The 144,179-nt window shown below is 43.8% G+C and overlaps 1 long non-coding RNA gene across 1 annotated transcript; it reads left to right on the forward strand.

Moving 5' to 3' along the window:
* Window positions 1-21,039: 21,039 nt before the first annotated feature.
* On the forward strand, window positions 21,040-90,756 carry LOC137379561 (uncharacterized). Its single transcript, XR_010976859.1, has 3 exons — window positions 21,040-21,080; window positions 38,287-38,373; window positions 90,581-90,756. It is a non-coding gene; the product is annotated as an uncharacterized lncRNA (long non-coding RNA).
* Window positions 90,757-144,179: the final 53,423 nt, after the last annotated feature.

Raw genomic sequence — 144,179 nt, forward strand, 5'->3', positions numbered from 1 at the left:
CCGCTGGTAGGAAGATTGTTGCCACAGTCCCATTACTTGCACACCTGGGCTCAGGTCCCAATGTCGGGACTCACACCATGCTGGGAAAGTCCCGGCCAACATGTATGTTCTCTGATGAAAGGTCACAGACCTGAAACGTTGGCCGGGATTTTTCCCTCGGCGGACAGGAGCCGTTCACCGATTGAAAAGTCGGTGGCGAAACCGCCTCCGCCCGGCCTGGGGATCCGATCCACATTTTGCGGTTCCCCGGCCCTTAATTGGTCTGAAGTGGGACTTCCACCCGCTTGAGGCAGGAAGTCCCGCCTAATGGACCTGCTGGCTAATCAGCAGGCTGGCAGCTCTTAGTCCCAGCAGCGCCACTGGGTGCGTTGGCCACTGCTGGGACTGCAACCCAGCCATCGGGAAGAAGATGTCCGGGAGCCCGGAGAACGAAGGTAAGTTTTTGGTGCCTCACCAGGGTGATCAGTCGGGCCTCAGTGAGGCAAAGGTAGTTGTTTGGGGGGACGGGGAAAGAGCGTATTGGGTGTTGGGGGTGGTTCGGGCAGTGGGAGCGGCCCTCCGTCAGGCACAGGGTGCCTGATCATGAGGGCCCCCCTCCAGGCTGTCAGAGAGCTGCCTGCTTTTGTCAGGTGGCTTCTCTCGGGCCTGGGCCGCCTGACCGGCCACAGGTAAAATTCCCCTGGAGGTGTGCAGAGGCCCTTAAGTGGCTGTTAAGTGGCCACTTCAGGCCTTGACTGGCCTGGGACGGGCGGGCTGTTTTTTGCCGCCGCCGCCCTGCGTAAAGTAGCGGTGGAGGCGGGAGTGGGTCGTGAAGGGCCCCCTGAGCCTCCCGCTCCATTTTACGCACCCACACGCCCCCCGCCACCCCCCCCCCCACCCCACCCCCGCTACCTTCCCGCTCTTTGGGGGCAGAGTATAATTCCGGTCGTTTACTCTGTTTCTCTTTCCATAGTTGCTGCCTGACCTGCTGAGTATTTCCAGCACTTTCTATTTTTATTTCAGATTTCCAGCATCTACAGTATTTTGCTTTTGTATTAGCTTTAAGTGGTTCCAGCCTCACAAGAACTTGGGTCCCCTGCTGAGGCATGCAGCCACTCTGCAGCACCTTCAGTGCAGGGCTGCATGCCATGATCATGGAAATGAGCAGGCAGCACACACCCCATGTCTAAATTCAGGAGCTATCTAATTTAGACCCATTAGACTTTTGAAAAAGTATGGAAGTGAACAATAAGAATGAGCATGAATAAATATACCTGTCATATATGAAGGCTGCTGCTATATATGTAGATAATCATTGATGGCAATAAAGCAAGTTATACACACCAGACGAGTATGAGTGCCTTGGTAAACTTGATCATTGATCCAGAAATTCCTGAAATTATGGAATATGGTTCAGAACTAGCATAGCAGGGTCAAATAGGAGAAGTTAGAATGATACAAATGCAAATGGTTGAAGACTGGCTGTAATTATTCACATGTACAGCTGAGAATTACGTGCTATCAGTCAGATCTCAAATAGTCTCACAGACGTCCTGAAGGCATAATATTTTAGATTTAGGTGCATAAGGCACAAAAAATGTGCAGCTGCTAAATGCATGGCACCAAAGATCCATTAATTCAATGCCTATTTATCTTCTTTGTACAAATCTCTTTCCATTGGTATAAAATAGTGAGATAAATATAGAATAGATGGTCTGCTTGTTATCGAACCTGACCAATTTAATTCCATAGCAAACGTTTATAAATCACTGATTAGGCCTCCACTAGAAAATTGTATCCACTTCTGGGCACCACATTTTGGGAAGGATGTTAAAGCCTTTGAGAAGGTGTGGAAGAGCTTTACTAGAATGGTACCAGGGATGAGAGACTTTAGATACATGGAGACACTAGAGAAACTGAGGTTATTCTTATAGCAGAGAAGGTTAAGAGGAGATTTAATAGAGGCATGCAACATAATGAAGGATTTTGATAGATTACGTAGGGAGAAATTGTTTGTACTGATAGGGAGGTCAGTAACCAGAGGACACAGATTTAAGATAATTGGCAGAAATGTCAGGGGCGGGATAAGGAGATTTTTTTACGAGTGAGTGGTTATGATTTTGAATGCGTTGCCTGAAACGATGGTGGATGCAGACATTTTTTTAAATCATTCAGGGAATGTGGGCGTCACTGGCTAGGCCAGCTTTTATTGCCCTTCCCTAATTACCCTTGAGAAGGTGGTAGTGAACTGCCTTCTTGAACCGCTGCAGTCCTTGGGTGTAGGTACACTATCAGTCCAACAGTGCTGTTAGGAAGGGAGTTCCAGGATTTTGACCAAGCAACAGTGAAGGAACAGCGATATAGTTCCAAGTCAGGATGGTGTGTGACTTGGAGGGGAACTTGCAGGTGGTGGTGTTCCCATGCATCTGCTGCCCTTGTCCTTCCAGGTAGTAGAGGTCGCGGGTTTGTAAGGTGCTGTCTCAGGAGCTTTGGTGAGTTGCTGCAGTGCATCTTGTAGATGGTACACACTGCTGCCACTGAGCGTCAGTGGTGGAGGGAGTGAACGTTGAAAGTGCTAGATGGTGTGCTGATCAAGCATGCTGCTTTGTCCTGGAGGGTGTCGAGCTTCTTGAGTGTTGTTGGAGCTGCACTCATCCAGGCAAGTAGCCACAGTATTTATGCGGCTGGTAGAGTTCAGTTTCTGGTCAATGGTGACTCCTAGGATGTTGATGGTGGGGGATTCAGAGATGGTAATGCCATTGAACGTCAAGGGAAGATGGTCAGATTCTCTCTTGTTTGAGATGGTCATTGCTGGCACTTATGTGGCGTGAATGTTACTTCAACAGGTGCTTTCAGAAGGGAACTGAATATATACATGTATACACTCACTCCACCATGAACATACTGTGGCTGCAATGTGTGCTATCTACCAGGTGCAATGAAGTAACTCATCAAGGCATCTTTATAACACCTCTCCAACCCATGACCACCACCACCTGGAAGGATAAGAGCAGCTGTTGCTTGGGAAAACTACCCCTCCATGTTCTTTTCCACGTCACACACGATCCCAGCTTGGACATATGGCTTTTCCTTCATGATCGCCGGGTCAATTTCCTGGACCTACCTATCTAACTTCACTGTGGGAGCACCTTCACCACACCGACTGCAGCAGTTCAAGAATTAGGCTCACCACCACCTTTTCAAGGGTGACTAGGAATGGGCAATGAATGCCAGTTTAGCCAGTGATGCCTTTAGCCCCAAAATTAACAAAAGATGTTTTTTTTTTAAATAGTTTATTTAGGTGAGGGTAATTTATCCATATCTGTATATCGGTAATATTTCCTGTCTATGTGGGATTATGGGCTTGATTTTCAGACCCCATCGGAACTAAGAACGGAGGCGAACAGGTGATAAAAGTAACTCTGCCAGCCTGTGTGCCAGTTCCCTGGCTCCATTCTACCCAGGGATAGGCACCAACATGTGGCACTACTGGCATTTGACAAAATTATTGACTCAGCCACAGACATGGGAGCAATTAATATCTATATAAAGTATATAGCCAACCTAATGCCATCAAAACACAGTCCAATTTAAAACACATTTCTCCCTATTTAGTGTGCTACCTGGCATTGTTTGGCTTGCAAAAGTAGTCAATATCTGCCCGCGCACTTGATATAGCGATACGGAGAATCTGGATAGTTGTCCATCTGTGAGGAGTGATCTTGGTCTCTTTCTCTCCCCTCTCTCTCTCTGTCCCTCTCTGTATCCATTCCTCTCCCCTCTCTGTGTCCATCTCTCCCCTCTTTATCTCCCCACTTCGTACCCCTCTCCTCTTTCTCTCTCTTCCCTCATTCTCTCAATGTTCCTCTCTCTTGCCTCTCTCTCTCCCCTCTCTGTGTCCAACTCCCTCTGCTCTCTCTCTCCCTCTACTCCCCAGGCCAATGCTTGTTTAAAGGGTTGCCTGACTCTCAGCGTGCTCCCTGAGTGCTGCACCATGCCTCTGGCTGTGTGCTGGCCCACTTCCTGCTCTCCCCTTGACATCTCTCTCTCTCTCCCCCACAGCAGCCATTCCGTCTCACTCCCTGAACTGCACGAAAACAGCAGGGGCGGCCGATCCCTGCACGCCTGCGCCATGAACCACCAACCAGAGCACACCCGGCACAGGCAGCCCGCTGTTAATCACAGACACTGAGCAATTACAGACAGGTGACCGCCATCCATCAAATGCGGGTCCTGCCTCCGCCTTGGATCAAGACATTTAAAATTACCACGAGCCTCAAAATATTTACCACAGCCCCTGGTGTCCTTGTACGGACATGTTGCCGACCCTTGATCCTACCCTGGGGCCATTTTCCTGGATCCGGGATGGGAGGCTGCAGAGCTACCCACCCACACACGGCGGGTAGCCGATTAAACCAATGGGGCCTATTAAGGCCTGTTAATGCAGGTTGACTGGGATTTTCCAGTCAGCCTCCAGGTTCTTGGAAGCAACCGGGCCAGTTTAACTGCCTGGATGCGGCCTTCCAGTAGCAGACTGGGGGCTCGGTGCTCCAGTTAGGCTTAAAGGCCCTCCCTACCCACTGAGTGCAGCAGCTGCAGGCTGCCCTGTAGAGAGGTCACACCCCTCCCCCCCACTCCCACCCCCTTCACAGCAGTGGCCAGCTGCAAAGGCCATTTTTAAATTTTAAGTTAAATAAATTGGAGAGATGGCGCATCCATATTGAAGCACGCTATCCCTCACTTACCTGCCATGACATCCTGCTGCTGCTGTCTAGCTGGAAGGCCTCCTATTGGACAACAAACCCTCCCTCTGGCCATTGATTGGCTGCTGCAGGGAAAATCACATTGAGTGTCTCCTACACAGTGCGGGCTTCTGACCCCTATTTGAGCCTGTTGGCGGGGTTCAGAAACCCACAGGGAAAATCCTGCCCTATATCTTTCATTACATTATTTTAAAAATATGTTATTAAAACAAGGGTGAAAATCACAACAAAACTGAAGCAAACCAGTCAAGACAAGGGTAGATCACTGAATAAATAACTCAAGTTCAAAAGTTTTCAAACCATCTCTGTATTATATGAAGAAAAGGAGTGAAATGTTAAAGAGGGTATAGCCAGAGCATCAAAGCAAGCTAATGAAAATCAGAGAGATTGCCGATTGCAAACTGTCCGCATTTCATCGTTCAAATACAGTCACGTGTTAAAACTCCAGGTACATCTTCACTGCATGACTTCATGTGGTTCAGGCCGTAATTAAATAATTATCGGGGTGATGTGATCACTGTTTAGTTTCCCTGCAGCACTTATCACAGGTGCAGAATGAGAAAAAGAGATTTCTCTTGGGTCTGTTCCAGACTGTTAAAGAGAGCTGGAATCCTGGAGGACTCTATATTCCTCCCCACTCCTACTGGGGGAAGAAATCTTGGCCGCAAAAACTGCTGTAGCAGCAGCTCTGCCTACCCCTTCCCATATTATTCTTTGCTCATTTTCCTCTGCTTATCATCCTCCCACACCTATGAAGGTAATTTTCCTTTTCCTTCCAAACATCAACAAACAGGTGGAATGCAGAGGGTAAACTAAGCTAATCCTTTTTCCCGCTCTATGCTTGAATACGTTATTGCCCAAAGTCAAAGTTACCCTGGACTCTCCAAAAGCTAGTGCAGTCGATCATGTGTACCCTAAAACGTCGGTCTTTCTCTGATGTTCATTTATCATCCCCAAATACTTATGTCTAATTTGTTTGTCAGATCTTTTGGAGTTCTGATAATAATGCCTAAGAAATTTCCTTGACTCATTGCCCTGGTTCTAACATTACGTTGACAGTTCCTTTCAATCAAAGTGAAATGGAATGGTTTCTATAGGAGCAGCTGATCTGCAATGCCAGTTTTACACCTGGGCAGCAAGTTAAAAATCTTCCCGGTAATTGCTTGTCTGTATGGATTGTGCTAGTAAATACCAGCATTTCATAAAAGCAAGAAAGTTTGATGAGAGATGAGGCGCATGTCAAAATAGTGACAGTTCTCTGTTAGCAGAGCAGGGCCTATAGTTTTAATGAACGGTTTTCATTGCGATGGATGTAGCCATGCCTCCATGGCTAAAGAATAATCCCACAGTAAAACAGATTATGAATTAAAATATAAATACAGAAAAGAGAAAGAAAAAAAAAGAAATAAAGAGAAAGAGAACATAAGATAAAGAAGAAAAAAGAGAGAAGAAAACATTAATACCACTTGCTGCATTTTTTTTCCTCTCGCTTCTTGGCAATTTTTTCCTCTCCTCGTCCTCTCCTTCTGAGGGCATTCATTTTTTTGCTGGGATATGGTTCCACCATCGCTGATCACCTTACAATATCTCAGCCAAATGGCTGTAATGCTTGACAGCGAGTGTTGGCAGTCTATTCCACTGTGGAGAGCATTATAGTCAAGCTTGACCATGGACGTTCAAAAATATATCTATTTGCAGCAAAGGTAATGGAGTGGCAGTCAGGAACAGGAACCTTGGCTGATTTGTTCCTCCTCAATATGACAATGTTGAGGCAAGGTGTAGCATGCCTACTGCTACTCTGAATAACAGGAAGTCTCGTAAATGAGGGTCAGTCCTCTCAGTGGACAGCTTGCATGTGTAGAAGCAGCCAACTCTGGTTCGAATCCTGATAACACATTTATATGACACAACATGATGTCTCAGGCATGCTGCTTGTAAATGAAAACCTCATACATGAGACTGCTCTGATTTTGACAGCTTCAGTGTACAAGGAGACCATTAAACACATTCCCTAAGCCCCACAACCCCAATAATAAAATCCGTAAATGACAAATTAATCCTTTTTAATGGGTTGCGATGCTGCCAAATTAAAAGTGTGCAGTGTCACTATGACAATGCAAAACACTTATCCTGAATAATGACCTACTCTTTGACCTTGCTGACTTCTCAAGTATGTTTGCTGTGACCATACTTCCTTATCTGTCTCTTGCTGAGCTGCTGAGGTGAAGACAGAGCAGCAGCACTATGAACTCTCACTCATCATTTGAATTGGCTGAATGGGGATATTTTATATCTCAGAGTTCTCAGGCTAACTTTAGATGTGACAAGTCTGTAGATTGGGGATATAATGTAATTTAAGGTGTTCAGAAATAAAATTTCTCACTAATATTCAACTCGAACATTTTACACTTGTCTGTATATTTCTGTAGTTAAGTATTTGCAGTAGTGAGCCTGCTGATTTGTAAATTGGAAGACGACATTGGTAAAACCTTAACTTGAGCAAAAGGACTTCTTGAGGTAGACATTCATTAAGGATGGTAGCACAAAATAATGGTTTCACATAGGCAGCCCGTTATACATCCTGCCCATTATTCAGTTCTATGTTGGGCGAGGCTTCATAGAAGGCAGCTGATCACTACTGCACTTGATGAATTTATACCCCTATTAATCCATGTTTCATTAAGTCTGTGGGGGTCATTCGCAACTTCAGTAGGAGCATAAAACTCGCAGCATTGGATCTGGTGCCCGTTGCATGCCTTGCCCCATTTCCCTTAAAGATCTGATACCACCTGTAATTAAATTGATACCAAATACCAAATCCCATCTGTTTTAATGACTTTAATCTCACAATTAACTAATGCTTTCACTTGGTGGGACTGCACACGATGAAAATTAGTCTCTAACCAGTGATGCTTTAGTAGCTGTTTAACAGTTAATACAGACCCAGCGAAAGGTGTATGCATTGTTGAAGCCTAGCCAATTACAGTGCACTTTGCAGGTAAGAGCAAAGTGCTACTGGTTAAAATAAGCTGAACTTTAGAGCTGGAGTTGCACAGGGTGCTGAGTGTTGAAGGAGGGGGGAAAAACAATTGCGATTGAGACTGACAGTGCCAAGGGAATGTTCGTGATAAAAATAGCACCAATGTCCAGAACATGTGACCCAAGCTAGAGCTGTGGCAAAATCTGGTCCTGTTGAGATGAGCTGACCAGGATAAATTAATTATTTGGCAGGTTACTGTAATGAGCTAATGTTGCTAGGCAATTCAATTAAATTACCATTGATTAGCTATTTCGTTAAATTTTATGACATAATCAATTAAAAAATGATGCAATTAATCTGATGATTTTTTTTATTCTGTAACTGAATTGTGCTTTCCAAATGTGTATGGATTAATCAGGTCTGACTGTGATAATAATATTTGAGTGGGTCTTTTTATTTTGTCTGACATTAATGTTTTATTTGTTAGAAATGAACCTACTTGGCTACTTCAAATTGGGAATGAAAAGCAACAGTAGTACATACGAAGAATGAAGAGAATTGACTACAGTAGTATCAATAAAGTGCAGAAAGACAAAATGTTTGAGATGGAAAGGGATGTTGGAGGCTAGAAGTGTGAGAGAGTTTACCTATTAAATGTTAAGTTTTTCCTTATAATTTTTCCAAACGATTGTGAGATGTTGGATGAATTTTCTTGAGTATGGAAACATTAGGAAGGTCTTGGGTCCTGGGAAAGTTTTGTTACTTGTTGATTGAAGTTTAAAAGGCCAGCAGAGCTGCAAAATGATTAAATTAATTTTGTCATCATCTGTTTGGAGTAGTGAAGGAATGCTGCTTCCTAATTAGTATCTTATTTTGGACTCTATCTTATTTTCAATATAAACCTTCTCCAAACATTTTGATTTAAACTGTACTCTCCCTCCTTACCTCCTCCACCTGCACTTCGAGCTGAAATTCGGATTTGGCAACAAAATTAGTCCAGTCTCCTGATAAATGTGACACTTTATCACCAGGAAAATTTCCAGCCTTTTGTTCTGAGTTCTGATTTAGTGATCACACCACTGGTTAGATTTGCTTTTCGATTGCATTTATTAACCAGGTCTGAGATATTTATCTAGTTCTAATAAATTGACTCGAGAAGAATTACTTACTCTTAGATAATAGTGCCTGCTCATTTCACTTGGTTGAAGTTGAAGGGAAGATATTATTCTCTTGTAGATAGTGTAACCAGCTAGACAACACTCCACATCACCAGGAAGTGGAAGAAAAATGTTCTTCTCCCAAGAGAGTGTTAAGGTAGGAATCCTGGAAATCCAAAAGTCTTTTGTTCTCTTCCAGATAGAGCAGTCTGGGCATTCAATGTCTTGCTTGAAAACTTAAATCAGATTTTTTTGACCTTATTTAATCCTTCAAAACCTAACGGCACAGAATCGATACATATTAGTTTTATAAGTCTGGTGTTTTTAAGCTTAATTGCATTCTTGAATATATATTTAGTTTAAATGCAAAGAATTGGAACCCTTTTGATGTCATTGGCACCAGTAATTATATCATCTGTTAAATATGAATAGTAAAAATAAAATATATTTTGAACTTCTAAACAAACTGGTTCTATTTTATTCTCTAATAATCATTCCAAACACAGAGAGTTGATTGCTTCCATCACAGTTATAATTGCACAAGCCGTAGGATCTGGAAATTGTTTTAACAAAATCTTTCTGGTTTGCAATATCGCTATGTGCTTGCAATTTTTAAACAGATTGCTCCTCTTTTATTCACCGTTGCACATTCCAGACACACAGGGCTGGCTGTCATTTACTATTGAAAAGCACACAAGGGAAAAATGGAAAGAAAGAGAGAACACGATCCACTTCCTGAAGTGAATGTGAATTTTAGGTGGCGTCAGTGTGGCGACAGGTACACAATGACCTTCGCTAGTCAGCACAGGAGGTCACAATGTGGAAATTATTTGCCAAATATTGCCAAAAATGATACTGCTGTACTTTTCAAGCAGAAATATTCAAAAAATGAATCTTAGGTATCTCCTTTTGTAACCATTCACAATGACAGACAAATTATTATGTGGAAAACACACAGGTGAGTTTTACAGACAGGAATAGCAATTTAATTTTTCTTTTTAACAAAATGACATGGTTTTTAAAAAGATTGCTGCCTGAGTCAGGGGTCACCTGAGACACAATTGCAGTAATTCATATCATGACCAGCCGGTAGAATCACATGTAACTGAATCTTGCATCTTCAATGGAGAGGACTGCCTGTCAGCTCCCTCATCTGTCACCACCTGTTCAGGCAGCTTAATAGAAATGGCAGCACAGACTAACAATATCTACTTGCTGCAGGATATGCAGTAGGCAACATGAGGTTTCAGGTGAGGGCCAGGATCAATCAGTCATTCTTTTTAAATTATACAAGAATTCCACAATAAAAGAGAGAGAAGAAAAAAACACAGACAGTTATTCCCTCAGGTAACATCTCTTGCAGACTGTTGCTAATTAAAGTATATTTAAATAGCAATAGAGGTACTAATTTAAAGCAAAGTAGCAAAATTTTCATTTTGCATTTGTACCTGCTTTGACCCAGGGGAGTCAGTATTACTGTGAGATAGCATACTAGCTAGAATGAACCAAAAGGTACCAAGCTGACAATTTGGACACAAATCTACACTTTTGTTTATTTGCATCAGTAGATCGTATTCTCATACCGTAACTGTAAGATTAATTCTGAATACTAAGCTGCAGTCATTACACGTTCCAGTGCATTACAGTAACATTTCCTGCAACCTCTGTGACCATTTAAAGCACTGTGCTTGTACTTACAGTTTCATGCTATTTTCCTTGTGTTGGGAAGTTTTGTCTGTTCCACAGAATCAAGAAACAGCAACATTGCTTCTAAATACCACTGCTGCCCTCACAACTCTCAACCTCAACTCTGACACATCCAGTAACGAATTACTGACCCTGAAGTAATAAATTGCAAGCTTTTACTTTGAAAATGTGGTCAGTATGTACATAACAGATGGCAGCGTAGAAAGATAAAGGTATAGTTTTGGGGTTCCATTGATGTCCCAAAAGTACTTCATGCTGTGCTCCTGACATTTATGTCATAGCCAGAGCCTTTACATTAGATTAAAGCCTTCCAGCTCCTTTGACAATGTGCATTGTTCTGCAAATAATTTTGTTGTCGCAAATTTTGTTTTTCCTGTTAGGGAAAGAGAGACAAATGTTTTTTTCATGGGATCTCAGCATCGCTGACAAGGCCAGCATTTGTTGCCCATCCCTAATTGCCCTTGAGAAGGTGGTAGTGGGCCACCTTGTTGACCCGCTGCAGTACATGTGGTGTAGGTACACCCAGAGTGCTGTTAGGAAGAGAGTTCCATGTTTTTGACCCAGTGACAGTGAAGGAACAGTAATATAGTTCCAAGTCGCAAAAGAAAGAAAGCTGTTAAAAGGATAGTGCACTTTTACAAATTGCAAACAAAGGAATAATTCATAAGCCACGTGATCTGGCTCATCTGGGGGAAAAGGCATGCATTGCAAGTCCTGCGAAAAAGGCATTTTCACTCCTGAAGTGTAGTTAGATTCGATATCAGGCATCGTAAATCAAAGTTGTTGCAGGATTCTCTTGAAGAGGTGGATTTTCAGCAGGTCATGAAGTTAGTTGCTTGTAGTCTCATTACTAAGAGCTTTGTTTTCTGCACTGGTGGACTTGAAAAGGAAAAGGCTTGGAGACCTTAAGATATTACTGCCTCCAGTTCTTTTAAGGCATGATGGTACTGCCTTTTCTGTTTGCTGTTTTTTCCTGCAGTCTGATTTTTAAGATTTTTAAAAAGAGATCAACATGGCTGTACCACCATGTGACTTCTCAGAGTTCCTTTTCCAAATATGGTGGGCGTCTAGGTTGATTAGCCCCATCCTAGTGTTTGTTGTAAGACATTCATCCTGAGGAGGGTTAAGACAATAACCTTTTTTTCCAGAAGAAACCCATTCAGGAATGTCTCCTGATGGTTTCAGGATGGGCATTGATGACACCTCTTAGTCTGGAAGAACTCCTTTTGTATTTTGAGATAGTAAGTCAGTTTGTGAATACACAGGTCAGGCCAGCTGACCTTCGACAGCCATCTTTGCAGCGTATGCCCACTTTTAATGTGCATTGTGGTTCATAGAGTCATAGAGTCAAAAGGCTGCATTTTAAAAGTGGGAAAATTTGAGGTCCGCATGCACGGGGCCCACGTTGTGGAACTGCCACAATTCCCAATGTGGCGGCTCATTAGCATGTCCAGGGCAGTCGCCCCAACCGATGATGTGGAAGGGCGGGCAAGCTGTCCCCGGCGACAGCGTCTGGTGCTAATGCGCAGGCGCCAGCACCATTTTTAAAGGGCTTAGAGCCCTAAATTACAAGTTAAATTTTTAAAGGGCCAGTTATGTTACAGGTAATGGACATAAATAAAAATGTCTCTCTATACCCTCTCCGACTACACCCCCGCTACCCCTCCCATGGCTTAAAACATCACTCATGTCCTCCTCCACCCCCACGCCAGCCCCCACCGGAATACTTACCGTGAAAAATTGACCTTTCCACCGACTTCAAAATTCGCAACCTACATCCTTTACCCCTTCCCATCATCACCCCACCCTGCAACCAATCCAAAGCATTTTAACCCTGCTCCCCCCACTCCCGCACAGAGAAAATAAACTTCTACCTCCGCCCCACAGGTGTTGCGCCTCATTTCCCCGAATGGGGATTCGAAGGCATGACATTGCCGGGCACTCGAATGAAGATTGGTGCGGTGAGTAAGGAGGCGACAGGACCTTCATTAATCCAGGTGCGCAAATTAATTTAAAGATGGAAATTGTGATCCCGTCGCCGAGCGGTGGGGTTGCCACCACGAGGCCTTGCCGCCGCTGCTGAGATCGGTATGGGGCCTGCTGGCATTGGGGTCGGTGGTGGGCCTCCTCCGTTGTTATCTTCATTCCTCCCCTGCCACCGTTCCCAGCGTCGGAGAGACTTTAAAATCCAACCCATAGGGTCACTTACGACACAGAAGGAGGCCACTTGGCCCATCGAGTCCATGCCGGCTCTCCACAGAACGGTGCAGTCAGTCCCACTCCCCGGTTTCATCCCCATAACCCTGCAAGTCTATTTCTCTCAGCTGGCCATCCAATTTCCTTTTGAAGTCATTGATTGCCTCCACTTCCACCAACCTTGTGGGCAGCGAGCTCCAGGTTATTACCACCCGCTGTGTAAAAATGTGCTTCCTCATATTCCCCCTGCATCTTTTGCCCAAAACCTTCAACCTGTGTTCCCTAGTCGTTGTACCATTTGTCAATGGGGACAGTTTTTTCTTGCTTAACTTATCGTAGCTTATCATAATCTTGTATACTTCTATTAAATTTCTCCGCAATCTCCTTTGTTCTAAGGAGAACAAACCCAACTTTTCAAATCTGTACCATTGGGGTGGTCCATACCTGAACCATGCTGGGGCTGGTGTCTAGCAAGTCGCATAACTAGGGAAGTAGAGAGTGTTTTAAACTAAATAGTGGGGGCAAGGGATCAAATTTGGAAAGATGTGGCAAATCAAAGAGTAGAGACAAGGCAAGAGAGAAAGGTATTAATATGGGAAAAGATAAACAGAGTGTGACAGGAAGGGACAGTGATTACAAATCTAAAAGTAAATCAGCTGACAAGTCAAGTGCTTACAAAAATAATAAAAGGGCAAAACTAAAGACTCTGTATCTAAATGCGCGTAGCATTCGAAACAAAACAGAAAATTGATGGCGCAAATAGAAATAAATAAGTATGATCTGATAGCCATTACAGAGACATGGCTGCAGGATGGCAAAGAATTGGAACGGAATATTGACATGACATTTAGGAAGGACAGGAAGCTAGGAAAAGATGGAGGGATGGCTTTGTTAATTCATGATGGTATTAGCACAATAGAGAGAGGTGACCTAAGTTCAGGAGACCAGGATGTAGAAGGGGTTTAGGTCAAGATGAGAAATGATAAAGGCAAGAAGTCACTTGAGGGAATGGTGTACAGGCCCCTAACAGTAACCACATGGTAGGACGGGGTATAATGGAAGAAATAATGCATACAGCGATAACCATGGAGGATATTGATCCACATATAGATTGGAAAAATCAGATGATAAAGGTAGCCGAGACGAGGAGTTCATAGAATGTTTTCAGGATATTTTATTAGAACAGCATGCACTGGAGCCATCCAGAGAGCAGGCTAGACTAGGCCTGGTATTGTGCAACGCGATAGGATTAATTAATGACCTCGTAGTGAAGGCACACCTCGGCAGCAGTGATCATAATATGAATGAATTTTACATTCAGTTTGAGGAAGAGAAGAGTGAGTCTACAACTAGTATTTTAAACTTAAATAAGGCCAAGAATGAGGGCATGAAAGCAGTGCTAGCAAAAATAAAATGTCAAAATAGGTTAAGGGATAGGTCAACAGAGATGCAGTGGCAGATATTTAAGGGAATATTTTAGAATACACAGAATAGACACATTTCAACGAGGAGAAAAAATTCCAAGGGGAGGGCCAACCATCCATGGTTAACTAAAAAAGTTAAAGATAGTATCAAACTTTCAGTAAAAACATATAATTGTGCAAAGATGGGTGGCAGGTCAGAAGATTAGTTGAATATAAAAAGCAGCAAAGAACAATTAAAGATTAACAAGGAGGGAAAAATTAGAGTACGAGAGAAAGCTGATGAGAAATATAAAGACAGATAGTAAGAGTTTTGATAGATATTTAAAAAAGAGTTAACAAAGTGAGTGTTCGTCCTATAGAACGTGAGTCTGGGGAATTAATAAGGGAAAATAAGGAGATGGTAGATGAACTGAACAGGTAATTTGCATCGGTCTTCACCATAGAGGATATAAGTAACATCCAAGAAATAGCTGTAAATCAGGAAATGGAAGGGAAGGAGGAACTGAAGAAAATTACAATCACCAGGGAAGTGGTTCTGAACAAATTGTTGGAGCTGTGAGCTGACAAGTCTCCGGGTGCTGATGGACTTCAAAGATGGGCGGCACAGTGGTTAGCACCGCAGCCTCACAGCTCCAGCGACCCGGGTTCAATTCTGGGTCCTGCCTGTGCGGAGTTTGCAAGTTCTCCCTGTGACCGTGTGGGTTTCTGCCGGGTGCTCCGGTTTCCTCCCACAGCCAAAGACTTGCAGGTTGATAGGTAAATTGGCCATTGTAAATTGCCACTAGTGTAGGTAGGTGGTAGGTGGTAGGGGAATTGAGGGGATGTGGTAGGAATATGGGATTAATGTGGGATTAGTATAAATGGGTGGTTGATGGTCAGCACAGACTCGGTGGGCCGAAGGGCCTGTTTCAGTGCTGTATCCATAAATAAATAAAATAGTTGATACATTGGTTTTGATTTTCCAAAATTTCCTAGATTTGGGGAAGGTTCCACATGATTGGAAAATAGCAAATGTAACTCCTTTATTCAAAAAAGGAGGGAGATAGAAAGCAGGAAACTACAGGCCAGTTAGCTTAACATCTGTCATAAGGAAAATATTGGAAGCTAATATTAAAGACATTAGGGGTGGCGCAGTGGTTAGCATCACAGCTCCAGCGACCCGGGTTTGATTCTGGGTACTGCCTGTGCGGAGTTTGCAAGTTCTCCCTGTGACCGCGTGGGTTTCTGCCGGGTGCTCCGGTTTCCTCCCACAGCCAAAGACTTGCAGGTTGATAGGTAAATTGGCCATTATAAATTGCCCCTAGTAGGCGGTAGGAGAATTGAGGGAAGGTGGGGATGTAAGGGATATGGGATTAATGTAGGATTAGTATTAATGGGTGGTTGTTGGTCGGCACAGACTCAGTGGGCCGCAGGGCCTGTTTCAGTGCTATATCTCTCTATGACTCTATTATAGCATGGCATTTTGAAAAAATCAAGGTAATCAGGCAGAGTCAACATGGTTTGTGAAAGGGAAATCATGTTAACCAATTTATTGGAGTTCTTCGAAGAAGTAACATGTGCTGTGGGTAAAGGGGAACTGGTGGATATACCGTATTGGATTTCCAGAAGGGATTTGGTAAGGTGCCACATCAAAGGTTATTGTGGAAAATAAATGCTCATGGTTAAAGGGCTAACATTTTGACATCGATAGAAGATTGGCTAGCGAACAGGAAACAGAGAGTAGGCATAAAAGGGTCATTTTCTGGTTTGCAAGATATAATGATTGGTGTGCCACAGGGATCAGTGATTGGGCCTCAACTTTTTACAAATTATATAAATGACTTGGAAGAAGGGACCAAAGGTATGGTTACTACATTTGCTGATGACACAAAGATAGAACCATAGAAAAATTATGGCACAGAAGGAGGCCATTCACTCCGCATGTCTGAGCCGGCCGAAAAATATAGCCACCCAATCTAATCCCACCTACCATCAGCTGGTCCGTAGCCTTGCAGGTTACAACACTTCAGGTGCATGTTGAGGTACCTTTTAAATGAGTTGAGGGTGTCTGCCACCACCACCATTCCTGGCAGTGAATTCCAGACACCCACCACCCTCTGGGTAAAAAAGTTTTTCCTCATATCACCGCTAATCCTTCTACCAATAACCTTAAATCTGTGCCGTCTGGTAACTGACCTCTCCGCCAGGTGAAACAGGTCCTTCCTGTCTATTCTACCTAGGCTCCTCATAATTTTGTACACATCAAGTAAGTCACCCCACAGCCTCCTCTGTTTTAAGGAAAACAACCCTAGCCGATGCAATCTTTCCTCATAGCTGCTACTTTCAAGCCCTGCCAACATTCTTGTAAATCTCCTCTGTACTCTCTCCAGAGCAATTATGTCCTTTCTGTAATGTGGTGACCAGAACTGTACGCAATACTCCAGCTGTGAACTAACCAGCATTTTATACAGTTCCAGCATTACATCCCTGCTCTTGAATTCTATACCTCGGCCAATAAAGGAAAGCATTCTACATGCCTTCTTCACCACTCTATCTACCTATCCTGCCACCTTCAGGGATCTGTGGACATGTACTCCAAGGTCTCTCACGTCCTCTACCCCTCTCAATATCCTCCCGTTTATTGTGTTTTCCATCGCTTTGTTTTCCCTCCCCAAATGCGTTACCTCACACTTCTCTGGATTGAATTCCATTTGCCACTTTTCCGCCCACTCATCCAAACCATTGATATCATTCTGGAGTTTACAGCTATCCTCTTCACTATCAACTACACGCACAATTTTTGTGTCATCTGCAAATTTCTCAATCATGCCTCCCAAATCTAAGTCCCAATCATTAATATATAACACAAACAGAAAGGGTCCCAGAACTGAGCCCTGTGAAACGCCATTGGAAATCACTTTCCATTCGCAAAAACATCCATCGACTACTACCCTTTGTTTCCTGTCACTGAGCCAAGTTTGGATCCAACCTGCCACATTCCCCTGTATCCCATGGGCTTTCATTTTACTGACCAGTCTGCCATGCGGGATCTTGTCAAATGCCTTACTAAAATCCATGTAAACCACATCCACTGCACTACCCTCATCAATCTTCCTTGTTACTTCCTCAAAAAACTCAATCAAATTAATAAGACATGACCTTCCCCTAACAAATCCATGCTGACTATCCATGATTAATCCGTGCCTTTCTAAGTGGCAGTTTCTCCTGTCCCTCATAATTGATTCTAATAATTTACCCACCACTGAGGTCAGACTGACCGGCCTATCATTATTTGGCCTATCCCTCGCACCCTTTTTAAGCAATGGTATAACGTTTGCAGCCCTCCAATCCTCTGGCATTTTGCCTGCATCTAATGAAGATTTGGAGATGTTCCTCAGCACATCCGCTATTTCCTCCCTGGCTTCCTTTTGCAACCTGGGTGAAATCCATCCGACCGTGGCAATTTATCCACTTTCAAGGCTGTCAGACCCTCTCATATTCCTCTCTCATTATGCTTATCGTATCTAATATTTCACACTCCTCTTTTACTACAATGTCTGCATCATCCCTCTCCTTTGTGAAGACAGAGACAAAATACTCATTAAGAACCTTGCCCACACCATCTGCATCCACATGTAAGTTCCCTTATACATCTCTGATAGAACCGTGGAACCATTGAAAAATTACAGCACAGAAGGAGTCCATTCAGCCCTACCCTTTCCTTAGTTATCCTCTTGCTCCTACTGTGCTGATAAAGCATCTTTTGGTTTTCCTTGATTTTACCTGCCTATAACTTTTCATGTCCTCTCTTTGCTTTTCTAATTTCCTTTTTTACTTTACCCCTGCACTTCTTTTACTCCTCTAGACTTTCTGAAGAATTAAGTTTTTTGTAATCATCATAAGCTTTCTTTTTCTGCTTTAACTTACCCTGTAAGCTTCTAAATAACTGGGGGACTCTAGATTTGGCCATACCACACTTTATCTATGTGGGCACATACCTACACTGTGCCTGTAGAATCTCACTTTTGAATGCCTTCCACTGATTTGCCACTGATTTTCCTTCCAGTAGCTGTATCCAGTCCACTTTCGCCAGATCACCTCTCAGTTTCGTAAAATTTGCCTTCCCCCAATTTAGAACTTTTACTCCTGTTTTATCTTTGTCCTTTTCCATGATTATGCTAAAACTAACTGTATTATGGTCACAATCTCCAAAATGGTCACCCTCTGCTACTTCATCTACTTACCCAGCTTCATTACCGAAGACTAAATCTAGTATTGTGCCCCCTCTCGTTGGACTTGTTACGTGCTGGCGATAAAAGTTCCATTGAATGCAGTTCAAGAATTTTGTGCCCTCTGTGCCCTTCACACTGTTTGTATCCCAGTTGACAGTAGGGTAGTTGAAATCGCCAACTACTATTGTCCTATAGTTTTTGCACTCAGAAATTTGCCTACATATTTGTTCCTCTATCTCCCTCTCACTATTTGGGGGTTTATAGTACACTCCTAGTAGTGTGGCTGCCCCTTTTTTATTTCTGATCTCCACCCAAATGGCCTCATTTGATAATTAATTTAGCATGTCATCCATCCTCAAAGCTGTTATTAATTCCTTCACCAATAATGCTACACCCCCTCCTTTCTTAACCCACCCTCGATCCTGCCTGGAAATTCTATATCCAGGGATGTTGAGCTGCCATTCTTGCCCCTCTTTAAGCCAAGTTTCCATTATAATAATGATATTGTGTTGCCATGTGTCTATCTGTGCCCTCAGCTCATCGGCTTTATTTACTATACTCCTTGCATTTAAATAAATACCTTTTAACACTGCCAAATTCCTGTGTTTCACACTTTTTAACCTTTGCTTCTTCTGTCTTTCACAGTCACTCGCTGATTTTCTGCCTCCTGTTCCCTGCCCTGAAATCGTCCTATCTAAGACTGCCCTCAGGTTCCCATCCCCAATAGCACTAGCAAACCTTCCTGCAAGGATATTTGCCCCAGTCCTGTTCAGGTGTAGATCGTTTGTACAGGTCCCACCTTTCCCAGAACGTGTCCGAATGCCACGGAAATCCGAAGCCCTCCCTCCTGCACCATCTCTCGAGACACACATTCATTTGGTGTATTTTCCTATTTCTGTACTCATTAGCACGTGGCCTTGGCAGTAATCCAGAGATTACTATCTTTGAGGTCCTGCTTTCTAATCTCTTTCCTAACTCCCTAAACTCAGCCTGCAGGACTTCATCCCTCTTTCTTCCTATATCCTTGGTACCAATGTGGACCATGACCTCTGGCCGTGCACCCTTATCCTCCAGAATGCCCTGTAGCCACTCAGTGATATCCATGTCCCTTGCACTAAGGAGGCAACATACCATGTGCACCCTTATCCTGCAGAATGCCCTGGAGCCGCTTGATGATATCCATGACCCTTGCACTAAGGAAGCAACAAACCATCCTGGAATCACGTCTGTGACCACAGAAAAGCCTATCTGTTCCCCTAATTATTGAATCCCCTACCACTATTGATCTCTTGTCTTTTCTCCTCCCTCTCCGCACAGCTGAGCCATCCATGGTGCTCTGGTCATGACTCTCACTGCACTCTCCAGAGGAACCCTCTCTCCCATTGGTACTCAGAACTGAATGCCAGTTAGAAATTAGGATGCTCTCTGGAGACTCCTGCACTACCTGCCTTGACCTTGTTATCTGTCTGGCAGCCACCCAGTCCCTCTCTGCCCGCGCTCTCTTAAGCTCCGGGGTGACTACCTCCCGAAACGTGCTATCCACGTGGTTCTCTGCCTTGCGGATGCACCACAGTGACTCTAGCCAGCCCTCGAGTTCCAAAACCTGGAGTTCAAGCTTCAATAGCTGGTGACACTTTCTGCAGATGTGCTTGTCAAGGACAGATGGTGCGTCCACGACTTCCCACATACCACAGGAAAGAACAAAGAACAGTACAGCACAGGAACAGGCCATTCGTCCCTCCAAGCCGACGCCGATCTTGATGCCTGTCTCAACTAAAACCTTCTGCACTTCCAGGGACCGTATCCCTCTATTCCCATCCTATTCATGTATTTGTCAAGATCCCTCTAGTTCTCCCTGTGTCTGCGTGGGTTTTCGCCGGGTGCTCCGGTTTCCTCCCGCATCCAAAGACTTGCAGGTGATAGGTAAATTGGCCGTTGTAAATTGCCCCTAGTGTAGTGAGGTGATAGGGAATGTGGGATTACTGTAGGGTTCGTATAAATGGGTGGTTGTTGGTTGGCACAGACTCGGTGGGCCGAAGGGCCTGTTTCAGTGCTGTATCTCTAAATAAATAAAAAATAAATAAAAAAAATAAATCCCCTCTACACTTTGCCCCTCACACCTTCAACCTATGTCCCCTAGTAACTGACTCTTCCACCCTGGGAAAAAGCACATTCCAATTAGCCCAGCTGCCCTGCCATACCTCAACTTTACCAACCAGTTATTGTTAATGTAATAAGTAGTAAACTTACCAATTACTTACCAATCAGCTTCTTTTCTGTACCGTGGAGGCTGAAAAAGCAGAAAAGAAAAGAAAGAGACCAGAGCGCACCTCCTTCCCCGAGTCAGTGAAATCCCTCACACACGACTCAGTCTTATACTCTGTTCAAACAGCACTATTCTAATTAGTAATTAATATTAAATTACACTAACTAAAACCTTAATAGTACCAACCTTACCACTTGCAAGGCAGCTGTTTGAGGATTTAAAATAAAAACCTTTTTTTTCTATGATTTTGAGCTCTTCACAGGCAATAACAGCTGTTACTTACCAACCAATCAGCTTACAGATCCCGTGATGTCACTGTAAGTTTTTTTACACTTTTGAACCCAGCGTGCTGCAGACACAGCCAGAGAGACCATCGACTGCTGCACCACTCTCCCAGGTAAGTGAGGCCCTCGAGCCCCGGTCTGGATTTATAGCTCCTGCTCGGCTTTGGATTCCTCCCAGGTCTGCCGACTGCTGCTCCACTTTCCCAGGTAAGAGGTATGTAACCTAAATGGGCAACCCCTTATTTTTAAACAGCGACCTCTCGTTGTAAGATTCTCCCACAAGAGGTAAGTTATGAAGATACATAAGGAGGCTACAAAGGGATATAGATTGGTTAAGTGAGTGGGCACAGATCTGGCAAATGTAGTAAAGTGTGGGAAAATGTAAAATTATCCATTTTGGCAGGAAGAATAAAAAAGAAGCCTATTATCTAACTGAGAATTTGCAGAGCTCTGAGATGCAGAGAGATCTGGATGTCCTAGTGCCTGAATTGCAAAAGGTCAGTATGCAGGTAGAGTGTGTAATTAGGAAAGCTAATAGAATGTTATTCTTTATCACAAAGGGAATTTAATACAAAAGTAAGGAGGTTATGCTTCAGCTATACAGGGCATTGGTGAGACCACATCTGGAATACTGTGTACAGTACTGGTCTCCTTATTTAAGGAAGGATGTAAATGCATTGGAAATAGTTCAGAGAATGTTTACTAGACTAATACCTGGGATGGGTGGGTTGTCTTATGAGAAATGGTTGGACAGGCGAGGCTTGTATCTGCTGGAGTTTAGAAGGGTAAGGGGCAACTTGATTGAAACATATAAGATTCTGAGGGGTCTTGACAGGGTGGATGTGGAAAGGATGTTTCTTCTTGTGAGAGAATCTAGAACGAGGATCACTGTTTAAAAATAAGGGGTCGCCCATTTAAGACAGAGATGAGGAGAAATTTTTTCTCACAGAGGGTCGTGAGTCTTTGAAACTCTCTTCCTCAAAAGGTGGTGGAAACAGAAACTTTAAATATTTTTAAGGCAGAGGTAGATAGATTCTTGATAAACAAGGGGGTGAAAGCTTATTGTGGGTAGGCGGGAATGTGGTTACAATCAGATCAGCCATGATCTTATTGAATGGCGGAGCAGGCTTGAGGGGCCGAGTGGTCTACTCCTACTACTAATTCGTATGTTTTTATGTAACCTAACCTTGTCACTAAAATCCTCCATCCCTGGAACCATTCTGGTAAGTCTCTTCTACAGTCTCTTAAGGACCCTCACTTCCTTCCTGAAGTGTGGTGACCAGAACTGGACGCAATACTCCAGTTGGGACCTAAACAGAGCTTCATAAAGGTTCAGAATAACTTCCCTGCTTTTGTACTCAATGTCTCTATTTATAAATCCCAAGTTCCCATATGCTTTACTAACCACTCTCTCAATATGTCCTGTCACCTTCAAAGATCTGTGCACATGCACCCCCAGGTCCCTCTGTTCCTGCACATTCTTTAGAACTGTGCCATTAAGTATATATTGTCTCTCATATATATTGTCTCTCCCTATTCCTCCTGCCAAAATGCATCAACTCATACACGTCAATATTAAATTCCATCTGCCACCTCTTTGCCCATTCTACTCGCCTATCTATGTCCTGTTGCAGGCGGTTCATACCATCCTCACTGTTAGACAGAGAGACAGAGAGAGAGAGAGAAAAGAGATTTTAAAAATAACTTGTACAAAGGTAAAGAGGCAGAGATGTAAAGGATGTCAAGATATAGTGATACACAGATAGGGATTTAAGGAAAGATACTGAGATATAAAGACATGGAGAGGCTGAGAGACAAGGAGTTGCATGAAGAGATAGAGAGGGTTCATTTAAAACAAAAAGGAAAATTCAGTTCCAGAAGATGCTGTATTGAATACAGTCCATGTTTAAAGTTATGAATAGGACATGAAACTTAACACTAGCAGCCACCAGCTCAGATACTGACACTGCTTGTAATTTAGAAAATGGCATAAAGGCAGGATGTGTATGTGGTGAGACACCAGGCACAAGTGCCTGCAGCCAGGACAGAGGGCAGGGATAGGACAGGTGCCAGCTCACTGGAGGGTGAGGTCACACACAAGTTCTACTACAGAAGGCACAGATGAGCACATCAATGGGGCTACAGGAAAATGCTAGTGGGTATGCACAATGAAATGCTTGGTGCATTGGTAGGCCTGCCGGAAAGCCTGTGTGCAATGTGCAGGGGTCAGCAACATGTCCGTACACAGACAGCAGTGTCCGTGGTACACAATTTTGGGGTTCGTGATTGGTAATTTCAGGGATGGGAAATTTCCTTTTGGCTTCTATGGACTGGCATTTAAAAAAATTCATGTGTCAGTTTCACAGCTGATAGTTGCTGAAGCAGCGCTTTCTGAACTTCAGATAGATTCGGAGTTTTTGGAGGGTTCCGATTTCCAGTATCGGCCAGAGAGAAAGCTCGGGGGGAGGGGAGAGAGACAGAGAGTGTGGGGTGGGGGTGAGAGAGTGGGGGGATAGAGAGATAAAGAATGGGGGGGGAGACAGAGGGGGGAAGAAACAGAGGGAGTGAGGGGAGAGAAAGAGTGGGAGGGAGAAAGAAGGGGAGAGAGAGAGAGGGGAGAGAGAATGGGATGGGGAACAGAGGGAGAGTTGGGGGGGACAGAGAGAGAGTGAGGGAGAGACAGGGGAGGAGAGAGAGTGGGGGGAAAGAGAGAGGGGGAGAGAGAGAGATAAAGAGAGAGAGAGTGGGAGGGGGAAGACAGAAAAAGTGTGGGGGGAGAGAGTGGAAGGGAGCGAGAAGGGGAGAGAGAGAGGGGAGAGAAAGTGGGACAGGGGACAGAGAGAGGGTGGGTGGGGCAGATAAAGAAAGTGGGGGAGAGGCGGGGGGAGAGGGAGTGGGAGAGAGGAAAAGAGAAAAAGAGAGTGGGGGGGAGAGAGAGGGTTTGAGAGAGTGGGAGAGGGAGAAAAGAGAGAGTGGGAGAGAGGGGACAGAGAGAGAGAGTGGGAGAGAGAGACAGAGAGAGAAGAGAATGGGGGAGAGAGAGTAGGGAGAGGGAGAAAGTGGAAGGGCGAGAGAGAGAGGGAGATAGAGAATGGGAGAGAGAGATTAGGTTGAGAGAGCGAGTGGGGGAGAGAGAGAGAGTGGGGACAGAGGGGGATAGAGAGGGAGGGACAGAGAGAGAGAATGGGTGAGATAGATGGGGACAGAAAGAGAAATCAGGGGGACAAATTGAGGGAGAGGTGGGGGAGACAGAGAGAGAGTGGATAGAGAGCACAGGGACGACACAGAGGTGGAGGGACGACACGAGGGGAAGCAACACAAAGAGGAGAGGGAGCAACACACAGAATGGGGGACAACACAGAGAGGCACACACAGAGAGGGAGGGGGAGAGAGAGAGAAAGACAGAGAGAGAGACAGACAGACAAGCAGACACCAAGAGAGAGGAGGGAGAGAGCAATCGAAATCATTCCTCACAGATGGACGTCTATCCAGAATACTTCACATTGCTACACAAGTGTGTGGACAGACATTGACTACTTGTGCAAGCAAAAAATGTCAGGTATCTCACTTAATCAGTGTACAACATAGTGACGAGAAAGTAAGGCAATAAAGTAGTTTTCTCATTTAAAGTTTCTTCACAAAAATGCAAATTTGTTGTTGTTTTGATGAAGAGTAAGATAAATTTTTAATGCCTTTATCTTTCCGAAATTGTTTCACTGGTCCCCTATGTAAGCCAAAACTTGTATTGTGGCCCCCCACGCAAAAAGGTTGGACATGCCTGCTCCGAGCCTTTAACCTTGTGTTTTAAAATAATTTAACAGCTAGGTTATTTTACAACACAAGTTTAAAGGCTTGTGTTTTGTAAACTCATTTTAAATTCTTAGGGAATGTCTCGATTTTTACACTCTAGTACGCATTACTTTTGCTTGCGAGACAAGTTCAGTAACATGTTGAAAGTTACTGGACTTTTATTTCTATATAAATGTCACAATTATGCTACTATCCATTTGGAATCACATTGTTCCAGAACTTGTCTAAAGGGGAAAACAGGCAAGAAAATCCAAGGAATCTCCAGAAGTCAGCACTGTAGGTTCCTCATGAATACAATTGTATAGTGCAATGGGACTGAATGTTATTGGTAAAAATGCTACTGATCCATATACAATAGTTAGGAAATACAATGTAACAGATATCTTTAATAAACCTTAATCTATGATGAACTGTCCATGGTTCCTAAACATAATCCATGCTGCATTTGCAGTTTTAAAAACTGTCGGGCAAACATAGTAAAAATTTATTATGTTTAAATGACTATGTTAGAAACGGTCATTAACTGGTTTTTTTTGTGCTGCGAATTGGATTAAAGGACAAGTTTTACAAATACATCAAAGATGAGTAACTGCAATGTGCATCATTTACTATCCAGTTTGAGGGCAGATAACATGAGTGACCAATATCATCTGAAAGTTGTCTGTATCATATGTACATTACGTGGATAGCACGTTTAGCGAATTGGTCACACCGCAGATTAGGATTGCTGAGGGTGAAAGGGAATGGGTGACCAAAAGGCAGAGAAAGAGCAGGAAGGCAGTGCAGGTGTCCCCTGTGGTCATCTCCCTCCAAAACGGGTATACCATTTTGGATACTGTTGAGGGAGATGGCTCACCAGGGGAAGGCAGCAGTAGCCAGGTTCATGGCACCGTGGCTGGCTCTGCTGTTCGGAAGGGCGGGAAAAAGAGTGGAAGGGCTATAGTTATCGGGGATTCGATTGTAAGGGGAGTAGATAGGCGGTTCTGTGGTCGAAAACGAGACTCCCGAATGGTATGTTGCCTCCCAGGTGCACGGGTCAGGGATGTCTCAGATCGGCTGCAGAACATTCTGAAAGGGGAGGGTGAACAGCCAGTTGTCGTTGTGCACATAGGCACCAATGATATAGGTAAAAAACGGGATGAGGTCCTACAAGCAGAATTTAGGGAGTTAGGAGCCAAGTTAAAAAGTAGGACCTCTGAGGTAGTAATCTCAGGATTGCTACCAGTGCCACGTGATAGTCAGAGTAGAAATGAAAGAATAGTCAGGATGAATGCGTGGCTTGAGAGATGGTGCAGGAGGGAGGGGTTCAGATTTTTGGAACATTGGGACCAGTTCTGGGGGAGGTGGGACTATTACAAATTGGGCGGTCTACACCTGGGCCGGACTGGAACCAATGTCCTTGGGGGTGCTTTTGCTAACGCTGTTGGGGAGGGTTTAAACTAATGTGGCAGGGGGATGGGAACCAAATGAGGAGGTCAGTGGACAGTAAGGATGTAGTAACTAAAGCCTGTAAGGAACTAGATAATGAAGTCAGCGTGACTAAGGAAAAGAGTAGACAGGGAGCAGATGATGAACGCAAAGGGACTGGTGGTCTGAGGTGCATTTGTTTTAATGCAAGAAGTGTAGTAGGTAAGGCAGATGAACTTAGGGCCTGGATTAGTACCTGGGAGTACGATGTTATTGCTATTACTGAGACTTGGTTGAGGGAAGGGCATGATTGGCAACTAAATATCCCAGGATATCGATGCTTCAGGCGGGATAGAGAGGGAGGTAAAAGGGGTGGAGGAGTTGCAGTACTGGTCAAAGAGGATATCACAGCTGTGCTGAAGGAGGGCACTATGGAGGACTCGAGCAGTGAGGCAACATGGGCAGAACTCAGAAATAGGAAGGGTGCGGTAACAATGTTGGGGCTGTACTACAGGCCTCCCAACAGCGAGCGTGAGATAGAGGTACAAATATGTAAACAGATTATGGAAAGATGTAGGAGCAACAGGGTGGTGGTGATAGGAGATTTTAATTTTCCCAACATTGACTGGGATTCACTTAGTGTTAGAGGTCCAGATGGAGCAGAATTTGTAAGGAGCATCCAGGAGGGTTTTCTAGAGCAGTATGTAAATAGTCCAACTCGGGAAGGGGCCATACTGGACCTGGTGTTGGGGAAAGAGCCCGGCCAGGTGGTTGAAGTTTCAGTAGGAGTTTTAGAATACTCATGGACAAAGACGAGAGTGGTCCCAAAGGAAGAGTGCTAAATTGGGGGAAGGCCAACTATACCAAAATTCGGCAGGAGCTGGGGAATGTAGATTGGGAGCAGCTGTTTGAAGGTAAATCCACATTTGATATGTGGGAGGCTTTTAAAGAGAGGTTGATTAGCGTGCAGGAGAGACATGTTCCTGTGAAAATGAGGGATAGAAATGGCAAGATTAGGGAACCATGGATGACAGGTGAAATTGTGAGACTAGCTAAGAGGAAAAAGGAAGCATACATAAGGTCTAGGAGGCTGAAGAAAGACGAAGCTTTGTAAGAATATCGGGAATGTAGGACCAATCTGAAACGAGGAATTAAGAGAGCTAAAAGGGGTCATGAAATATCTTTAGCAAACAGGGTTAAGGAAAATCCCAAAGCCTTTTATTCATACATAAGGAGCAAGAGAGTAACTCGAGAAAGGATTGAAGGATTGGCCCACTCAAGGACAAAGGAGGAAAGTTATGCGTGGAGTCAGGGAAAATGGGTGAGATTCTAAATGAGTACTTTGCATCGGTATTCACCGAGGAGAGGGACATGACGGATGTTGTGGTTAGGGACAGATGTTTGATTACTCTAGGTCAAGTCGGCATAAGGAGGGAGGAAGTGTTGTGTATTCTAAAAGGCATTAAGGTGGACAAGTCCCCAGGTCCGGATGGGATCTATCCCAAGTTACTGAGGGAAGCGAGAGGGGAAATAGCTGGGGCCTTAACAGATATCTTTGCAGCATCCTTAAACACGGGTGAGGTCCCGGAGGACTGGAGAATTGCTAATGTTGTCCCCTTGTTTAAGAAGGATAGCAGGGAAAATCCAGGTAATTATAGACCGGTGAGCCTGGCGTCAGTGGTAGGGAAGCTGCTGGAGAAGATACTGAGGGATAGGATCTATTCCCATTTGGAAGAAAATGGGCTTATCAGTGTTAGGCAACATGGTTTTGTGCAGGGAAGGTCATGTCTTACCAACTTAATAGAATTCTTTGAGGAAGTGACAAAGTTGATTGATGAGGGAAGGGCTGTAGATGTCATATACATGGACTTCAGTAAGGCGTTTGATAAGGTTCCCCATGGTAGGCTGATGGAGAAAGTGAAGTCGCATGGGGTCCAGGGTGTACTAGCTAGATGGATAAAGAACTGGCTGGGCAACAGGAGACAGAGAGTAGCAGTGGAAGGGAGTTTCTCAAAATGGAGATGTGTGACCAGTGGTGTTCCACAGGGATCTGTTCTGGGACCACTGTTGTTTGTGATATACATAAATGATTTGGAGGAAAGTATAGGTGGTCTGATTAGCAAGTTTGCAGACGACACTAAGATTGGTGGAGTAGCAGATAGTGAAGGGGACTGTCAGAGAATACAGCAGAATATAAATAGATTGGAGAGTTGGGCAGAAAAATGGCAGATGGAGTTCAATCAGGGCAAATGCGAGGTGATGCATTTTGGAAGATCCAATTCAAGAGTGAATTATACAGTAAATGGAAAAGTCCTGGAGAAAATTGATGTACAGAGAGATTTGGGTGTTCAGGTCCATTGTTCCCTGAAGGTGGCAACGCAGGTCAATAGAGTGGTCAAGAAGGCATACGGCATGCTTTCCTTCATAGGATGGAGTATTGAGTACAAGGGTTGGCAGGTCATGTTACAGTTGTATAAGACTTTGCTTCGGCCACATTTGGAATACTGCGTGCAGTTCTGGTCGCCACATTACCAAAAGGATGTAGATGCTTTGGAGAGGGTGCAGAGGAGGTTCACCAGGATGTTGCCTGGTATGGAGGGCGCTAGCTATGAAGAGAGGTTGAGCAGATTAGGATTATTTTCATTAGAAAGACGGAGGTTGAGGGGGGACCTGATTGAGGTGTACAAAATCATGAGAGGTATAGACAGGGTGGATAGCAAGAAGCTTTTTCCCAGAGTGGGGGATTCAATTACTAGGGGTCACGAGTTCAAAGTGAGAGGGGAAAAGTTTAGGAGGGATATGCGTGGAAATTTCTTTACGCAGAGGGTGGTGGGTGCTTGGAACGCGTTGCCAGCGGAGGTGGTAGACGCGGGCACGATAGCGTCTTTTAAGATGTATCTAGACAGATCCATGAATGGGCAGGAAGCAAAGAGATACAGACCCTTAGAAAATAGGCGACATGTTTAGATAGAGGATCTGGATCGGCGCAGGCTTGGAGGGCCGAAGGGCCTGTTCCTGTGCTGTAATTTTCTTTGTTCTTTGTTCTTTGTTCTACGTGATATGTGTACATTTGCTAATTGGTAAGAGATTTGGCTAGGCCATAAATTGGTTAGTCTGGAGTACAATCTTACAGATAGTGACTAAACATTTTATAATTGAATGTACATGCAGTTACAACTGCTCAAACCTTTGCAGAAAGTCTTTCTGTTATTAATTATCTTGTCAGAGCTGTATTGGAATCAACAGTGATAGACTGAGATATAGACATAAGTGAATCACTTTATTGGAGGAACTGAAGGGTGCTCTTTATTTGCAATTGTGTTTTTCTAATGTTGTCACCAACTTTTGGTGAGCAAATTACTTTTTGTCCATAAAAGATTCTGTTGTTTCTGCATTTTAGAATCCAGGATCTAGTTTAACAGCCTGTCAGGATGAATAAACTAGTCTTGGCTACGTACCGTTAATCTCTCTGTCCCTTCCTGTCCCTCTCTGCTTTTCTGTTTTACATGACTCTTCTGAAGTACTATCTTCTCCATCCTATAAAATTCTCCTGATTTGAAGATCACTGCCCTTTTGTTGGCTGCCCTGTATTCAGACACATATTACAAGAATGTGTAGAAGTTGCACAAACATTGACCATGGGTTAAATTAGCTTGTGACAATTGCAGTGTGAGAAATGTTCTGTGTTCCTACTGCTGATTTTTCTACTGCCTCACCTCAATAACCACAATAACAATCCTCTCCTTGAGTTTTATGGCTTATTGGATGAATTTGCATTCCTGACACAGTGTGAATCCATAGAGGTCATCCGACAACATCCATCTACCACCCTGTGACATGGTGTAGGTAGCTCTATTCTGTCAACAGAAGTAATTTGCATTGGTATTGCATCCTATTTTGCTTGCTAGCTAGTTAATACAGTTGTGCTGCTCTCCATTGATGTTTGTATGCTTAGCTACATTATTTATAGGGAGAAATGTGTTTTAAATCAGACTGTGTTTTGATGGCATTAGATTAGCTATATACTTTATGTTACGACTAATTGCCCCCATGTCTGAGGCTGAAACAATAATTTTGTCAAATGTCTGTGGTGCAACGTGGCAGTGTCTATCCCTGGCAATGTGAGAAAGGATGGAGGAGTTCAGCACCAACTTGGCACAAACCTTTGCACAGGGGTTGTAGCCCAGTGTCAAGAAAACCCCATATGCCAAACATGAAATATTAATTTCATTGATTGGAAACTTACATTAGACTTTTCAGGGAAAAAATCTTACCATAATTTTTAAAAAACTAGCAGCCAAAATGGCCGCTGCAATTTGCCTCTGAATACCAGGGGATGGAACTGCAGACAGAAATCTGAGAAGATAAAAGCAAAATTCTGCAGATGCTGGAAATCTGAAATAAAATTTGCGGGCAGCACAGTGATGCAGTCGTTAGCACTGCAGCCTCACAGCCCCAGCGACCCAGGTTCAGTTCTGGGTACTGCCTGTGCGGAGTTTGCAAGTTCTCCCCGTGACCGTGTGGGTTTCCGCCAGGTGCTTCGGTTTCCTCCTACAACCAAAGACTTGCAGGTTGATAGGTAAATTGGCCATTGTAAATTGCCCCTAGTGTAGGTAGGTGGTGGGGATGTGGTACGGAATATGGGATTAATGTAGGGTTAGTATAAATGGGTGGTTGTTGGTCGGCACAGACTTGGTGGGCCGAAGGGCCCGTTTCAGTGCTGTATCTCTAAATAATAAATAAAAACAAGAAATGCTGGAAATATTCAGCAGGTCTGGCAGCATCTGTAGAGAGAGAAGCAGAGTTAACAATTCAGGTCAGTGACCCTTCATCAGAACTAGCAGAGACTAAAGTGGGGGAGGGACAAGAGATAACCAAAGAGAAGGTGTTGATAGGACAAGGTCACAGAGAATAACTGACCAGAAGGTCATGGAGCAAAGGCAAACGGTATGTTAATGCTGTGCTGAAAGACAAAGCATTAGTGCAGACAGGGTGTTAATTGACAGAAAACTAGAACAATCAGGCTCAAAGCACAGACATGACAAAAACACTGGGGTAGGCACATGGTTGAGCTGCCATTCTTGCCCCTCTTTAAATCAAGTTTCCATGATAGCAATGATATCATGTTGCCATGTGTCTATCTGTGCCATCAGATCATCGACTTTATTTGCTGTACTCCTTGTATTTAAATAATTATTTAAAATAATTTTTAACTGCCAAATTCCTGTGCTGCATACTTTTTAACCTTTGCTTCTTCTGTCTTTCAGAGTCACTTGTTAATTTTCTGGCGCATGTTCCCTGCTCTGAAATTGCCCTATCTGAAACTGCTCTCAGATTCCCATCCCCCTGCCAAACTACTTTAAACCATCCCCAACAGCACTAGCAAACCTTCCTGCAAGGATATTCGTCCCAGTCCTGTTCAGGCGTAGACCGTCTAGTTTGTACAGGTCCCACCTTCCCGAGAACCGGTCCCAATGGCCCAGAAATCTGAAGCCCTCCCTCCTGCACCAACTCTCTGGCCACGCATTCATCTGGTATATTCTCCTATTTTGTATTCACTAGTACGTGGCCTTGGGAGATCCGGAGCTTAATACGCTTGAGGTCCTGCTTGCTAATCTCTTTCCTAACTCCCTAAACGCAGCCTGCAGGACCTCATCCCTCTTTTTTCCTATATCGCTGGTACCAATGTGGACCATGACCTCTGGCTGTGCCCCTTTGCCCTCCAGAATGCTCTGTAGCCACTCGATGATATCCATGACCCTTGCACCAGGGAGGCAACATACCATCCTGGAATCATGTCTGTAACCACAGAAAAGCCTATCTGTTTCTATAACTATAGAATCCCCAAGTACTATTGCTCTCTTGTCTTTTGTCCTCCCTCCCTGCACAGCTGAGCCATCCATGGTGCTCTGGTCATGACTCTCACTGCACTCTCCAGAGGAACCCTCTCTCCCATTGGTACTCAGAACTGAATACTAGTTAGAAAGTGGCATGCCCTCCGTGGACTCTTGCACCACTTACCTTGACCTTCTTGTCTGTCTGGCATCCACCCAGTCCCTCTATGCCTGTGCTTTCTTAAGCTCCGGGGTGACTACCTCCCGAAATGTGCTATCCACGTAGTTCTCTGCCTCACAAATGCACCACAGTGACTTCAGCCGCCGCTGGAGTTCCGAAACCCGGTGCTCCAGCTTCTGCAGTCAGTGACACTTCTTGCAGATGTTTTTGTCAAGGCCATATGGTGCATCCAACACGTTCCACATACCAAAGGAGGCACATTCCACTTGGCCAAGCTGCCCTGCCATTACTTAACTTGCAAACTAATTATTGCTCGTGTAATAAGTGCAATAAGTAGAATAACTTACTAGTTACTTGCCAATCAGCTTCTTCCCCTGTACCGTTGAGGCTGAAAAGGCAGAAAAGAAAAGAAAGAGACCAAAGAGCACCTCCTTCCCCTCGTCAGTGAAGTTCTGCCACACAACTCACAACCTTATACTCTGTCCAAGCAGCACTTTCTCATTAGTAATTATTAATAAATTACACTTAGTAGTACTAACCTTACCACTTACAAGGTAGCTGAGGCTTTTTAAAAAAAGATCTTTTATTCTCTGATTTTTAAGCTATTTCACAGAATCACAGAATTGTTACACTGCAGAAGGAGGCCATTCAGCCCATCATGTCTGCATCGGCTCTCTGAAAGAGCAACTCCCTCAGTTCAATTCCCTGGCCTTCTCCCCATAACCCTGCACATTCTTCTTTTTCAGATAGCTGTCTAATTCCCTTTTGAATGCTTCAATTGAACCTGCCTCCACCACACTCTCAAGCAGTGCATTCCAGACCTTAACCACTCACTGCGTGAAACTTTTTTTCCTCATATCACTTTTGCTTCTCTTACCAAGTACTTTAAATCTGTACTCTCGATCCTTTCATGAGTGAAAATAGTTTCTCTCTATCTACTCTGTCCAGACCCCTCATGATTTTGAATAACTCTATCAAATCACCTCCCAGCCTTCTCTTCTCCAAGGAAAACAGTCCTAACTTCTCCAATCTATCTTCATAACTGAAATTCCTCATCCCTGGAATCATTCTCGTGAATCTTTTCTGTACTCTCTCCAATGCCCTCACGTCTTTCCTCAAGTGCAGTGCCCAGAATTGGGCATAATACTCCAGCTGAGGCCGACCTAGTGTCTTGTACAAGTTCAACATGACTTCCTTGCTCTTGTACTCCATGCCCCTATTAATAAAGCCCAGGATACTGTATGCTTTATTCACCACTCTCTCAACCTGTCCTGCAGCTTCAATGACTTATGCACATATAGACCTAGGTCCCTCTGCTTCTGCAACCCCTTTAGAATTGTGCCCTTTATTCTGTATTGTCTCTCCATGTTCTTCCTACCAAAATGAATCACTTCACATTTCTCTGCATTGAACTTTATCTGCCACCTGTCTGCCCAGGCGGTGGCAAGGACTGTTCCCTCATTATGGTCAGGGTGTGCAGCATGCAGTATATTACCATAAATCTTGATACCCACTCAGCTGAGTACTGCAGGGCTCCTCCAGAGCAGTTCAAGCAGCAGAAGCATTGCTTGAGGTGCTGGTCATATGCTCTAGAATGTTCCTTTGGCAGCATAGCTTTCATTTTGGGCTGGCTATGCACGGGTTCTGGATCAGAGTCATGACTTATGACATAAGTGAATAACTCTTGCAGTCCTGAAACCAGTTTTTGAATTTCCATGATGGGTTAAATACAGTTGGCACAGAAGACTGCATGTTGCGCTGCCTGTGGCCACACATCAGCTGCACACTGGGGGGGTAGAATCCCTTTTGTTTCAGGAAAATGGATGAGTTCAGATGCAAGACATGTGCATGCAGTCAATGGCACCCTGCATCATGGGAAAGCCTGCAATTCATGCAAATCCTTGTGCTTACTCTGCCTACTTATCTCTGACAAGAGGAAATGAGATAAAGCTGTCTCTGGGTATAGAGAGCGTCACTGACGCCCCTTATGCAGCAGTGTACTGCAAACTGTGAGATGTTGCTCATATCTCCAGCAGCTGCCTGAAAGAAGCCAGATGTATAAAAGTCCATAGCCACGGCACCTTCACAGCTACAGATAATGCATTCCTTACCCTGCTTTGAAGTGCTGTTGTGGCTGCAGCAGTTGGCAGAATTCAGTCACGGCTTCTTTGATGAAGCAAAGATGTCTCAAGCATTGGTCCTCGCTGAAGTTGAAGTGGAAAAATTGCTCCTTCAAGTCTCTTGGGGGATATGGCCCCTCCTCCTCCCTCTTCCAGCAGTTTGTTCTGCTCTGTGTGACCTCTTTTCATTCTCCCAGTCATGCTCAATTCCAAAAGAAAGGCTTACCAGGCCACCCATGTCTGGACACAACTTGTTTCAGCGCAGGTTTTTACATGATTATTGAGGCATTGGGCAAATATAGGAAAGCTCCTAAAATACATATAATTGCATCAGCAGCCAGAATAATTAACCAAGCAATTACACTTTAAGTTGTTGATGGTCCCTTTAAATAGTGCTGTTGTTGGAGGTAGGGGTGGTTGTCTTTCATGACATTTAATGTTATGTTCAGCTGTGCAATGTTAAGAAAGGACGAGTCTGGAGCTTGGCATTTAAAAACGGAAATGTTGGCATCAAATCAGCATTGCACACAATGGGCGGAATTTAGTGGGCCCTCCCAGAGACAGGCTAGGAGGCGGGTGGCTGGGCTGGGTGGCGGAGTGGCCCATAGAATTGTGACGGAAGACAGGGAGCCCTTCGCCTTCCCGTTGCATCGCAATTAAGTCAGGGCCGGGAGTTGCCGAAGACAGCATTCCCACTCAGAGGCCAACTCTTAAGTGGCCAATCTGTAATCACTTAAGGATCTCTTCCTGCCACCACTGGAATTAAATTAGCAGCTGGGGGTGGGCTCTTGAAGATGGGATCCCTGCACTTAAGGCCCTTAAATTCATCCCTAGCTATTCTTTCAAAGTTCTTCAGCATGGAGCGAATTAGCACAGAACAATTTTTTTTTAGTTTTTAGAGATACTGCACTGAAACAGGCCCTTCGGCCTACCGAGTCTGTGCCGACCATCAACTACCCATTTATACTAATCCTACACTAATCCCATATTCCTACCACATCCCCACCTGTCCCTATATTTCCCTACCACCTACCTATACCAGGGGCAATTTATAATGGCCAATTTACCTACCAACCTGCAAGTCTTTTGGCTTGTGGGAGGAAACTGGAGCACCCGGAGAAAACCCACGCAGACACAGGGAGAACTTGCAAACTCCACACAGGCAGTACCCAGAATTGAACCCGGGTCGCTGGAGCTGTGAGGCTGTGGTGCTAACCACTGCGCCACTGTGCCGCCCTAATTTCAAGCCCTTTTTCTTGAATAATCTTATTGAGTGGAACTGAACTTATCACTGACATTGGTTCAGGAATCTGTGTGGTGGAGGCACTGATTTCCTAGTTATTGAGATTTCATGAAGGAGTACAGCCACCTCTGCTCATTAATTCTGATTTTGTACCACATTTTGACAGAAGTTGTGTCCAATTTGTGCTGGTGTCAAAAGTTAAATATCTGCAGGAAGCACAAACAATAGCCCTGACATCCTTTAAACTCACTGGAATGCTCTTTCAAAATCATTGAAGAGAATCCCCCAAGACCAACCAGTTACTTAATCAGCTCTATTCCCGACAACCTCTGACTGAGGTTGTTCTACAGATGTTCTTCCACTTGTATTGACAGCAAGGGTTGTGGCATAAACAAAAGCTGTATGAGCTGTGGAGGCCCATGGATAATTACACAGTGTTACTGCACCTTGCTTTTGATTGGCATTTGGGAAGAGTCAGATTTTTGTCTTCTGGGCAATTATAGCTGCTAAAACAATAGACTGATGAAAGGACGCAGTTGTTTGTATGAGATGGCATTTTAAATAGGAAGTTAAATATACAGTAGCTGATATATTGCATAAATCTCCAAAAGCACAGAGAGTTTCATAAGTTTCAGTCAAATAGGCATATTTACACAGTAGAGTCCAACCAGACCACGAGCTCGTCATGCTGATGAAATGATGTTCAACCCCAGGCAATTCAGTGTGGAAGTGCAAAATTTATGATGCACTGATCTCTCAGCCAGACTGAAAAACTTACCCTTCTATGTCACAACTGGACCTACTGGCCTAGATGTTCTTCTACATCACTCCGTCATGACGCCCCTCTCCATCTGAGCTGTACACCAATCAAGGGGAGTCAAGGGCTACAACTGTACCTACTTTTGATAATGGCGATGGTTTGCCCATCATTGTCGATGATGACAATCTATGATTCATCTCCGATACTTCTATACAACAGCTACAGCTATTGTTGCTACATCCATAGATGTCCATTGCTATATGGTAAGCTGTCAATTGTTGTAAATGTCCGAACTATATGATACATTGTATAGCCAGGTATGCCATTAACATTCACTAAGCCAAAACTAATGTTAGCGTAGCCAAATCCAGCATGATTCCACTCTATTGATCAAGATGTAGTTTTAGGATTGAGTGTGAGTTGAACCTTTAAGCATTGAGAGAGATCCTTACAAAATCCTCTTGACAAATGAGTTAGATCTTCATCATCATAATGTTTCAATAATGTATCCTGTTGAATGTTTAGTTTACTTCACATATTCCAATGTTAATTGATGAGGCTATGGAGGTTCCATAACATTACAACAGTTCCAGGTCTTAATTCATTATTAATTTGCCTGGAATGTGAGGTATATTATCAACTTTGTCTATTGTGAATACAGGCAAAAAGTAATTGTTCAACAAGTCTGTCATTTCCTTATTTTTATTACATTATATTAATCCCATCTGTTTTTAAAAGGCCCACATTACCCTTCACTACCCTTTTTCTTCTAATATTATTGTGATAATCTTGATATCTTTCACAAGTTTCTTTTTGTATTCCTTTTTGAAGCTCTAAATAAAATAAAATAAAATAATTTTTGCATTCCCTTGCTGTTCTTTATATTTTTCCCAATCCCCTGGATTTACATTATTCTTTGTACTTTAATATACTCTTTCTTTTTATGTTTTATGTTATCTCCCATCTCTTTTGTTAACCAAGGCTGTTTTATTTGGTCGGTAGAGTCCTTGCCCCTAAGGCATATACACTGATTCTGTATTAAGCTAAATTCCTTTTTGAAGACCTCTAACTGTTCACGTGTAGTTTTACCCAATATCAGTTTTGACCAGTTGGCAATCTGTCTCATCCCAGTAAAGGTACGCTGACTAAAATTTAAAATCTTAGTAAAAGTGATAATTTTCTTCTTTTCATTCCTAACACTGAATTCAATCATATTATGATCACTGTTAGATAAATGTTCCCTTACTATTGGATTATTAACTAAGTTTGGCTCATTGCTCATTACTAAATCTGGAATGGCTGGCCCTTTTGTTGGTTCTAGAACAGGTTGCTCCAGAAAACTAACTTGAATGCACTCAAGAAATTCAATACCTTTCTTATTGAACTATTCCATTCTTCCCAATCTATATGAAAATTTAAGCCTCTCATTAAAATGTTGCTCTGAACCTTTCTAACCTTTGAATGAATATATTTTGCCACTTCATTGCTGCTATCAAGAGACCGTTAGACAACTCCATTACAGTTTAGATCCTCCCTTATTCCTCAATTCTAAATGTAGAGGCTGATTGCTTTTCCTTGTCTATATTCTCTTTCACTAATGTTGCCATAGTATCTTTAATCAATAAGGCTACCTTTCCTTCTCTTCCAGTTTCCCTATCCTTTCTAAAATTCCCTAAACCTTTAACTCCCAATTATGACCAATTTTCAGCCATGTCCTTGTAACAACCATCATGTTGCATCCTCTAAGCTGTATTTGAGCTTCATTACACTCAATCTGTTTCATATACTACATGTTTTATTACACAAAACTCTTATTTGGTCAAGAGACCCTAATCTGCTCTTCCACCCTGATGCTGCATTTGTTTGCCATTCAAAGCAACAGGAGTGCACCAATAAGAGTGTGAGCACATATGCAACTAAATGCTACCTTTCCTCTTGTAATTAACCCTTTTATTATTCAACAGGACCATAGTAGATGATATGCTGGAAAGTTGGATTGTTAACTCGATCTGATGTTGCCTGATATAACATTGCTTTACATTGACCATCAAGTGAGTGCTGTGTATTTATTTATGAGCCGAACTAAAAAAAAGTAATGTCTTGCATTTATGTAGCACCTTTAATGACCTCAGGATGTCCTAAAGTGCTTTACAATCAATGAAGCACTTCTAAAGTTAGTCACTCTAGTAATTTAGGAACAATGACAGCCAATGTACACACAGCCAAGCTCCTACTAATATCATTGAGATAATGGTCAGACACCCTTTTTTTCAGTGATAGTGGTTAAGGGATAAATATTGACTGGAGGGAACTTCCCTGCTCTTTTTCAAACTAGTGACATGAGGTCTTATGTCTACCCGAGATAGCAGGCAGGGCCTCAATTTAAAGTCTTATACAAAAGACAGCACCTCTGATAGTGCAGCATTCCCTCAGGATTGCACTGGAGGATGAGCCTAGATTTTGCATTCAAGTGTTTGAGTGGGATAATCTTCTGAAGGGAGAGAGCTACTTCTGAACCACTGCTGACACCAATGGTGACTAACGCTTGTTTCCAGACTCATTGTATTTAGTTATGTGGGATTGCAATTATTATATAGTGTAACTACAACTTCCTGCAGCTATAAGTGGGCTAATATTAAGATAGACATGTAATGACTCTGATTTAAATTTAATTCAGGAAATCAAGAAATTAGTTGAGTGCTACCTCTCCCTACTATGTGACAAACAGGCAGACAAACAGATGCACTGGCAGCAGCAAAGTCGTTAATAAGAAAAAGCACTTTGGTTTGTTTAGCACTGTGGTGAAGCTAGAACATCTGTCACCTCTAACCTGCAACTGTTCATCATCAGCGTATCCTACCTACCTGCATTGACAGGATAAAATGCAATGGGCATGAACCTAGCAATGGAAGATAATTAATTTGCTGGGTTAATCATATGTCTGCGCCATATTTCCTAGAGCCTACCTGTCTTTGCCTGGGGGAAGCCACTTTCTGCTGTTAAATAGTCCTTTGCAGATACAATAAAGCTTACATTTGCTAGTCATTGTGTGTCCTATGCTGCCTTGTAAAACTGATAAGAACTGTGAGGCAATGAAAAGATGCGAATGTTAAAAATCTGGAATAAAAATAGAAAATGCCAGAAGTAAACAACAGCTCAGTCAGTATTCGGAAAAAAGGATAGCTGAATGCTTCCTTTGGGACCCTTCATTGGAACTGTGATGAATGTTTTTCCTTCTATAAGTTATATATCGTCACTAAGCCAAATTCTATTCAACATACTACCTTTAATATTCTTGCTTTAACTGCAATGCCTGTGTGAATTTGAAAGATGTACATAGAGAGCATTAGTTCATTATTGCTACCAGATTTATTTGATGTACAATTTTGCTTTGTAATCTTACGCAATACTAGTTACAAACAAAAGCGACTTTAGTGTTTCTATAGCGGCAGAGTTATCCCTGGTGTCCTGGCCAATATTTATCGCTCAATCAATGCCACAAAAACAGGTTATCTGGTCTCTATCACATTACTGCTTGTGGGAGCTTGCTGTGCACAAATTGGCTGCCATGTTTCTTGCATTGCAACAGTGACTAAACTTCAAAAATACTTTATAGGTTGTAAGGCCTTGGAATATCCTGTGGTCATGAAAGGCACAACATAAATGCAAATCTTTCTTTTTTTTGATATCGCAAGAAGTTTTACAAAGCCTGGAGAAGTCAGACATTAAGCAGGAGTTGAGGAAAGAGTTGGGAAGGTGATGGAAGGCCTGATTAAAGAGAGCAAGCTTTTTGAAAGATGATTACTTCAGCAAAGGGATCCCAGCCTGGAGGCTTTGTATGGTTGAAGGCCCTGCCACTGATGGTTGGCCTGAACCAGCAGATCAGAGGGCATGAGCTGGCACATAGGACTACATATATGCTGGCTCTCACCCTCTGCTCTTCTGATTTGGGTCTACTGCATGCTCCCTTCTCCTCAACCTTCACTACTTCAGCAATGGCACAAAGCTACAGGGGAATTTGTAGATGAGGATTAGAATGTTAAAATCAGTGTGTTGAGAGATAGGTGGAAATCAGCAAGAACAGGGTTAATAAAATATGGGATATATGTAAGTGGTAGTGCTCTGAATAAGCAGGAGCTTGGATAGTGGGCCAAAGTTATGGGCCTGGGTTTTCAAATGCCAGCGGAGTGGGAGCGGGTGCAGGTGCGATTTGAAAATTGCTTTCCCAAAGGGTGGCACTGGGTTCCACAGCCTCTGGAACGTGAAACAATTTTGAAAGGTATGCTATTGAGCTTGTTGAGGAGTTAATTGAAAGACTTATCAGAAGCAGTTTGCAATATTCAATAGAAGGGCACAGGGAAAACACAGGGCTGGAATGACAGATGAAAACAATGGTGGTCCACCCAGGTGGGTCGCATGTTGTGGAGCCACGCAATATTAAGCGTGGCAGCTCATTTAAATAGCCAGGGTGGACCACCCACCCTGATGACATGGCGGGGGCGGGCAGTCCGTCCCAGGCAATGGCGTCAGCCGCTTGGTGAATGCACAAAGCTCAGCTGAGGGAGTTCAGATGGGAACATGCTAATCTGACATTGGTCAGAGAGCCAGGATGAGCTTCAGCAGATGAAACCTCCTGGAGTGCAGGAGGCCAAAGAAGCACAGCAGGGGCTGCAAGGGGAAAAAGGAAAACTGTCCTACCCAAGACCTTGGGTCTACTGCCCAAGAGTCAACTATCTGCAAAGGACAGAGCGCAAATACGACAGGAGTCTGTGCCTATCCAGGCAGATGGTCTCGGATATTAGTACTCTGGTCCATAATGACCTGAGGCCTCACAGCCCCCATGGCAGTCTCTTACCTGTGGGGTTGAATTTTTATGCAACCTGGTGGTTTTAGAGCTCAGCTGCAGACCTAGGTGGCATCACGGCATCCCATCTCATCATCGCCCATGGATTGATGCATTAGTATCCTGGCAATTTCCAGTGTCACCTCCTCCATCAGGGTAAGATTGTGGAGGTCGGTCACACTGTAACCCATTCGAACTATTTCCTGTGCCTTGTGTGCTCTCTTTTTCTGCATAATGAAGAAACAATGGTTTGTGAGTAGGCTGCCCTCCCTCACCTATTTCAGCATGACATTCATATGAACTGCTGCACCCCTCAGCGATGTCCCCTTCTAAATAACGCCCCATATGTGAGGATGGCTGCCGTCTGTGATATGACCAGGTACTTGACCTGATAATGTTAGGGAGAACTATCGACACTCTGTGAGTTCAGCTTGTCTGCCTGCTGCTGTATACAGAGTTGATGACTGTCACCCAGGTGTAGCTTGCCATTCACCTTCCAGACCTTATCAGGTCACTGAATCACTTTCGACACTGCAACCACGTCCTTTGGGTCACTGCTCAACTGCTGACCTCTGTCGCCACCTTCATTCTGGCCCTCTTTGTGTCTCTAGGAGCAATCCTTTTCCCAGATGCTGGGAAATAATATATGTCACTAGTCCCCAATTACTTCTTTTAGTGCCTCAAGGGAGGAATCAAAGAAGTGTGGTGTCGCCCATGGATGCCTGACTGTGACAGCGCTGGTCCTTTCTCTCCCTTGTGGATCCATCTCTTCAGTGAACAGCAAGCCCAGCTATGGCTGCTGTTTGCCTTTTCAAAGGGTCCTCATTTTGCAGGTCCCGCCTCCATGCCAGTCCTGGCACCACTAATGGAGTACCACACTTGCCCCTGGCTAATTAAGCCCTTTGCATTTAAAAATAGCATTGCGTCAGCAATGATGGTGCGGCATGGGATTGGGACCAGGAAAATATCCAGGCGTAAGGTTCTGACCCCCGAATGCAAGTTCAGTCCATGGTGGAAAATCAAGCCTGGAGTTGATAAAGGCATGGCTGAGAATTTCAGCAGCAGTGGAGGTGAGGCAGTGAGAGAGGTGGATGATGTTACAACAGTAGTCTTGGTGCTGATGTGGATGTGGTTATCAAGTTGTGGTTATACCATATAGCTCAACCTGAGTGACAATGCAAGTAAGGGGATGGAATCGGGAGCTAAGATTCAGAGTTTTTAATGGGAGTTGAACAGAATGGCTTTGATCTTGCTATTATTGGACTGCAGGAAGTTCTGGCTCATCTATGACCAAATGTTGGACAGCCAATCAAGCAAATTGATAGTAGTTATGAACTTGAATTGAGTAAAGAGATAAAAGCTGGTTATATCAACATAAGTATGAAAACTGACCCATCCTTAAAGTTATGCCACCAAGAAGGAGCACAGAGTTGGCGAATAGGAGATAGTTAGAGTGGAACCTCGACATATACCAGAGGTAAGCATGTGAACACGTAATATAATTTCAGGAGATATCTTGGCTGTACTGGAGCTTGGCCATGTGAGCCGCATGGAAGATGGCAGGATCCCCAAAGACATATTGTACAGCGAGCTCGCCACTGGTATCAGACCCACCGGCCGTCCATGTCTCCGCTTTAAAGATGTCTGCAAACGCGACATGAAGTCCTGTGACATTGATCACAAGTCGTGGGAGTCAGTTGCCAGCGATCGCCAGAGCTGGCGGGCAGCCATAAAGGCAGGGCTAAAGTGTGGCGAGTCGAAGAGACTTAGCAGTTGGCAGGAAAAAAGACAGAAGCGCAAGGGGAGAGCCAACTGTGTAACAGCCCCGACAAACATTTTCTTCTGCAGCGCCTGTGGAAGAGTCTGTCACTCTAATATTGGCCTTTATAGCCACTCCAGGTGCTGCTCCACAAACCACTGACCACCTCCAGGTGCTTACCCATTGTCTCCCGAGACAAGGAGGCCAAAGAAGAAGAAGAAGAAGAAGAAGACTGGATCTGGTAGGAAAATAATTATGATAGAGTGATATTGTGTTTATGATATTGTAGAAGAGAGGCAGTGGAGTAGGATGGAGTGTTCTTGGAGAGGTCAAGGAGGAACTGCATGCCATGAGTTACGATGAAGGGTCACTGACCCGAAACGTTAACTCTGCTTCTCTTTCCACAGATGCTGCCAGACCTGCTGAGTGATTCCAGCATTTCTTGTTTTTATTGCATGCCATACTTACAGCTTCATAGGATATTATTGATACTTTGACCAGGGCAATTTTGGTACTACGGACAGGACAGAACTTAGACTGAAGAGATTCTAGCAAGGAATGATGAGGAAGGTGGGTGTAGAATGGGTGGCAATGACATGTTTGAGGTCTTTAACAAGGAAGAGGACATTACAGATGACGTGGCAATTGGAGAGGACAGAGTAGTTGAGGTTTGGCTTTTCAAGGAGAGATGGAGTGGATGGCAATAGTTTTGAGAGGAGGGGGAAAATAAATTCCTCCCTTTGCTATTTCAACAAATGTTAAGCAATGGGTTAAAGTAGCAGATAGAGTAATTTCATAGAATCACATCAATGCATTTGTCCCTAATATTGCACACTGCAATTCTAACTCCACATGACTAAATATAACACAGACGGTAGCTGGAGCTGGAAAAAAAAGTATAATCAGTGGACAGACTTGAAAAGATATAACAGTTTAGCCATTCACCGCCAGAGCTGGCTGGACCACATAAGGCACTATTGGGTCCTTCTCTTGTCTGCTAAAACTGCTCACTATTCCAGGATCATGCTGGATTGTACAGGGCGCAATTTCAAAGTTTGCAGATGATACGAAACTTGGAAGCATTGTGAACTGTGATGAGGATAGTGTAGAACCTCAAAAGGACATAGACAAGTTGATGGAATGGGCAGAGAGGTGGCAAATGAAATTCAATGCAGAGAAATGTGAAGTGATTCATTTTGGTAGGAAGAACATGGTGAGACATTATAGAATAAAGGGTACAATTCTAAAGGGGGTGCAGCAGCAGAGGGACCTAGGTGTATATGTACATAAGTCACTGAAGGTGGCAGGACAGGTTGAGAGAATGCTGGATAAAACATACAGTATCCTGGGCTTTATTAATAGGGGCATGGAGTACAAGAGCAAGGAGATTATGTTGAACTTGTATAAGACACTAGCTCGACCTCAGCTGGAGTACTACATCCAGTACTGGGCGCCACACTTTAGAAAAGATGTGAGAGCATTGGAGAGAGTACAGAAAAGATTCATGAGAATGGTTCCAGGGATGAAGAACTTCAGGTTGAAAGATAGATTGGAGAAGTTAGGACTGTTTTCCTTGGAGAAGAGAAGGCTGAGAGGTGATTCGAAAGAGGTATTCAAAATCATGATGGGTCTGGACAGAGTAGATAGAAAGAAACTGTTCCCACTTATGAAAGGATCGAGGATGAGAGGGCACAGATTTAAAGTATTTGGTTATTTGGTAAGAAAAGCAAAAGTGACATGAGGAAAATCTTTATCACGCAGCGAGTGGTTGAGGTCTGGAGTGCGCTGCCTGAGAATGTGGTGGAGGCAGGTTCAACTGAAGCATTCAAAAGTTAATTAGACAGTTATATGAAAAGGGAGAACGTGCAGGGTTATGGGGAGAAGGCAGGGGAGTGGAACTGAGGGAATTGCTCTTTCAGAGAGCAGGTGCAGGCACGATGGGCCTAATGGCCTCCTTCTGCACAGTAATAATTCTAAAATTAACAGGACTGCAAGTAATATCCAAACAAAATGTGGGTTTTTATGATAACTTAACCAGAACATTACATAGCTACTGCAGGAGCCACACCAATAAACATCTCACTCAAGTGGCTTGTGGTCAGTCTCCACGGTAAAATATTTTCCGAACAAGTAGGTGTGAAACCAGGCGATACGAAAATCAGAGCTAAGGTTTCACTTTCAGTGTTTGAGTAATTGGATTGGGTTTGCAACAAACTGGTTGACACAAAGGCGATTGGCTTCCCTTCTTGCATGATACAGGCGCCTAATTCCTTTAGGGACTCGTCGACCTCGAGCCTGGTCTCTTTGTACTTTATTTTATTTTAAGATACAACACTGAAACAGGCACTTCAGCCAACCAACAACCACCCATTTATACTAATCCTACATTAATCCCATATTCCCTACCACATCCCCACCATTCTCCTACCACCTACCTACACTAGGGGCAATTTACAATGGCCAATTTACCTATCAACCTGCAAGTCTTTGGCTGTGGGAGGAAACCGGAGCACCCAGCGGAAGCCCACGCGGTCACAGGGAGAACTTGCAAACTCCACACAGGCAGTACCCAGAACTGAATCTGGGTCGCTGGAGCTGTGAGGCTGCGGTGTTAACCACTGTGCCACTGTGCCGCCTAATACTGTAGTACGCTATTTTGACTTGACAGAGCTAACTTTAAGGACTCAAACACCTGTTGGTGGTCTCCCAGTCACAAGTAAGGGATATCTCAATGCAGCAGTTCCCTAAACGTGCTGCTTATTCAACAAAATTGGGGATGTATGGGGCCAAAAAGCTGAACAGCCCTAGGCACTGTTTTAGGTCTTCCTGGTCCTGACGGGTTGGCATAGTTCTGACATCTTCGACCTTATTCGGGTCTTGGTGTATTCCTGTGGCAGAATATATCGACCCAAAGAAGTTGATGTGCCCAACTAAACACAAGGCCCTCACAATGAGCAGCCAGCATTAGCAAATGCAAGTTTCTGTCATGCTCTGCCTTGATCCACCCCCTCACCACAATATCGTTGGCTATACCAATACAGCCCAGGATATTTTCCATTCTCTTGTCTGTGTATTGTTGGAAAATGTCCTGGCTGATGCACAGACCAAACAGTAACTGTCTGAAACAGTATCGGAAGGACAGAAAATTTGCACTTGCTCTGGTGTCGATTTTTACTTTGAGCTTATGCTCATCATGGCAAATGCCTCATATTGCACCATAACATGTTGATCCGAATTAACTATGTGGAATGCTTATAGGCTGTTCACACAAGTATATTCTTCATCCGTGTCCTCCTGGCAATCTGTCTCTCTGCTGACCTGACGCACCTGCTTGGGCTTTTGTCATGTGTTGGCATGCGTCTTGTTGCATTTGCCATCCTGCCTTACATATGCTCTCTCTGCATGTGATCAGCCACCATTCCTGTCTGCAATATCTAAGCACGGCCTTCTGCACTGTCTTGCCCAATGTCCTCGCATGCTACAAGCTTTGCACTGGTCCTGGTACACCAGACAACTACAAATTGGGTGAGTCAGGCCACGTTTGTCACAAGGCTTAGCAGACTTATGAGCCTTGGTTACCATAACAATTGTCGTAGCTGCCCCCAATGCTTGTAACTGTTGGTGCTCAACCATGGTGGCTTCAAATTTTCTTGCATCGTTGAGTAGTGCATCTATGGTGTGCCCTTTCTTGTTTCCTAGTAGCTCATTTTGAAAGGCCTCTAGTAAGGTAGACGTGATTACTAACTCTATAACCCATTACGATAATTCAATATCTGCAAAGTTGCATTCTTGAGCATTATCTCGGCACCATGCAACAAATTGGTCAATGGACTCATCTTGCCTTTGCCGGTAGGTCATAAGCTCAAGCCTATGTACTCAGAAATTCACCTTCACCTAGAGATGCTCCTTCAGGAATGTCCATAGATGGCTCGGATCCTTCTGATCCTCAGCTGACACTCCTGGTGTATTAATCCATTGCAGGCCCTCATTGCCCAGTGCAATCTTAATTTTTTATAGCTTGTTTCTCTGGTTAGCTCACTTCTTGATCCAGGAAACACAGTTCCAATGGTTGTAGAAGCAGTTTAAATTCAGACACCATGTCCGATGCCTTCCATTCCATAACTGGATACCTGAAAGTCATTTTCTGGATATTCACACTTTTTTTTTACAGATATAGGACTTTTTACAGGTTTTCATTTTCAGACAGGTTTATTTTTGTCCCTTTTAAGAGTGAGAAGACTGCAGCTGCTTTTGGTTTACACATCTCAGTTTCTTTTAAACCAAGAAAGCAGTTCTTTGTTTACACAACTTGTTTGATTTTTTTTAAACTCTGAGTGCTGTTTTTTTAACTGATAGTTTTTTTTAGAGGACAGCAGCTTTCAGTACCGGCAGCTGCCACAACCAACCTTTTACTTTGTGCTGGACCTCCAGTGGCATTGTTGAGCCCTTCCCGCTCTTTTTGGCTTAGGCCCCACCCATGAAGCAGAAAAAGGGAAAAGTAAAGCAGTCATGGCTGTACTACTTCTTTTCAAATTTTCGACCCACTGCCAGATTAGTTGAAAGCTCCGATCTCCTGGCAAATTGCCTGCTGTACTCACAGAGTTTCAACACCTCCTGGGGTCAATTCTGAGCTCTCTGCCTGTATCCTCAGCCACTCCAGGTAAGAAATCAGCTGTTCCTTGTTCTTCAGAAAAAATCAAATGTTGCCATGATGTAATATTTGGAGGTCTTCAGAAAGAAATGTACCCAAATGTTGCCACATCTCACTCTTTCAGGCTCCACCCACAACTCCCTGGTCATGTGTGACAGGACATCATTTCCTTGGTGACCGTCATTTTGTTAAGGCGGTCCTCTCTTAAGCTCATGCCACAACACCCTCAAGTTCTCTCCAAACTCATCTTGTCCATAAAACCAACCTTCTACTCCCTCACTCCTATTCTCATTAAACTACTGACCACCTAACTTGCCCCCTGCTCTCCATGTTAGCTGATATCGTTAACAGTTCTCTCGTTTAAAGTGCTGTCCCTCTTTCCTTTAAATTTGCCACCCCTCTCCTCAGAAAAACAACCCTTGGCCCACCGTGCTTGCAAACTACGACCCGATCTTCAACCTCCCGTTCCTCTCCAAAGTCCTTGAGTGTGATGATGTGTCCCAAATCCATGCTCATCTTTCCCAAAACTTCATATTTGAATCCCTCCAATCAGATTACTGAAACTGTTCTTATCAAAGTCACAAATGACATCCTGTGTGACAGTAGCAAAAGTAAACTATCCTTCCTCATTCTTCTTAACCTGTCTGCACACAGTTGACCACACCATCCTCCTCCAATGCCTCTCCACTGTCATCCATCTGGGCAGGACTGCACTTGTCTGGTTCCATTCCTATCTATCTAATCTCACCAGAAAATCATCTGCAGTGGCTGCTCTTCCTGCTCCCACATCATCAACTCTGGTGTCCCCCAGCAATTTATCCTTGGCCCCCTCCTGTTTTTCATTTACATGTTACCCCACCTCGCCCCCCCCCCCCAGCAACATCATCTGAAAGCACAGCGTTAATTTTCACAGTAGGCTGATGACTCCCAGGTCTACCTCTCTTGACTCCTCCACTGTTGCTAAATTGTTAGATGGCTTATCTGACATCCAGTACTGGATGAGCAGAAATTTCCTCAATTAAATATTGGGAAGACCAAAGGAATTGTCTTTGATCCCCACTCCAAACTCTATTCCCTAGCTACCAACTCCATCCCTTTCCCTGGAAAATATCTGAAACTAAACCAGACTGTTTGCTACCTTGGTTTCATAATTGACCTCAAGACGAGTTTCTGAACGCATATCATTAAGACTGCCTATTCCCACCTCTAACATCAGCCGACATTGTCCCTGCTTCAGCTGATCTGCTGCTGAAATACTCATTCATGCTTTTGTTACCTCTAGACTTGATTATTCCAACACACTTCTGGCTGGTCTCCCACATTCTACCCTCCATAAACTTGAGGTCATCCAAAGCTCTGCTGCATGTGTCCTTACTCGCATCAAATCCCATTCACCTATCACCCCTGTACTTGCTGACCAACATTGGCTTCCAGTCAAGCAATGACTTGATTTTAAAATTCTCATCGTTGTTTCAAATTCCTTCATTGCCTTGTCCCTCCCTATCTCTGTAATCTCCTCCAGCCCCATAACCCTTCCAGATATCTGACTTCTTGAACACCGCCAATTTTAATTGCTCCACCATTGGTGGCTGTGTCTAGGCCCGAAGCTCTGGAACTGCCCCCCTAAGCTTCTTAACCTCTCTACCTCCCTTTTTTCCTTTATGATGCTCCTTACAACCTACCTCTTTGAGCAAGCTTTTGGCCATATGCCTTAGTATCGCCTATTGTGGCTCAGTGTCTAAATTTGCTATATAACCCTCCTGTAAAGTGCCAAGAGATGTTTTATTATATTAAAGGTGCTATATAAATAGAAGGTGTTGTTGTTGCTGTTGAATAAAAGGTTCAAGCTTAAAAAGAATCCAGAGCTTAAGACTGGTTTAATAAACAGCAAGGAGTTGAGCTTTTTTCCAGCACAATTTGCCCGAAATCAACCAAACCAGTGCAAAGCATTGAGGACTTTCAAGCATAAGTTACGCTAAGCGTAAGAGAGCAAATTGAGAATCTGCAATCATTTGCACTGGTTTAAAAAACATTGTGCTCGTTGCAGGCCCTGCCCATAAAACTAATCATATTCCCAGATTGAATTAATTACTATGGTGAGTTTCTACTGATTGTGCCCATTTGCAGCTCTTCAAGGAGGCTCTTAAAATTCAATTTTTTTTTCGGCACAAGAGTGCTACTATGCACCTTTTAAAAGCTTTCAAGCATTTAAAATTATTTAACTTACTAAGAAACTGACTATACCAATGAAACTAGTAAATGGTTCTGTATAGTTTTTTTAATGTGTTACAACCAGGTGAGAAAGGGGTCTGGAGGTTACTTCTCAGCCTTTGCCTGGTTTGACCATAACAGAGTTTAATTTTTAAAATACTGTGTTTTTAGCTCCCCCTTCAGTGAATCCTTGTTCACTGCTCTCCAACTGTAAGGCAAAGAAATCAACCAGACAGGTTTTCTTAGATTTAAACAAGAAAGGTGGAAGTTTATTAACCTTAAAACTCTAATTCCGTTAAAATGACTACGAATCCATGACATAACCATGCTAGCATGCAGACGCAATAAATACACACATGCAGATAAAGACAGAAAAGGAGTAAGAATTAAGGGGAAAAGTTTGAAGCAATAGCTGGGGTTTATTTACTGTCTTTTGAGTTCGAGGTAGAGTCTTTGATTGCAGTTATCTTGCTGTTTCGTTGGGGCCAAGTGGACACTTTCAAACTTGTTCTGATATAAGAGTCTTTTCTCTTGAAGTTTAAGAGTCTTCAGTGGATCTAGAAATTCATGAGAGAGAGAGAGAGCTAGCCAGGATAAAGGCTCTCTTCTTCCAAATTCAGTTGCAATCTGACCCAAACTGTGCTCTGAGCAGTTCAAACAAAACCTGGGCCAGTGGGTTAGTCATGACTAGCTGTTTTAACAAACTCCTGCATTTGTGGATTCTCCATCTTAGCAGACACCCTGGATTGCTGGCTTTCTTACACATTCAATGGCTGGTGCTCAAAATCTATTTGGGTTAATTGGATCAGGGAGCCATTCTATTGTCTCCAGGCACTGTCTCTTAGTATGCAAATGTTTTCCAGCCACTGCTAATCTCTTTAAAAAGTGTCATGAAGACCCCCATCTGCCAAGAATGAGGCATATTAATTTCATCACATAAATGTTAATTTTAAACTGTTGCTGGAGTGAAGAAATGATTTGTTTAAAGAGATCACCAGTGGCTGAAAAAACATGTGCATACTAAGACACAGTGCTTGGAAAGACAAAAGAATTGCTCACTGAGTCAATTAACAGAAATTGGTCTGGGCAATGATGATCCATATCTTATCGGTGTAAGAGAAAGCACTACATCCCCCCCTCCACCCCCCCCCCCCCCCACCCACCGAGAGCTTTGAAATCCACAAATGTAGGAATTTGTTGAACAAAGTGATTCCTGCCAACACAGCCGGCCACTGACGTCATCAGGCTGCGCCCACGTGCGCACATGCGCAGACAGGCTCCTGCTCTCTGCACATGCGCTGCGTTACGACTTGCCAGGACTGGTTAGTGCATGCGCCAATGACGTCATCACGTGACATGTGCATCTTCGGGCAACGCGCCTGGTCGGCCTCTGCGCTTGCGCTTTACGCGTACAGCAATGTGACGCCAACAGGTATTCACGCATGCGTCAACCTTCGGATAATCACGCATGCGTCAAGCTTCGGCGCAAGTTTCTGAAAGTGGAAGGAGGAGAGTTTTCGTCGGGTATTTTCTGGCATTTTATCGCAATTATTTAGTCATTTTGGAGATTTCAGTCTGCTTCATTTTTATTAGAAAGAGGAGATTGCTCCAAGGTAAGTTGCTCTGCTGTTGTAAGTTGCTCTGAAAACATTTCCATTGTCTGGGGCACTGCATGTGCTCCAGTCCACTGCACTGCACTAAAATCCTTTCCATTGTCTGGGGCTGTACATGTGCTCCAGTCTAGTGAACAGCTTTCCATCTAAACGGTCACTTTCCTTTCTGTAAAGTTTCTATAGAGTATGCCCCCCCCACCCCCACCTCTCGTAGAGTCAGTTTAAGTGTCTATAGACTGCCTTCATTGTGATTTCCTGGATGGAGCAATGGCTGGTCGACCATCTCTGCGCAACCTCGTCTGCACTGCAAAACAGGTGCGCACCAGCTTTTGGGACCTTGTCATGGTGCGCATGTAAACTGCTGCCAACAACACACCTGGGGATGGCTGATGTTTTGGTGAGGGTACGAGGAACTTGGGCGGGCTCATTGAATGTCTGTGTAGCTTTTCGGGTATCTCGCCCTGGGCTGTGATGTCTTCATCAGTGTGAAATTCAATACGAGCAAGAACAAACTGTGTGTCAACTCCTACCATCTCATACATACCGGTCATGTTTTGGATCCAGAATGTTTACGCTTCTATGCAAGGAGATGACAACTGAACCAGGGTGAAAGGCAGAAGGTAGAAGTCAAGCTGCAAACTGGGAACAAACAGCTGAAGGATTATATTGAGCGTTCATTCAACAAGACTGTGACCCTTAGTGACATTAGAAATATAAAGTCCTGGCTCAAAACAGGGGATGACAACATGGATGCATTGTGTGATCTGCTGGAGAAGAGTCAGCAGGATGGGGCCATGGTGCGGCTTGGCCTGCAGGGAAGCAACATCCTCTATATTGCCTTCATGACGCCAGCCATGAAGGCCCACCTGCAGGCATGAACTGCTGTTCATGGACGAAACGTACAAAGTGAATAAATGCGGCTACCCTCTGTACCAGGTGATGGTGCAGGACAATGTTGGATGGGACAGGGCTGTGTTCTATGCCATGGTGAGGAACAAAATGGCTCAGATGTTGGACGAGATTGTGGTTTTTATTGATTTCATGGGATCCAGCGCCTGCCGCGTGAGATCAGCCATTGTGGATAAGGATATCAATGAGATCAGGAAGCATCTCCCAGCTGCAACGGTTTTCCTCTGTCAGTTCCATGTGATGCAGAGCATGAGGAGGAAGATCAGCAGCTACCCATTGAATGGTGAACTGAGGGATCAGTTGTTTATGATCTGCAATGAAATGGTTCATGCACCTTTGGAGGACAAGATCACAAGTTGCGTAGAAAGGATTGGACACCTCTACCCACCCCTGCAGGACTACCTGCTTACAAACTGATTCCACAGAAGGAGATGGGCATCATGTTCATGCGGTAAAGTCCTAACGTTTGGAAACAACACCAACAATCACATTAAGTCAGAGAATGGCAAGATGAAGCACCTGCTCCACTCCTCCTCATCCATGAAGGAATGCATCTCAGCGCTGATCTTCCACAATACTGTCCTGGATCGGGAGCGCTCCTATTCCACATTCCTGCAGGGAGCCTCTTTCAAGCGCATCGCAGAGGCACCAGCAGATCTACAATCATTTTACACAGGATTCACCAGTCATACTGTGAAGCTGATGCATCAGGATCATAGCCACATTCATCGAGTAAATGTCAAGCAGCAGGACAAAGGAACAGTGACTGTGATTTCTGGTGCCAAACAGTACACACTGCAGATACATGATGGCCAGGCTACCTGCAGCTGCATCTTCTCCATTCAGACTTTGTTGCCTTGCAAACATGCTATTGTTGTGCAGAGGCATCTCGTTCTGTCTTTGGAGAGGCTTGTCCCCAACTGCCGTTGGCGTGCATCTCAGACACCCACGAGGACAGGCATGGCTGCTGCCATTGTGATTACATAGGAACAGCCAAGGTCCCTCAGCTACAATGAAAAATACCGCTTGCTTTCAGATCAATTGTATCAGCTACAACAGGCCGTTCTGCAGAGTGGAACGGCATCATTCATGTGGAAACTAGACTGGCTGTGGCGACAGACTCTCCGCTGGCAGCAAGGACTGGCTGATGAGATGGAGCCAATTAATTTGCCCAACAATTGCCCGGAGGCACCTCCGAATGGAGGTGGCCACGAGCTGGATATCAGTCGCGTGCCACAATCCATGGATCCTGAGCGTTTCACCCCCTGGCCTAAAGAGCTGATGGACCATACATACGCCTGCCTGTTCACAGCTCCACTTCCCCCACCAGTGGGATCCTTTCCTTGCTGTTCAATCACACTGGCAGAGCCAATCACCGTACCGATGGACACTGATATTCAGCCACCTGTAACTGCACCCATCAGAGCAATGCACATGGACACACAGCCCCCTGTTTCCCCATCCGCCCTTGAAACAACCATGCAGAGCCTTGTGAGATTCTGCAATTGCCAGCTGCTGCCTGTCAAGCAGAGAGGGCGTCCAAAGGGGTCAAGCGCTTGGGGAACATTCAGCAAGAAGAGACTGAGCACTAAAAGAAACAAGCATGCCGTGTCCAGTGGTAGCACGAATATGAATGCTCTTGCTGTGTACACAACTGGTGAGGTGGGAGTGCAGCCACACCGTTCTCCATCCCCAATGTTGCTTTAAGGCAAAGGTAGATAAGAGCCAAAGAAATGGAAGGTGATGCTGATAGTAGTAGGCAGGATTAAATGGGAGCAGATGGGAAGGTGCAGGAGTAGCACAACCACTAGCAGGGAACAGCTGGGCTAAATGGCCTGCTTTATGTTCATAGTCCAAAAGAAATGTGCTTCTTTTTCCCGCACCCTCACATCATTCATGTTGTCCCTGAGAGCAGCATTGAACCATCACAGGTAGAGGGGGGTGAGGGGGAGAGGGGGAGGTAGAGGGGGGTGAGGGGGAGAGGGGGAGGTAGAGGGGGTGTGAGGGGTGGTGAGGGGGGAGAAGGGGGTGAGGGGGAGAAGGGGGGTGGGGGTGTAGTGGGAGGGAGTTAAATTCAGAACTGCTGAAGAGGGGGATGCAAAAGGCAGGGACCAGACAGCTGGAATGCCTGCAGTACAGTTGAGAAGTAGGGGAGAGAGCGGCTGGATGGGGGATCTTTGGCTGGAGGGAGTGGCTGGATGGGGGATCTGCAGCTGGAGGGAACGGCTGGATGGCAGGGGCCGGAAGCGAGAGGCCATAGAGAGCCTTGGGGAGCGAGCGGCCGAAGACCTTGGTGTCGCCGGGTGCGGGGACCGTCCGGTACGTCTTTTGCTGTTGCAAGTCTATGGCGCATGTGCAGAAAAACGCACTCCTCCTCCCTACCCCCCTCTCTCCAGCCGCTCTGCTCCCCACCTCGCTGCTCTCTCCGGCCGCTCCGCTTTTTCCGACCGCTCCGCTCCCCCCACCCCCCGCTGCTCTCTCCGGCTGCTCTGATCCCCCCCATCCCCGGCCTGCTCCGCTCCGCTCCCCCTTCATCCCCGGCCCGCTCGCTCTCTCCCTCTGGCCATTGTGTGCTGCCACGTGTTTAGGTCAGGTTGCCTCCATGTGATTATTTGAGCAGCGCCATCTTTAGTCCTGGCAGCTGCCTGAAGTCGCAGGCTGTGACGTTTTAGTGGCACATGCTGCATTTGCGCATATGCCACTGCAGCACCACCTAGCGGCAGTGTTGTCAGCAAATGCAGCCTTTGTTTAAACAGTTAGTCACATGACTAACCTGCTGGCCAACTTGGAGTTTTGAATTGTGCTAACAGGACAGTTTGAAGTCAAATGGAGATTGTAACTGAACCTGGAACAAGAGAGCCTCTCTCCTGGCTGACTCTCTCTCGCTTTCTCACAAACCTCTGGACCACTGAAGTCACTTAAACCTCAAGATAGAAAAGACTCCTACATCGAAACAATTTAAATCATGCACTGGGCCCCAAAGAACAGCAAGACTTACCGGCAACCAAAATCTCCACATTGAACTCGAAGGACAGTGAATAGAAACCCAGCTATTGCCTCAAATTTTTCCCCTTTATTCTTTCTACCTTTTCTGTCTCTATCTGCATGTGTGTTTATCACGTATGCATACTAGAGTGCTTGCATTGCGTATTCATAAGCGTTAACCGAATTAGAGTTTAAGATTAATAAACTTTCATCTTTCTTGTTTAAATCTAAGAAAACCTGTCTGATTTGATTCCTTTGCCTTCCAATTTATTTATTTATTTATTGATACAGCACTGAAACAGGCCCTTCGGCCCACCAAGTCTGTGCCGACCATCAACCACCCATTTATACTAATCCTACATTAATCCCATATTCCTACCACATCCCCACCTTCCCTATATTTCCCTACCACCTACCTATACTAAGGGCAATTTATAATGGCCAATTTACCTACCAACCAGCAAGTCTTTGGCTGTGGGAGGAAACTGGAGCACTTGGCGAAAACCCACGCAGTCACAGGGAGAACTTGCAAACTCCACACAGGCAGTACCCAGAATTGAACCCGGGTCGCTGGAGCTGTGAGGCTGCGGTGCTAACCACTGCGCCACCCTTTTATTACTCTAATTAACTTTATTACTCTATTAACCCTATACAACCAAAACAACACTGTTTTCTGTTTCTCTGTTTTAACAATTTTTCTGCAAAAAATTTATTTCTACTTCATTTAACCTATTCTCTATCTTGTTCTCCAAAAACAATTTTTTTTTACATCTTTTATCCACAGGAATACAGGAAATCATAGGATCAGCTCCAACCCTCTATTACTCATTCTCTCCAACATGTCCAGTACTCAATTTTTCCCCCATACTATCTCTTTTACTGCCACACTGAAATGTCTGTTCCATTTTTTCTTACCTTTCTAAAAACTTTTTTTTTAAATTTGGCCTTTGGTTCCAGTAATTGCAGCAATCTTGAACATATCAAGAGTTCAATTTATTTACTTTCTTAAATTAACACCTTAACTAGTATGAAGTGGAATCAAATCCAAAATTTTACCTTTATCTAAAAACAGTTTGAAACAACCGTTGACATATCAGAACAGGTTATTATCGCACTTGCAGAAAAGAATCGCACACACATCCCTTATCGAAACTCAATGATGACATCCATTCTAAGAGACAGCCTGGGAGGAAACTGCATGACAACTATGGTTGCAACATTATCTGTAGATAAGAGGAACTTGGAGGCATGTTTGATTTCTCTCTATTTTGTCGATGTACAGTTTTAGAAAATATGTTTGAAGGAGGGTCATTCTCCAATGTGTCTTCATATTTTTAAATGAGAGAAAGATCTTAACTACATGTTCCGGCCATTGTTCACCCTCTGGGTAAAGAAAGCACTCTTGGCATTTGCCTTAAGTTTGTCCTTCACAGCTATAAACCTGTGCACTGTTGTTCTGCTGCCATAGGGTATCTGAAAGGATTTTCTTGGGAACAGAAGAAATTTTCTTTACAATTCTTAACGTTTAAATCTCAACACTGCTTTTTCTCAGAATGCAATTTATTTTGTCCTGCTGAATGCAAGAATTTAATGAATTGGTAGAGTATCCTAGTTTTGATGAATTGCTACCAAGCCTATTTTATCAGAACTGAAGGAAGTTAATTCTAGTCCCATATTATAAAATTTGCTGGCAATGAGCTGTCATGGTAAGTAGTGAACAAGGATTCACTAAAGGGGAGCTAAAAGCATGGTGTTTTAAAATTAAACCCTGTTATGGTTAAACTAGGCAAAGGCTGAGAGGGAACCCCCAGACCCCTTTCTCACCTGGTCATAACACAAGTCATTTCTTCATTGCAACAACGGTTTAAAATTAATGTTGATATGACGAAATTAATGTGCCTCATTCTTGGCAGGTGAGGTCTTCATGACAAATGTCATTAGTTATTTAAAATTGGCTTATACACACGTGGTGTACAAAACACTCAGATTAAAATGCTTAGATTTTTCATGAACACTTTTTCAACTGGATTAATAACACTGCACCAGGTTACCACACTTGAATATATTCAGGAATAGTTTTTAATGAAAGGAAAAAATCAATAATTCAGTTTTAAAACGCTGCCCGATTGCACTGGCTCATGGAAGGTTTTACATCTGTGAATATGCAATAAGTTCAAGAGGAAACTTGAACCATAACTTCACTTTGAAAACTAGAGCAATTTGAGTGCAATGTACCCAGATCATCAATTCAACCCAAATTGGTAACTACATCCCATGAGTTTCACTCACAGTTTATATCAATGAGTTACTCTAGATACAATACAGCTCAATAACAAGGTTAATAAAGTGATTATAAGGAATGTGCATTTTTAACGATGAATTCTCCAAGCCTAAATTGATTTACTGATGAATAATAATAGCTTTAATTAAATCAGTATGAGTTCATTATTCTTTATCTCCAGATTCATAAATGATATTATTAATGGATATAGTACATTCTGTTTTTGATTCAATATTAACTACACAGTGTAAGGTTCTACAGTACACTTCATTCTGTAATTATACACACACATTTCGACAGCCAATAGTTCTATTTAAAAACTGACAGATGGTTGTGCCTTAGTGCACTGCTAAACAAACTAAAGTGTTTCTTTATATAACTCCACCTCTGCCAATAAGGGCACAACAAATTCCTTATACTAGTAATTTCAGTGATTGTTATTTTAAATATAAAAATTAATTTAATATTTTAGCAATTCAGAAATACTTTTGCAGGAATAAAATATATAGTTATATTATAGATAATATATATATTTTGATATGCAACATTGTATTATTTACTTCTTCAATGCAATGTGACGATGACCATACTAATTGTAGGAGATAGCTTTCTCTGTATTTATTGATACTGTATGCATCTGGGTTATGAGTATAGAAAGTCCAAATTTCCAGTAAATCTTGAGTAAATGCCATTAATGAAGAATCACAGTTTTATTTATTTATTAGGGATATTTATTTCATGATAATTCACAGTAAAATATGAGATTCATCTGCATAATTCTTGTATATTTTCAGTTGTAAAACAAAAACATTTATGCTATTGTATTTTAAAAGAAAGTCAACACACGTTTAATGCAGTTGGCCTTGTGGGACAAGATCCTTATCTCAGTGTCAGTGTCATGCAGGCCTCTACCTGCCAGGAATGAGGCACATTGGTTTTGTCATATGAATATTGATTTTGAGCTTTTGCTGGAGCGAGGAAATCACTTGTTGAACAGATCAGCTGTGGCTGGAAAAAACATTTGCATACTAACAGATGGTGCTTGTGTGGACAAAGGACCAGTCCCTGACACATTCAACCCACAATGGATGTTGATCACCAGACAGTGAGAGGGTGGGGAAGCGCATTACAGGGCATCCTGGGGTGATGCAATCCACAGGGTCCAGGACTGGTCGGACCGGCTGGTCACATGACTAACTGGCTGTTCCAGGGTTTTTTGAACTAGCCACAGAGTGTTTGTACTCAGAAAGACTGTTTGCTCCTGGGCTGAGACTCCTGCCTGCCCCCATCTCTTTCTCACAAGCCTCTGAATCCACTGAAGACACATGAACCCCAATTGCGAAAAGTCTCCCACAGCGAACAAGGTTTAAGAAGAACTCTAGGCCCCAATGAAAAGCAAGATCCACCTACAATCAAGGACTCTCCAGTGAGCTCGAAGAACGATAACAAAAACTCTTTACATATTGCCTCAAACTTTTCCACTTTATTTTTTTCTGCTCTTTTCTGTCTCTATTTGCATGTGTGCATCGCACATGCATGCTCGCGTGGGCGCATTGTGTATCCCTAGGCATCAACCGAATTAGAGTTTAAATTCAAGTTTGATAAATTTCAACCTACAAAAATCTGTTTGTGTTGGTTTCTTTGCCTTATAATTGGAAAGCAGTGAACAAGGATTCACCAAGGGGGAGATAAAAGCACGGTGTGTTTGAAATTAAACCCTGTTACGGTAAGACCATTTGAAGGCTGAGAGGGACCCCAAGACCCCTTTCTCACCTGCTTGTAACAGTCAGTTTATAAAACATAATGGTCAAAGAAGTTGTCCAAGAAAAATACACATCCCGTGGGAGGTTTGGAGGCGGGGAGAGCATAAAATTGGGTGGCATGGTGGCTGTGGAGGGTCTCTGCAACATTCCCACCTCTGCCAAAATTTAGTCTGGGGCGGGAAGGCCATATGAACGCCTTCTCGCCCCGTCGCCAATTGAGGCCCTTAGCTGGGAAATTAATTCCCAATTAAGGGCCTCATCTCACTGCCGCTGCAATTAATTGTGTAATGGGTGGCCCTGTCGCCACTAGGGAAGCTTGGCATGAAAAACCGTGCGGACTGCTTCCCTAGTCCAGGGATGGGGGGGTGGCTTATTTGGGTAGGGTAGGGGTGGGGTGGGGTGGGGTGGGGGGGGGGGTCGCTCATCAAAAGGCATTTAGTGCCTGAATGAGGACCCGGCTGCCCTTACTTGTGACCCCACTGCACCCCCCTCCCCTGTGACCCAAACCCCGCAAGAGTCCCCCCACCCTAACCTACCTGTGGCCTGGGTTTAGTGCTGCTCCTGGGCCGCAGGTAATTGCTCCATGGGCAGCAGCCACTGCCTCCACAGTGGTGCTGCTCAGTGGAAGAGCTGCCAGCCTCTGATTGGCTGGCAGCTCGCAGAGGGTGAGACTTCCAGTGTCGGGGTGCTTGATCCCATGGAAGGCCTTCCACTGTCCACTTAAGTGCCTGATTGGCACTAGATTTGGCAGGCCTTCAGGAGAAGAGGCGATGCATGGTTCTCGGCATTGCTTTTTCCACAAGTCGAGACCCCTGTCGCCAGCAGAAAATCCAGGCCTTTGTGTCTGCCTTCACAGAGGAAGATACAAAAACCCTCTCAGAAATACTAGAGAACCAACTGACTAGCGAGAATGGGGAATTGAAATAAATTAATATTAGGAAAAAAGTAGTACTGGAGAAATTAATGGGACTGAAAATTGGTAAATTACCTGGACCTGATGATCTACAACCCAGAGTGTTGAAAGAGCTGGCTGTAGAGATGGTGGATGCATTGGTGGTCATCAGAATTCTATAGTTTCTGCAACAGTTCCTGCAGATTCGAAGGTAGCAAATGTAACCCCACTATTTGAGAAAGGAGGAAGAAAGAAAACAGGAAACTACAGACCTGTTAGCCTGACATCAGCAGTAGGGAAAATGCTAGAATATTATAAAGGATGTGATAACTGGACACCTAGAAAATAATGGTAGCATTGGGCAGAGTCAACATGGATTTATGAAAGGGAAATCATGATTGACAAACTTGTCGGAGTTTTATGAGGATGCAACTAGCAGAATAGTTAAGGGAAATCAGTGGATGTGGTGTATTTGGTTTTTCAGAAGGCTTTCGATAAGGTTTTTCTTTATTCGTTCATGGGTTGTGGGCGTCGTTGGCTAGGCCAGCATTTATTGCCCATCCCTAATTGGTGGCGAGCGGCCTTCTTGAACCGTTGCAGTCCATGTGATGCAGGTATACACACAGTGTTGTTAGGAAGGGAGTTTCAGGATTTTGACCCAGCGACAGTGAAGGAACAGCGATATAGTTTCAAGTCAGGATGGTGTGTGGATTGGAGGGAACTTGCAGGTGGTGGTGTTCCCATGCATCTGCTGTCCTTGTCCTTCTAGGTGGTAGAGGTCGTGGGTTTGGAAAGTGCTGTCGAAGGAGTTTTGGTGTGTTGCTGCAGCCCATCTTGCAGATGGTACAGACTGCTGCCACGTGTGTCGGTGGTGGAGGTCCCACACAAGCAGTTCATAAATAAAATTAGAGCACATGGAATTGGGGGTAATATACTGGCACGATTGAGAATTGGTTAACAGACATAAAACACAGAGGAGGAATAAACGGGTCATTCTCAGGTTGGCAGGCTGTGACCAGTGGGGTATCGCAAGGATCAGTGCTTGGGCCCCAGCTATTCACAACCTATAACAATTATTTGGATATGGGAACCAAATGTAGTATTTCCCAAGTTTGCTGATGACACAAATCTAGGTGGGAATGTGAGTTGTGAGGAGGATGCAAAGAGGTTTCAAGGGAATTTAGACAGGCTAAGGGAATGGGGAAAAACATGGCAGATTGAATATAATGTGGAAAAATGTGAAGTTATCCACTTTGGTAGGAAAAACAAATAAAGAGTATTTCTTAAATGGTGAGAAATTGGGAAGTGTTGATGTTGAAAGGGATCTGGGTGTCCTTGTTCATGAGTTACTAAAAGCTAACATGCAGGTTCATCAAGCAATTGGGAAGGCAAATTGTATATTGGCCTTTATTGTAAGAGGATTTGAGTACAGGAGTAGGATGTCTTGCAGCAATTATATAGAGCTTTGGTGAGACCGCAGCTGGAGTATTATGTACAGTATTGATCTCCTTAGCTAAGGAAGGATATACTTGCCATAGAGTGAGTGCAATGAAGGTTCACCAAACTAATTCCTGGGATGATGGGATTGTCCTATGAGGAGAGATTGAGAAGGCTGGGCCTGTAATCTTAGAAGTTTAGAAGAATGAGAGGTGATCACATTGAAACATACAAAATTCTTACAGGCTCGACAGGGCAGATGCAGGAAAGATGTTTCCCCTGGCAGGGGGTGGGGGTCTAGAATCAGGGGACACAGTCTCAGAATAATGGGTAAGTAATTTAGGACTGAAATGAAGAGGAATTTTGTCACTCAGAGGGTGGTGAATCTTTGGAATTCTCTACCTCAGAGGGCAGTAGAGGTTCATTCATTGAGTATGTTCAAGATAGAGATCGATAAATTTCTAGATATTAAAGATATCAAGGGATATGGGGATAGTGTAAGAAAATGGCATTGGTAGAAGATCAGCCATGATCTCGTTGAATGGCGGAGCAGGTTTGAGGGGCCGAATGGCCTACTCCTGCTCCTATTTCCTATGTTCCTATGTCTGCAATATGCTGTAGATGATGTACAAAATCACACACTTGAGAACATGTTCCATAGCAGTAACTTAGTATCAAGAGAGTTAAATGATGATTAACTCTGAGCTAAATCCCAATCTATGGAACTTTTACAATGGAGGAAATGATATTCCAGAATTCTAAAATTAGTTTTTCAGGGCCAGAAAGGTTGTTCAGCAGCAATCATGAATTAATATGCCATTGAAACCTCAGTTACACCTTATTCAACAAAGTGTAACTTTTTCAATTATTTTTACAGAGAATAAGGTGTGCAAAGTTGAAGTTCATGTGAAATCACTGATTTTATACTGATTGCAACAGCTCAGCCCGTAGAGGAGCAGGGTATCCCTGACAGCAACTTCTGGATTTCGACATTTAACTACACCTGTGCAGATGTCATAAAATTCTGTCAGTTTTATACAGACAGTTTTCTACAGTAAAGAAAGCAAATACTGACAGTTTCATTGTCATTACAACTCCAAATTCTGGGCCAATGTTATTTCTAGGAAACTTCAGTGCAAGTTGCCATCGATCATATTCACTGTGACGGGCGGACTCATAGGCATGAATTGCCGATTACGACTTTCCAGGAATTCTATGCCACAGCGTTAGAATGTTATACAACAGCAAATAATGTTGTAGCAAGAGAGAAGATATGTGTTGTCCCTTATGACTTTATTGCACGCATTTACCTTTAGCCCTGACAGTTACAAAGTAAATGCCAGAAAGTACTGTCAAGTATTGCTAAAGAGCTGATAGAGTTCTCAAGGGACCCATCTTTAGGCAGAGTCAAAAAATGTAAGGAAAACCCCAAGTGAAAAAGCATAGGTTGTGACTTTGTATCAAAAGCTTGCAATGGGTACAGGGTCAAAATTTGCAATACTGTACAGTATACATAGCAAATATTAGTTTTAGCACGGCAAATAAAATAAATAACAAATATCTGTTTGGGTTCATTATGCTGCCATGTTGTCACTGTAGTCTGACTCATCTGAGCATCTGCCAGCAGTTGGCCAGTGCATATTGGAAATTTGCAGGTGTGATATCTACAATTTTCCAGTGTGATCTGGCAGTGGCCAACATTCCTTACCATTAGCCCATGCTCAGAAAATTTCCCCACTGCATAATTTCCATACGAGCTGGCTTCTCTCCCCCATTTAATATGGAGGTTTGCACAGTTACATTGCTTACTAATGAGAGCATTAGGCAGCATTTTGAGACAAAAGTATGGTGGTTATCATGAGATTTGCAGTCCACTCAAGTTAATTCAGTCATTGTTGCATGAAAAACAATTAAATTATCCAGTAGTTTGAATTAAACAATTTCAACGCAACAGCAGAGAGCTGATTTTTCTGCGATTTCAATTAAAATGAACAGATAATTTGCATTAATCAATTTAAGAAGATTTGACTGCATACTGCTCTTTAATAATAGCTAAAGGCCATAATTTCCTTTGTTATAAATTGAAAAATATGTATTTTTCTTTAGAATTTACAATCCACTAACAAAAACATGGCAATACATGGTTTTGAAGGAACCAAGTCCTGAGAATGTAATTTTGTTTTCAGGGACCAAAAACATGAGCATTACACCAAGGTGCAACACTTATTAAGAAGCTATTGACTATTTGTTATCCAGCTACGGTATATGCAATATTTGCACAGAATGCCTTAACAAAATCTAAGTAAAACCCAATTTTCAGGCCAGGTCTTGAATGCACTGGTAATTACCGTAAAGGACCATCAGGTGTAGGGTTTTGGTGAGGAAGGCAACCTTTTACCAGCAAGCAAATGAGACAGAAAGCATGGCACGATGGCCTGAATCTTAATAGCGGCGCGATTTGAAGATGATGGTACGCCCGCGTGGATCAGCCGCTGCTGAGCTCCCACGATATTTCACAAGGGGCTAATTTAAATGGAAGGGACGGAGCTGCCGCACCTCAAGACGTAAAGAGGGCAACAGTGTCCGGCACTACTGCGCCGACGTCGGCGGCATTTTTAAAGGGCTTCAAGCCCTAACAGATTATTTGAATGTTTAAAGGCAACATTACCTTTAATTTAAATAAAAACAGTAAAAACACCCTTTTCCACCCACCCCCCTCACCAATCATCAGACGATAAATTTATTTCCCTCTCCCCCCGAAAAAACATTTTTGCCGGTCCCGACCTTTCACACCCAAACTTTATGATTTTTGTGCTTCAACCCTTTCCCACCATCCCCTCAGCCAATGGAATCAGTTTTCTCTGCTCCCCCCGCGCCCCCCCCCCCCCCACCCCACAAACCTGAAAATTACATTCCTCCCCCCTCCCTACAGGTGTCTCGATGGGATTCCCCAACGGGGATCCGAAGGCACGGGACTTCTGGCCACTAGCCGGAATATCAGCGTGGGATGGCCGGCTGGTCCAGGTAAGTTCATTCACATGCATTTGAATTAATTTTATTAGGCAAATGAAGGTAAAATGCGGTGGGGCCTTCTCAGCGTCGGGGGTCGAGGCGAGCCTCTCCTGGAAGAATTTTCCGAGTGCTGCCGCCACGAATTCCAACACTAGCAAAATTCAGCCCTATATCTCAAAAGCAGTCAATGGGGCAGATTTTCAACCTGTCGATCAACCGCCCATTATGGAAACCTCTTTGATTTCAATGGTAACGAAAACTGGGCAGTTTATAAACATGCAGCCAATCCACGTAGACGGGTTTCATGTTATAGGGTTGAGAATATATTCCAGAATCTTGTTAGCTACTGAAAGGACCTAGCAGAAAGTCAAGAAGAAGTTGCGTCAATTGAGGAAGGTAAAGGTTGAATATTACTGCAAAATAATAGCACAGGAGATAAATGGAAGTGAAAGCAAGTTGTAGTTGTTACAAATATGTGCAAAACCACCACACTGATAGAGAATGTTAGCAAGGGTGTAGCATGTAAATTTATGGTACAGCAAAGTTTTGCATATAGCTTCATGAATGTACTGTATGAAGGAATTGCTAGGAGCCTATTCCCGAAGAAGAACAGCCAAACAAGATGCCCTTGTGGTAATGCTCCTTTAACACTTAGGCCGGAATTTTATGTCCCTCTGCAGGAGCGGGCTGGAGACAGCAGGATCATAAAATTAAGAGGGAGGCAGGGGGTTGCCATTCCCATCACCATCCCGCCCCTGCTGCAATTTTATGAGGGGCGGTGGCGGCGAGAAAGGGCCTGCCCGCCCCCAGGCCAATTAAGGCCCTTAAGTGGCCAATTAACTGCCATTTAAGGGCCTCCTCCTGCCGTTGCTTGTATTTTACCAGCGGCCGGCAGGCGGCTCAGGCCACCCAGGAAGCCACCCAGTAAAACCTGGTGGTCTCCTTGCGGGCTGTGGAGGGGCCCTCCTGATCGGGCACCCTGTGCCTCATGGAGGGACCCCCATGGCCCAGCCGTTTCCACTGAAATACATTCCACCCCACCCCCCAACTCCCAACTGACCCCCACTTGCCTCGCCGGGGCCTGGCTGATTGCCCCCAGTGAGGCCCCACAAACTTAGCTTTTTTCTGGAACCAGTGTCCCTCTTGCTGCACTCTCTGGCTGCAGTCCCAGCAGTGGGCACCATTCCTGGTGGCACTGCTGGGAATGAGAGCCGCCGGCCGCTAATTGGCCGGCAGCTTTTGGAGGAGGGACTTCATGCCTCAGAGGAGGCAAGTCCCGCCCGATGCCAATTATGGGCCTGGGCCACGTAAAATCATAGCGTGGTACCCAGGCCTGGTAGAGGTGGGCTCGCCCCCGATTTTGGGTGGGACCTCCCGCCCAATGTAAAATTCTGGTCTACAAGCAGCTCAATAGCCACTTAGTCAGTATAAGTTTTAAGAAGTTTGTTATTCCATCTGGGATGTGCACCCAATTTGGAGAATGTATTAAAACTACTCTGTGCCTGAGAGGTTAGTCATCATTGTGATGAGATGCCCTCCAGGAGTGGTATGTATGGAGCAGTACAAGAGCAGACAGTTGCAAATTTTGTCAGCTGCAGTTCTGTGCCATCGTGTAGCTCTGCACAATGACCTTAAACAGTATCCGTAAAAGTATTGAGCCAACAGTGATTGCAGCAAAGCAGATCCCTTGCACAGTTGTGCATCAAGTTGTGTGGCTTATGCAACAAGAGGCAAAACCCATGAAAAGTATAACCTATTTACCTATGTATAATTGAATGAAATTAATTCATTTTTTTCCATACATCACAGTCCGTTATCCAAAAGATAAACAAAATGACTCACGATTGGGTTTTTGTATGCCGGAAAAGTCCTGTCACATAAAAGTTCAGACTAGTTATATGACGCACTGCCATATATTGCAGACAGGTGACTATTCTTTCAGCTTTCCACAGACAAACGCGATAACTTACTCACATCCTGCCTGGTGCACCTGAACTTCCTCATGTGTTGCTCCTCCACTGTGCGTAAACAGCTGACTATTTTGCAGTAGATTTGCAGTTTGGATAGTACAGACAATGCCTTTTGTATATGTCCTCCATTGCAATATCCCCACCACTGCTAAGGTGATTCTTCAAATTCTTCAGGGAACATTTGTCACTTCACTGCATGGTAGTAATCTGGTGGAAAGAATTGTCCTATCATTATAAAACCCGTCTGATTTTGTAGCTGTGGAGTGCTGCACAAAATCATCTTTAATGCTCTTTAACAAGGCATTAATATGCAGCATATTCATACTCTATGCAGACTCTGCCACTCCCACAGAATTGGGTAACTTCTGCCTGTGCTGTAATAAAAGCTGATGCATCAGCCATCAGAGATGGCATCGAGGTTTGGTCCACAAGTGAGATAATGGAGTTGGCCCCACTTCCATGCTGGAAAGGCTGGTGTTATGGCCAGTTGAGGAGGGGGTCTCAGGCACCCCCCTCACCCTTCCTCTTATTTGACCGCAACAAGGTTCATTCCCTTTAAATAGTGGTTGTGCTTAGCACCTCTGTGAGTGTTTTACCTTTTACCTTTACGGTGATTATGAAGGAACCAATCAGACAGGTTTTCTTGAGTTTAACCAAGAAAGAGGTAAGTTTATTGTACTTAACACTCTAACCCTGATTTAAAAATACTAAAACAAAAAGCTACACATTCAAGCACACCTTCACATGAGAATCACACAGACTGTTACGGCCGACCGCTCTAGACAAAGCTCTCAATCAAAATATACGATTCTGATTGTGGTGGGAGAAACGCACTGTTAATTCAATCCCGTCCCTCCACAGATTGCCTAACATATCATTTTAAACTTTCCAAATTAAAGAAAGGCCCAGCCAAATTGTACCATCTATTAACCCCTGAATGGGGCGGCACAGTGGCGCAGTGGTTAGCACCGCAACCTCACAGCTCCAGCGACCCAGCTTCAATTCTGGGTACTGCCTGTGTGGAGTTTGCAAGTTCTCCCTGTGTCTGCGTGGGTTTCCTCCGGGTGCTCCGGTTTCCTCCCACATGCCAAAGACTTGCAGGTTGGTAGGTAAATTGGCCATTATAAATTGCCCCTAGTATAGGTAGGTGGTAGGGAAATATAGGGACAGATGGGGATGTGGTAGGAACATGGGATTAGTGTAGGATTATTGTAAATGGGTGGTTGATGGTCGGCACAGACTCGGTGTGTCGAAGGGCCTGTTTCAGTGCTGTATCTCTGAGATAAGATAACTAAGAGGCTAACCAAACCAGGTGTCTTTAAATCAACAACTTAACTGTTTAATTAAAATAACTAAATTCTTAAACACTACGAAGATATAAACAACATTTAAAATAGAAAAAAATTACAGTCCTTGCAAATTTACAGTCCAATGTTGCTTGAAGTCCTCACAGCCATCCGAAGGGGAAGAAAGGTTCTTCCACTGTGGAACTGTCTGTAGCCTAATTCCAACAGTAAGTCTGTATACTAATATTCATTATAAGCCCACCGACTCCCACAGCTACCTCGACTACACTTCTTCACACCCTGCCTCCTGTAAGGACTCCATTCCATTCTCCCAGTTCCTCCATCTCCGACGCATCTGCTCTGATGATGCAATTTTCCACGACGGCGCTTCTGATATGTCTTCCTTTTTCCTCACCAGAGGATTCCCCCCACTGTGGTTGAAAGGGCCCTCAATTATATCTGGCCCACTTCCCGCACTTCTACCCTCACCCCTTCCCCTCCCTCCCAGAACCGCAACAGGGTTCCCTTGTCCTCACTTTCCACCCCACCAGCCTCCACATCCAAAGGATCATCCTCCGCCATTTCTGCCACGTCCGGCGTGTTGCCAATACTAAATGCATCCTTTCACATCACTTGTGGACCCAACCTTGATGCAGTCTCTGATGGCTGATGCATCAGCTTTCATTACAGCATAATCCCCTCCCTTCCCCTGTCAGCATTCCGAAGGGATTGTTCCCTCCGCGACACCCTGGTCTACTCCTCCATTACCCCCACCACCTTGTCCCCTTCCCACGGCACCTTCCCCTGCAATCACAGGAGGTGTAATACCTGCCCATTTACCTCCTCTCTCCTCACTATCCAAGGCCCCAACACTCCTTTCAGGTGAAGCAGCAATTTACTTGTATTTCTTTCAATTTACTATACTGTATTCGCTGCTCACAGTGTGGTCTCCTCTACGTTGGGGTGACCAAATGCAGATTGGGTGACCACTTTGTGGATCACCTCCACTCAGTCCAAACGCATGACCCCGAGCTTCTTGTTGCTAGCCATTTCAACACACCCCCCCTGCTCTCATGCCCACATCTCTGTCCTGGGATTGCTGCAGCGTTCCAGCAAAAATCAACGCAAGCTCGAGGAACAGTACCTCGTTTACTGATTAGGCACGCTACAGCCTGCTGGACTGAACATTGAGTTCAATAATTTCAGAGCATGACGGGCCCACCTTTTTATTTTTGTTTTTAGTTATTTTTTTCTTTTTTATTTCTTTATTTTATTTTAGTTTGTTTAGTTTGTTTCTACTGTGCCTACCCACTGTTTTTTTCATGCTTGTGCTTGGGGCCAGGGCTGTTCATTTTTCTGTCAATTAACACCCTCTCTGTACTAACGCTTTGTCTTTCACCACACCATTAACATACCATTTGCCTTTGCTTCATAACCTTCCGGTCAGTTATTCTCTGTGACCTTGTCCTATCAACACCTTCTCTTTTGTTATCTCTTGCCCCACCCTGCTTTACTTGCTTAAAAACTTTTACATTTCTAATATTTGCCAGTCTGATGAAGGGTCACCAACTTGAAACATTAACTCTGCTTCTCTCTCCACAGATGCTGCCAGACCTGCTGAGCTTTTTCAGCATTTTTTCTTTTTATTTAAGATTTCCACCATCTGCAGTATTTTGCTTTTATATTAGTAAGTGATGCTTTCCTTCTTTCAGCGAAGGATTTCAACAATTAACAACTTGAAACACTTTCAATAGCATCGATCTAACTTTAGAGTTGCTGAGGGATAAAAGATTGTCACAGCCTAACTTCCCTTCCTTCAGTTTAAATTACCAGAGATCTCTATTTTGGCTTGACTTTTTTTTTAGAATTTTGAGAGATAATAATTAAACAGACAAAATTCTCTTCCTTCAGTTGATATGGCAGAGATTTCTTCTTTCAGGTGCTAACACCAACTGTCTGTCTGTGTTCTCTTAGAACAGACGGTCTTCAACTAAAATGCCAGTTCAAAATTCAATTGTAACATTGTATATCCTGTCCTGGATCCCTGAATGGCTGTTGCCGGGGAACCAGGATACATTCTCTGAAGCTGGTTGGTTCTTTCTCCATATGGTTGTATCCAATGGCAACCAAAATGCATTCTCCCTATCTCCTGAGGCTTGCTGGTTCTTAAAGCAGTAAGGCTCCTTTTCCAGCCTTGAAGACACACCACATATTCTCCAGAGGAAAAAAAAACTACAGGACCACGACAACACACAGAAATAGATTATAGAGGGAAAAGTAGATTTGGTGGTTGCGTTAAAGTCCAGAATAAATGGAACTTAAATACACAGTGTGTGAAGTGGATGATCCAGTACTCCTCAGCTGAAGCTGTATTCTTGAAGTCCTCACTGGTCAAAGTACACTTTGGCTGGCCTGCTTTGCTCAGGGTTTTCTTGTAGTTGGTTCACTTCCCCTGGTCGCTGGCTGTAGCAGTTTGTAGGTTTGGAGGGTCCACAGTCGCAGATGGTTTTCGAACTTGATGTTATATGAGGAGAGAGAAAGAGAGAGAAAGGGAAGCCCACAGCTTTCTCTGCTGCTGCATACTCAGTTACTCCTTGTCTTCTGTGAATGTAACAAAACTTCTGTTTTTTTCAAGAAGATGGACAAAAGATCAAATGCTTCTCTAATGCCCTTTGTTTTTAATAAGACAAGGTTCAGAATTGACTGCACAGGTTCCCAGATGCCAATATTTACACTCAGACCGGTTTGCTCTTTCAAGTCTATGTGTCAGGATGACTCTTGACTGTTGTGCTAATGAAACAATCCTAAGTAATTCAATTTCTTAGAGCAAGCCATTGTTCTGGGTCCAGGGCTTCTCAGATTTCTACAAGAAATGCTGGAAATACTCAGCAGGTCTGGCAGCATCTGTGGAGAGAGAAGCAGAGTTAACGTTTCAGGTCAGTAACCCTGCATCAGAACTAACAGAAGCTAGAAATATAATAGGTTTTAAGCAAATAAATGGGGGCGGGGCAAGAGATAACCAAAGAGAAGGTGTTGATAGGACAAGGTCACAGAGAAGAACTGACCAAAAGGTCATGGAGCAAAGGCAAATGGTATGTTAATGGTGTGCTGAAAGACAAAGCATTAATGCAGAGAGGGTGTTAATTGACAGAAAAATAGAACAACCTGGCCCAAAGCACAAACATGACAAAAAAGCAGTGGGTAGGCACTGGATATGGACTATTTTGGATGGATAGAGAGGGGGATAAAAAAAGGAGGAGGTGACGCATTATTGTTAAAGGAATCAATAACAGCTGTGAGAAGTCATGATATGCTAAATTAATCATCAAATGAGGCCATATGGATGGAGATCAGAAATAAAAAAAGGGGCAGCCACACTACTAGGAGTGTACTATAGACCCTCAGATAGTGAGAGGGAGATAGAAGAACAAATATGTAGGCAAATTTCTAAATGCAAAATCTTTAGGGCAATAATAGTTGGGGATTTCAACTATTGTATTATCAACTATGATTCAAACCGTGTGAAGGGCACAGAGGGCACAAAATTCTTGAATTGCATTCAAGAGAACTTTTTTAGCCAGCACGTAACAAGCCCAACGAGAGGGTGCACAACTCTAGATTCAGTTTTCGGTAATGAAGCTGGGTAAGTAGATGAAGTAGCAATGGGTGACCATTTTGGAGATAATGACCATAATACAGTTAGATTTAGCATAATCATGGAAAAGGACAAAGATAAAACAGGAGTAAAAGTTCTATATTGGGGGAAGGCAAATTTTACAAAACTGAGAGGCAATCTGGCGAAAGTGGACTGGATACAGCTACTTGAAGGAAAATTAATGGCAAACCATTCGCATTCTCGCATTCAAAAGCGAGATTTGACAGGCACAGTGTAGGTATGTCCCCACAAAGAAAAAGGCTGGTATGGCCAAATCTAGAGCCCGCTGGTTATCTAGAAGCATATAGGGTAAGGTAAAGCAGAAAAAGAATTCTTATGACAGTCACAAATAACTGAATACTTTAGAAAGCCTAGAGGAGTATAGAAAGTGTAGGGGTGAAGTAAAAAAGGAAATTAGAAAAGCAAAGAGAGGACATGAAAAATATTGGCAGGTAAAATCAAGGAAAACCCAAAGATGTTTTTTCAGTACATTAAGAACTAAGGAAAGGGTAGGGCTTCTGAGAGATGTACAAGGGAACTTATGCATGGATGCAGAAGATGTGGGCAGGGTTCTTAATGAGTTTTTTGTCACTGTCTTCACAAAGGTGAGGGATGATGCAGACATTGTAGCAAAAGAGGAGTGTGAAATATTAGATACGATAAACATAATGAGAGAGGAAGTACTAGAAGGTCTGACATGCTTGAAAGTGGATAAATCGCCAGGGCTAGATGGATTGCATCCCAGGTTCTTAAAGGAAACGAGGGATAGGCCAAATAATGATAGGCCGGTCAGTCTGACCTCAGTGGTAGGTAAATTTTTAGAATCAATTCTGAGAGACAGGATAAACTACCACTTAGAAAGGCATAGATTAATCAGGGACAGTCAGCATGGATTTGTAAAGGGAAGGTCATGTCTCACTAACTTGGTTGAGTTTTTTGAGGAAGTAACAAGAAATATTGGTGAGTGTAGTGCAGTGGATGTGGTCTACTTGGATTTTAGTAAGGCATTTAACAAGATCCTGCATGGCAGACTAGACAGAAAATGAAAACCCATGGGATATGGGGGAATGTGGGAGATTGGATCCAAAATTGGCTCAGTGACAGGAAACAAAGGGTAGTAGTCGACGGATGTTTTTGCAAATGGAAAGCAATTTCCAGTGGTGTTCCACAGGGCTCAGTGTTGGGTCCTTTGCGGTTTGTGTTATATATTAATGATTGGGACTTAAATGTGGGAGGCATGATTGGGAAATTTGCTGATGACACAAAAATTGGCCGTGTAGTTGATAGTGAAGAGGATAGCTGTAGACTCCAGAATGATATCAATGGTTTGGTTCAGTGGGCGGAAAAGTGGCAAATGGAATTCAATCCGGAGAAGTGTGAGATAATGCATTTGGGGAGAGCAGACAAAGCTAGGGAATACACAATAAATGGGAGGATATTGAGAGGGGTAGAAGAAGTGAGAGACCTTGGACTGCATGTCCACAGGTCACTGAAGGTAGCAGGACAGGTAGATAGAGTGGTGAAGAAGGCATATAGAATGTTTTCCTTTATTGGCCAAAGTATAGAAAACAAAAGCAGGGATGTAATGCTGGAACTGTATAAAGTGCTGGTCAGGCCACAGCTGGAGTATTGCATACAGTTCTGGTCACCACATTACAGGAAGGACATAATTGCTCTGGCGAGAGTACAGAGGAGATTTACAAGAATGTTGCCAGAGCTTGAAAGTTACAGCTATGAGGAAAGATTGGATAGGCTAGGGTTGTTTTCCTTAGAACAGAGGAGGCTGAGGGGTGACTTAATTAAGGTGGACAAAATTATGAGGAAGAACTTGTTTCCCCTAGTGGAGAGGTCAATTACTAGGGGGCACAGATTTAACTTGATTGGTACAAGGATTAGAGGGGACATTAGGAAAAACTTTTTCACCCCGAGGGTGATGAATGTCTGGAATTCACTGCCAGGAATGGTGGTGGAAGCAGAAACCCTCAATTCTTTTAAAAGGTACATGGACATGCAGCTGAAGTGCTGTAACCTGCAAGGCTACAGACCAGGTACTGGAAGGTGAGATTAGATTGGGCGGCTAGTTTTTTCAGCTGGCGCAGACACAATGGGCTGAATGGCCTCCTTCTGTGCCTTAATTTTTCTGTGGTTCTATATTTGTCCTATTATAAACTCCTGTTGCCTTGCACCATCTTTCCTTTTGTCATTGAGACAGCTTAATTGGGCTTCGTAGTGCTGTTATAGCACCGGTGCTGTGGGAGCCCCAAAGGTTTTAAATGGCGCTGCCCTTTGTTCTGGTCCCTTCTACAGTGGCCTGCATGGCACCCAATACTGAGATGACCACTAGGGCAGTGTGGCATGCATGCACTGGAAGCATCTGAAGTCCAAGCATGATGTCAAACTGATTTGACACTAATTTCCCTAACTTGATCTGCACACGTGCACTGAATGTCTATACTAATCACTCACAGCTGAACAGGAATTCAGCAGCACGAGGGACCCTCCACTTGCGTTATTTAAAGTGCCAGCCACCAACTTTCAGGTGAGGTGCTTTTGACTCACTTATGCCTAGACAAAATTATAGTGGAAGGACTGTGTGTTGTGTTTGGAGATTTTGTGGTGATGAGCTGTTCAGGAGACCAACTCTGCATGAGGTATGGGGACTGTTGTTGCAGCACCTCTACACCATTACATGTTATTGCCCTTTTGTGGCTGGGAGCCAGTTTTCACATGGGTGCAGCTATTTTGTACTGAGTCTTCTTCTTTGGCCTCCTTGTCTCGAGAGACAATGGGTAAGCACCTGGAGGTGGTCAGTGGTTTGTGAAGCAGTGCCTGGAGTGGCTATAAAGGCCAATTCTAGAGTGACAGACTCTTCCACAGGTGCTTGCTGAAAATAGAGACATGTTGTCGAAGCTTTTCGTCTTGCACTCATCAGGACAATCGCAAGAATAAGCAATGTAAGGGAAAACAACAACTTATACGGCATGAGAAGAGAGTGCTGATTGGTTGGAAAGTGAAGTTTAATTGGTAGAGGCATTGCCATGGCGAATGCACCAGCTTACGGTGACTAACAGTTAACTGCCAAGCTTTGTTTAAAATTTAAAACAAGGCAGCTTGACTCTGATTGGTCAAGGCATTGCCCTGAGGAAGAACCTGCCGAATGGCTGTCACTTATTTTGTTCAGCTGAGACAAGTGCAATGTTTGTACATATTCTTTCTGTCTGAAAAGAACAGGGGCCTGTGTATTAATATATGTAGCTTCCAGTACGTGCAAATGCGCCACATTTCGAGCCCTACTGACAATCTTAAATTGGTTGTCAGCATAATTCTGAGCACACTGAGGATTATTCAGCAAATGTTGTCCAATCGTGGAATTACATCTAATGTTGGACACTGTGTTCTGAGTTTTGCAAGCTTGGACTGGTTGGATATGGCCCGTACCATGCCTGTTGCGAGCAGCAGAAGGGACATGTTGTTTGATATGATCCGCCAGTCTTTGGGACGTATGGCACATATACCTAGCATCACACTGGCATTGAAATTTATATATCACGTTACTCATTTGATATATCATGATTTGGTCTCAGGGCATCTTGCAAGCTAGCCCACACTGCGTGGCCACTCTATCTACCTGCTCTCCACCAGAGAATGTTTCTGGCATGAGATCTTTCATTTGAGCCTACAAGATGCTTTTAAGAGTCCTTCCTCATTATGCCTCATACTCTGCCGCCTTGGACACTGCGACTGCCAGTCGTCAGTCCAATGACAGGGTAGAGTGGACTGATGATCTCCACACAAGCTTCTAAATGGCACAATCTGCTCTTTTATCTGCCAAAATCATTAACCTTCCCTGTCCAGATGATCAACTCTGGGTTGTCACAGAAGGTGCTGTTTAGAAGCATAGTATTGCATCCACCCTGTATGTGACCATGGCAACAGACTCAAATGTGTTGGTTTTTTCAGTGCCAAACTGCGTGGTCATCAAATCACCTGGTTGCCTTGAGAAATTGAAGCTCTGTCCATCGCTGCTTCTATCAAGCACTTCAGCCCATATATTGTGTCGTTCAAACACCATCCTTGAGTCCTCACAGACAGCAAACCTTGGGTGCAGGCCTCTGAAGAAACTGTACAGGGGAGAATTTTCTGCCAGTCCACGTGTCACTACCTTACTTTCCACAGTCAGTCAGTACCATGCCTCTGGCAGACATCTAGCTGGATCTGTGAATATACCATCGGATTTTGCAGGCCGCAATGCGCCTGAATGTGAGGACTCCCCACGCCAAGTCTATTCGTTCATACACCAGACCTCAGGTTCACTGTTCACCGGGTATCCATTTTCTTTTTCATGGGATGTAGGCATCACTGGCTAGGTCAGCATTTATTGCCCATCCTAATTACCCTTGACATTGTGCCTAGCTCAACAAAACTCCCTTTCACCAGCAGGCCAGCATTGCGAGCTATCCAGTCTGAATGTCCCCTCGTTCATTTCACATATGCCCACTTGTTGCAAGGCACCTGCCCATCAAAGAAGCTTATCAACATAGAATCACAGAATCGTTACAGTGCAGAAGGAGGCCATTCAGCCTATCATGTCTGCACCTGAACTCCAGAAGAGCAATTCACTCAGTTCCATTCCTCCCCTTCTCCTTATAACCTTTCACATTCTTCCTTCTCATAAAGCAGTCTAAAATTCCCTTTTGAATGCTTCAGTTGAACCTGCCTCCACCACACTCTCAGGCAGTGCATTCCAGACCTTAACCATATGCTGTGTGAAGAAGTTTTTCCTCATGTCACTTGTGCTTCTCTAACCAAATACTTTAAATCTATACTCTTTCATCTCGATCCTTTCATGAGTGGGAACAGATTCTCTCTATCGACTCTGTCCAGACCCATCATGATTTTGAATAATCACAATGTCAAACAATACCTCTGGGTTGCTGCCATTGCATGAGATAGTTTACTTGTCATTTCGTGCAATAAGCCCCTAGTCCCCTCCAAAAAAATGTATTATTATTCTGCATAATGTCTTGGAAGGTCAAAGCACTGCTCTCCACCTATTTCTTAGTCACCAGTTATGCCATTAACTCAAATTCTCCCACCGGTCTTTTTATGCACTTGACATGGATGCCTCCATTGAATGGGTCACAGTTAGCTGCCATACTTGCGCTGTGCTCCAGAGCATCGCACACACTGTCGTTGCCCAGTCTTCGAGTGATCTTCCAGAGGTGGTTGGCATCTCATTTGCTGCAACTCATTTTATTTGTACCAGAGTGTGTCACTTCTTACACAGCTGCTGGTATCATTGCCTACGGATGACATGACACGTTAAGGGATGCTCTCCTCCAGTTGTGCATTGGGTTTCATCCACTAGATTGATCCTGCCCTTGGGTTTTACACCCTGAAAGGAGACAAGCTGCTTCAGGAACACAACATTGCCATTGAGCTCGATGGACTGAAGAACCCCAACAAGAGCCCGGTAGCAGAGAAGGCAGTTCAGGAACTGGAGGATGAGCTTCAATGCCAAGAACCACATGAGGACCCTATCATACCTTTGACCTTGTCTATCACCACTGCACGACTTAACACCCATCTTCATTCTCAAAGCCTTTTACAAGAGAATTATGCACACAGCGAGACCAGTTCACCAATGTGCAGATTCTTCTGTCTGACGACAGGGTTATTGAGACTCAACATTGGCTCTGCCAGGTCAATCAACCATATAGTCAGAAATCCAAGGCCCCCCTAGGAAAGCAACCAACACTCACCTCAGTTGATATTAGTGATCTGGTCTACCTTCATGCCGATCGCAACAAATCACAAGCCCACCAATTCTACTTATTGACCTCTGTCGATGATGGCTGGTGCAATATTCACAAGTTCATTGGTTCCCAGCTACATAGCACAACTTATGAAGTCAAGAGATCTTAATGCTACATGGTCCCTTCCTTCTGCACTGGCTCAGCGATCTGCTTCACTTCCAGCCATGGTTCTATCACCCATGGTGAATGCTCCCCACCAATCGGGCCCATTCCTGCAAATCCGAACAAACCGGCTGAGCTGTCTACACCTTCCATGGCTCCGGTGCTGTTGACTACGGGGTCAACTATGCAAACTCCACAGCCTATGATAGGTTCCCAGTCCTGCCCTAATCACTGATCTCAGGACAGATACCTGAGCTGTCCCCCAATGCAAAGATGTCGATGTCTGATCCAGAGCCATAGTCTGTATCGCCAAATCCTCTGTTGCGGTCCCCAGCCCAGGCTCCAGGTCTGATGCAGCCATCTGATCCAGTCTTGCAGCCCCCATGCTACTGGGAGAGGTGTAGGAACCGCAAGGGCTACAACTCTATCAACATGCATTTGGTGTGGAACGCTCAGAGGGAGTCCTCCAGTACACACCAGAGTGGGTGTCAAGTTTGCAGTGGACTGTTGCATCCTCCATAACATCACCATCATGAGGACACAACCATTGCCACCAGGAATCTGGAGGCCACCTCAAGAAGAGCAGGAGGAGGAAAAGGAGGAGGAGGAAGAAGAAGACGAGGAGGCAGGAAGGATGCATCCTGGACCCCTTTTCTCCAGATGGGCTGTCCAAGAGCACCTACTCAGAGGCTGGTTTCCATGAAACTACTTCCCTTTACTGCCATGGATTTACCATTCCCCACCATTACATCCATGTGAGATGCCCCATCACAGTGCCCCCTTGGCTACTTTCCTACAATAAAAAGCACCCACAAAAACCTTTCCATTAACATCTTTATGCAACAACACATGCAATTATACAAACAAAACTGAGCTATTCACCCTGTGCATTCCCTTAGTGCCTGTCTTGCAGGTGCCTTTGCCTGGTCTAGTGCTCTTTTGCAGTGTTACCCCAGTGGCCACAGCATGGCTGGTGGAAGACTGCTGACTCTCAGTGGGGGAGACTGCAAATGGCCTTGCAGAATGACTTCAAGCAGCTCTGAACCTTGAGGGCCAAGGGCACTGACTGAGTGGCAGTGGTGGGAGCATGAATGCCGTCATCCTGAGAGAAGACAACTGGTTCTTGCTCCAGTGTCACTGGCACTCCTATGGTGCAGCACCTCAGCAGTCCTAGTAATCTGTTGGAGGACAGATTGGTGGACTGCAACAGGAGTCTGCGTGCCCTTTGCGCACTGAGATCCACAGGCATGATGACAGCAGACTGAGCCTACATGGCAACAAATATGGATCTCATGATCTCAGTTTGAGCTTTCACTGCAGAACTGAGTCATTGGGTGGCTTCCTCTTGGACTACAGTAGAACATAGGAACAGGAGTCGGCCATTTAGCCCATCAAGCCTGCTCCACTATTCAATACGATCCTGGCAGATCATCCACTTCAACGCCTTTTTCCCACACTATCCCCACATCCCTTTATATCATTGGTATTTAGAAATCTGTCAATCTCTGCTTTAAACATTTTCAAAGACTGAGCTTCCAAAGCCCTCTGGGGTAGAGAATTCCAAAGATTCACAGTCCTCTGAGTAAAGAAATTTCTCATCATTTCTGTCCTAAGTGGCTTCCCCCTCATTTTGAAATTGTATCCCCTGGTTCTAGACTCCCCAACCAGGGGAAACATCTTACCTGCATCTACCCTGTCTATCCCTTTAAGTATTTTGTAGGTTTCAATGAGATCACCTCTCATTCTTCGAAACTCTAGAGAATATAGGCCCAGTTTCCCCAATCTCTCTTCATAGTACAGTCCCGCCATCCCGGGACCAAGTCTAGTGAACCTTTGTTGCACTCCCTCTATGGCAATAATATCCTTCTTAAGCTAAGGGGACCAAAACTGCACATAGTATTCCAGGTGCAGTCTAACCAAGGTTCTATACAATTGAAGCAAGACTTCACTACTCCTGTATTCAAATCCTCTTGTGATAAAGGCTAACATATCATTAGCCTTCTTAATTGCTTGCTGCACCTGCATGTTAGTTTTCAGTGACTTATTGACGAGGACACCCTTTATACATCTACACTTTCTAATCTCTTACCATTTAAAAAATACTCTGCACATCTGTTCCGCCAACCAAAATGGATAACCTCACATTTTTCGACATTATATTCCATCTGCCATCTGTCACTAAGTCTGTCCATAGAAACGTAGAAAATAGGAGCAGGAGTAGGCCATTCGGCCCTTCGAGCCTGCTCCACCATTCATTATGATCGTGGCTGATCATCTAACTCAGTAACCTGTTTCCGCTTTCCCCCCATATCCTTTGTTCCCTTTCGCCCCAAGAGCTATATCTAACTCCTTCTTGAAAACATACAATGTTTTGGCCTCAACTGCTTTCTGTGGTAGCGAATTCCACAGGCTCACCACTCTCTAGGTGAAGTAATTTCTCCTCATCTCAGTCCTGAAAGGTTTACCACGTATCCTTAGACTATGACCCCTGGTTCTGGACTACCCCACCATCGGGAGCATCCTTCCTGTAAATCCCCTTGAAGCCGCTTTGCATCTTCCTCACAACACATTTCAACCTAATTTTGTTTCATCTGCGAACTTGGAAATACTACATTTGGTCCCCACATCCAAATCATTGATATATATTGTAAACAGCTGGGGCCCAAATACTGATCCTTGCGGTGCCCCACCTGCCAATGCGAGAATAATCCGTTTATTCCTGCTCTCTGTTTTCTGCCTGTTAACTAATCCTTAATCCATGCCAGTATATTGTTTCCTATCCCATGTGCTTTAATTTTGCTAACCAACCTCCTGTGGAGACTTTATCAAAAGCTTTCTGAAAATCCAAGTATACTACATCCACCGACTCTCCCATATCAATTCTGTTAGTAACATCCTCAAAAAAGCCCAACAGGTTCATCAAACATGATTTCCCATTCATAAATCCATGTTGACTATGCCCAATCAGATCATTATTACCCAAGTGTCCAGTTATCACATCCTTATTACTTATTCCTTTGGTATGTGAACAACTGAATGATTCACAGGACTCCAAGCAATTTCCAAAGAAGACATGGGTATTTATTCTAACTTAACTGGAATACACATATATATGTATACACAGCTAACACACAAGGACATCTACACACATCTTACCCTGTCGAGATACACCCACAACTTCCTGGTCCGTGTCAGAACATCACTTCCTCAAGTGACCTTCACTCACAGCCTCTTAAGGTGGTGTTACAACATCCCCCTTTTTTCCAAAGATGAAAACATATGTACAATATACAATGTTGTAGTGATTCAGACCAACTATACATGAATAAAACAAAATGTAATTTACAAGTAAGCAAGTTTGAAACTCTCTAAAATGTAGAAGAGGTTTCCTTATTCAACCTGATCTTGTTATCGTAAACCTCTTTTCAGAGCTGAGCTTGTCTTGATGACTCCTCCGAGATTCTGGTAATTCAAAACTCTAGTTAGCATGTTCTTCCTCTGTATTTGTAGCCTCTGTACTTTCATCTTCAGACTTTGTCTTTGAATGTGTCTGTGATGCCACAGGGTTGTCACATGTAGTGTTGTCACACAGCTCTCTGAGTTGACTTTGGTTCCATCTGAGAATCACTTCATTGGGTGCCTGGACCTCGTGCTCTGGGCTGTTCACATATCCTCACAGACCCTGCAGGATACCAAGTTCTTGATGCAGGATTGAGGACTCTGACTTTCTGTCCTACTCGCAATTGAGCTAATTCCGATCCTGATGCCTGTCATGCGATGCCTTCATCTTCCCTTGTTTAGAAAGAAGTATGTCCTTTACTGTGGAAAACTTAGAGAGATGATGACTGGGTAGGGTACTTCTTACCTGCCTTCCAAACATCAACTCTGCAGCTCTGTAAGCCCATGTCTGATAGTGTAGCTCAAAGGTGCAGCATTGCAACCTTGAGATTTTGTCCCATCTGCCTATAGTTTAAAATTAATGATTTGATGGTGCGCACTATATGTTCAGCCATGCCGTTGGACTTTGGATAATATGGCAACAATGTCACATGACAGACTCCTCACCTGGCACATATGTCTTGGAATGGCCTTCCTGCATATTCTGGCCCATTATCAGAGATGATTTCTTCCGTCACGCCAAATAGGTTGAACAGAGAACTGACCATATTAGCAACCACTGCACTTGATGTATCTCGTAGCCGCCTGATGATCAGAAACTTGGTGAAGGAGGAAATCATCACCTTGAACGTGAAATAAATCTGTGTCGATCGTCGCCCATGGATGTGAAGGTGTTTCATGCAGAATCAAGGGTTCATTCTGTTGATTTGGCTGACAACTTTGACATGCCTCACAGGATTTCACCACCGTCTAACATCACGGTTGATTCATGGCCAGTAGACCATCTCTCTGCCAAGGCTTCTGGTACGTTCTATTCCTAACTGCCCTTGACGCAGTTGGGTTAGAATATAAGAGTGCAGAGCTTCGGGCATCAGGACTTGTTTTTCCCTTGGATATCACCCCCTGTGATATACCGAACTTGCCTCAATATGGCCAGGAATGTTCAGTTATTTCCTGTCAGATGCCAGGCCATCCTTCCACAATCACCTTCCACAACAATGATAAGGTAGGGTCACGCGCCATCTCATCTCTTAGTTGCTTGCAAAGCTCATGAGGTTGACCTTTCACGATGGCTAAAGGGCCTGTTTCTGTGCTGTATAACTCTATGACTCTAAGATATCTTCAATCTCAGTATCTACACCATGGACATGCAAATCTAGTGAGCCATCTGCATCTTTATTCGGGTTAGGCAACCTGCTGAGGGTGTCAGATGTAAACATTTTGCTGCCTGGTTTATATTGGACATCACAATCGTAGCCCTGGACCGTCACCAAAACCCTCTGCAACCGCGGATTTAGTTAGTTAGTTAGTTAGTTAGAGATACAGCACTGAAACAGGCCCTTCGGCCCACCGAGTCTGTGCCGACCATCAACCACCCATTTATACTAATCCTACACTAATTCCATATTCCTACTACATCCCCACCTGTCACTATATTTCCCTGCCACCTACCTATACTAGGGACCATTTTTAATGGTCAATTTTCCTATCAACCTGCAAGTCTTTGGCATGTGGGAGGAAACCAGAGCACCCGGAGGAAACCCACGCAGACACAGGGAGAACTTGCAAACTCCACACAGGCAGCACCCAGAATTGAACCCGGGTCGCTGGAGCTGTGAGGCTGCGGTGCTAACCACTGCGCCACTGTGTCACCCATAGAGAGTACCAGGAGCTAAATTAAAGAACAGGACTTCAAGGAAAACTTGTGAGCGGTTTGTGCCATATGGTTTCAAGTGGCTTGTGATCAGTCTCCACTATAATATTTTCCAACCAAGTAGGTGTGAAACTTAGCAATACCTAAAATCAGAGCTAAGGTTTCACGTTCGATGTTAGGGTATTTGGATTGGGTTTGCGACAAACTCTTTGATGCAAAGGTGATTGGCTTCCCTTCCTGCATGATACAAGCGCCTAATCACTTCTGGGATACGTCGACCTCAAGCGTGGTCTGTTTGGTCGGGTCGTAATACTGTTGCACGTTGTCTTGACTTGACAGAGCTAACTTTAAGGACTCAAACACTTGCTGGTGGTCTCCCTGCCACAGGTATGGGGTATCTTTATGTAGCAGTTCCCTAAGCGGTGCTGCTTGCTCAGCGAACAGCCCTAGACACTGTTTTTGGTCTTCCTGGTCCTGAATTGTTGGCATGGGTCTAACATCTTCGATCTTATCTGGATCTGGGCATATTCCTGTGGTGGAATATATCGACACAAAAAAGTTGATGTGCCCAACATTGACCTGGCACTTCTTGCTATTGAACAGAAGAGCTTCATGACGAGCAGCCAGCATTAGCAAATGCAAGTATCGGTCATGCTCTGCCTTGGTCCGCCCCATCACCTCAATATTGTTGGTTATATCGATACAGCCCAGGACATTTTCCATTATCCTGTCCATGGCGCAAAGACTAAACGGTAACTGTCTGAATCAGTATCACCTGAATGGTGCTGTAAAAGTTGTGAGTAGTTGAGATTTCTTGGCTAAGTGGACAGACCCATAGCCATGCTTCATATGTCAAGCCTTGAAAATACTTAGCACCAGTAAACTTAGGATTCAACTTCTCCAGGGTCCGGATTTTATGTGAGCATCTTGAGGGCTAAATTCAGTCATCGTAGGTCTAAACAAATCCTGAAATTGCCATCTTTCTTCAGCACACAAGTAATGAAGCTGCATCAATTGGAATGCTGGTGCACTCAGAGGATGGCTCCATTATGCTCCATCTCATCCAGCTCCACTTGAATGTGAACACAGCAATTCCTTGGTACATCGATAGTAGGAACTGCATCCTCCCTCACCTGCAGTACGGCATCACCCTTGAAATCACTGATCACATCAAACCTGCCTGGGTAAAGTAGTTTCAAGTCTCTTACCAACTCAATGCACTCTGTGTTACAACCTTCGATACCTTTCAGCGCAGTGCTGAACTCATGTATTATGACGATTCGTAAATCTTGGCATGCTGGAAGTCCTGCGACAGCTGATCCAGTTGTGTCTACAACATAAAACATTTGTGGTAGCCATTCGGAGCTCCCATAGCTGCACTGTAAGGTTATCATTCCAATGCACTTGATTGGAGAACCATTGTAGGCAGTCAGCCTAGCCATGGTGGGTCGTACCATAGATTTGTTTTGTTAAGTACATGTTCTTCAGTATATGGATGGGCAGAATATTTGCTCCGGTGTCAATTTTTACTTTCAGTCATAGAGAGATACAGCACTGAAACAGGCCCTTCGGCCCACTGGGTCTGTGCTGACCAACAACTAATACTAATCCTACATTAATCCCATATTCCCTAACACATCCCCACCATTCTCCTACCACCTACCTACACTAGGGGCAATTTACAATGGGCAATTTACCTATCAATCTGCAAGTCTTTGGCTGTGGGTGGAAACTGGGGCACCCAGCGGAAACCCACGTGGTCACAGGGAGAACTTGCAAACTCCGCAAAGGCAGTACCCAGAACCAAACCCGAATCGCTGGAGCTGTGAGGCTGCGGTGCTAACCACTGCGTCGCCCCAAGCTTTTGCTTGCTGCTCTTCTGGGGACATACAATCCCAATCATAGTGAATGTCTCAGATTGCATAATAGCATTGACATGTTGATCCAAATTAACTATGTGAAATACTTGCTCGCTGTTCACACAAGTGCATTCTCCACCCATGTCCTCCTGACGACGTGTCTCTCTGCTGACCTAATGTGCTTGTTTGGGCTTTTGTTGTGTGTTGGCATTCCTTTTGTTGCAATTTCCATCCTGTCTTGCAGATGTTGTCTCTGCCTGCAATCTGCCACCATTCCTGTGTGCAGTATCTGAGCTCGGCCTTCTGCACTGCCTTGCCCAATGTCCTCGCATGCCACATGCTTTGCACTTGTCCTGGTATGTCGGACAACTGTGAATTGAGTGAGTGAGGCCACATTTGCCACAAGGCTTAACAGACTTCTGAGCCTTGGTTACCCTACCGATTGCTGTAGATGCCCCCAATGCTTGTAACTGTTGGCGCCCAGCCATGATGGCTTCCTTGCAGCACTGAGTAGTGTATATATGGTGTACCCTTTCTTATTTTCTAGCAGGTCTTTTTGAAACGCCTCTCGTGGGGTAAACGCGATTACTAGCTCTATAACCCGTTCTGACAATTCAGGATCGCAAAGTTGCATTGTTGAGCTTTATCTCGGCACATTGCAACAAATTGGTCAATGGACTCATCTTGCCTTTGCCGGTAGGTCATAAGCTTAATCCCATGTACTCGGAAATTGACTTTACCTTGAGTTGTTCTTCCAGGAATGTCCATAGATGGCTAGGGTCCTTCTGATCCTGACACTCCTGATGTATTGATCCATTGCAGACCCTCATTTGCCAGAGCAATCTTGATTTTCACAGCTTGCTTCTCTGGCTCACTCACCTTTTGATCCAGGAAGCACAGTTCCATCAGCTGGCGAACTAGTTTTAACTCAGCCGCTATGTCTGAGGCCGTCCAATCCTTAACTGGATAATTGGATGTCATTTCCTGGATGATCCTGCTTTTTCACAAATATAGGCTTTTTCACAGGTCTTCTTTTTACCAGGACCAATTCTTTTACAGGCTCTCTGCCTTATTGATTTCTAGCTCAGAGGTACAGCTTTGTGTTTCCTTTTTTAGACAGGTTCTTTTTTGCTGGCCTGCCCCTTTGTAAGAGTGAGAGACTACATGTAGTCTACATGGACTTCAGTAAGGCTTTTGATAAGGTCCTGCATGGGATCCAGGGAAATTTGGCAAATTGGATCCAAAATTGGCTTAGTGGCTGGAGGCAGAGGGTGATGGTCGAGGGTGGTTTTTGCGAGTGGAAGCCTATGACCAGTGGTGTACCACAGGGATCGGTGCAGGGACCCTTGCTGTTTGTAGTGTACATGAATGAATAATCAGTAGGTTTGCAGATGACACGAAAATTGATGGTGTCGTAAGTAGTGAGGAGGAAAGCCTTAGAATACAGGATGATATAGATGGGCTGGTAAGACGGGTAGAGCAGTGGCAAATGGAGTTTAATCCTGAGAAGTGTGAGGTGATGCATTTTGGGAGGACTAACAAGGTAAGGGATGGTAGGACCCTAGGAAGTACAGAAGGTCAGAGGGACCTTGGTGTACTAGTCCATAGATCACTGAAAGCAGTAGCATCGGTAGATAAGGTGGTTAGGAAGGCATATGGGATACTTGCCTTTATTAGCTGAGGCATAGAATATAAGAGCAGAGAGGGTATGATAGAGCTGCATAAAACGCTAGTTAGGCCACAACTGGAGTACTGTGTACAGTTCTGGTCACCACACTATAAGAAGGATATGATTGCACTGGAGAGGGTGCAGAGGAGATTCACCAGGATGTTAGCTGGAGCATTTCAGCTATGAACAGAGACTGGACAGACTAGGGTTGTTTTCCTTAGAGCAGAGAAGGCTGAGGGGGGACCTGATTGAGGTATACAAAATTATGAGGGGCACAGATAGAGTAGATAGGAAGAAACTTTTTCCCTTAGCGGAGGTGTCAATAACCAGGGAGTATAGATTTAAGGTAAGGGGCAGGAGGCTTAGAGGGGGTTTGAGGAAAATAGTTTTCACCCAGAGGGTGGTTACAAATCTGGAACACACTGTCTGAAGGGGTGGTAGAGGCAGGAACCCTCACAACATTTAAAAAGTATTTAGATGAGCACTTGAAATGGCATAGCATACAAGGCTGCGGGCAAGTGCATGGACATGTTGGGCCGAAGGGCCTGTTTCTGTGCTGTATAACTCTATGACTCTATAACTCTATGAACTGCTTTCTTTGTTTACACAGCTTGTTTGTTTTTTTTTTAAACTGAGAGATCATTTATTTTTCTTTGCAGAGAGCTGCAGCTTTCAGTACCAGCAACTGCCACATCCAGTCTTATACTTTGTGCTGGACTGCTGGTAGCGCTGTTTTGAACTCTTCTCTCTCTTTTTGGCTTAGGCCCTACCCACGAAGCAAACAATCTGGTAAAACTGAAGTAGTTATGCAGTTATGGCTGTAGCTACTTATTTTCAAATTTTTCGACCCACTGCCAGATTAGCTGAAAGCTCCAATCTACTGGCAATTTGCCTGCTGTGCTCATATAGTTTCACCACCTCCCAGGGTCCTGTCTAGGACCTAGCTCACTGCACTGTTGTGGGGTCTCCTGCCAATTACATTCCTGGTAAGCAACCTGCTGTTTCTTGTTCTCTCTTGGTTTGTTCCTCAGAAAAAAATCAAACGTTGCCATAATGTAATATTCGGTACTCTTGAGAAAAATATATCCCAAACGTTGCCAACATGTAATATTATTTGTTATCTTTGGTTTGTGAACTATTGTAAGATTCACAGGACTGTAAGTAATATCCAAAAAAAATGTATTTTTTAAATTATAATTTAATCAGAACATATACATATATATATAGCTACTACATAAAGATATCTATACACATCTTACTATGTCAGAATACAACTCACAACTCCCTGGTCATGTGCATTGGCAGCCCTGCAAGACAGTCTTGCAGGTTACTCACAGGTGGTGGACAAGGCACTCTTCTTAAAAGTGCTTAAATTTTGTGATAAACCTATTTTCAGCTGTATTAATAAAACTGCACCAGGTTACTGCTCTTAAATATATCAAAGTACATTTTTAATGCAAGAAATAAAATAAGCAATTACCTTTTAAAATGCTGCCTGATTGCACTGATTCACGGAAGATTTTAAATTTGTGATTTTGCAAGTAAGTCTGAGCAGAAATTTGAACCATGGGCTGAGTTTTGTTCTGAAGACAGAGGTCCTCGCAGTAGGCCAGAAGGTGGGGGAAGACCCCACCTCAGCCCTCCCTTGGACCCCCGTTGCAATTTCATGGCAGGCAAGCAAATAACTGGTCTGCCATCGGGGATGCTGGTCCTTTGAGGGACAAGCAGTCACCACTGCTCCCAGTAGAGCAGCTGGTCCTGCTGAGCAGCCAGCTTTCTGATTAGCTCTACTGGGAGCAGTGGTGACTGCCGGTACTGCAGATACCCTGTGATACCAAAGAGTCCGGAGACCCCGGGAGAGATGAGTGGGTTTGGGGTCACTGCGGCCATTCAGGCAGGTCCCAGTGATGGGATGGGGGGTGGGATTAGTGAGGGTGGAGGGAGGAATCTTCCTGGAAAGTGGCGGTGGGGGGGGGGGGGGGGAGGGGGTGCAATCATTGCCAGAGGGGCCCTCTGAGGGCCCTGGATTGTCCCCAAAGGAGAGCCCCCAAACCTGGCTAGGAGACTGCCAGGTTTTACCTGGGAGCATCTCCCCCGGCAGCGGGCGACACCGCCTTCCATTAAATTGAGGCAGAGGCCTGAGGCAGGAAGGTCCTACTCGCACTAAATTAGAAGGCCTTGAAAAGGTGACGAGCACGCTGCACCCCACCTCCCCACCACCTTCCGATGCAATTTTTTGGGTCCCCCTGCCTCTGTTCTTGTTCCAAGGGGGCCCAAAAAATTCAACTCCATAATTTGACTTTGGAAAACTATCGCAATTTTGAATGCAATTTTTACCCAGATTGCTGATCGCTGCCAAATCGGAATCCAATGGTATAAATGGTGGCAGTACATTAACCTGCACTTAGGGTAATATAGATTTACCTCTTGAAGATGAATATATGTGCCATATTAGATAACTGGAACTGCAAATCTTAATATGAAGATGTGCAGAAAAAAATACAAGTTACAATTCACAGTTGGTTATAGCTTCATATATCACAAAGTTAAATAAGATGTAGCGTGCTTCTACATCATTCATACAACTCAAATAGATCAGCATCAGGGCGGTGGTGTGTCTTTTTTGTAAGTTTGAAAAAAGGCAGCAAGAGTATATGTTAAACATTCCAACAGCTTGAGCAAAACAATGATAAGATTAATTAAATTAAGATTGTACCGCCATTGTCAAAAGTGTCCAAAAGAAAATGAAATTCTCTTAACGGTCAAATTGAAATAAAAATAAGTTGGTCATCTCTTTGAAACTAAATTAGCCAATTATACCTTTGTGTATAGATGATTTTTAATCTTCAAATCCAATAAGATAGGTGTACATATTGCCCGCTCTTTTGTCCATTAAGTGCAGTCCATCTGCAATTGACAAACTCCTTCTCTGCATGTCCAAAGATAAACATTAACAGGAAAGTGCCGTCAGATATAGGTGCAGATAGCTGATACTGAGAATATTGATAATCAGAAGTCCAACCATACTGTTTGTGGGCATTATTTTAATTTACTGCCCAAATAGTAGCTAATTCATCTGAATGCACAAAGATGTGAGGTAAACTAGTATGATCTATTTAATCATTGGTGTTAATACCAAAATAATTGCACTGAATGTTGGTCGTTAAATGCGAAAATAAGAACTGGAAAAGGCCATTCAATTCCTCGAGTCTGCCCCGCCATTCAATGCAACCCTGGCTGATATGCATCTTAAGTCCATCTACCTGCATATCCTTTTAAACCTTATCTAACAAAAATATATCAAACTCAGAATTTAGATTATCAATTGTGATGGTATCTACTTCTTTTTGTGAGAGGGAATTCCACACTTGTAGTACCCTTTATGCAAAATGAATTTACTTAAATTCTGTCCTGAATGGACTGGCTCTAATTTTAAGGTTAAGTGCCTTTGTACTAGACTGGGCCACTAGCGGAAAAAAAGACATTCTCTATCAATACTATCAATTCCTTTCAAAATTCTAAAAAAAACTCAATCAAATCACTCCTTAACCCTCCGTATTCCAGGAAATACAAAATTAGTTTGTGTAATTTCTCCTTGGGGCCCTGGTAACATTCTGGTTAATCTATGTTAAACAAGAACAAACAGTACTTGAATTAGGACAAAATAAAATATGCACATTGACTCAGAGGATTAAACAGAATCAGAAAATGATTCATATTTATGGAAATTGTAATTTGAGCACGAGTTCCTGCAATTATTTTTCATGAAGGCACATTGCACATTTATTATCTCAGGTTTCCTTAAAGTTCCACAAACCTTAACAGTTTAAAATGATTTAGACACAGGTAATGTTTCCTGAATGAATGAAGCCTTATGTTTGCACACCTCTTTTTCAGGATGATTAATAATAATAACAGCAGCAGCATAAAATGCATTTAAATTGAAGGCTCTTTGCCGGCACTGTTTGTAACAAGTATGCAGGTATTTCTTTCAAGAGCACAGAATGAGCAGACAACCATTAACCTTTGGGCTGTGCATTGTTATCACAAAGAAATACTGCTTAATGTGAGTGTATCAGATATTTCAGGAAGAGTTTTTCTATTAGGGCACAACAGACAATAGCCACACATCGATTTTACGAACACACAAACACAGCCAGTTGTCAGTGGGATGAAAAGACTATTATTTCTTTCGCGCTGCTTGATAAACCCTGCCCTAGTTTTAGCTATTCCCAACCAACTTGTTTTGTGTAACATCAGCATTTTTTTCCAGATTGCTGTGACCACTTCCTGAACAAAAGAAACACAGATAATAGGCCTGGGCTACAGTTCAAGCTGGTGGAGAAGAAAGAGAAGCCCACAACAGTAACCTGAAAGAATCATGTCTAGGTCAAAGGTCAATTCTGTGATCTTATTGTCATTTCTTCTGCCTTCACAAAGGTCTGTCTTCCATTACCCTATTCTGGACTCTTGCCAGTTGAGACAAAAAAGACTTCTCAGTAGGAAATTTGAAAGCTGATGGTGAAGTATGGATGATGTGACCAAACATAATTTAGAAAGGGCAATGTCAGCCTTGGTTATTTTAACCTGATTGTGCCATTCTGTAATGAAATACAAGTGTTCAAAATGTTCACTAAAAGAGCAGTGCAAGCCTGTTTTATCTCTTTACAAATGCAGATTCTCCAACCTACCGAAAGTAACAAGCTCATTTTGCAAATAGTGGTTGCTTTATAAAACTTGCTCGACTTTGTAAATAATTTGACCTATTTTAAGAATGGCACATAGACTGATATATTTTCATCTGCAACTTCATTGCACTTAAGAGCAGCGAAAGAAAAATATTCCATCTGAAATTTTATAAAAACTTCATCAGAAATAAGAAATAACATCTTTAGTTTCTGTCAACAAGAAAAAAATGTTCATCTGAAATTAATTCACTTTTTATTATGATGTTCTGGTTATAGCTTATTAGTTAAGTGCTTATCAGTGAGGTTTGAAATGAAACAAGCTTTATTGATACAAGGATTCAGACAACTCCTCGCTTACAGCCTTCCTTGATCAATCTCCTCCTATTCATCACTATATGACCTTCTTCACAGCCTCATCCATCATACATTAAAGTTTTACCTCTGGACTATTTTCCTCTCCCCTTGCAGGAAACCTTTGTCTTGAGGCCCCTATACAAAGTTCATCTGGGATTACTGAGACTGTGTCTGTTTCTGCAGTTTAGCACCTCCACAGTTCAGGGCAGATGGTCACCTTCAAAGACCATCTATCAATCTTGTCTTCACTTCACTAACTAATGAAAACTTCCCTCATTTTAGTGTAATGCAAAAGAGGACATGTTGTAAAACAACAACACAACTAATCATGGCCTATAGCAATATTGACCCTGAAAGGATGCCCACCTTCTGTGACTAGGGAACTTTAGAACTGAGAGCAGTCCAGAAAGTGCCTTTATAGAATCAGAGAGGGAAATGCATATCTTAATGCAACTTGAGAAATTTCTTGCCAGATAAATCTGTGTTATTTCACATTTGCTCTTCATGATCATAACAATGGTGGTCTAATAGGACTGGATGTTGCATCAACAATGTGCCATGCAGAAATGGTTTTGTTTTCTCTGTCATACTGACTTTTTCACTCACCTTAATGGCCAGAAGAAAAGATACTGCACTAGGGCGGCACAGTGGCGCAGTGGTTAGCACCACAGCCTCATAGCTCCAGCAACCCGGGTTCAATTCTGGGTACTGCCTGTGTGGAGTTTGCAAGTTCTCCCTGTGGCTGCGTGGGTTTCCTCCGGGTGCTCCGGTTTCCTCCCACAGCCAAAAGACTTGCAGGTTGATAGGTAAATTGGCCATTATAAATTGCCCCTAGTACAGGTAGGTGGTAGGGGAATATAGGGACAGGTGAGGATGTGGTAGGAATATGGGGTTAGTTTAGGATTAGTATAAATGGGTGGTTAATGGTCGGCACAGACTCGGTGGGCCGAAGGGCCTGTTTCAGTGCTGTAAATCTAAATCAAATCTAAATCTGTGAGGTGTAGGAACTCCACAGTGCTGTTATGTAGGGAGTTCAAGGATTTTGATCCAATGATGAAGGAATGGCAATATATTTCCAAGTCAGGATGGTGTGTAACTTGGAGGCAGTGGTATTCCCATGTACCTGCTTCCTGTGTCCTTCCAGGTGGGTTTGGGAGGTGGTGTCAAAGAGTGGCTGCAGTGTGATGCACTGCAGCCACTGTGTGCTGTTGGTGGAGGAAGTGACTGTTTAAGGTGGCGAATGGGGTGCCAATCAAAGGAGCTGCTTTGTTCTGAATGGTGTGGAGTGTCTTGAGTGTTGATGGTGCTGCATCAATCCAGGCAACTGCAGATGGTTGAAAGTCTTTGGGGAAGTGAATTACTCATCACAGAATTCCCAGCTTCTGACCTGCTGTTGTAGCCACAGTATTTATGTGGCTGAACCAGTTAAATTTCTGGTCAATGGTGACCCCCAGGATGTTGATGTTGGGAGATTCAGTGATGGTTAATCTGTTGATTGTCAAGGAGAGATGTCGAGCCTCTCTCTTATTGGAGATGATCATTGCTGAGCACTTCAGCGGCGTGAATGTTACTTGCCACTTCCAAGCCTGAATGTTGTCCAGGTCTTGCTGCATACAGACATGGACTGCTTCATTATCTGACGAGTTATGAATGCAATTGAACACTGTGCAATAATCAGTGAGCATCTACAACACTGGCATTTACCCATCAATGTGGAAAATTCCCCAGGTATGTCGTCCTGTGCACAAAAAGCAGGAAAAATCTGACCAGGTCAATTACCACTCTATCAGTCGACTCCCGATCATCAAAGTGATGTAAGCGGTCATTGACAGTGCTATCAAGTGGCACTTGCTCAGCAATAACCTGCTCACTGACGCTCGGTTTGGGTTCCGCCAGGGCCATTCATCTCCTGACCTCATTACAGCCTTGGTCCAAACATGGACAAAAGAGCTAAACTCTAGAGGTGAGGTGAGAGTGACTGCCCTTGACATCAAGGCAACATTTGACCGAGTTTGGCATCAAGAAGCCCCAGCAAAACTGGAGTCAATGGAAGTCAGGGGGAAAACTCTCCACTGGTTAGAGTCATACCGAGCACAAAGGAAGATGATTGTGGTTGTTGGAGGTCAATCATCTCAGTCCCAGGACATTACTGCAGGAGTTCCTCAGGGTAGTGTCCCAGGCCCAAACATCTTCAGCTGCTTCAACAATGACCTTCTCTCCATCATAAGGTCAGAAGTGGGGATGTTCGCTGGTGATTACACAATGTTCAGCACCATTCACGACTGCTGAGATATTGAAGCAGCCTGTGTCCATATGCAGCAAGACCTGGACAACATCCAGGCTTGGGCTGACAAGTGACAAGTAACATTCACGCCACACAAGTGCCACGCAATGACCATCTCAAACAAAAGAGAATCTAGCCATCTCCCCTTGATGTTCAATGGCATTACCATCACTGAATCCCCCACGATCAACATCCTGGGGGTTACCATTGACCAGAAACTGAACTGGACCAGCCACATGAATGCTGTGGCTACAAGAGTAGGTAAAAGGCTGGGAATTCTGCGGCGAGTAACTCACCTTCTGACTCCGCAATGCCTGTCTACCATCAGCAAGGCACAAGTCAGGCGTGTGATGGAATACTCTCTACTTGCCTGGATAGGTGCAGCTCCAAAAACAGTCAAGAAACTCACCATCCAGGATAAAGCAGCCCGCTTGATTGGCACCCCATTCACCACTTTCAACATTCATTCCCTCCACTACCGACGTACAGTGACAGCAGTGTGTACCATCTACAAGATGCACTGCAGCAACTCACCAAGGCTCCTTTGACAGCACCTTCCAAACTTGTGACCTCTACCATCTAGAAAAACAAGGGCAGCAGATGCATGGGAACACCACCACCTGCAAGCTCTCCTCCAAGCCACACACCATCCTGACTTGGAACTATATTGCCGTTCCTTCACTGTCTCTGGATTGAAATCCTGGAACTCTCTTCCTAACAGCACTGTGGGTGTACCAACCGCATATGGTAGGTTCAGGAAGGCAGCTCACCACCACCTTCTCAAGGACAATTAGGGATGTGCAATAAATGCTGGCCTAGCCAGTGATGCCCACATCCCCCGAACAAATAAAAAAACTTCTGACCTTATGATGGAGGGAAGCAGCTGAGGATAGTTGGGCCTGTCCTGAGGAACTCCACGCATGATGGCCTGGGGCTGAGATGATTGGCCTCCAACAACCACAACCATCTTTCTTTGTTCTAGGCATGACTCCAGTCAGTGAAGAGATTTCCCCTGATTCCCATTGACTTCAATTTTACTAGGGCTCCTTGATGCCACGATCGGTCAAATGCTGCCTTGATGTCAAGGGTCATCACTCTCACAACACCTCTGGAATTCAGTTCTTTTGTCCATGTTAGTACCAAGGCTGTAATGAGGTCTGGAGTTAAGTGGTGCTGGTGGAACCCAAACCTGAGCTTCGGTGAGTCGGTTATTGCTGAGCATGTGGCGCTTGATAGCGCTGTTGATGATACCTTTTGTCACTTTGTTAATGATTGAGTGTAAACTGATGGAGCTGCAATTGGCTGGATTGGATTTGGCCCGCTTTTTGTGGATTGGTCATACCTGGGCAATTTTCCACTTTAAACGCCAAGGCAGATGTTTTTCCACAAGCCTGAGGGAAATGTCAAGGTGCACATTTCCTGGGCTGCTGCCACGATTCTCCTGAAACCCTGCATTCGCAAACTCAAGACTGTTGCTTTGATTGATGAGCAGATTCTTCTCAGTGGAAAGGATGGATTTGTTTTTTAATTTATTAACTACTAACAGACAATGTTAGTAACTTTAAAGAGAACCCAAAACTATCAGGAATGATCAGCTCCTCAGACCCACTCCATATTTCTAAAATGGATTGTAAGTCATAATCATTGCTTCAGGCTGAATTTTACCGCAGGCTTCGGGATCCTGACGTTGGGGCGCAAAGCGAGTCCTGAGCCCACATTTGCCGGCAGCAGGACCAGCTTGGATATTTTACCAGAGGTGACCTCCTAATTGCTGTCTGAAGGCTCACCATCCAATTAAGTACAGTAGGCGGGCTCTTGATGCTGCCCAATATGAGGAGCGGGCAGGAAAGTGGAATTGATACCCAAGATCATCCATGATCGTATTGAATGACGGAGCAGGCTCGATGGGCCATATGGTCTACTTCTGCACCTATTTCTTGTGTTCTGCCAGCCAAATCAGCGGTCCAGCAGCTGTGAAGTCTCAGCAACGCCACCGGGAGAGGTGGGTGCGGCTGAGGCAGGTCGGAGACTTTAGGGCATCTCCAGACAAGTACATTGAAAATAAAAAATTCAGGGAGCTAAGGGTCGGAGGAGAAACACCACCCAGGGGATCATTGGGGCCGCAGAGGCTCCCTTCCCTGCCCGCAGCCTCCACCTGGGGTCATGGAGTCTCCAGCTCTGTTGGTCCCACAGACTGCAGCAGGGAGGCCGCCTTCATGAATCTGGCAGTTCCACATGTGGTTGTTGTTGGAGGGGTGGGGGGGCACTCCACTGTCTGCAAATGCTGACAGACCCATAAAATGACCCTTAATAGGGCCTTTAATTATGCATATCGTCTGACTGCCTCCTTGGAGTGGACAGCTAATTCGCTTCACAGCCCACTGCTGAGAAAATACCCCGGTGGTGGGACTGCATCAGGTAGCTGTCCCGACGCAGTTCCCCACTATTTTACTGGCAACACCTCCACCTCGCCCCCCACCCCCCGCCACCCCCACCTACCCCCTGCCTCCCAGCCTGCCATCTGGGGTCAGGTAAAATTCTGTCCTTCAACTCATACACATGAGGAACCACTGCACAAACCTTAAACCAATACTTTTCACTAAATATTTAAATACAAAAAAATGAAATGATGCCACAGCTGAATGTCAATTACTTAGTTCAATTATATTTTACATATTTCTAAGAAGAATGGATTTACACAATTATCTTGTGAAAAATGTATGATCAGAAAGTTACAGAATATACACTTCTGTTGCAAAAGGAGATTGCAAACAATCTTGTATGCTGAAAAACACTGGGCACTGAATTGCCCAAAAAGGCTTTCGAAATTTAGTCTTTTTATTTTTTAACTCATTTTTATGCTATATCAAGTCGTTGACCTCAGTGCTCCAGAATGTGGCTAAATTTGAATCTTTCTTCACTACCATGTCTGGCAGGTTCCACTCTTGTAGAGGCCACACTCTGACCTTTGAGTGGGAGAGGTCAGAAGCAGGTCAGGCGGAATGGCCTGCCTGCCATTTCCTACACCTTCTGACAGCTGTAAGTAGACATCTCTTTAACCATTTAGTCAGCAAAACAAACCAGATCACACTTCAGGGGAGCTGAAGCGCGTACCTTTCAACACTCGGCAAACATAGCAGGCCATCCTTGCATCCTTCAATTATTAGCGTTAAATTGATTCCTGAATTTGTCACAGCATTTTTTTCTCTTTTGTCTTTGTGCGCCACCTAAATCTGTGTAATGGCTAAATAAAGAAGTGTTAATGTCTCTATGGATTACTCCAGCTGCTCAGGAGCTAACAGTGCATTTAACTTATCAAGAATTTCTAATTTAATTCCTCAGAGCCTCATCGGAGATTTTAAAGTGTCTTAGTTTGTGTGTTCATAGCTTTCCCTGTTAATAATAATTGCGATGAAATGCTGTGCAAATTGAACAGGACTTCGGCTTGCTTCTCCTACCTCACTTTGTAACTATTGGGGTATCAATCTTAACATTTACTTCCTTATTTTATATTCCCAACTTGCTGCTCTCCCCACCGAATCCCTCACTCCCACCCCCGGGTTAGATCCCCACTGTTGCCAACTACATTTTCCCTTTTAGCTTGGAGGACCACAAATTTTACCATGTTCATCATTAGTGTTGAATCCTGATTGATAGGCATCGCGTGTCTGTTTGGCGGGTTTAGCTATGTCTCCCCTGTGAACCAAAAACGGGCATTTCCAAGAAGGATCCATGCAGAGACCTGGCCAGGAGCTGGCAGAACACATCCTTTGAGGAGAATCAAACGTGAATCACAGTTTGTAAAATGACCAAAACCCATTCTACTGCTGGAGCTGCTTTACCGCCCAATATTTCACACAACTAGATTTTGCACTTTAGTTTGACAACTTCTTTCGAAAAGTCATTTCATTTGAAATGCTCTCAAGTGACCACCAAGCTATATGAAATTCATTGCCCAATTTAGAGCTAAACAGAAGTCCATATGCAAGATTAAGAATTTATTTTGCATCATTTTAATTTTGAGTTTAAGTGACAGAAAATAAGCACAGTAAATTGATCAAAAATGTTATACTTAATAGACTAACAAGGAAATACTGAGCTTCAGTGTACCTTTTTCTGGCTTAATTTAAGCCCCAATTTGCACTCAATCTGCCTGGGGTGAATGAAGCAGGTTTGGGCAAATACCCAATTTACACCTGACCATTCTATTGACTCCCTAGGTCTTATAAAATTGGACGAGATGTAAATCAAGGGTCCAACCTGAACCCACCCCAATCCCTCCAAGCAGGTTAGGTTAAAATCTGGGTATTGCTAGAAAATATGGAGAACCAGTATATAAGTTTTACCCCATTGCTTTGATGAAATGGTTTTGATTGTGGCACAAAGTAATTAAAATGATATAACCCTGCAGAATTTGGCTCCAACATCTATCAAAGATTCTATTTTCAAATCTGTGCCAGGATAAAAAGATCAAAATCATTATCTGGAATAAAATAAAGGCTAATGTTAGCTTTCTGATTGCAGTTGAAATTTTCTGAAATAAAAGGTTGGGTCCATTCCCATGATTGCCAGAAGTTAGTTCCCCAACCTCAGTTAAGAGCTTTCTCATAGAAATCGTAATAGTCAGATTCATTACCTGTTGACTGGCACAAGAATCGTATTGACAAAGGCTCAAGCACAGGCCTCCTAAGGTATCAGCTTTGACTCAGTAGTAGCACTCTCACCTCAGAAGGTCATGAATTCACAACCTACTCGAAAAATCTGAGCACATAATCTAGGCTGACACGTAGATGGAGTACTGAGAGAGTGCGGTAGTGTTGGAGATGAGACATAAACTAAGTCCCTGCCTGCCCTCTCAGGTGGATGTATAGAATCCCATGACAATATTTGGAGATGAGTAGGGAGTTCTCCCAGTTAAAATCAGTAAAACAGAATATCTGGCAATTAATCTCATTGTTGTTTATGGGACCTTACTGCGTGTAAACTGGGTGGTGGATTTGCTTCGATTACAGTGGTGACTACACTTCAAAAGTAGTTTGTTGGCCTGAAGCAATCTGGGATCTTGTGAGCTCATGAAAGATGCTTTATACATATTTCCTTTCCTAACTGTCAGCTCAGGCAGAAAATAGTTAGTGGTGTTTAACAGTAAATCCAAAGGGAGATGGAAAAGTCAAATTATAGCTTGTAGACTTGTCTTTTCTAACACTGCAAAACATTTTGCTGTAAGTGATAAGTAATAATGACAGTTAAGAGAAGATTTTCTGATTAGGTCTATCAGGTGTAAACTTAGCCAAACTAATTAGAAAGTTAGGTAGAGTTCTGTCATGTCAGATTGCTGCTTCCAATATGCTTTTATTTTCGGTATTAGGATAAAAGGTCATGCTGGAATGACTGGGCTCAGGGCAGCAGATATTGTAGGAAACAATACCAATCAAGGGATATTAGAGCTGAGGAAAGGGACCTGTTTACATTTTGTCACGCAGTGTCATTATTAAGTACTGCCAGGTATAGGTCAGCTGTAGAGTGCAGCTCTTCCAAAGCACCTCCTAAGCTACTTCAACAATGGGCTTTATGCCCAGATGCCCAGGAAAATATAATTGAAATGTTTTCATGCCTCACAATAGCATTTTTATGGCCTCTTTGAGTGACCTAGCCAATCGTGTCTTATTCTGTGACAAATTATTTAAAGGTTTGTTCTGCCATTCTGCAGCCACAGAAAATGGAAGATGAAGGAATAATTTCTTAACCCACTGAGCCATACATTTCCTATTGTTACATTTATAACACACTAATTTGTCAAACTAATTCTTATACTGTATGGTATGTGAACTGAATATAGACAGTGTAACTGAGGAAGGTTGCAGGGATAATTTTCAAGCATGTGATGCATAGTTTTATCATAATTCAATTTCAATGAAATTTATGAAACCATTTTAACATGATGAAGGGAAAATTGAGCTTGGCAGCATTTGCTTTTTTGAGTACTACAAGCGCCCTTAGGGTTCCAAAATGGGATTTGTGGTATGTGTGAACATTTCTGGTGAAGCACAGTGGACACCATCTTGGTAAAGGGATTAGTACGAGCACACTAAATAGTCGCCAGAAGTATGCAGAGCAAGCAGATCATGATGCAATCAGCATGAAATACTGTTATGATGTCATCACAGCCATTTTGGAGCTCCACGCTCTAGCCAATGCCCTCTCTCAACCTCACACAACTGAACACGCATTAAGCAGCATGAAAGATTCCCCCACTAGTCTTATTTAAAGGAATCGACAACTACTTACAGGTTAGTCTCCTGTTGATTTCTTCTGGCTATTGCTACAATTCTACAGAGCTTTGGTGCTTTCCATAGGTTGTTTCAAATATCAAATGTCTATAGGAAATGGTACAGCAGGTATTAAAGTATGTTTGGCTGACTTCAAGGCTTCTGCCCAAGCTAGTTGCTCCCAGACGTGAGTGTACTTGTAAGCCTTCATGAAATTGAGCATGACTGGAAGAATTAGCAAAGACTACGCAAAGCAGGACAAGCTACTGGAAGAGAGAGGAAGAGGAACAGGAGAAGGATTCTCAGCAGGATCCATCCAGGGTGTTTAGGGAGAAATTCTCCCTAAATGTACCCTTAGTGATGACTGATGTCTGAAATGCCTGTGCTTCACCTTGGAGGTCCTCACTGAAATGTGTCAACTGCTGCAGCCACAACAGTAACCTCAGAGCAGGGCAAGGACTGTATTCTCAGTGGTTATGAAGGTAACCATGGCGATTAACCTTTTTTTTTATTCTTTTATGGGATGTGGGCATCACTAGCAAGGCCAGCATTTGTTACCCATCCCTAACTGCCCTTGGTAACTGAATGGCTTGCTAGGCCATTTCAAAGGGCAGTTAAGAGTCAACCACATTGCTGTGGATCTGAAGTCACATGTAGGCCAGACCAGGTAAAGATGGCAGATTTCCTTTCCTAAAGAGCATTGGTGATAATTGTTGATAGTTTCATGCCACCATTACTGAGACTAGCTTTCAATTCCATATTTTTATTAATTAATTGAATTTAAATTACACCAGATGATGTGATGGGATTTAAACCCGTGCCCCCAGGGAATTAGCCTGGGCCTCTGGATTACTAGTTCAGTGACATTCCCACTATGCCACCGTCTGGCTTCTTCCAGAGTGGTGCTCGAGATATTAACAAAATCTCAGAGCTTATAGTGTCGCTGAAGAGACGTCACTGACATTCTCTATAAAACGAGAGATAACTTCATTTCATTCCCGTGTGCCAGAGAGAAGCAAGCAAAGTGAGCATGAGGGGTTGCAAGGTTTGCAGGTCTCCTCATGGTGCAGGGTGCCATATACTACATACACTTTGCTTTTGGGGCACTGTATGTCGACACTGCCATGTATCAGAACTGAAAGGGATTCCACTACCTCAACGTGCTGCTGGTGTTGGACCACAGGCAATACTTCATGCAGGTCAATGCCTGGTATCCTGGCAGCAGTCATGATGCATTCATTTTATGGCAGTTTTGTGTGCCAGCTGTACTTCAACCACTGTGGCAAACCAAAGGGTGACTACTGGCTGACTCGGGCTATGTACAGACAATATGGCTCATAACTCCGGTTTGCAACGCATGCACACATGCACAGAATGCATTAAATGAGAGCCATGCTGCCACATGAAATGTGATAGAGCAGACAATTGACATGCTGAAGCTACAGTTCTGCTGTCTGGACTGTTCTGGAGGATCCCTGCAGTGCTTGACTGAGCATGTCTCAAGATTTGTTCTGGTATGTTGCATGCTGCACAACTGTGCAATATGAGGGGACAGCCCTGTCATCATCTATTGGGCAAGAAGCTCAGGAGCAGGAACATGAGGAGGAAGATGCAGAGGAAGAGGAGGAAAAGGAGGAGGAAGAAGTGGAAGAAGAGGAGGAGAAAGGCAGACTGAAAGCTACATATTCCCTTTGTGCCTGGGCTGTACATGAAGAATTAACTCAAGAGCAAAACCAGTAACCGCAATCCCAATTCCCCATCCACCAATAGTCCCACACACCTTACCTTCCCTCTGTATGGTAGCATAGTGGTTATGTTACTCGACCAGTAATCCAGTAGGCCTGGACTAAGGATCAAGAACCATGAGTTGAAATCCCACCATGGCAGCTGGGGAATTTAAATTCAATTAATTAAATAAAATCTGGAATAAAAACTAGTGTCAGTAATGGTGACCATGAACTTCCAGATTGTCATTCACTAATGGCCTGTAAGGAAGGAACTTTGCCGTTCTTATCCGGTCTGGCCTATATGTGAGTCCAGACCCAAAACAATGTGGTTGATCCTTAATTGCTCTTTGAAATTGCCTACAAGCCATTCAGTTGTATTCATGAAGGCAGCTTACCACCACCTTCTCAAGAGTAATTAGGGATGGGCAATAAATGCTTGTCTAATTGCTGAAGCCCACATACCATAAATGAATATAAAACTCACTATCACATCGTCTTCTCGGCCACAATACAAAAATAGAAACTAACACAAAATACGCATTCCAAACCAAATTTATAAATTGAATCAAGCCATATAGCATACAAAAGTAAACTAATCACCCTTGTGCATTCCTTTAGTACTGTCTTTCATGTGCCTTTGTCTGTCCTAGTGCTCCTATGCAATGCAACCTCAGGAGGTCAAATGTGTCTTCCTGATAGAGGACAGCAGTTCTATGCTCCATGGAGTCACTGCCACTCTCCTGGGGCAGTGCCACAGCAATCCTACTAATCTGTGCGAGGACATATTGTTGGACTGCTGTCACACCATCAAGTCCTGTGGAACACCGGTGTCCAACGCCATCATGGCAGCAGTCTGAGTTTGCATGGCAGCAAGATGAGCTTGCATGATGGCAGTCTGAGCTTCCTTTGCAGCAATCAGACTGTGGAAGGTGCTTGGATTGCAATGGAAGCTGAGACATCGGCCATCAGATGCTGCATTACGGTTGGGTCCACAAGTGTCGTGATGTAGATGGCTACCAGTTACATGCTGGAAAAGGTGGCCTTCAAATTCAGCAGCAAGTTGGTGCCGAATGCTTCCTTGACATCAAACACAAGTTTTTCAGGCTTTGCAATGCACCAGAATTTTGGTGTGTACATTCATTAGGCTTTTTCTGTAGCCTGGTCCATCAAAGTCCTGATCTGAGTCCTCTGCAGAACCCATGTGTGACCTCGCCCTCCAGCGAGCTTCGACTTGTCCTAGCTGCAGTGCAGTTCTGCCCTGTGTTTTATCACGTACATATCTCGTCCCTATGTTGTCCTCAAAAATATATACCATATCAGTATCTGAGCTGGTGGCTGTGAGTGAGAAATCAAGTGATGTGTGACTTCATCATTCCTCTCTTCTTGGTTTGCCCCCACTACCTGGTAGGTTGCAGTTCTTGGGAATCTGATAGAAAGGAGGCACAAAAGTAAGGTTGTGGTGAGGGGAGAGGGGAAAGTACTAAGTTCATGCTTACACCATCTGCAGCTTGTTAGTCAGAGAGATTATGGGAGGAGGGGGAAGTCGAATGTGAAAAGGAGGATTAGATTTGAGGAAACTGTCACCTTTGTGGATTCAGCCCTGCCACTCGCCGCGACCTTAGCAATGACTGTTCCAATAATGGCTAGCACCATCTACTCCATGGGAGTAAGGACATGCAGGAACACCTATCCTCCTTTGCTTAGTTCCTGCTGCTTCCTGATGTGCGCCACCTTCTCCTGCAAGAGAGAAGGAAGTGTGTCATGTCGTGCAATATGTTTGGGTGATGTAACTTCATGGCTGAATAGCTGCCAGTGTGTTCAAGCTGTGAGATGGGTGCGTGAATGCTGCAACAGTGCTAAGTGTGTGAGGGTGAGGTGAAGCATATGAATGTTAGGTTTGAGTCCTGATTGTTAGAGATTGTTGGTAGGTGGGTGATAGGGTGTGGTGAATTGAACAGTGGCTGAGGTTAGTGACGCAGTTTGTGGGATATGACATTTGAAGACTGGTGTGAGGTCACTAAACTTCTTGCGGCACTGCATCCAGGTCTTTTCAGCTGCACTCCTAGCATTAATCCCTGTGGCTATCAGCTCCCACTGCCTTCTCATCATGTGTCTGGAGAGTCTCCTGCCCTCTGTGGATAGAGAACGACTTTCCTCCTTCACACCTCCTCCACCAAGACCTCAAGCCGGTGCAGGAAAATCTTAGTGCAAACCTTTTCCATGGCCAACCATTGTTCCAAATGTGCTGTTCTGAATGATGTCAGCACCTCCAGCAGTTACAATTAGATTAGATTAGAGATACAGCACTGAAACAGGCCCTTCGGCCCACCGAGTCTGTGCCGAACATCAACCACCCATTTATACTAATCCTATACTAATCCCATATTCCTACCAAACATCCCCACCTGTCCTTATATTTCCCTACCACCTACCTATACTAGTGACAATTTATAATGGCCAATTTACCTATCAACCTGCAAGTCTTTTGGCTTGTGGGAGGAAACCGGAGCACCCGGAGAAAACCCACGCAGACACAGGGAGAACTTGCAAACTCTACACAGGCAGTACCCGGAATCGAACCCGGGTCCCTGGAGCTGTGAGGCTGCGGTGCTAACCACTGCGCAACTGTGCCGCCACAATGCACCTTCCCTTGAAGAGGTGTCAGCTTGCTTTAAGCAATGCAGGCTAGCTTTAACTAATGCTAACAAGATTGGGCCCCTTGGTGATGTGTACAGCCAATGAACAGTCTGGTTAGCACTGGCTGCACACAGCAATCATTATAATAAGCAGAGAGCACGAAGATGGCATGCTACCTGCATTATATTGAATGGGCACAGCGCAATCGCATATTATTATCTCCTTGCTCTTTCTTCGCTGCTATCCGATTTAGTGCTCATAATGTCATAAGCAGTGATTATGTTTCAAAATGTTGATATTCATAAACAGTCTGGAATATGTGCAAAAAAGTAACTTTTTCCTTTGTTGCGAATTTACATCATAATCTGAAAATATCCTTAAAATTAATGGATTTGCCAATAATAATTGGGCTTATCAATAGCTATTATGTATTTTGCGAATCATAGTGGATGATTTCTTCTGTAAGTATATGAAAATCATAAACCCATTTTATAAAATGAGAATTTATGAATTAATTGCACCTAGCACAAAGAGGAAATCTTTGGGGGTTGCAAAAGTCTTTTGATGTTTGTACTGTCTGCTCCATTTTTGCAATGTTTTGCACAAGTTTGAAAAAGTGAGTGATTTCAAAACCTTTAGGGAATTGCAATGCGATGAAATCTGCTACTTTCATTTAGGTTAATAATGTGTTAAAAATGGTTGCCAGATTTTTCAACTCACTGCTTTCATTGTTAAAATTTCTACAAATGTCCCAGAAACTTAACAAATTTTCATGCCAGGCATCAACTGGCCATGTCTCTATTGTTCAAAAAGATAAACACAAACCAGCTCAATGATTTTTACAATTACCACCAACCCCTGTTGATAGTGGGTGTCAAAAATGCTAATTCAAATCCATATGCATCATGATACTCTTGTTTGCATATTAATGAGGCACTTGGCTGTGCACCTGGTGAATCAGTGTAAAGATGTTGAAAATGCAATTCAGAAAATCTGTGCAAAAGGTATAGCTCGATCATAACTGCACCTGTGTGGCGCTGCCTTTTGCAAATTGTGCATATAGCCTATAAAGAAAGAACATTTGCAAGATGGATGCTCATCTGTTACTAAAAGACTGAAGTGTATATTAGTATTATAGATTTTAATTTGAAGTGATGTCAGTCTTTCTTCCCTGCATTGTAGTGCAAGAGCCTGCCATCTGCTTATAGTAATGAGTCTGACAATCCAAGTAAATGTGATTTGCTGCTTCTTTTGCTAACATAATGGCCAGGGTATTGATCTTAAATAGTGGAACATTTGCTGTCATTATATCTTAAAAGAATGATAGGACATGGTGGAAAAGATTTGGTCACTGAACAGGAGCTCGCAGATGGGACTCTGACAGACTGTCTTCAAGAGCTGCTTCCTGACTTTGAAGAGATTTTCCTGGATTTTATTTTCCTGAAATCCGACAGTCTGTTCCAAGTTAAGTTACTTTAGGTTTGTTTTCCATTGTAAACTTGTGTTGGCAACGAATTTTTACATTCATGCAGAATACGATAAAGTCTATTTAAAACATTTTGCCCTACTATAGTTTTAAATTCAAAAATCAGTATAAAATGAAAATTTTACCTAGCAACATATATCTTTGGTATTTTAAAGATAAACATTTAGCTGAAAGCAAAGCGTGACATATGGACGACGTTTTACACAATTCGACCAAAGCGCAAATAAGTGAAAAAACAGAACTCAGTCAAAAAAAGACTATGACAAAACAAATCAAAATGTTGGGTCACTTCAAGTGAAGCATACCCACAAACATATTTATAAAAACACAAGATTATGGCGGAGACTTTCAGAATGGGCATGAAATCCGCATCTGCCCCTCACTGGCAATCGGGGGGTGGAGGGGTGGGGGGGGGTGGTTGCGGGGAAGGGAGTTGGGGGGTCACATCACTTTGAGGTTGGAACCACATTAACATCTTTCAGCGAGCTGCAGGCACCAATCTCGCCAGTCTGTTGAGGACGATGAAACTGGCCAGCAGGTAAGGTATGTCAGGGGTTGGAGAGGATTCTGGGGAGAGGGAGCAAGTCGCCAACTTTATATCAAGGGACAGATCACTCTCTGGAATGCTCTAATGTATTGCGCTATTGAGCGATGTGGTATTACTCTGCATGTGTGGTTCATCACACTGTGAGTTCCTTACTTCAGTTCTGTGGGGTAACTGCCAAGCGGAGACCATCTATTTTCCCACTGGAAAGGAAAAGAAATCCTGTTACTGTACAGCAAAGGAGAATTGTGACAAACCTCAATCTGGTAAACATGTCTCAGTGGGGTGACCCACCATACAGGATAAAGGCTCAGACCCAGACCTGAGATTCACTGAGAGTCACAGGTGAAGGAGAATTGTGCTACCAGCAGCCAAGTACTATATAGTGAGTATCACTGCTGTGTAGCAGTGTGAAATGAGCGGCTGCCTTGGCCATCATTTCTGAACTTGACTGATATATCAAACTCATCCATCCTGATCGTGGTTATTGTTGTGAGGGGAAAAAAGTGGGAGGTGAAGGAGGAGGCAGGTGCTGCTATTGGCTTTAAGTCTCCATTTGATGTTAATTTAATCTTCCACTTGCTTCCATTATAGAGAAGCCCTTCACTTTTCACTCCTCATTGTGAAATAAACAGCTTGGTAAGTAATCAACTGCTGCATAGAAATGCCTAGCATTTAACATAGTAAAACAGAGCAAGTTCTGTCATAGCCAGGTAAACAAATGAATGTTTTGATTTGTTTTCTTCTAAGTGTGCCATTCATGGGCCACTGCTGTACCTGTGTTTGTCCCCGTGCTATCTGTCATACTTTTCCTGGCAGGGCAAACATTCTATAGCCAAGGCCGACTTGCCCACTCCAAAAGGACAATGGGATGAAGCTGGCATTCCCATTCAGAGGAGAAGGCCAACTGTCAAATAAAGTAAGACAAATGGTGTGACTAATTATTTCCTCAGATATTAAATCAATAACCTAATTATCACTGCAGTTGTAGCACTAATGTAAACAGATGCTTTGTGCAGCCATGTGCTTAGCAATACTATAGCCTAAAAGAAATGAAAACAAATAAACTAACAGATTTTTAAAAAGGCATGCAGATTGTTTTTGAATAAAAATGTTCTTGCAATGTATAAGGCATACCTTACAGCACTTATTTTGAATTGACTACAGTTAACAAAATATATCAAGGCTTTCAACTAACTGATTGAAAGTATTCAGCCTATTATCAATTCAGTTAAACACTCTGTTTGAACTGATAGGCTTGTAAGTTATACCAGCAAATAGTTTTTAAAAGTTTGGTGTAATGTTAACTCATGGTCCCAAAGGAAGCTATCAATTCGCTTTGAAATTCCTAATAGATCATTGATGGGAAAGGATTATTGAGGGTTACACTTGAGTAAGTTTCCTCTGAGTTAGATTAATGACTAAGATGTGACCCAGTCTGATCTACATAGCACTGTATCAACTAACAGACTGGACCCTTTTGACATTTCTATTCAGTGAGAAATGATATAGGGAAGATACTTGCATTTCAAATATTGCTTTGAATATAACTGACAGATTTGTTCAACTTATAAATAAAACAACATCGTTATATTTCTGTCAAATAGACTAGAAATGTCACAATAGCACCAAACATGATAGAGATTATGGGGGGAATTTTATGCTCTCTCCCACGACGGGTTTGGAGGTGGGGGGAGCATTTAGTCAGGCAGGATGGTGGCGGGAGGACCCCACCACCTTCTCTCCTCCACCCCAATTAAGTTCGTGACAGGAAGGCCCGTGGACGGCCTTCCCACCCCACCACCAATTCAGGCCCTTAAGTGAGCAATTAGTGCCCAACTAAGGGCCTCATCCCACCTCCACTGGAATTAAGTCCAGCTGCAGGCGGGCCTGTCACCACACGAGGAGCATGCCAAGCAAATCCGGGGATGTGGCTTGCCGGCTCTGGGGTGGGGCGTTGTTCCCTCGTTAAAAGGCACTTAGTGCCTAATTAAGGGACCGGGCATCAAGAAGTGGGGGGGGGCCCACTGAGAGCCATCCCCCTGCCATTGTTGCGGACCCCCCTACACCTCCCTCCTCTGCACCCCCACACACTACGAACCCTCTCCCCGCTGAGACTGTATTTTCAACAGACTTAGACTTACATTTGTGAACTATTTAAACCTGGGGACAATTTAGCTGGCCTCAGCAAACTGCAGAAGGAACTTTGACACAGAAACAAAAGGACATTGTTAAACCATTTAACATTATTAAACACTGATATTCATACTGTTTCAGCCATTACTGTGCCCTATTATAATAAATAATCAATTCTATCTAAATATAAAGGCTAGGGCATAAGTTGCTAAAGTACTGAACTAATTAGATCACTGTGAATTGCGACAATGGACGAGGTCATCCACTGTGGTCACTCAAAATCCTGCCAACATGAAAAGAATCCTGCAGCAAAGAAGGCTATAAAACCTGTTAGCTTTAAAGCCATCGAAGAAAGGAAAAAGAAAAGGAGAGAGAGAGAAAGAAGAAGAAGAAAGAAGACAGCTGATCTGCAGACAGACACAGGAAGAGGAGTTTGGCTGGTCACCAACTTCACAGAACCCACTTTACTGACAGAGGACTGACTGGGCAGGTGACAGTGAGTATACCTCAACACTGTAAGTAAATGTTGTCTATTGTGTTTTACTCAATAAAGAGCATTGAGAACAGATTGAAACAAATTCTGGGATTGGCGTCTCATTATGTAATTCTGGTGCTAAAGAACTAAAAAGGGGAGTTGAACAGCCACACGTCAGGGTTGTGTAATCCAGGGGACATGGCCACACATCAGGGACGTGTAATCTAGGGGATATGGCCACATGTCAGGGACATGTAACCCAGGGGGCATGGGAATTCTCTCAACAAGACTTGCTTGTGGCCTAGTTCCAGGGCCTTGGGTGAGTGCTCTACCGGCAGCAACCACCGCCTCGTTGGTGGAGCTGCTCCGTGAAAGAGCTGCCAGCGTCTGATCGGCTAGCAGCTCTCAGCAGGCAGGGCTTCCGTTGCCGGGGTCCTTAATCCAGGGGAAGGCCTGCTGCTGTCCACTTAAGTGCCGAATTGGCATGTGATGCAGCGGACCTTCCCCAGAGGAGACGACGTTGGGCTCTCACTGGCTCTTCAGCCGATGGCCGAGACCCCTGGCGCTCACATAAAATCCTCTCCATATATGTTCTTTGGACAAATCACTAAACACAATTGACTGACAATCTTAAATTGGTTGTCAGCGTAATTTTTAGCACACTGAGGACCAAACAAAATGTCCCTTCTGCTGTTCACAACAGGCAAGGTACAGGCCGTACCCAACCAGCCCATGCTTGCAAAACTCAAAACACAGTGTCCATCATTAGATATGATTCTGTGATTGGACAACATTAACTAAATAATCCTCAGTTTGCTAAGAATTATGCTACCAGCCAATTTAAGATTGTCAGTCGAGTTTGTCGTGTGGTGCATTTGCATGTACTGGAAGCTACATATATTAATACACAGGTCCTGTTTTTTGCAGACAGAAAGAGCATGTATGCACATTGTGCCTGTTTCAGCAAAACAAAATAAGTGACAGCCATTCGCTGGTTCATTCCTCAGGGGAATGCCTTGACCAATGAGAGTCAAACTGCCTGATTTACATTTTAAACAAAGCTTGACAGTTAACTGTCAGTCAGCATAAACTGGTGCATTCTCCATAGCAACGCCTCTACCAATCAGAGTTCACTTGCCAACCATTCAGCACTTTCTTATCACACAATATAAATTTGTTGCTTTCCCTTACATTGGTATTCTTGCGGATTGTCCTGATGAGTGCAAGACGAAACACTTTGACAAAATGTCTTTATTTTCAGCAATACTTAAATAAATAGTATTGGGCATTATATTCTACAGCAGCTGTTTTTATTCTGTTAACTGACTTCAATGCATTTTTCTCCCTTTGGTTTAATAAGTACTTTCTTTTTGTGGCCATTTAAAAAATTATTTTCAAATGCAATGGAGAAGCAAGACCAGACTCCATGGAAGCACATCCCTGATATGACCTCAGTATAGAATTTACCAAATGACTTCACATTCACACCAATTGTATGGAAGGCTGTCAGAACATTAACATAATATTTAAATACAAGTGTTTTGGTAAAGTAAAACATTTTCCAATTATCTAGTTTAGAGTATCAATCATCAATCTTCAGCCGTTGAAGGATCTGGAGAGAGCAACACATTTTAAAAGTTTAACTTTTTAAAGTTTTTGTGTATTTCTACTTGACGTAAATATTTTTTGTTTTTGTTTTGTATGATTAGATGAATTATAAATTCATAAGGGACTCAAAGGATATGGGGATAGGGTGGATCAGTGGATTTGAGGTAAAATATCAGCCATGATCTTATTGAATGACACAGCAGTCTCGAGGGGCCAACTCCTGCTTCAATTTAAAAGCAAAATACTGCGGATGCTGGAAATCTGAAACAAAAACAAGAAATGCTGGATTCACTCAGCAGGTCTGGCAGCATCTGTGGAAAGAGAAGCAGAGTTAACGTTTCGGGTCAGTGACCCTTCTTCGGAACTGAAGGGTCCGAAGAAGGGTCACTGACCCGAAACGTTAACTCTGCTTCTCTTTCCACAGATGCTGCCAGACCTGCTGAGTGAATCTAGCATTTCTTGTTTTTGTTCCTGCTTCAATTTCTTGTGTTCCTACATTCTTAATTGTAACACAGAGGATCAAACAAGCTGATTGGTTGGCAAGTGAACTATGATTGGTAGAGGCATTGCCATGTAGTATGCACCAGTTTTCATAGAAAGTTTATATAAATCATGATCTTAAGATTATTCCTGATGCAAGTGAAATATTCCTTGGAAAATTAATAATGTATTTGTTGGAATTCAACTGAACTTGAGAATTTCAATACCCAAATATTCAGTATTACCACTCTATTTTAAATATATGAGACATCCCATGGACTTTGTAATGGAATAGAGCAAGGAAAACTGATTACATTTGAAGCATTGCCAAGTACTTAAGGGCTTAAGAACCCTGTTTCACCAAAGGATACCCCACTTCATTCTTGTCTTAATTTTTCTCATTCTTTCATGGGATGTGAGTGTCGCTGACAAGGCCAGCTGTTGTTGCCCATCCCTAATTGCCCTTGAGAAGGTGGTGGTGAGCCACCTTCTTGAACCGTTACGGTACAAAATATATAGATTTTGACACAGGTACAAAGATCAGCATTTTCCACAAACGTAGGTTTTTATAATCTATTTTAGCCAGTCAATGTGCCACATTTTGAAATTCTATCTATACAATTGTGAATTTGATAATATTTCTTCAAACATACAGTAGCGATAAACTGCAAAATCAGTTCTAATCAAAGTAAACCAAAGCCTGATTCATTTTGATTTGTTTAAATTTTCTAATGCCAATTCGTTTGAGACTCTGAATGCCTCTTCTAAGTAACAGCAGGTATAGTGGAGATAATTTTGCCTTTGGGTGATAGTGTGAAATGGGTGATATTGGTTCAGCTGCCCATTCAAAATCTCTCCTGATTTTCATTTCAAATCAGGAGAGATGTATAATGGACAGTGTAATGAGTTCTTTTATGTTGTCTGATGCAACAGAAATGAGATTTGTGGAGTGCAGTTGGTTGAAGATCTCTAACAAGTTTATTCACAGCTAACAAGTATATACAGCACAGAGCTAACAATTTACAGACCCTTACTCTTGGTGTTACAGTTGCAGAGTGACTCTGGCTCTGAGTCACATGACTGCGTAGTGGTACTTGGCTCATTAGCATACTAAGGCCTTAAAGGGACATCACTCTTAAAGGCAATCAAACATCCCCCTTCTTTTCAAAGATAAGTTTTGTAGGCTAAAAGTAAAAACACATAAAATTAGATAACATCAAAATTAATTACACAGGTATAGAGATTATGAACTTTATATATGCAGAAGCAGAATAGTCCACATATCGTTTTGGTGGTTTGACAACTCTTCCAGATCTGGTTATGGTATAATCTACTGGAGATGTCATACTTGGCTGTTTTGGGTTTGCAGGCATGTTATCACTGTGTTGGTTGTTGTCCTGTTGTTCTGTCACACCCTCATTGTTGGAGTGCATTCTTTTGAGTCCACTGTGCACATTTGAGGTATTGCACACTTCTCTTAGTTGGCTACGGTTCATTCTCAACACTGCTCCACTAGGCGTTGTAATTTCGTAGGACCAAGACTCACGGCAAATTTTGAATACCTCTACGGGTAACCATGTTCTCATTGTGGGGTGTATGACCCTGACCTTTTGTCCTACGTGTAGCTGAGGTAATTCTGCCCCTGCGTGTCGGTCATGGACCATCTTCATTCTCCCTTGTTTTTCGAGCAGTGCCTCCTGCATCTCGGAGAATTTAGACAGATGGTGGCTTGGCAGAGTTGTCTGCACTTGTCTGCCAAACATGATCTCCGCTGGTGACGGTAAGCCCTGATCCATGGGTGTAACATGGTAATATGCAAATATTGTTTTGTTGTCCTACACTTCAGGATAAGTTACTTGACTGTGGAAACCATTATCTAGGATAATGTGGTGAGCACATCACATGGTTTACGCTCCATTTGCAGCACATATCCCTGAAAGGTTTGCCTATATACTGTGGCCCATTGTCCGAAATGATTTCTTCAGGTGCACCAAATAGACTGAATATGGCACTTAATGTGTCTGTGACAACTGTGCTTGATGTGTCTTTTACCTGTCTGACAATCGGAAATTTGGAGAAATAATCAGTGACTAAGATAAAGTAGTCTCCATTAATAGAAAACAAGTCAGTGGCGATTTTGGACCAAGGGACTGACGGAATCTCATGAGGGTTGTGATGAAAGTGCTTCCATTTTTTTAAATATATTTTATTTTTTGAGGAATTGTGTTCAAACTGAAAAGCTTCCATGGATGTGTTTTTTTTCACCAAGTTCACTGACAGGACTAGATGTTGTTTGAAAGCCACCTGTGCTGGAGGCCACCTGTGATTTGGGCTCAGAAAACAGCAGAACCCTTGGTGACTTGGGGAAAAATGGTTACAGAGAAGCCACATGTCAAGGTTTAAGGAAGTCAGGAGGTCAAGTCACTGTTTGGGGTTTGAACATTGCTTTTAGTTTTTAGTTGTTGTGAGAACTGTTTGAAGACAGTTGGTGTTTTCTTGCCAGGGAAAAAGAAACCATCCAGCTCACCTCCTTCTCTACCTTTTTGAAGAAATCCTGCCAAGATTCAGTGTGGAAGAGCAAAAAAAAATCCCTGGTGCTATATAGCTTCTGAAGAGTTGAAAAAAATCCTGTGATTCAAGTGTATCCTGGCAGAAAATCCTTAATGCCACATTATTCATAGAAAGCCTACTAGAACAATTCTCGATATCTCCTCAACGGACTGCTTCTGAAACGAACCCAGTGATCTGTCTCCGTATACCCGGAAGCCAGGCCAAAGGAGGGACAACTGACTTCCTTCGATATCTTTCTTTCTTCGTCAAGAATTAGCATGTGTTTGGCCAAAGTAGTTTTTTTTGTCTTCTTTTGTACCAGATTGAATTTCTGTATTTTTCCTGTGTATGTATGTGTGTGTGTGTAGTTGGGGAATTTTTAAAAGGGAATTTTCATATTTTAATTGGTGTGTTGATGCTTTGCTTCGTAGCTGGTTAAGTCTTGTTTTATAATAAACGGATAATTTATGGTTTATTAAAGAAATCTGGTTGGTGCATTTTATTCTGGAATAAAGAGTAGGGTATATGGGCTGAATTTTATAAGCCCGCCATAAAATAGGTGGCAGGTTCAATATCTCAAGAGAAAAGGAAAGAGCCACCGCGATTCCAAGCACAGCAGCTCATTTAAATAGCCGGGGGGGGCTGCCCCCCGATCACATGGAGGGGCCGGGCTGTCTATCCCCAGCAATGGCATCAGCTGCCTTTGCGCAGGTGCTGACGCCATTTTTAAAGGGCTGTTAGCCAGAGAACCATAGAAAAATTACAGCACAGAAGGAGGCCATTCAGCCTGTCATGTCCCTGCCAGCCGAAAAAAAACTAGCCGCCCAATCTAATCCCACCTTCCGGCACCTGGTCCATAGCCTTGCAGGTTACAGCACTTCAGGTGCATGTCCAGGTACCTTTTAAAATAATTGAGGGTTTCTGCCTCCACCACCATTCCTGGCAGTGAATTCCAGAAACTCACCATCCTCTGGGTGAAAAAGTTTTTCCTCATGTCACCTCTTCCTGTCTACTCTATCTAGGCCCCTCACAACTTTGTACACCTTAATTAAATCACCCCTCAGCCTCCTCTGTTCTAAGGAAAACAACCCCAATCTATCCAATCTTTCCTCACAGCTGCGACTTCCAAGCCCTGGCAACATGCTTGTAAATCTCCCCTGTACTCTCTCCAGAGCAATTATGTCCTTTCTGTAATGTGGTGACCAGAACTGTACGCAACACTCCAGTTGTGGCCTAACCAGCATTTTATACAGTGCCAGCATTACATCCCTGCTTTTGTATTCTATACCTTGGCCAAGAAAGGAAAGCATTCCAAATGCCTTCTTCACCACTCTATCTACCTGTCCTGCCACCTTCAGGGACATGTGCACCTGCACTCCAAGGTGTCCCACTTCTTCTACCCCTCTCCTTTATTCCCTCGCTTTATTTGCCCTCCTCAAATGCATTACCTCACACTTCTCTGGATTGAATTCCATTTGCCACTTTCACGCCTAATCATCCAAACCATTGATGTCATTCTGGAGTCAACACCTATCTTCTTCACTATCTACTACACACACGGCCAATTTTTGTGTCATCAGCAAATTTCCCAAACATGCCTCCTACACTTAAGTCCAAATCATTAATATATACCACAAACAGCAAGGGTCCCAACACTGAGCCCTGTGGAATGCCACTGGAAACAGCTTTCCATTCTAAAAAACTTCAGTCGACTACAACCCTTTGTTTCCTGTCCCTGAGCCAATTCTGGATCCAACCTGCCGCATTCACCTGTATCCCATGGGTTTTCATTTTTCTGACCAGTCTGCCATGCGGAACCTTGTCAAATGCCTTAAAATCCATGTAGACCACATCCACTGCAATATCAATCCTCTTTGTTACTTCCTCAAAAAACTCAATTAAGTTAGTAAGACATGACCTTCCCAGAACAAATCCATGCTGACTATCCCTGATTAATCCGTGCCTTTCGAAGTGGTAATTTATCCTGCCCCTCAGAATTGATTCTAACAATTAACCCACCGCCGAGGTCAGACTGACCGGCCTATAATTATTTGGTCTATCCCTCGCATCCTTTTTAAATAATAGTACAACGTTCACAGACCTCCAATCGTCTGGTACCTCGCCAGTATCTAGTGAGGATTTGAAGATGATCCTCAGCAGATCCGCTATTTCCTCCCTGGCTTCCTTTAACAACCTGGGATGCAATCCATCCGGCCCTAGTGATTTATCCACTTTCAAGGATGCCAGACTATCTAGTACTTCCTCTATCATTATGCTTATCATATCTAATATTTTACACTCCTCCTCTTTTACTACAATGTCTGCATCATCACTCTCATTTGTGAAGACAGAGACAAAAAACCCTGCCCACCTTTTCTGCATCCACGCACATCTCTAATAGGCTCTACCCTTTCCTTAGTTATCCTCTTGCTCTTAATGTACTGATAAAACATCTTTGGGTTTTCTTTGATTTTACCTGCCAATAATTTTTCATGTCATTTCTTTGCTTTTCTAATGTCCTTTTTTACTTCACCCCTGCACTTTCTATACTCCTCTAGGCTTTCTCAAATATTAAGATTTTTGTGAACCACATAAGCTTTCCTTATCTGCTTTAACTTACTCTGTAAGCTTCTAGATAACCTACTGCCATATTTTAAATATTTGAAGAAAGATTAAATGAAAATAAATAAACACATCTCTTGTTCCCCTCCCACATGCCCCAATAACAATTAAATTAATTATTTGCCCGCCCCCCCCACAAAAACACTTACCTTTACCATCTAACATCGCCGCCCAAACTACACAAACTTTAAACTTCAACCATCCCACCATCCCCTACACCTATGATGCCATCCCCCACCTCCTGCACAGAAAAACCTACCTCCTCCCCCCTCCCCACCAGTGTGGTGCCACTTTTCCCTTGACGGGGATCTGAAGGCGCGGGAATGCCGGCCGCCACGCCAAAGATCGCAACAGGACTTCAAGATTAATGGTAACTACATGCAAATCTATTAATTTACTTTAGTTGCAAATGGTGATTGTGTTCCCGTCACTGAGAGGCAGGGGGGCCACCACAATGCCCTGCCGCCACCTGGAGGATTAGGCCGGACCCTGCCGGCATTGAGGTCCATGGCGGGCCTCATCCGGGGCCACCTTCAGGCCCCCCCCCAACCCACCACTCATCCTGACGTTGAGGGCTCCTTAAAATCCAGCCCTAAGATTGACCATATCAGTAACTGGGTAAACATTTAAATAGATGTTGTGACCTGTGGAGAAGTGGAACTAGAAAAGGCAGTGCACTCCTCCTGCCTCGGACATAACAGGGTGTAGAGATTCTTTGCGTTGTTGTGGCTGGTGGCTCTGGCATGCTTCACACATCCTCACTAACCTTTCGATGTCACTGTTGATTCCTAGTCAATAAACAGTGTCTCATGCCAGTCATCTTGTTCACTCTATGCTCATATGGCCGTGGTGAAGTTGTGACAAGATGTGCTCTCACAGAGCTTTGTGCACAATCATTTGTTTTCCCCTGAAGGTGACACCTCTCGAGATACCAACTTCATCTCTGTAAGGGCAAAAGCACCTGAGGGTTTCTGGCACCTTTTGTACCATATCCAGCCAACCTTCTATGATGACCCTCCACAGTGCCTTCAGTTGTGGGCGATTGGCTGTTTCTGATTGTAGTTGGTGACATTTATATTGACCAAAATACAATAAACTGAATTTGAGCACATCTTCAACCTCGATGTCCATGCTGTCTACTTATAGATCCAATGGAATTTCTTCATTTTTGTTCAGGTTTGGCAATCTGCTCCGCATATCCAAGGTGACCATTTTGGTACCCAGTTTGTAGCAGACGTCGACGTCATATCCCTGTACTTTCACTAAGAGTCGCTGTAGTCGAGGTGGTGTGCTTGTCAATGGTTTGTGCCAGATCATCTCCAGTGGTTTGTGGTCGGTTTCCCAGTGAACTGAACAGGTAGGTGTGGAACCTTGTGATCCCAAACACTAGAGCAAGTGTTTCACGCTGTATGTTTGAGTAATTGGACTATGCTGAGGATAATCATTTGGACCCAAATTCAATTGGTTTGCCATCCTGCAGTATGCATCCTCCTAGCACTTTCTGTGAGGCGTCAACTTCCAGGATTGTCTTCTTTCATGGGTCGTAGTACTGCAGGGTACAGGTTTCTGTTGACAATGCTTGTTTGAGAGACTCAAACATATGCTGATGGTTCTCCTGCCATACAAGTGGTATGTCTTTCTTTAGGTGCTCTCGCAGTGATGATGCTTTGTCAGAAGCATTTGGAATGTATGGTGCCAAAAGGTTGAAAAATCAGAGACATCTCTGGAGGTCTTCCTTGTCTTGTGCCTTACATCTTTGACCTTGCCTGGGCCAGGACGGATTCCGCGACTCGAATAGATGGATCCAAAGAAATTGATCTGATTTATATTCATCTGCCACTTATAGCTGTTAAAAAACTAGCCCTTGGCAATGAGTCACTGACATCAGTGAATGGAGATTTCGATCATGTTCTTCTTTGGTTTTGCCCATTACCGCAACGTCATTGGCAATGCATATGCAGCCAGGCACGTTTTCGATAATTCTGTCCATATGCTGCTGAAACAGATCTTGACTGACAAATAAGCCGAAGGGTAGTATCTGGAAGCAATGTCTTCCAAATGGTATCCTGGAGGTGGTGACTTCCTGAGATTTCTTAGCTAGGTGTACTGACCAATATCCATGTTTAGCATGCAATTTGGAGAAGAATTTGGCTCCTGTGAACTTGGAATGCAATTCTTCTCATGTCAGAACCTTGTGGGGCATCTCTTTAGGGAGAGGTTTAGACATCTCGGAGCTAGACATACGCTGATTGCTCCATCCTTATTCAGTACGCATGTGATTGAGCTGCGCCAGTCTGTGTGATGATGCACACGATGGATGATGCTATTGCATTCCATGTCACCAAACTCACGATTAAGCTTTTTTTGAATGTGCACACTGCACTTTCTAGGGGGGTGGTTGATGGACGGAATTGCATCCTCTCTGAGGATGAGTACGGCATCGCCTTTGAAATCTCCTATTGCATTGAACCTATCCGGGTACATTTGTTGTAGGTCGTAGACTGACTCAATGTGAGTACCCTTGGTCTCTTCTGCTGTAATAGGTACCGTGGTGACCTCGTGGATGGTCATGATGTTGAGATCCTTACACATTGGTAGTCCTGCCACTGCTGGTCTGCTCGTGTCTACTAGGTAGAATATTATTTGTGGTTTCCATGCCAACATGCCATAGCTGCATTGCATTGTTAGCGTGTTGCTGCAAAGGTGACCCATTGTATGCAAATAACTTGGCAGTTGGCAGTTGTATCATTAATTTCCAATGACTCCAGTACATATCTTTGAGTATTTGGACTGGTAGGATATTTGCACTAGCGCTGGTGTCAATCCTGATCCTGGGTATATGTTTGCCAGCTTTCTTTGTGCATGTGATGTTAATAGTGGTGAAAGCTTCCAGTTCTTTGACTTAATCAACATGATGTGTCAGGTTCACAATGCAGAATGCCTGTTCATCTTCTGGCTGAGAATTACTCTTCGCTGAGTCTTGTCTCAGGTCTGTTTCGCTGTGGACTTGGTGTATCAGCTTGCATTTATGCAGGTCTCTGGCACTTTCCTTCCTGCTGTTGCACTGATGCTGCACCTGTCTTCTGTTTGTCGGTGTCCTGCTGTGGCTTCTGGCCACGTCTTTGGAGCCAGATTTCTTGCATAGGTGGGCCCAGTGTCCTTTTCCACTGCATGCCTTGCACAGGTCATGAAATGCTGCGCAATTTTGCTGTGAGTGGGACAGACCGCACTTACCAGACAGCTTGCTTGCTCTTTCGACCTGGTTATGGTGCCAATACTGTTGGCTGCACCTAGTGCTTACAGGTGCTGTTATCCAGCTACAATGGCTTCGTATTTCCTGTCATCTTCTAGCAGCGCATCAATGTTGTGACCTTTCTTTTTCCCCAAGAGGTCTTCCTGAAATGCTTCAATGGGTGTCTGTACAATCAGTAGTTCCATTATTCAGTCCAACAGCTCCGTTTATAGAACATAGAACAGTACAGCACAGTACAGGCCCTGCGGCCCACAATGTTGTGCAGAACCTTTAACCTACTCCAGGATCAAACTACCTACATACCCTTCATACTACTATCATCTATGTACCTATTCAAGAGTCGCTTAAATGTCCCTAATGTATCTGCTTCTACTACCACCGCTGGCAGTGCATTCCACGCACCCACCACTCTCTGTGTAAAGAACCTACCTCTGACATCTCCCTGAAACCTTCCTCCAATCACCTTAAAATTATGCCCCCTGGAGATAGCCTTTTCCACCCTGGGAAAAAGTCTCTGGCTATCCACTCTATCTATGCCTCTCATCATCTTGTACCCCTCTATCAAGTCACCTCTCATCCTTCTTCGCTCCAATGAGAAAAGCCCTTGCTCCCACAATCTTTCTTCATAAGACATGCCCTCCAGTCCAGGCAGCATCCTAGTAAATCTCCTCTGCACCCTCTCTAAAGCTTCCACATCCTTCCGATAATGAGGCGACCAGAACTGAACACAATATTCCAAGTGTGGTCTAACCAGGGCTTTATAGAGCTGCAGCATAACTTCACGGCTCTTAAACTCAATCCCCCTGTTAATGAAAGCCAACACATCATACGCTTTCTTAACAACCCTATCAACTTGGGTGGCAACTTTGAGCGATCAATGGACATGGACCCCAAGATCCCTCTGTTCCTCCACACTACCAAGAATCCTGTCTTTAAGCCTGTATTCTGCATTCAAATTCGACCTTTCAAAATGAATCATTTCACACTTTTCCAGGTTGAACTCCATCTGCCACTTCTCAGCCCAACTCTGCATCCTGTCAATGTCCCGTTGCAACCTACAACAGCCTTCCACACTATCCACAACTCCAGCAACTTTCGTGTCATCGGCAAACTTGCTAACCCAGCCTTCCACTTCCTCATCCAAGTCATTTATAAAAATCAGAAAGAGCAGAGGTCCCAGAACAGATCCCTGCGGAACACCATTGGTCACCGAGCTCCAGGCTGAATACTTTCCATCTACTACCACCCTCTGTCTTCTGTGGGCCAGCCAATTCTGTATCCAGACAGCCAACTTTCCCTGTATCCCATGCCTCCTTACTTTCTGAATGAGCCTACCATGAGGAACCTTATCAAACGCCTTGCTAAAATCCATATACACCACATCCACTGCTCTTCCTTCATCAACGTGTTTTGTCACATCTTCAAAGAATTCAATAAGGCTTGTGAGGCATGACCTGCCCCTCACAAAGCCATGCTGACTGTCTCTAATCAAACGATGCTTTTCCAAATAATCATAAATCCTGTTTCTCAGAATCCTCTCCAATAATTTGCACACTACCAACGTAAGACTGACTGGTCTATAATTCCCAGGGTTATCCCTATTCCCTTTCTTGAACAAGGGAATAACATTTGCCACCCTCCAATCATCTGGTACTACTCCAGTGGACAGTGAGGACGCAAAGATCATCGCCAAAGGCGCGACAATCTCTTCCCTCGCTTCCCGTAATATCCTTGGGTATATCCCGTCTGGCCCCGGGGACTTATCTGTCCTCATGTCTTTCAAAATTTCCAGCACATCCTCCCTCTTAACATCAACCTGTTCGAGCATATCAGCCTGTTTCACGCTGTCCTCACAAACGACCAGGTCCCCCTCACTAGTGAATACTGAAGCAAAGTATTCATTTAGGACCTCCCCTACCTCCTCCGACTCCAGGCACAAGTTCCCTCCACTATCCCTGATCGGCCCTACCCTCACTCTGGCCATCCTCTTGTTCCTCACATAAGTGTAGAACGCCTTGGGATTTTCCTTAATCCTACCCGCCAAGACTTTTTCATGTCCCCTTCTAGCTCTCCTAAGTCCATTCTTCAGTTCCTTCCTGGCTACCTTGTAACCCTCTAGAGCCCTGTCTGATCCTTGCTTCCTCAACCTTAAGTAAGCTTCCTTCTTCCTCTTGACTAGCTGTTCCACATCTCTTGTCATCCAAGGTTCCTTCACCCTACCATCCCTTCCTTGTCTCATCGGGACAAACCTATCCAGCAGTCGCAGCAAGTGCTCCCTAAACAACCTCCACATTTCTGTCGTGCAACCTCCACATTTCTTAGAAGTCACTTTCATTGCCCTTACTACGGCATCTACTGATGTACTGGTCTATTGATTCCTGTGTCTGTTGCCTGTAGGACATCAATTCCAGACGGTGAATTCTAAAATCTTTCAGCACATTCCATATCTTTGCGGGATCTTTCTGTTTCTCTTCAGACAAGTATTGATTCTGTTTAATCCCTCATTTCTAAATGCTATTTGTATCTCTACAGCCTGTTTTTTTCTGGTTCTAGAATTATTTGTTCTGTGAAGAATAACTGCATTCTTTGTTTGAACAGTTGGAACTCGGATAGGATATCCAAGGCCTTCCAGTTCATGCTGGGAAATTTGGTATCCATATTCCTGCTGTTCTTTTGTTTTAAGACTTGTTTTATGAATCTGCACTGTTTCCCCTTTAAGAGACTCTCTGTAATTTATACTAACTACCTTGATTAACAGGAGCAGGTTTTTGCTGGTGCTGTATATTTATTTTGCTTCCAGCACTTAAGCCTGTTCTGTTTATACAGCTGTTTACTGGGTTTTTAAAGAGTTTTTTATGTTCTTCACACTCGAGTGATTTTAATGTTTAATTTTTACTGTGGCTGCCTGAATGTAAGCTCTTATTCACACTCGAGTAGTTTATGGTTTTTTAAAATTTTGGCTGTGTGGATGAAGGCTGTGCAGTGATCTAGGTTTTCCCACATTTTTTCTAACAGACACCTCATGTAATGGCACCGACCTCAATCATCCCGGGAAAAGGAATCGGGTCTTCCCCATTTTTTTTTTTACATAGAGCTTTTGAAAAAAATCAATCTTTTGAAGGACTTCAAAGCTTTTTTTCAAGCAGTATCCCTCACCCATTGGCACAATGACTGACCCAATTTACTTGCAGCCTGCTGTTCTGTGCAATGTCTTCTGTGGCTTGAGGCAACTTCCTTTTTCCCTGTTTGAGCCAGTATTTTTCATGAACTTTCTACTGGCTGTAGGAAAGGTCATTTTCAGAGCTGTTTTAACCGTGGTCTTCAACACCAGACTTTGTCTTCTCACCACAGCTGCCATGCATCGAGTCCAGTTGGTTGAAGAGCTCTAACAGGTTTATTTCCAGCTAACAAGTATATACAGTGCAGAGCTAACTATTTACGGAACCTTACTCTGGGTGTTACAGTTGCAGAGTGACTCTGGCTCTGAGTCACATGGCTGAATCCTGGTACTTGGTTCATTTGAATACTAAGATCTTAAAGGCAATCATACAGCAGACAGTTGAATCAATATTGCTTATTTTACACTCGTATGCAAAGTCAAAATTATCCCCAGCAGGTAACACCTGAAGCTGCATCATGACTGGTTGCATGGTTAAGAAATCCTAATCCTATGTTCTGATTTAAAGAGCTAGAAACTGAAGGTCAGGATCTGAATAATAACTGTACCCTAACATTGCTCATCAAAACTTGAAGTTTTCTCCGCTGTAGTAGTTTTGATTTTACTTGAGAGTAGGGTTCCTTCAGCTCCAGAAACAATTTTAATTTTCATTTGAGACTCAACTATCCTCAATGCTCCTGCTCCTCCTGGCCCCACAAATGGAGGTAAAAAACTTACCCTTCAGTGCCTCTTCATGTCCAGATCTTCTTCTGACTTGATTCAACTTGGCAGGAAAGCCTCAGTGGCATCCCTGCTCAGGACTGAGTTAAAATGCAATTTGTGTCCAATTAACATTATTGGATCCCTATTAACATATTTAAAAATGGACCCCATTGGCCTCAGCTGGGTGTCTTTACTGCCTGCTTACAAAAGCATGTTATAATTAGACATGGCGGGATCCAGGCAGCTTTCTAGGGGGGAAAGTAACTCAGGACATTTTAATTGCCCTGGCTCCTGGTTTCTACTTTCTGCCTGGGTTAAAATCCTATACTCCTGGGGAAAATGTTGAGCAGAAAATTTGTTTTTTATTTTAATATTTTCATTCTGTAATTTTTTCATGAATTCTTTCAAAATCTTTTGATAATTATTGTTTAACTTTTCTCGCCATTCACAAAGTCACAAGAAATGTTGAGAACCAGAAGCTGATACCTGAATAACAATTTAGGCTTCACTAGTTTTTTATTTCCAACATCTGTTCCATTGGTTAGGGCCTGCTGATGTGTTGGACAAAACTTCTAACATCGGTTGGGGGTGTAAAATGGGAAATAGCTAGTTATTTGCACATTATATACACTGCTAGATTTTTATTTTCAGCGAGTTTAATGGAAAAGAAAACTGGAGGAGGTGTTTAATGGGCAGCCAATCTGTGACCATCAGTTTTACACTTCCAGCTGAAGTTAAAAGTTACATTCATTGGCCGGAATTTTACGCCACCCAATGAGCTGGATGGTGGCGGCGTGGGTGGCGCAAAATGGAGCGGGAGGCTCTGGGAGGATCTGGGAGGCTTTCCCGACCCGCCTCCGTCCCCTTTACGTAGGGCGGGATGGGGGCTGTGCTAAAAATAAACCGCCCGTCCCAGGCCAATCAAGGCCCTTAAATGGCCACTTAACGACCACATAAGGGCCTTCGCCCGCCTCCACGGGGATTTTACGCATGGCAAGCGGGTGTCCTGGAGCTGGGAAAAGCTGCTTGTGAAAACCTGGAGGCTTCCGATCGTCTCGGGGGTGGGCCCTGCTCATCAGGCACAGGGTGCCCGATGGAGGACTGCCTCCACTACCCCAACCACCCCCAGCACTCAACGCGCCCCTCCTTCCCCCCAACTGACCATGCTTGTCTTGCCGGAACTCAACCGATTACCCACAGCGAGCAACTAAAACCCATCCGTCTTCCCGGCTCCATGTCTTCGGCACTGCTGCAATTCCAGCATTGGCCACCGCTCCCGGTGGCGTTGCTGGGTCTAAGACCTGCTGGCCCGCTGATTGGCCGACAGCTCAATGAGGCAGGACTGCCTCCCTCAAGTGGGTTGAAGTCCCGCCTTGGAACAATTAAAGCCTGGGGACCCATAAAATGTGGGTCGGATCCCCAGCGAGGCAGAAGCGAGTTCACCACCGACTTTTCAGTTGGTGGACGGCTCCCATCCCCCCAATGCGAAGTCCTGGCCATTGTTGCAATCTTAGTTTTAATCTCATTTCTTTAACACAAATGTTATTTATTGTGAAGTTTTTATAAGACATTTAGTGGCAAAAATTGCAATAAATTTAGTCACTGTTTTTCTCCTTTTTTTAGTTGATGAAAACAGCTGCTCAGGAGCCAAGCATTTTGCCATTCATAATGTGGTGTGAATGCCAATTGTTCTCTCACATAAGAACTAACATGACAACCTCAATAACCATTTCTAATAGTCTCCCAACAGAATTTGCTGAAGCAGGGAGCCTCTTGTGAACTGTTGTGTGCTTCTGTACATTTCTTGAATTCTAATCTACATTTTTAAACATGCAGAGCTTTGTAAAATGTATTGAGACCAAATAAACTCACAGATTAATTTTGCATTTGGAGGGCTATTAATAGCCTTAAATAAAAGTAAACTTTTGGGAATGGTATTTGAGGTGAAGATAAATATTATACGCTGTTTTAATCATATGCTGCAGTGGAAAAAAGTCTCTAAGCTGAGACAATATGAAGTAGGTGACTGCTTTATTCAGTGGTTAGGAGAGCATTCAAGTAGATTTTCAACTTTCTGTTTTCATATCCATGACAGTGTTATTGAACAAGAAACAATAATATCCTTGATTTGCTTTAAAAGTGGTTTTTCTGTTGATAAGGCTGGTTTTTGCACAACTCTCACCACCCACATTACAGACGCCAATTCTGCCCAGAGTCAATGAGTTCTCAGAGCGTAGAGCATAGCTTTCCAGCTGTAAAAATGGTTGCAGTTAGGGCTTTTCAAGGTGAGGGAAGTAGTTCCACTTGAAAAGGAAATGGTTGGCTTGTTGGATCCTGACAACTGACTATATTTGCTACTTGATGCATTCAGGGGCAGTACCAGTCTTTTGTTCATGGTTGTGCTCTTTTTTTCTGAGGGCAACCTCTTGCCTGCACGGATGAGCAAGTGTGCTCAGAAATGTAGCAGAGCAGAAAGGCCTCCTTTTTGTTATTTCTTACATTTCATCATTTAATTTCCCTTTCCTGTGGTTAGAAAATAGAATTACACCATGCACCATGTATCTTTGTAAAGTAAGCAATTGCCTCTAATGGAGCCACTGGCAGCCAACACAATGGAAGTGATTCGTGTTTCTCATCGGTTATAAAATGCGTCAAACAAGTGTGAGTGTTCTTGGTCTGTGAGTCTTCAATAGAAGTCAATAGGTTCCAGATTCCAGCTTTGTCATTCCAGCATTTCACTTAAGGAGGAAAAGAAACTTGATTTAGATTCAGTCAGATTCCAGTCAGGATTGAATATTCCATCTTAAAATAACTGTGGTTGATGCGTTAGTTTTAATTTTCCAAAGTTCCCTATATTCAGGGAAGGTTCCGTTAGATTGGAAAATAGCGAATGTAACTCCTTTATTCAAAAAGGGAGGGAGACAGAAAGCAATAAACTACAGGCCAGTTAGCTTAACATCTGTCTTAGGGAAAATGTTAGAAGCTATTATTAAAGAGCTTATAGCAGGGCATTTAGAAAAATTCCAAGGTAATTAGGCAGAATCAACATGATTTTGTGAAAGGGAAATCATGTTTAACCAATTCATTGGAGTTCTTTGAGGGAATTACATGTGCTGTAGATAAAGGGGAACCGGCGGATGTATTGTGCTTAGATTTACAGAAGGCATTTGATAAGGTGCCATATCAAAGGTTATTGCAGAAAATAAAGGCTCAAGGTGTAGGGGGTAACATACTGGCATGAATAGAAGATTGGCTAGCTAACAGGAAACAGAGAGTAGGCATAAATGGATCATTTTCTGGTTGGCAAGATGTAACGGGTGATGTGCCACAGGGATCTATGTTGGGGCCTCAACTTTTTAGAATTTATATAAATGACTTGGATGAAGGGACCAAAGGTATGGTTGCTAAATTTGCTGATAACACAAAGATAGGTAGGAAAGTAACTTGTGAAGGGGACATGCTGGGGCTACAAAGGGATATAAATAGGTTAAGTGAGTGGGCAAAGACCTTAAAAATGGAATATAATGTGGGAAAGTGGGAAATTGTCCACTTTGACAGGAAGAATAAAAAAGAAGCATATTATCTAAATGGTGAGAGATTGCAGAGCTTTCAGATGCAGAGGGATCTGGGTGTCCTAGTGCATGAATCGCAAAAGGTTAGTATGTAGGTACAGCATGTAATTAGGAAAGCTAATAAAATGTTATTGTTTATCGTGAAGGGAATTGAATGCAAAAGTAAGGAGGGTATGCTCTAGTTATACAGGATTATGACTCTATGACTCTATGACTCTATGATATTAGTGAGACCACATCTGGAGTACTGTGTACAGTACTGGTCTCCTTAATAAAGGAAGGATGTAAATGCATTGGTGGCAGTACAGAGAAGGTTTACTAGACTAATACCTGGAATGGGTGAGCTATCTTACCAGGAAAGATTGGACAGGCTAGGCTTGTATCCGCTGGAATTTAGAAGAGTAAGAGGTGACTTGATTGAAACATATAAGATCTTGAGGGGTCTTGACAAGGTGGATGTGGAAAGGATGTTTCCCCTTGTGGGAGAATCTAGAACTAGGGGTCATTGTTTAAGAATAAGGGGTCATCCATTTAAGACAGAGATGAGGAGAATTTTTTTTCTCACACAGGGTCGTAAGTTTTTGGAATTCTCTCCCTCAAAAGGCAGTGGAAGTGGAGTCTTTGAATATTTTTAAGGCAGAAGTATATAGATTCTTGATAAGCAAGGGAGTGGAAGTTTATCGTGGGTAGCTGGAAATGTGGAATAATCAGTTCAGCCATGACTTATTGAATGGCGGAGCAGGCTCGAAGGGCTGAGTGGCCTACTCCTGCTCCTAATTCGAATGTTCATATATATTTCTGAATCACCAGATCCTGTTGCAATCTATTTTTTAAATGTATTTAGTAAAAGGTAACAGTTATAATGGAAGTTAGAACTAATTACTGCACAAACTAGTTAGTTTGTGGCTATTGAATATATGATTGTCTTTATATCAAAGGCCTTTGACTTGCAGTTGACATGGAAAATTGAACAGAAGCACAAAATGCAATCCCGTAACACCAATAAAAATCTTAGGATCCAATGTAATAGAAAGGACTTTGACTGACTTGCTCATCATAAAATCAGTGGTTAGTTACATCCTATTTAATCTATATTCTAGTCTTTGTGTGACATCCTTATGCAATTTTCTTTAAAATATGAATACTGTAGTTTATACAATAAAACTAAAACCATCTGGGGTTAAATTGGATCAGACCCAAAAATGGGCATGGGGATCATGGTGCACAATTATCCAGCATGTTATTGCATTCCAGGCAGGAAGTTAATTTGTGCTGCTTGCTGATTTCCTTAATTGCTACATGCAGCTAGCACTACCTGCACTGTTCATTGGCTCTATGCATCAGTGGGAGGCTGATATTGCGAGTGGTTATAGTGCTACTTAAAGACAGCCTGCAACATTTAAAGGGAAGGTGCATTGTGGCTGCTGAAGTAGTGTCAGGAAGTTAATTGATTTTTAAGCTTTTTGTCAAAGTGGCTAAACCCGCAAGAAAGTGTGCACCAAGTTTTTTTGACAATGCACTGGACGCCTTGGTGCAAGATATGGAGAGAAGGAGGTACATCTTGAATGTGCAGTGGGGTAGGAAGACCTCGACACATATACTCAGGAGACAGTGGGAAAAAACAATGGCTGACATCGATGCCAGGAGCATTGTTCTAAGGACATGAACGAAATGTAGGATTTAACACAAGTTGTCAAGGTGAGTGAATTCAATCTTCAAAGGGAATTTGCTACCAACTGCACCACTAGCCTCATCTGCTCAATTCTCTACAGCTCCATCACCCATCTACCAACAATCTCTATCAATCTGTACTCAACTCTAAAATTCGTGCTTTACCTCACCTTCATACACATAGTACTGTTGCAAACCTCACCCCCATAAATCACAGTTCACATACACTAGCACCTATTTAACCATGACAGACATATCACCCAAGCATATTGCAGGACACTCACTGACACATTTTCCTCTTCTTTGTAGGAAAAGGTGGTGCATAACAGAAGGCAGCAGGAAAGATCTGGAGGAACTTCCTGCATGTTTTAAACCACAATAGGAGACAGTGCTATCCATTATGGGAAGGGGCCATAGCCAGAGGCAGCACTGGAGGGCTAAATGCTCAGGTTGTCTGCATACCTAATCCTCTTTTCATCCTGCTTCTCCTTCATTCCGTAGTCTCTTTGGACTCACAAGCTGCAATGGTGTAAGCAGACACTTCTTATTTTCTCCCACACACCACCAACTCCCAATCACCCCAACCCAACCCTCATTCCAGGAGGAAGAAGAAGAAGACAGTGAAGATGAAAAGACACTGTCACTCGATCTCACACTTGTAGTAACCATACAAGAACACAAGAAATAGGAGCAGGAGTAGGCCATTCAGCCCTTCGAGCCCACTTTGCTATTCAATGAGATCATGGCTGATCTACTTCAATGCCATTTTCCTATACTATCCCCATAACCCTTGATGTTTTTAATAATTAGAAATCTATCAATCTCAGTCTTGAACACACTCAACAACTGAACCTTCACAGTTCTCTGAGACAGGGAATTCCAAAGATTCACCACCCTCTGAGTGAAGAAATTCATCCTCGTCTCATTCCTAAATGGCCTGCCCCTTATTCTGAGACTGTGTCCCCTGGTTCTGGCCTCCCCAGCCAGTGGAAACATCCTTCCTGCATCAACCCTGTTGAGCTCTGTCACAATTTTGTATCTTTAAATAACAACAAATTAACTCTTTATTGATAAGCTAAATCTTAAACAATACTGAGATAAATCTATGTCTGAAAAGACTTTATAACTTCTTATTCCTCCTAACCCTCATGCACACACACATACATTCAAAATCCAATGGCTAACTGGTTCTAAAATGATGTTTTAAAATTAAAACTGTTTCTTAGGAATAATAAAACAACTGGGTTGTAAGTCCGGGTAGATTACTTTCCTAGACCAGTGAGGTCCCAGAATCGAATAGTCAGATGCCACTCGAAGTCTCCATGCGAGTTTGATGAACGGTCTGTAATGGATAGGCATTCAGGGCACTTTGGCTGCAGTAGGCATCACACAGATCTTTCAACAAGGAGTAAAACAACAGCTCTATTTAGATTTTGAATTAGCAGCCTATCAGTAGAAACTTTACTGAGTTTCCAGAACTCCCAGAAACACAGAAGACAACAGAAAGTCACTCCTGAGGCAGAGACTTCTCAGAGATGGGAGTAAAAAGGGATTTGCTACCTCCAACAATGAAAAGATTCCTTTCCAAGCATCTTTTCCTCTTGAAGCAAAACACAGCCTGTAGGCCAATGTAGATTTTCTGCTGAGAGAGAGACAATTCCTTCCTTCAAGGAGAGCACGCTTTGCTGATCTGCCAGATCAAACCGGTTCTAGCCAGTCTTACACAGTCAAACTGATGCAATACGGCATGTGACCTCTCTCGCTCTATCTCTTGCTGTTGCCTGCGAAATAGGCTTGCAGCTCACACACACTGTTCCCAGAGAGACAAACATCTCTCAGTCTTAAAAGCACACAGATCCCCTTTAAACAAAAAAAAAAATCCATGACAATGCTTTCCTTCTTGATGGCCTCCCCCAGCAGGCAACCATGTTCTCCCACCTCCATGAAGGAGGCAAGCCTCTGAATCCCCATGAAACCCGTGCACCATTTGTAAAATGCAATCCCGACTGTAAAATCATTTTCAATCGGCCTCTTAAGTATCTTCATTACATATCTGCCATGTTGCCATCAGAATTCTTCCCTCCACCTTTGCTGCCATTGATAAAAATTTGGATAGGGCGTCATGACATCAGACTTACTGGCGGCATGTCCCATCCCAATTTTATGTCTCCATATGCCTCCATTCTGGTCCACATCATTCCTATAAAATTCAGCCCTGCATGTATTTTGTAGGCTGGGGTAGAGACAGAATCTGAACTTGGTGAGACATCGGGCAAAAATGTGCAGAAACCAGGGCAAGAGACGGGACAGTGTAGGTGCTCGCTGGAGATCAAGGTTGCACACTAGTTCTGCTGCAGAAAGAACTGCTTTGCACCATCAGTGGACGTCTCAAAGCACTTTACAACCAATGAAGTACTTTTTGAAGTGTAGCCACAGTTGTAATGTAGGAAGCGTGGTAGCTAATTTGCATACAGCAAACTCCTACAAACCTCAATTTGATAATGACCAGATAATCTTTTTTGTGATGTTTATTGAGGGATAAATATCGATCAGGACACTGGGGATAGCTCCCCTGCGCGTCTTCAAAATAATACCATGGAATCTTTTACATCCACCCAAGCAGGCAGAGGGGGCCTCAGTTTAACATCTCATCCAAAAGACAGCATCTCCAACAGCACAGCACAGCCTCACTGCTGTGCTGGAGAACCAGCCTTGATTTTTGCACTCATGCCCTGTAGTACACTTGAACCAAGAACCTTATCACTCAGAGCCAAGCATGCTACCAACTGAGCCACAGCAAGGAATCAGATAAAGTCTTCAATGGCCCAGGCAACATAAGGTGGCTGGTGAGCATGCACAGCCAAATGCCCTTGTTTTGCCTGTCAAACAGACAGCCCAGACTGCTGAAGCCCAGGCCAATGTGGTGCAGTCTGATGCTGGGCCTTCCAGGCCCAGAGCTGCTCAAGGTGTCCTCCAATGTGACCTGCAGTCTCTTCAATTGAAGTTCAACAGCTTTCTATCAGCCATGCTGCAGCCACTGGGGAAAAACCTCATACATGCACGAAAAGAGGTAAAGGCACGTGAAGCATGGGCACTAAGGGAATGCAAAAGTGTGATTAGTTTATTTTTGTATGCATTATTTAATCAATGAAATTATAAAATTGGGTTTGAATTTGCATTTGCATGTGGGTTTTATGTTTGTGTTCTTAGAAAGTGAACAATATGATGGTCAATGATGGAGGAAAGGTAAGGAGCATGGGAGTGTTGATGAATGGGGAGGTGAGGTTGAGGTCATTGATATCGCTCATAAAAATTCTGTTCATGTAGAGCCTGGGTAGAAAGGGGCTGCCTACATTGTAGCCTCCTCCTCCACTTCCTCAGACTTCTAGCAGCATGTCCTGCACAGGGTAGCCTCTCTTCATTCTCATACCATTGTTCAATCCCCAGAGGAAATCCCAACAGGTCATCCAGGTCTGGAAGCAACTTCTTTTGCCACAATATTTGATATGACAAACAACACCGTGCATGACCAAACTTTAGCCAAGCATAAGAAACCTCCAAAAGATGATTACAACTGTATCAGCAACCAGAAGAAATAATCCAGTAATGAACTTGTAAGTAGCTCATGATCCATTTAAATAACACTAGGGGGGGGGGGGTCCTTCATCCCGTTAATGTGTTCAGCTGTGTGAGATTAAGACATGGCTTTGGCTGCACTGTGTAATTGGAAAGTGGCAGTGTTGGCTTCAAATCAGCCTTTCACTCTCATTCATGTCATCATCTCATTGCTCTGCATATTGACAGTGGTCATTAGGCACATATGCCTTTGCCAAGATTGTGTTCTGTGCATTAAGTGTGCATGCATATCTCAGATCTCATTTTTGAGTCTAAAATACAAGCACTACCATGTCCAAATTAGTCTGGCTGTCTGTTATACTGTTTACAGAAGTGTTTTTAATTGCTCCACCATTGGCAGCCATGCCTTCAGCTGCCAAGGAACTAAGCTCTGGAGTTTCCTCCCTAAACGTTTCCACCTCTCTACTTCTCTTTAAAAAAGAAGCTTTTGGTCATCTGCCTTTATAACTCCTTATGCAGCTCGGTGTCAAATTCTGTTTGATAACGGGTGGTATTTAATGGAGGCGATGGGGGGGTCTCGTCCACTAGCTGAAGAGCTGGCGAGAGCCCCACGTTGCTTCTTTTTGGGAAGTCCTGCTACATCACATGTCAATCAGGCACTTAACTGGGTAGCAGTGGGCCTTCCCTGGGATTAAGGAACCTAGGGGCAGAAGTCTCGCCCATTGAGAGCTGTTGGCCAATTAGAGGCCAGCAGCTCTTTTACTCAGCCGCGTCACCATGGAAGCAATGGTTGCCACCAGTAATGCAACCACCCTAGGCCCAGGATTGTTGATAGACCCAGGCCACAGGTAAGTGATGACGGGAGGGATCTCATGGGATGGGGGTTGTGGCGGAGGGGGTTGTAGGGGGGTTGGCAGCATAGGCAGGGGGTGGCTCTCAGCAGCTTCCCCCAGCTCCCCCACTTCCTGATGCCGGGTCCTCTCAATCAGCTTGTTCTAGCTTCTTCTTTTAACTTACACAAATTTAATACAACTTCACTCAGACGGTGCATACACATTCACATTTACTATTCAATAATTTCTGAACACACAAAGTAACCAAGCACCAACATAGACTTACATACACACATTTTTCTTCTTTTGTCCTTTCAACAGCATTTTAGACTCCTGTGGTACTTCCAATGTAATCTCAACCTATCGTTTTGTGAAACTTCTTTCTGTCTCTGGTCTTGTTTCTGGACTTGCTGTTAATTTGTTTCTGCTTTTGGAAATGTTTGTGGACTCGCCGGCAGAGTCCCATATAAGAATTGATTCTGATCCTAATTGCCTTATCCTTCAGACCTTTCTTTTGGCCCTTCCAACATGCTCTTTGTACTTCTGGGGGGTCATTAGATTTCCACCCAATTTTTTTCATTTTACTGGCAAGTTCTCATCTTCTATAAACCTGGTAAGGGGCCTCTCCGGTCCCCAATCGAGACCTTCTGTGCTATTGGTCATTCTGTCAGGGTGTGGTCTGCCCGAGCAGTATTGTCCTGTGGGATAGCCTTTAAATCCCTTGGGTGGTATTGATCTGTGGGATTCCCTTTAAATCCCCTACGCGGTATATGGACCTACGGGATACCCTTTAAATTCCCTGCGCAGCTTAACCTCTTGTGAAGGTCTGCTTTGCAGTCTCTCTCAGCACTGTCCCCTGCGCAGTAACAGCCTTCGGGATACCTCTAAATCCCCTGCATGGCTTCACCTATGATGTGGCTCTGCATTGCGGTTTTCTCAGCGCGGCTCTTTCCCTGGTTCTCTCAATTCGTGACCTACTAACCTGGCGTACTCTTTGATTGCTCAGCACTCGAGTCTCCAGATGTTGGTTCTTTGATATCCACTTAAAGTACCAGTCCTGTGACTGTGAGGTAGACCTTTTCTAACTATTGGTGTTGATTGGTCTTGATTGGTCTCCTCACCGTCGCGGTCCCGATGTGGTGTATCCTGCGGACTACACCAAATGTAAGGGTGAAGGCTTGCCCCAGTACCCAGAAATGCTTTGAGAGTCGGATGTCTTGTACAAATGAGCAATCTTTATTTATGAGCATGCAAGGGGAAGTCCTACTCTCACGAATGATTGGCGGGGTTCTGTTAGTACATTGTTCCAGTAGTCATCTTATACAGTTTTACAGGAGGTTTACTTGATAAACTGTTTCTTAATTACATTATCTCCCATTATTGCCTTCCCTGATCTCATCCTGCTTTGGTTATGAAAAGAAAAGAAAAGAAAATTACAGCACAGGAACAGGCCCTTCGGCCCTTCAAGCCTGCGCCGATCCAGATCCTCTATCTAAACATGTCGCCTATTTTCTAAGGGTCTATATCTCTTTGCTTCCTGCCCATTCATGTATCTGTCTAGATACATCTTAAAAGACGCTATCGTGCCCGCGTCTACCACCTCCACTGGCAACGCGTTCCAGGCACCCACCACCCTCTGCGTAAAGAACTTTCCACGCATATCTTCCCTAAACTTTTCCCCTCTCACTTTCAACTCGTGACCCCTAGTAATTGAATCCCCCACTCTGGGAAAAAGCTTCTTGCTATCCACCCTGTCTATACCTCTCATGATTTTGTACACCTCAATCAGGTCCCCCCTCAACCTCCGTCTTTCTAATGAAAATAATCCTAATCTGCTCAACCTCTCTTCATAGCTAGTGCCCTCCATACCAGGCAACATTCTGGTGAACCTCCTCTGCACCCTCTCCAAAGCATCTACATCCTTTTGGTAATGTGGCGACCAGAACTGCACGCACTATTCCAAATGTGGCCGAAGCAAAGTCCTATACAACTGTAACATGACCTGCCAACCCTTGTACTCAATACCCCGTCCGATGAAGGAAAGCATGCCGTATGCCTTCTTGACCACTCTATTGACCTGCGTTGCCACCTTCAGGGAACAATGGACCTGAACACCCAAATCTCTCTGTACATCAATTTTCCCCAGGACTTTTCCATTTACTGTATAGTTCACTCTTGAATTGGATCTTCCAAAATGCATCACCTCGCATTTGCCCTGATTGAACTCCATCTGCCATTTCTCTGCCCAACTCTCCAATCTATTTATATTCTGCTGTATTCTCTGACAGTCCCCTTCACTATCTGCTACTCCACCAATCTTAGTGTCGTCTGCAAACTTGCTAATCAGACCACCTATACTTTCCTCCAAATCATTTATGTATATCACAAACAACAGTGGTCCCAGCACAGATCCCTGTGGAACACCACTGGTCACACGTCTCCATTTTGAGAAACTCCCTTCCACTGCTACTCTCTGTCTCCTGTTGCCCAGCCAGTTCTTTATCCATCTAGCTAGTACACCTTGGACCCCAAGTGCCTTCACTTTCTCCATCAGCCTACCATGGGGAACCTTATCAAACGCCTTACTGAAGTCCATGTATATGACATCTACAGCCCTTCCCTCATCAATCAACTTTGTCACTTCCTCAAAGAATTCTATTAAGTTGGTAAGACATGACCTTCCCTGCACAAAACCATGTTGCCTAACACTGATAAGCCCATTTTCTTCCAAATGGGAATAGATCCTATCCCTCAGTATCTTCTCCAGCAGCTTCCCTACCACTGACGTCAGGCTCACCGGTCTATAATTACCTGGATTTTCCCTGCTACCCTTCTTAAACAAGGGGACAACATTAGCAATTCTCCAGTCCTCCGGGACCTCACCCGTGTTTAAGGATGCTGCAAAGATATCTGTTAAGGCCCCAGCTATTTCCTTTCTCGCTTCCCTCAGTAACTTGGGATAGATCCCATCCTGACCTGGGGACTTGTCCACCTTAATGCCTTTTAGAATACCCAACACTTCCTCCCTCCTTATGCCGACTTGACCTAGAGTAATCAAACATCTGTCCCTAACCTCAACATCCGTCATGTCCCTCTCCTTGGTGAATACCGATGCAAAGTACTCGTTTAGAATCTCACCCATTTTCTCTGACTCCACGCATAACTTTCCTCCTTTCTCCTCGAGTGGGCCAATCCTTTCTCTAGTTACCCTCTTGCTCCTTATGTATGAATAAAAGGCTTTGGGATTTTCCTTAACCCTGTTTGCTAAAGATACTTCATGACCCCTTTTAGCCCTCTTAATTCCTCGTTTCAGATTGGTCGTACATTCCCGATATTCTTTCAAAGCTTCGTCTTTCTTCAGCCTCCTAGACCTTATGTATGCTTCCTTTTTCCTCTTAGCTAGTCTCACAATTTCACCTGTCATCCATGGTTCCCTAATCTTGCCATTTCTATCCCTCATTTTCACAGGAACATGTCTCTCCTGCACGCTAATCAACCTCTCTTTAAAAGCCTCCCACATATCAAATGTGGATTTACCTTCAAACAGCTGCTCCCAATCTACATTCCCCAGCTCCTGCCGAATTTTGGTATAGTTGGCGTTCCCCCAATTTAGCACTCTTCCTTTGGGACCACTCTCGTCTTTGTCCATGAGTATTCTAAAACTTACGGAATTGTGATCAGTATTCCCAAACTAGTCCCCTACTGAAACTTCAACCACCTGGCCGGGCTCATTCCCCGACACCAGGTCCAGTATGGCCCCTTCCCGAGTTGGACGATTTACATACTGCTCTAGAAAACCCTCCTGGATGCTCCTTACAAATTCTGCTCCATCGAGACCTCTAACACTAAGTGAATCCCAGTCAATGTTGGGAAAATTAAAATCTCCTATCACCACCACCACCCTGTTGCTCCTACATCTTTCCATAATCTGTTTACATATTTGTACTTCTATCTCACGCTCGCTGTTGGGAGGCCTATAGTACAGCCCCAACATTGTTACCGCACCCTTCCTATTTCTGAGTTCTGCCCATGTTGCCTCACTGCTCGAGTCCTCCATAGTACCCTCCTTCAGCACAGCTATTATTCACTTTGTCAACCTCTTGATTACACTAATCATAGGATTCTTAGGCTATTCATAGGATTCGGGTGTCACCTTCCTGTTACCTTCTGATTAGGTACTCATATGTGTCTAGCAGGCAAGCTTTCTCAAGTTACAGGGACCTACGTTATGCCAGTCTCCCCTACATAAGGAATCATGACCACTATCACTGGGCATGGTACACCAGAAAATATCCCAGTGATGAACAATAGTATACCAATCGAAACTACATGGGAGTGCCACATGCAAATCTCAGGTGAGGACAGGATCAAGCTGATCAGTTGATGGCCTGATAGCCATGTAGAGAGAAAAATTGAATAAGGCCCATAAACGGGAGTAGGAATTGCGATTCATGATGGGCCCTGCCCATTTGTTGCGATGCAGGAAGCACACAGACTTCATACTGCCTGCTAATTTAAATGATAGCACGTAGCCCAGCTCTAAATGCCCTGCTGAGTGTTTGCATGCCTCAGCAGGGGACACAAGTTAGTGCAAGGCTAGCACTACTTAAAACTAGCCTGCACTAGTTAAAGCCAGACCACACCTTTTAAAGGGGAGGTGCATTTTGGCTGCAGCAAGTGGTGGAAGTGGCTGCAGAAGAGTGTTTGAACTTCAAGATGAGTTAATATGGTGCAATGGAGCAGAGAATATGTTCCAAACTTCTCTCAAGCAGCACTGGAGTCCTTGGTGCAGAAGGTGAACAGAAGAGATGTCTTCTATCCTTAGGGGGCCAGATACTGAAAAGAAAGTGAGAGCAGATAGCTGTTGCGGTCAATGACAGCAGTCTAGCCCTGAAGACCTGGATGCACAGCAGGAAGAAGTTCAATGATCTCAGACAAATGGTCAAGATCAGTGCATGCACTTTTAAGTACCATATCCTTACAAATGAACCACTAGCCTCACACACTGCTCAATTCACCACCACTGCCTTCACTCACTTACCAATATTTTCTATGAACCACGACTCATACCTGAAATTTGTAGGCCACACCACACCCTCACATACTTAGCACTGCCACAAGTCTCACAATCACATCACACAGCTAGTACACAGAGCCAGCTATTCAACTATGACATCACTCAAGCACATTGCACCAGTGAATACACTGACACACTTGCCTCCCTTTTGCAGAACAAGGTGCCACACAACTGCAAGCAGCAGCGCATGACCGTCGGAAAACAGGCATGGCTAGATGTCCTCATCTCGATGGAGGAGATGGTGCTTGACATCATTCGAGTGGCCATTACTGAGGCTGTGGTGGGGCTGCAGATGCTATAAGCACGTACCTCTTGTTTTCCATCCCCTTCTCTCAACCCAGCATATCCATGTTTTTTTTTCCTTTCAGATCCTCAAGAACTGCCACCTGGCCAGGCAATGAAGTGGGAGCATGAGTCCAAAAGGAACAAGAGACTGATGATGATGAAACAATGTCACTTGATCTCACACTTGCAGCCACCAACTCAGATACTGGCACTGCATGTACTTTAGGGGATAGCATAGGCACGGAATCTGCATGTGGTGAGTTATTGGACATGAGTGCTCCGCAGCCAGGGTAGGGGGAAGGGTTGTGCAGGTGCCAGCTCCCTGGGAGGTGGATGGGGGCGGAGGAGGGGAGTGAGGTCACACACAAGTTCAGCTGCAGAGGACTCGGATGAGAACTTTGATGGGACAGTGTACAGAAAAAGGCTGATGGGCACTCACAATAAAATGCTTGCTGCATTTGCATGCCTGCCAGAAAGCCTGTTGTCACTGTCAAGGAGCATAGAGGAGATCGGCTCCAAGTTGGCACAGGGCTCTGCGCTGACCTTGGAGACCATCCTTTTCAGCATGGAAGTGGTAGCCAGCTCCAGGAGAATACTTGCAGACACAGCAGACTGAAATTTATGTACTCTGCTTTCCTGGTATAAAGAGCATCCTTTTGCAGTCGTAGATGTCAAACAGGAGTTGTTAAAGATGTCACTTATTCCACCCTGTAGGAATCCAACATGAAGAAACTCATGTTCACGGTCACCTTCTGAGCCATTGGCAGTGCTGCCCTTGTCCTGCTCTGAGGCTGCAGGTCTGCTTGCAAGAGGTGGCAAATTTCAATGAGCATCTTCTTCATAATGTTGATTGGCAGTACAAGAGGGGATCATCTGACTTCTCCCTCCATGTTGCCAGGTAGTAAAGTGTTCATTTTCCTGTAGTTTAGTTCAACAGTTTACTTTTATTTTATAATTCATCCAGTTCATTTCATATTTCATCATTGTTCCCTCTGTGAGTGTGACAGCAAGAAGACAAACGTCTTCAGCAGAGGAAGGAAGAGCAGATAAATTGGCAAAGAAAATTGAAGAGAAAGAAGAAAAAAACTAGCAATGAAATGGTTATTAAAAAGAACTGGATGACTTGGATATTATAGGACAACAAGATCAGATGATATGCATCAAAGAGCACTTAAGGAAATAATAGTAGAATTAGGGAGAATTGTAATTTTTCATTTTCCACTCGTTAAATATAAAAGTAATACCAGATGATTGAAAAATAGCTAATATTGTTCCAATTTTGATTTGAAAAGAATTATGATACTGAGTATTGCCTGCCTGTTAGCTGAACATCTTGGGGCCAATTTTTATTCCCTCCTTCTGCCTGGGTGCTTCTCAGCCATGGAACATTGTGCTCAGGTAGTGGACAAGATACAGTGGGAAATTTCATGATGACTGATCTTTGGTACAAGTGTTTATAAAGTTTGAGATAAATGGGTTAGAAAAACATGAACTTAGCAAGAGAAGTAGGCCATTCAGCCCATCAAGCACCATTCAATTAGATCTACTTGGCAGGAATTGGGTGCAAAGCTCAAAAGGTTGCTGTTGGAACATGTTCCCTGTAGAGCCAGTATATTACTACTGATCTTAGTCCCTTAACAGTTTAAAGAGTGTTAGAAGCAGATCTTGTTAATGTCCTCTTTTGAACACTCTTAGCTGAAAATGTGTTCAGCAACGCAAGGGACACCCCACTGGCACTATTTAAAGGCATCAGCATGAGGAGATTTTGACTTTTTGTTGCTTCTGCAGAGGGAGGGAAAATACTGTGTTCTATGTTGTTGCAGGAGTTCTGAAAAGTTGTTGGCGTCAGAAGGGATTGGCACTGGACTTTTGCAAGTTGCTTAGTGGAGTTTGAAAGCCTGCCAGCAGAAAGACTGCCTTCACCCAATGGGGGCTATAGTTGCATTCCCTCTTGGGCTGCAGCATGACAGGGACATGAAGCATAGGCAGCACAGAGGGGAAGCAATGCGCAAAGGGAGGGGAGAAAGGTTCTCAATAGAAGGCTGTATCTACCTAGGTCTTCAGGGAGCACTTCTTCTACTTCCACCTCAGCCAGAAGCAGCGTCTGTGGTGGCTATGGTTCACCAAGGAGGTGGTCACTGAATTGTGCTACTTCCTCCAACAAAACCTGCAACCACAGAGCAGGGCAAGTACAATGCTGCCACTGGCCATGAAGATCCCCGTGGCCTTCAAATTCTATGCCTTCCAGGCTGGAACCAGCGACATTGCCAAAATCTCACAGTTCACCATGCATCACTGCATCAGAGAGGTAACAGAGGCCTTGGACACCAGGACAGGGGACTAACAAGAGAAAAGCAGGAGGAATTTTCTGATGTGGTAACAGAGGGTTGATAAAGGTGAGGTGATTGATGTGCATATAGACTTCCAAAAGGATAAAGTGCCAGCAAAGTTGAAGCCCATGGAATAAAAGGGAAAGTGGCAGCATGAAAACAAAATTAGTTAGATGACTGGAAATAGAGAGTAGTAGTGAACAGTTGTTTTTTGGACTGGAGAAAGGTATGATGTAGCATTCCCCAGCGTTCAGTACTAGGACCACTGCTTAGCTCCACATACATTAATAAATTGGACTTAGTGTACAGGGCACAATTTCAAAATTTTCAGACAACACATAACTTGGAAGAATAGTTAACCATGAGGAGGATAATGATAGATTTCAAGAGGACATAGACAGGATTATTGGATGGGCAGACAGAAGGCAGATGAAATTCAATGCAGAAAAGTGTGAAGTGGTACATTTTGGTAGGAAGAAAGAGGAGATTCACTATAAACTAAAGGGGGTGCAGGAGCAGAGAGACCTGGGGGTATATGTGCACAAATCATTGAAGGTAGCAGGGCAAGCTGAAAAAGTGGTTAAAAAGGCATATGGGATCTTGTAATATAATAATGGAGGTGTAGAGTATAAAGAAAAATAAGTTAGGGTGAACCTTTATAAAACACTGGTTCGGCCTCAACTGGAGTATTGTGCCCAATTCTAGGCACCTCACTTTAATAGGATGTGAAGGCTTTAGAGACGGTGCAGGAAAGATCTACAAAAATGGATCCAGGGACGAGAGACTTCAGTTAAAGGGATAGATTGGAGACGCTGGGGCTATTTTCCTTAGAGACGGTAGAGAGGAGATTTGATAGAGGTATTCAAAATCATGAGGAGTCTAGACAGAGTAGATAGAGAGAAACTGTTCTCTTGGTGGAAGGGTCGAGAACCAGAGGACACAGATTTAAGGTGAATGGCAAAGAAAACAATGCTGACTTAAGGAAAAACATTCATATGCAGTGAGTGGTTAGGATCTGGAATGCACTGCCTGAGAGAATGGTGGAGGCAGATTCAATTGTGGATTTCCCAAAGGAATTGGATAAGTAACTGTCATGTACACAAGAAGTGCAATGATACAAATTGTGAACACAATCTGAAGAGTTATAAAACTGACTTTGTCTTTTCAAAATTGACCTTTCTTTTAAAAAGTGAACAATACTCCAAAATGGCTGCCAAAGAAAAAAGGGCTTGGCCTTTTGCATATTCAAATTGTCTGACAGGGATAAAGGAAAATCTTCAAAGTTAAGAGGCGTCACTTACACCCATCCTAAAACATTCCAGAATTGAATGTCTTCTTCTGAAACAAAGAAGGTGTGAAGTAGCCATGCCTGGGCCACTGTGTGATCACCATGGGGAAGAGACCAAAGCGTCTCCTACTCGGAGGTGTGATGTAACACAGCTTTACCTTAAAAAAACAGCCTAGAGGGAGACACCCGAGAGAAGAAAGAAAGAAAGGCAACATCCAGAAGCTTGCTTCCAGCAAACCAGAAGGGATGTGCCCTGCTGTGAAATTTTACATCTACACTTTAAACAGCAGTGTACGAGAAGTGATCTATCGTCTTCAACTGGACTTTCAACCAAGAGAGAAATCTACAAACACCTCAGTCCTGCAACCCACAAAAACTTGATTTTCAAGAGAATTCAACAGATTTACCATGACCTTCCATGAAACCTGCCCCCCCCCCCGACTTATAATCGCTTTCCCCTTTTTCTCTCTCTACCTGTCTCTTCTTGTGCGTGTGTGTGTGCATGAGCGAATGTGAGTGTATGCGGTTGTGGCAATTTCGGGATAAGGCATATTGATAATAAACAATGGATTTTCTGCGTTTAAACCTATAAGAAAACCTGTTACTGTCTATTTAGTTGATAAATAAAACAAAAAGGGGTTAAACCCTCATAACAAAACACACTTGCCACAGTTAGGTGGGAGTTGAACAGTGGGAACCACCCAGACCCCTCACCGCGTGGCTGTAACAAACCTGAAGAGAAAAAATTGCAGGACTATGGGTAAAGGGTGAAGTAGAGAGGTGGCACAGGCTCGAATGGCCTCCTTCTGTACTCTAACCATTCTACGATTCTACAATTCTATGAGTGGGTATGTAGCTTTGTCAGGGTATTGGGATTCCAAATGGTACAGGGAGCCATTGCCAGCACTAAAATGATTTTGTGGGCATCGTATCTCAATGGGGAAATGAACCAAAACCTCAAAGGGTTCCACTCCCTTAGCGTAAAGTTGGTGTGCAATCATGCACAGAGCATCATGTTGGTGAATGCCATCTATCCTGCAGTAGGCACAATGCTTTTATCCTGCTTCAGTCAACTGTTCACCTTGATGCAGCAGAGGCTGGCTGTTTAGTGACAAGGGCTAGCTGCTCTACACTTGCCTCATGACCTCCCTTGGCTACCCAATCACATGGGGACACTGTGTGTACAATGAGAGCCATGCTGCAGGAGTGTCATGGTGTATACCATTAGTGTTCTAAAACAACAGTTTTGCTGCCTGAACACTCAAGGGGTAGTCTATAATACACATTGGAGTCTGTCTCTAAACTTGTGGAGATCTGCTGCATGCTACACAACCTGGCTCTCATCAGGATGCAGCCCTTGCCACCATACCTTTGTTGAGGACCTCGGGAGGAGGATGAGGAGAAGGAGGATAAGGAATGGAGGAGGCATCCGGAACCTCAACAATGTGGAAGGATTGTCTGTAAGTGGATAATCAGACTCCGATTCAGATAAAATCATCCCTGCAACAACGTTGCTCCAAATTTCTCTACCTTCCCATTCCTCTGCTACGGACCATCACAAAATCCAGAAATAAAAGGCACTACAAAAAAAATCTATAACAACTTTATCCAACAACACTTCCAATAATAAATACAAACCTCAACTATTCACCTTTGTGCATTCCCTTAATGCCTGTCTTGTGGGTGCCTTTGTGTTGCCTAATGCTCCTAGACAGTAGCTGCAGCATGGCTAGTGGAATGGTGCTAACTTGCAGTGGGAGAGACTGCAACTAGCCTTGGAGGATGACCTTGTGTAGCTCTGGACCTAAAAGGCCCAGCTTCAGACTACACTACCTCAACATTGTCAGCAGCAGGCTTGGCTAGCTGGCTGACCGGCAACAGCAAGAGCACTGGCAGAGAAGCAGTGGTGGGAGTACAAATGCTGTTGCCCTGAGAGAGGGTAGCAGGTTCATGCACGACAGAGCAATTGCCACTGCTCCATGGTGGCACCTCATCAATCCAAGTAATCTGTTGGTGGGCTGATATCTGGACTGTTGTGAGAGCTCACGTGCCCTTTTGAGCACTGGTATTCGCAGCCATGATGGCAGCAGTCTGACCTTGCATGGCAACAAGCACACATCTAATAACCTCAATCTGAGCTTCCACTGCAGCAGTCAGATGTTGGGTGTTCTCTCCCAGTGCTACAATGGAAGCTGAGACATTGGCAACCAGACACAACATCATAAATGTGTCCACCACAAGTGCCGT

Source organism: Heterodontus francisci, chromosome 2, assembly GCF_036365525.1.
Source record: "Heterodontus francisci isolate sHetFra1 chromosome 2, sHetFra1.hap1, whole genome shotgun sequence".
NCBI classification, from domain to species: Eukaryota; Metazoa; Chordata; class Chondrichthyes; order Heterodontiformes; family Heterodontidae; genus Heterodontus; species Heterodontus francisci.